This window comes from Coenobita brevimanus, chromosome 74 (assembly GCF_032717465.1).
Source record: "Coenobita brevimanus isolate Jiangsu-jjx chromosome 74, ASM3271746v2, whole genome shotgun sequence".
NCBI lineage: Eukaryota > Metazoa > Arthropoda > Malacostraca > Decapoda > Coenobitidae > Coenobita > Coenobita brevimanus.
In genome coordinates, this window is record NC_137027.1 from 22061742 (window position 1) to 22205920 (window position 144179).

General features: G+C 42.2%; 1 protein-coding gene across 1 annotated transcript; it reads right to left on the minus strand.

Moving 5' to 3' along the window:
• Positions 1–12336: 12336 nt before the first annotated feature.
• Positions 12337–93947, minus strand: LOC145407800 (uncharacterized). Its single transcript, XM_080278662.1, has 3 exons — positions 92291–93947; positions 45189–45259; positions 12337–12474 (listed from the first exon to the last, which is right to left on the minus strand). Exons 1-3 carry the CDS (start codon positions 93945–93947, stop codon positions 12337–12339), a joined length of 1866 nt encoding a protein of 621 aa, XP_080134788.1.
• Positions 93948–144179: the final 50232 nt, after the last annotated feature.

Here is a 144179-nt window from a genome sequence, read left to right on the forward strand (position 1 = left end):
TGTATAACAGACATACACATATAACTGTCTATCTATCTATATATTTATTGCCAGGCGCCTCAATCCCCTTTGGGGTAGCCACAAACAAATCGCCTCACGTCGCCCTGTCCCCCGCCATTTCACTGCCCTGCTCCCAACTCACACACCCCCTCTCTCATATACCTCTCCACCCCATCCCTCCATCTCATCCTCGGCCTCCCCCTCCCTCTTCCCCCCTCCACCTCACTCACATACGCTTTCTTCGTCAGTCTCTCACCCTCCATCCTCTCCACATGGCCAAACCACCTCAGTGTGTTCCTCATAACGCTTCCCATCACATCCACATCCACACCACAACACTCCTTTATATCCTCATTCGTCAGCCTGTCTCTCCATGTGACTCCACAGGCTCCTCTTAATTAACTCATTTCCACTGCTCTCACTCTTGACTTGTGTCCTTCCAACAACGTCCAAGTTTCACTTCCATACGTTAGAGATGGTATCACAATACTGTCATGTAGTAACTTTTTCACTTCCATGCTCACTTCCCTGTTTCTTATCACTGCTTTCAAGGAACCAGCAATCTTTCTTCCCTGCTGTACCCTTTCAAGCACTTCACCCTCCAAACCTCCATCCTTACTCATCACACTACCCAAGTACTTAAACGTACTCACATTTTCCAATTCCTCACCATCCAACTTCGCTGTACATTCACTGACTTCACCTCTCTCAAAGACCATCACTGTACTCTTCCCTACATTCACCTTTAAATTCCGTTTCTTACACACTCTCCCAAGCTCATCCACCAAGCCTTGCAGCTCCCCTTCGTCTTCACTCAACAACACAGTATCATCTGCAAACAACAGTTCAGGGAGTTTCCAAACACTATCCTCTCTCACCAGGACCACTCCAACATCCACTACCCTACCTTGTACCTCTTTTATTACCCCATCCATGTACAGATTGAACAACCATGGAGACATGACACATCCCTGTTTCAACCCAACTTTCAAAGAGAAAAATTCACTTAGTTCACCATCCACACTCACCATCATACATACTCTTCACAGCATTCAACAACTTCCCATCTGCTCCATATATTCTTAATACTTTCCACAATCCTTGTCTATCCACCATGTCACATGATTTCTCCAAATCCATGAAAGCCACATACAACTTCTTTCCCATCTCTAAAAACTTTTCCACTAAAGATCTAAGAATGAATATCTGATCTACACAACCTCTTCCCTTCCTAAAGCCTCCCTGTTCTTCTCCAACTAATTCCTCTGTTCTTTCTCTAACTCTGTCAATAAGTATCCTACCATACACTTTTCCTATTATTCTAAGAAGACAAATGCCTCTATGATTACCACACGCTTCTTTTTCCCCTTTTCCTTTGTACAAGGGAATAATTATACCTGACTTCCAATCCTCCGGGACTCTACCTTCCTCCCAGGCCAATCTGCACATCTTCCACATCCATAGTACTACTATCTCTCCCCTATGCTTCAGCATTTCACCACACACTCCATCAATTCCTGGGGCTTTCCCCAATTTAACTTTCTTCATTGCTTCCACAACTTCTATCCTACTGATTTTTTCCTGTCTTCTCACCTCCCTCCTTCTCCCAGCCATTCCCCAGCCACTTATACTCGCATTACTTCCATCCTCTATGTTCAACAATTCCTTAAAGTGTTCTCTCCATCTGCTCACTTTTTCTCCCTTCTCCACTAGTAATCTACCATTTTTATCTTTCACTCCCCTGCTAACCTCACTGCCACCCTGTCTTACTCTCTTCACCTCTTTCCAGAACATTTTCTTACAGTCCCTCCACTTTACACTGAAATTCCTTCTAAATTCCTCATCCACTCTCTTCTTACTCTCTCTTACTAATAATTTAACCTCTCTCTTTCTTTCTGCATATAACTCTCTCTTCTGCCTCTCAACTTCTTCCACGCCCCTATTTCTCATCCATTCATTGTATGCTTTCTTCTTTTGTGCCACAGCCTGTCTCACCACTTCAGTCCACCACGCTGTTCCTTACACCCCTCTTCATCTTCTCTTCCTCCCACACACCACATCACATGCTGCACATATTTCTTCTGTAAATATCCTGCACACACCTTCCACATCCCCCATCTGCTCCAGTTCATATTTGCCCAATCGTTCCTCCACTTCTCTCCTATGCTCTGCCTTTTTCTCATCTTCTAGTAACCTTTCCACTCTCCTTGCAACTACTCCTTCCTCTCGTCTTTCCCTTCTTCTAATCCTCCATCTTACTTGGATCCTATTTCTGGCCACCACCAAGTAGTGGTCAGAAAGTCCACTCCCCCAACCTCTATAAGCTCTTGCATCCATTACACATCTTCGCATCCTTTCATCCACACACACATAATCAATCATTGCCTTCCTTTCATTCAGTTCACCACCCACCCTTCTCATCACTCGCCATGTATACCTGTGGATCATTGTATGCCTGAAGAGGGTATTGGCTATCACCAACCCCCTCCCAGCACAAATGTCCACCAACGCACTGCCATTCTCATCTATCTCAGCAGGCACACCCCACTCACCAACTGTTCCATCCACCTTCACACTCCCTACTTTACCATTCATATCACCGATCAAAAACTCTCTCTCATTCCTTCCAAACTTTTCCATGCACACTTCCACATTTGTCCAGAACTCTTCTCTCACTCTGCTAGCACGATCTTGCGTTGGCGCATACTCACACACAATCGCCCACATTTGTACTCCAACTTTCAACTTTACCCACACAATCCTTGACCCAACTGATCCATACTGTCTTATGCTCTTCTTCCATCTTTTACTCACAACTATCCATCCTCCTCTGTGCAATGGTAATACTGCTAGGTTATTACATGACATATGGAGTTATCCCTTTAGTAATGCCTAATATTTCACCTAACTTGTGTGATGATTCTGGTAATACAGAATTGTAGTAACATTGTATGAATTGTTACATAATATTGTAATAACATTGTGATAATGCATAACTGTAACATTGTATGAATTGTTACATAATATTGTAATAACATTGTGGTAATGCATAACTGTAACATTGTATGAATTGTTACATAATATTGTAATAACATTGTGATAATGCATAACTGTAACATTGTATGAATTGTTACATAATATTGTAATAACATTGTGGTAATGCATAACTGTAACATTGTATGAATTGTTACATAATATTGTAATAACATTGTAGTAGTGCATAATTGTAATATTGTATGAATTGTTACATAATATTGTAATAACACTGTGGTATTGCATAATTGTAACATTGTATGAATTGTTACGTAATATTGTAATAACATTGTGGTAATGCATAATTGTAACTTTGTATGAATTGTTACATATCGTTTGTAGTTACATAATTGTAGCAAGTGTAGCATAATGCAATCGTTTGTCGTTACATATCGTTTGTAGTTATATAATTGTAGCAAGTGTAACAATGCAATCGTTTGTCGTTACATAACTGTTATATATCGTTTGCAGTTATATAATTGTAGCAAGTGTAACATAATGCAATCGTTTGTCGTTACATAATTGTAATAATTGCAGTCCTGACATCGAATCCGGTCATGCTGCGGTCATTGATAGTGATGATATGCCATGCCACTGGCTCATGAAGAACACTAATTTGCTATTTGTTTCACTTATAGATGGAGTTTATGTTGTATTTTGGCATTTGTAGTAACACTTGCGCTTATTTTCATTTGTTTGTTATGTGATTTTACTGTTTTTTTTTTTTTTATGTATTAATTTTCTATAATTTTTCTTCATTTGTCTACGCTTTTTCGGGTGTTGTCCAAGGTTGCATAATTGCTGGCTAATTCCCTTGGGACCCTTTTTAAAGGTTTACATTGCACAGATATTACTGAAAATGATATTATATAGCCCCATATTTTGTTATTTTATATAAAAAAAATATATATACACTATACACAGTATTAACTATATACACTATATACAGTATGAACAATATACACTGACTTGTTGTTCACTTGTATCTATCGTGGGCAATATATGTGTCAGCACTGAGTGGAAATCTTTGTCTTCACGATTGTGTGCAAGATGTTCATTCTTCCTAATGTCATTTGTGTTGGTCATTTTTTTCTTTTTTTGTAACTTATTTGTCTGTTTCCACTAGGTAGCTTTAAATAATAAATGTTTAATACGGTTCTTTTAATCGCTCACTGAGTAACTGTGATAGTATATTTTCTTTATTACTTTGTAGATGTAATAATGTATAGCTGTATGTATGAAACACGTATTTTATGTTGGTGTAAATGGTAACACTCGTTGGTAGTAAATAAATGCTATAGTAAATGAATGAATGTATACAGTGTAGAATATTTATTGTTGGTGACTATTTAGTGATTGAACTATGCAGATAATTGAAGTGTGTGTACGTAAGTTGTAACTATACACGTTTTATATGTTTGTGCAAAATGTGTTGTCTATCACTGTATATTGTATAAATGAAGTAACTATGGAACTCACTAATTTTTACCATGGTGGGTGTCACGAATCAATTCGCGACATTTCCCTTTTGTGAGAAGCCACGAACTATTAGTGGAAAACTCACTGTTTTTCGTTCAGTTAACCGCTCATTCGGACGGAAGCTTTGTCAAATCAGTTTTTCATTGTCATACGTGATCGTCTCTGTGTGAGACATTAGCGCTTCCGATGAGCGATTGTTTTGGGCGCGTTTCGCTCACTCGACCGTTAGAAAATACGGCCTAGTGCTCCGCCTTTCTTTCCCACGATTTGAATTCAGTCCAGTTGTTGCTGCGACGGAGAGAGGTCCTGTGCCAGCAGTGTGAGGTCAGCTAGTACCCAAACTCCACAGTTCTTCAGTACTTCCATCCTAGTTCAGCTTGGGTGATACGCAGCATTCATCGACTATAGTATTTCCTTCTTGTATTTCCCTAGTTATAAGAGTTTAATTAAGGTGTTTTTTTTCTAGGCGTAAGTATTTAGCTATTGCGTGAGTGAGTGAGTGCGTCTCATTTAATTTGATTTGAATTGTAACGTTAAATTTATTTTTTGTAATTAATAAATTTAACAGTTCTTTTCCTTGAGCTCAATGTAAAGTAAAATCTTGTTTCATTTCTCCATAATTAAGCTTATTTTCCATACAGCTCCTAGCTTGCATAAACGTTTGCTTTCATAACTGGTACTTAGACCAGTCTTGTTGTATTAACTTAATATCCGTTGTGCCACCTGGGAGTTAAGCATCGGCAAGAACCTGATGTTAGTATTAGTTATTTATTGTCAGGGGTGAAGTAACTTTCTCCAGAGGCTAACAGTACTAATTCAGCATTTGTGAGTAACTAGTCTCTGCTGTGTACTGGTGAGAAAGTTTGTAAATTCTCGTTCTGAGAGAATCGTGCGAAGTAGGCCAGCGTAAAGTAATCGTTGCTTGATGTAGCAAGACAATCATTGTCTCTGCTCTTCAATATTATTGAATATTAATATCAATTTAAATATCATTTAACCATTTATATCCCAAAATTACCGTGATATTATAAAAACCCTGTGACAATTGGCGACCTCATTCCAGGATATTAATTCCTAGCTCAAAAGCTATTCACGAGATAGTGCTCACTCATTCATATTTAGGTATTTATAATTAAAGTTTATAGGCACAAGTTTACTGGTGTTTACCGTTAATTTAGCAAGTGAGTTTTTGCTTTATTAATCAATAGAGTACTTAACTCTAGTTTATTCTTGGTAACGCCACACGATTTTATTCGCTTCTGGGAAGTCAGCGTACCCATTGTGTTTATTATTGAGTCTTCCCAGTCATTTACATTTTTGATTTATTCTTTGTCAGTTAACTGGATAAGACTGGTCACCACTAACTTGTGTCTGTACTCTTTACTTGTGTTTATTAGTATTCGTCGCTAAGCAGTCAGTACTCAATTTCGGGTTGCTTAATAAATTAGCGCCATGGCTACCGCTGTATTTGTACAGGAAGCCAAAGATATGGGTCTCACAGACCCAGAGAAAATACAGAGTTACGTTCTCTCACGGTTCAATTACGAGCAAGAACGTGAGAAAGATGCTCGTGAAGAGCGTAGGATTCAGCGCGAGTACGAGCGAGAACAGCGCGAACACGAGCAGAAACAACGCGAGCTCGAGTTAGAAAAAGAGCGAGAACAGCGCGAACACGAGCAGAAACAACGCGAGCTCGAGTTAGTACAAGAGCGAGAACAGCGCGAATACGAGCGTGAACAACGAGACAAAGAACAAAAACATGAACTTGAAGTGCTGAAGCTCAAGCGAGATTTCTTGGCTTCAGACACGTCTGCTGCAGTTGGTCCAAGCTCCACGAGCGTTCTCCCTGCACATGTCCTGGCGACCCCACGCATCAAGCTTCCTTCATACAAGGAAAGCGAGCGAATCGAGCCGTACATAGCTCGTTTTGAGGACATGGCAGACATGTATCAACTGGATGAGGCAGCTAAGCGGCTTCAGTTTCTTAGCCTATTTGAGGGTCCTGCCCTCGATATTCTCCACAGAATTCGTGGAGACAATCTCACATATGAGATGATGAAAGCTGCACTCATTAAGGCGTATGGTCTCACAGTAGACGACGCCAAAGTTCAGTTCATGCGAGCTCGTCTCCAAGACAAGGAGACAGCTGTTCAGTTCCTTGATCGTCTCACACCTTACTTAAATGAGTGGATGGAGAAAGATGAAACTCCTTCCACGCGTGAGGGGATAATTGACCTTATGCTGCGTACACAGCTAGAGAGGTCATGGCCTGCTGAGCTCATAGCACAGCTTAAGATCTGCCAGGTGAAAGATGCCAGCCAAATGGCAGAAAAGGCTGACGCATTCTTTACTGCATACGGGTATCAAACTCGTAAGCAAAACACCTGGAACAGAAAAGATACTGCCAAGTCTGGGAAGCCGTCTCAGACTGAACCCCAGCAACAAGGCCATTCTCAGAATAATGGCCAAGGTCCAAAACCGCAGTGGAAGGACCAGGGGCAAAACACTCAGAAACCTGAGTGGAAGAGGTACAACAAGTACCCTAACCAGCAGCAGTATCAGCCACGCAACCGACCGTCGGGACAAACTTATTCACCACCAGCTCAAAAGAGGCAGGAAGCGAATGCAGCCTTCATTCCTCAGCAGCAGCACGGTGGTCACGTCCCTACCAGTGTGGGTACTTCCCCACAGTTCACTAGTCCCACAGTGACAGTGAACCCCCCTCCACAGATGGCCAATGTTCCATCTTCCCAATATAATCCTCAAGGCACAATGTTCGCCACATCAATTCAGCAGCCTCATGAGTGGCTAGCTGCTTCCTCCACAGGCCCCACCACAGGTGACAGTACCTTCCTTGTACAGCCAGGGTTTGTGGGAGACATTCCTGTGAAGGTCCTGAGAGACAATGGTTCCTCAGGTTGCTCTGTTAAACAGAGTTTAGTTCGGCCTGAGCAGTATACAGGTCGACATATCCATGCAAACCTTATTGATGGATCAGTGAGATTGTTCCCTGAGGCATGTATCCAGGTGGCATCTCCATTTTATACTGGTATGACACTTGCAGTTGTCATGCCAGAACCCTTATTTGAACTCATCATTGGAAATATTAATGGAGTCAAGGATAGTTGCTCCGATGGCGCTACTCAGACTTCGGCTGCTGCGGTAACACGAGCCATGACTGAGGCTCCAGACTGTGTCACCCCAGTGATCATTGAATCGCCGCAAGATCTGATGTGTAGTCAACTTGTTGTGCAAGAACAACATTCTGACCCGACACTTGCTGCCGTGCGGAACAAACAAAAGGGTCGAGTGATTAAGTATTCACGGGGAGGTCGAGCCAAGTTCCTTCGCAAACAAGGACGGCTCTACCGTGAGTCACGAACACCCGAGGGCAAGGTTCGACTGCAGTTTGTCGTTCCCGCCAAGTACCGCCTAGCAGTGTTACAATGCGGTCATTGTTCAGCCTCAGGAGGTCACATGGGCAAAAGGAAGACCCAGGGCCATATCCGAGCTGACTTTTTCTGGCCATGGATGGGACGGGACATAAATAGTTTTGTCCGTTCCTGCAGTGTGTGCCAAAGTATCACCACTAATCAGGGACATGCCCTTCCTGTGCCATTTGTAACCACACCCGTAATCTCTGAGACAGTTGAGAGACAGGGTAGTGGTGAAGTGGGTGCAGACCTGACGTCTCGCCCATTGGCCCCACAGGACACATTATGGCCAGGGCCTGTACATACATATTATGTACCGTAAGTTAAGGGGGAAGTTGAGAGGCGACTTGAGGCTATGGAAGACCCAAGTTTGCACAAGGATTCTCGGCTTCCCGGTGCTAATAGAAGTACTGTAGGTTAAGGGGGAAGTTCGAGAGAGAACTCCGCAGAGGCGACTTGAGGCTATGGAAGACCCAAGTTTGCACAAGGATTCTCAGCTTCCCGGTACTAATATAAGTACTGTAGGTTAAGGGGGAAGTCTGAGAGAGAACTCCGCAGAGGCAACTTGAGGCTATGGAAGACCCAAGTTTGCACAAGGATTCTCAGCTTCCCGAAACTAATATAAGTATTGTAGGTAAAGGGGGAAGTTCGAGAGAGAACTCCGCAGAGGCGACTTGAGGCTATGGAAGACCCAAGTTTGCACAAGGATTCTCAGCTCCCAGATATTAATATAAGTACTGTAGGTTAAGGCACAGGTTGAGGACCCGTGTGCAGTTCGAGGCTATGGAAGACCCGAGTTTGCACAAAGATTCTCAACTTGCCGACCATAATTGTGTGCTATAATTAATGGCGACCTCGAATGTACGTCGTAGCACTGATTGCTAGGCAGAGAGTAATTGTAACATAATAAAATTTTGTCTCATTGACACTTTTGATGCTCCACCTCAATTGGTTTTGCAGGTTCAGCAATGGATGTAGCAGTTTTGCTGTGCGGGCCAGCTGATCGTCTGCCGCACGCTGCCACCTCTTCTCTGCCTTCGTCGTCGCCATATTATTTACTGTGTCATTTTACACGTAGGTACAGTTACACTACAACTGGCGAAGGCTTTGCCATTGCACTTGACTTCTCAAAGGCTTTCGATCGAGTCTGGCATAAATCTTTAATTTCCAAACTGCCCTCCTACGGTTTCTATCCTTCTATCTGTGCCTTCATCGCTAGCTTCCTTTCTGGTCGTTCTATAGCCGCTGTCATAGACGGCCATCGTTCTTCTCCTAGATCTATCAACAGTGGTGTTCCTCAGGGCTCTGTCCTATCACCAACTCTCTTCCTTTTATTCATCAATGATCTTCTAAGCTGTACTTCTAACCCTATCCACTCATACGCTGATGACTCCACCCTTCACCTTTCCATTCGGTTCCCGCAACGCCCATCTCAACAGTTACTTCAACAAACAAGGGATGAGGCTATGGCACACCTAATGTCTGACTTGGCTCATATCTCTGACTGGGGTAAAAATAATATGGTTGTCTTTAATGCATCTATGACTCAGTTCTTACACCTATCAACCCGACAAAATCTTCCACAGGTATACCCACTAATGTTTAATAATATTCAGATTAATCCTGCATCATCCTTGAACATGCTTGGGGTTTCATTTACTCGGGACTTATCTTGGAAAGATCGTATTACATCTCTTGTAAAATCTGCTTCCAAGAGATTGGGTGTGCTAAGCCGACTCCGCTTTTTCTTTACCCCTGCACAATTGTTGACTCTATACAGGGGTTTTATCCGCCCCTGTGTGGAGAACAACTCTCATGTGTGGGGAGGCTCCCCACATACAGCTCTTCTCAATAGGGTGGAGTCAAAGGCTTTTCGTCTCATTAACTCTCCTCCTCTTACTGACTCCCTTCAACCTCTGTCTCTTCGCCGCTCTGTTGCATCTTTATCTCTTTTCTATCGCTACTTTAATGGTCACTGCTCCTCTGAACTGTCTGCGTGCATTCCTCCACCTCTACGACGGGCGCGTAGCACCCGTCTGGCAGCAAACTCTCATCCCTTTTCTGTCCAACTCTCTAATGCAAGAGTTAACCGTTACTCCCAGTCTTTCATTTATGCAACAGGTCAGCTCTGGAACTGTCTCCCTCTGTCTGTATTTCCTCCTGCCTATGATCTCCAGTCTTTCAAACGTAGTGTGTCCAGGCATCTCAAAATGATCGGATCTTGAATTTGGCTCTCTATTATATTTTGTTTTTCTCTTGGAGGGAACTGTTACTGCGGGCTCATGGCCTTTGGTTCCTTCTTCCTCGCATTAAAAAAAATATAAAAAAATACACCAAGCTACACAACAATTAGTTGTCATTGTAAATGTAGCGAATTTTCGCTCAGAGTGACCTGAGTACAGGATTTTCACCGTCGTCATGGAGTTTTTCCCTCAAGCTTGCTTCTATTAACGTAAATACGAGGTTTTTTCGCTCACTGGCGACTGCGACTTTCTCCTGTAGCAGGATAGCACACACACCACAGTGTGAATCTTGTGTGAATGACTTAGGATGTGTCCATATATATATATATATATATATATATATATATATATATATATATATATATATATCCACAAATTTTTTCCCATAAGGAAAAAATTTAACTTTGTAAGGGCGTAATGTCACGAATCAATTCGCGACATATCCCTTTTGTGAGAAGCCACGAACTATTAGTGGAAAACTCACTGTTTTTCGTTCAGTTAACCGCTCATTCGGACGGAAGCTTTGTCAAATCAGTTTTTCATTGTCATACGTGATCGTCTCTGTGTGAGACATTAGCGCTTCCGATGAGCGATTGTTTTGGGCGCGTTTCGCTCACTCGACCGTTAGAAAATACGGCCTAGTGCTCCGCCTTTCTTTCCCACGATTTGAATTCAGTCCAGTTGTTGCTGCGACGGAGAGAGGTCCTGTGCCAGCAGTGTGAGGTCAGCTAGTACCCAAACTCCACAGTTCTTCAGTACTTCCATCCTAGTTCAGCTTGGGTGATACGCAGCATTCATCGACTATAGTATTTCCTTCTTGTATTTCCCTAGTTATAAGAGTTTAATTAAGGTGTTTTTTTTCTAGGCGTAAGTATTTAGCTATTGCGTGAGTGAGTGAGTGCGTCTCATTTAATTTGATTTGAATTGTAACGTTAAATTTATTTTTTGTAATTAATAAATTTAACAGTTCTTTTCCTTGAGCTCAATGTAAAGTAAAATCTTGTTTCATTTCTCCATAATTAAGCTTATTTTCCATACAGCTCCTAGCTTGCATAAACGTTTGCTTTCATAACTGGTACTTAGACCAGTCTTGTTGTATTAACTTAATATCCGTTGTGCCACCTGGGAGTTAAGCATCGGCAAGAACCTGATGTTAGTATTAGTTATTTATTGTCAGGGGTGAAGTAACTTTCTCCAGAGGCTAACAGTACTAATTCAGCATTTGTGAGTAACTAGTCTCTGCTGTGTACTGTTGAGAAAGTTTGTAAATTCTCGTTCTGAGAGAATCGTGCGAAGTAGGCCAGCGTAAAGTAATCGTTGCTTGATGTAGCAAGACAATCATTGTCTCTGCTCTTCAATATTATTGAATATTAATATCAATTTAAATAACATTTAACCATTTATATCCCAAAATTACCGTGATATTATAAAATCCCCGTGACAGTGGGAATGGTGTTAGTGATGGTGCAGGTGGTGAGTTGATTGACGTGGCGTCATCTCAGCAAACACGCATGATGACGTCGACTTCTCACACTGGTAGCTGTGGAGAGTAAATGAGTAGCAATGAGTAACTTGAGTGAAGATGAGTGAGTAAGATGAGTTGTGAATATGGGCTTGGTATTTGCCGCGTCGTCTTGACCTCTGTGAACCCGCATCAGCGGTGGAGGTTGGTGGAGGTAGGGGGCGGATGGAGAGAAGGGTGGTGGTCTGGTGGTTGTTGCTGTGTTCTTGCTTCTTGTTTGCTTGTTTTGTTTTTCTTTCTCAATTTAATCTTGGTTCATTTTTTCTTGTGATTTACTCGTTGTGGGATGAAGAATGTCGCTACTTGTAGGTGCGTGTAGAGGATTATAGAGACGACTCGTAGAATTGTTACTTGTAGTTGATTGTAGCTGGTTGTAGTTCGTTGGTTCGTCATAAAAATTGGAAAATTGTTTATATCAATATTTTGTTAAACTACTGGCAAGGCGTCGTGTGACCTCTTCAGCTTTGCATCAGCGATGGAGGTAGGGGGGTGGTGGGAGAGAGAGGAGGGTGAGGTCAGGTGGTTGTGAGTTGTGAGTCGTGTCTCACACTTTGTTTGTTTTCTATCTTGATAATGTAGACTCAACTGTACACTCGTAGACTGGTAGGCTTGTAGACTCGTAGGCTTATAGACTCGTAGACTCGTACTCTCGTAGGTTTGTAGACTCGTAGACTCGCAGACTCGTGAACTCGTTCTTCTTGCTGTATACTCGCTTGTGATTACGTGATCGTAGAATTGTAGTTTCTTGATTGTGTACAATTTGCTGTAGAATTGAAACTGATATTGGTTAGAGTCTCGCCTGCTTTTGTAGAAATTCACTGTAGATTCGTAGACGAGGTCCGTACGTGTGCAGCCGCCATATTTTGTAAGAACTTCGTAGGTGCTTGTAGTGAAATTTTGTAGATCAGTTAAACATATATTAGCCTCTTAATTCTTGTAATAGGTGAGTCTTGAGTTTTGTTTAAAATAATTAGGTAATTGAAGAGCAGGAGGAGTTAAAGATGAATACAGGGAGCTGAACTTGATTTATTATCTTCAGAGAAAATCTAAATTGAGCAACGTATAATACAGAGACTTATTATACTAAGTAAGTCTAGTTGGACCCCTCTTCTTAATCTCCTTCTCCCTACTACCTTCCGTTTCTATGGCCTGTCTCCTTCTGACCTGAAAATCCTACATTCTCATTTTAGCAGGGGTTGTTTCACGTGGAATAAACTGATGTGAAGTTTCTAGAAGCCTGTGTGTGAGTATGTGTGTATGTATGTGTATGGTCACAAGGTGCTTGAGTTAGAGTGTGTAAGCATGTTTACCTTTGCTCGATTCTCGTTGACACACTACCTATCTCATCCCCTGACTTGCTGCTTCCGGTGTATTGTCAATATTTCCTCACTTAGAGTTGCAAGCTCATATTCCGTTCCCAGGCTTGCCTGGTGCTCTGTCTATCTATCTATCTATTATGAATTGTATTTATAATATGGAGTCCTGACACTCTCACCTTCACCACTTCTACCCCTTCTTGCACACAATTACCAAGCGCACAGTACTGGTGAGCTACATTCACCTCATTCACATCCTTTATCAAAACCTCACGGAAAATTTTATACCTATCTCAGTCTGAATACACCTTTTAATGTTATCGTTCATGTCTCTGGCTTTTGTAACACAGCACTTATAATAATCGCCAGGTATTATCATGGCCGTCTGGGGCGATTTAAAGTCTAGCATGAGAAGTGTGTATATGGGACAGACAGCAATATGGCATACACAACAGCAAAGAAAGGGAAGGAAGGATACTCTCTGTCGTTTGGGGAGGAGTGAAGAATGACTTAAAAACAATCCTAACAAGGGATAGCCTGAATTTTTGCTCGTGAAAGAATATTAAAGCAGTAATGTACAAACACCTGATGGAATTTCCTCATGTTGACCTGTGTCGAAAAAGGAAAGATAAAGTCGAACGGATGGGGAGGAATAAAAAAAAAAAAAAAAAATGTTAGCAAACCTAATCCAGGCAGGGAATTGTTCATGAACTTTTGCTCGTAGCATTACATTCAGGCAACAACTGTACAAACAACTACTGCAAATTGATCACTTCCATCTGTCGCAAAAGGAAGGATGCCGTATGATGTTCGGGGAGGACTGAATGGTCGTACAAATAGTGCTGGCAATAGAATTTTTTGTTCACTTTTTCTCCTGACAGTAGATTCAGGTGGCAACGGTACTGTGCAAATGCGTATTGTAAATTTCTCACATCTACCTCAGTCACAGTTCACCTTCCAACGCTCCACCAATGCCTTCATCCGCATCTCCACTATTGCATCACAAAAAACGTTCACCAAAACAACAGAAGAGAACAGAACGAAGGAACGTGCACGCGGAACGGCCGGCGGGTTATTTTACGTGTGGCGAATTTCACCAATTTTACGCGAGGAAAAATACGAAAGCAGTGACTGAATTCCTCACCAGTGCGGACGAAAAGGCACGTCAGCATACATGGGTGCCCGAGGATATCTGATGGCGTCTGTCCTGCTCGGTATGGGGATGTATTCTCGATTTCGTTGCTCCTTCTCCTTAGTGACTTAATTTTGACGTGACATTTTATTAACGGCTTTGAATTTTTACTGGATGAAATATTTAAGAAAACTCGGTAAGAAAGAGATGCCAGGGAGCCTTCTAGATGAACGAGAAAACGGCCCCATGTCAGCAGAAGAACCGGAAAATCGCACGAAAAATGACCACACACTTGATGCAAGGGAAAAATTTCAAGGAAGCAATATGTTCCCCTTTCTTATTTTCCAGGGCTGGCTGTGATTAAGGGTAAACACTGGCAGGAAAGAAGCTCAACATTCCAAACGACGACGGAAGCGGAAAATGTCGCTGAGTGATAGAAAGCGATATGCACGCGAAATGACCGGAAAAAAAAAAAAAAAAAGGCAAGTGTCAAGGGATATATGACAAAGATTATGTAACGAATATTGTCTATCTATCTATCTATCTGTTTGTCTGTATTTATGTATACATAGACATACACTTTAATTCCGGAAGGGGTAGCCACAAACGAATAGTCTGCTTGTCACCCTGTCTTCCGCCAACAGGGTACCCTTTCTCCAGCTCACATCCCTCTCATATACCTCTCCATCCCGTCCCATCCCTCCTCATCCTCGGTCTCTCCCTCCCCCTCTCCCCTTGCACCTCAACTCACATCCTCCCAGTCAAGTTGCTAATTCTCCATTCTCTAAGGCCAAACAATGTACGGTACTTCTAAAGGTTCCCAACGAAAATAAAGGGAAGAACTCATTGAAATTAGACCGTCACCAAAGCAAAAGGTCAAAGAAAGTGAAAGAAAAAAACCCACTGAAAAGAAAGCATATCTTGGAAGCTAGGGCGGAGATTGAGGCGAGGAAAGAAATCGAGAAGGGGTCACACTCGGAAGATGCAACAGCCAAAGTGAATGAAGAGAAACCCTCCAGTCAAAGGGAATGACAAACGAGGTTGGAAGGGAAGGCGAGTAAGAGGAAGTGCTCTGAGACTGACAGCTTGTTGTTGTAGTTGTTGTTGTTGTTGATGTTGTTGTTGTTGTTGTTGTTGGTGGTGGTGGCGCTGTAACCCTGGCCTCAACTGAACGTGAACCCAGCGAACTGAAAGGTGAGGCTACCCTTTTCCTGTAGTCCAGCATCCTCCTTTCTGGGGATAGGGAGGGATTTGAGGGACGTTTGTATAATCGGGGAGCGAGATCGCCCGGTTATATCAGTGCCACCACACGAAGGCGTCCCTCTTCAGCAAACGAGAAAAATGAAAGCCAGTGAACGGAACAGCAGCGCGAAGAGATCATACTCCGAGTCTGAGTGTGAGATGATTGGCCCAGTGATAAGAAATAACAGAATAAGCGAAAAATGAAAGCCAGTGAAAGCAACGGCTAAATAAAGAGAAATGACACATGACACTTAAAGCTGGGGACGGGGAGAGAGAGAGAGAGAGAGAGAGAGAGAAACTGCAGACTAAAGCACAGAGTAACAATTACTTTATCTATCGTTTTAATATGCCACACTCTTCTACCTATTCTTTTATATCCCCATCTCTTCCCCCAGTACAGTATAAAGCTCGTTCCTTCTTACACGCCGTTCCACCACATCGCGCTGAACGGCCCTCCACATCCAACTATCAGGTAAGAGGAAGCGGCGTGAAAGAAGGAAGGAAACAGTTGCTGGTAAGATATGGACCGCCACTGCAGCGCCTCACGACCTTGCACTGGCAGCGACGGGAAGCTTAAGTGTTATAGCCAGTGTGAAGAGGAGAGAACCATGGGTCACTCTTTTCGTTTGGAGGACGTTGTAGAAATTTTTGAAATCATAAAAAATCATTTCTAATTTTGGCACAACCCTTTGATTTCTGTGACGTATTTTTTTTTATATCCTATTTTTTCCACTTCCAGACTATGTTATTAGCTTAGGGAAATTTTCTAACAGCAGGGGTTTTATGTTGACTTTTAAAAACCTCTTAACTGCTAGAGATCCTTCCTAAAATAAACAAAAGTGTCTGGCGATAGTTTGAGTAAAACGAAAATTACCTCATCGGATTTCAGGGGTTAATGTCGGAGTGGGTAATGCAACAAACGGATGAAGCTAAGTGTCTATATTGATGAATGTGGGTGGTCATCTTCCATTTACTTGATGTAGTGCTACCTTCGGGTGACTCTGCACAGATTTGACAAGCTCTATCGTTTTCTGTATTCCAGAAGATCATTTTCTACTCAGGATGGCTGTCACATCACCAACAAATGGACGTCAGGTGGTCTAGTGGGTTAAGGTGCTCCAACCAAATGTGGCCGATATGGCCTTAAGTTCAATGGAGTGTTAGGACTTAGCACTCTCATACTACATTTGTACTGAATAACCTAACCCGCGGCGCCTTCTGTCCCAATAAGTCAGTCAAATATTATATGATGGATGGACGGATGGATAGTTATGATAACACCTTCATCCTTTTAATTTCACATCTCATTCAATATCCCATAATTAATTCCATTCACCTCATTAACTCTGACATTTATATGGCCAGTTGTGTACATGGGGGACTGAGTAGCCTACAGGTCACCTCTTGTGCACTAATACCCACCATGTATATTACGATACACTAGGTTTATCACATACAGAACTAGTGTAATGGCATAAGCAATGGAGGGAGGGAGGGGAGGACCACTCTATGGGATCTTCCGTAAAATTACTGAAAAACATAGCCTATTAAAGTACCCAGATCCCCAGATAATTTCCTTTAACAACCAAAATCGAACCCACAACCACACACACTCTACCATCCGAACTACCACCATTCTAGCCACACCACAGCCATCCTAATGCTCAGTTATGGCCTTGTGTTAGGGGCTGGACGTGAGCCAGACACTGCCTCTGTACTCTCAGTCTACGAGATGTTCACTCTACCTACCTACAGCAAGTCCGGCTTATTTCTAAAACACACACACACACACACACACACACACACATACAATGTATTTTTGCAATGTTTTATAGACAGGTAAACAGATGCAGTAGATAGATATGAAAAAAAAAAATCCTATGCCGAGTAGTTGTTCGGAGCATAGAGGTGTGCAGGCGGAAAACTGGCGACAGTAACAAACGCTGCAAAATAAATCCCCACCAGTACCATGTCCCTTGAGTTAGCAGTCAGTCCGGCAGGTTAAAGTAGTGTTATGCTTCTGTACTCACCATTATGCGAGTACTTATCATTCTTTTTCAAAGCAAAGAAGGCAACAAGGACTACAAGCCTTTAATGTTACCGTACTGTTCCCTCACAAAACAAATAAAACATGTAAAACCGACTCACAAACAACACAAACGAAAAAGCCAGATACAAGATCTCTTCATGTGCATGTGCCTGGACATACTACGTTTTCAAGACTAGAGGCAATAGGCTGTAGGAAATACATCATTTACCCATGCATATTACAAATTACGTATATACCGACACCCATGAACTACCAAAACAAATACCACATTGCAACCAAAACTCAGCTACCTTCTATTAGAACTCCCAGCCACCACCACACGAAGCATCGCTCCAACTCATATCTCACCTACCGATATACAGGGTTATCCGTAAATACCGCTTGTTACTTTCAATAATCCATCGACCAAACACCTACACCTACATCTACCAAGTACTGGCAAACCACTTACCAGTCTCTACCATACCGACAGCCACCTACCAGTGCACTCCAACCAATTCATCTCCCATCTACCAGCCTACCACAACCACGTCACCTACCAGTCAATACCAAACTGCCTACCAATCACTACAGTATCACCAACTACTACCAATGCACTCCAACCAGTTCATCCTCCATCTACCAATATATACCACAAACAAACCTCAACCATATTAACTACCACATAAAAAACAACCTACCCATACGCTCCTACCAAGCCAAACCACAACCCTCTTTATTCTCCTATCCCTATGTCGCTGTTAGGACTATCTCATTACAGTATTACTATCATATCACGCCTTCATTTGATGCCCACAAAACAGCAACTATTTATATAATCCCTATTTATGTATTCCCGCTGCTTTCACGGTCGATTAATCACTCTTCCAAGTATGGCGACCCTGTTTTTTTTTTTTTTATCCCCTTCTAATCGTTCGCCCGTAATTAAAGTGGAGGGATGTTGGGCAAGCCTTTGAGGTGTGTGTTCAAGGCTACTGAAGAGGGTATTAGCTATAAGAGATGCAGGGGATGGAGAGATGCTGGGGAAGGAGAAATGCTGGGGGAGGAGAGATAATGGGGAAGGTGGGATGCTGGGGGAGAAGAGATGCTGGGAGAGGTGTGATGCTGGGAGAGGTGGGATGCTGGGAGAGGTGGGATGCTGGGAGAGGTGGGATGCTGGGAGGAGAGATGCTGGGCGAGAAGAGATGTTGGGGGAGGAGAGATGCTAGGAGGAGAGATGTTGGGGGAGGAGAGATGCTAGGAGGAGAGATGCTGGGCGAGAAGAGATGTTGGGGGAGGAGAGATGCTGAGGGAGGAGAGATGCTAGGGTAGGAGAGATGCTGGCTGAGGAGGGATGCTGGGGAGGAGGGATGTTGGGAGAGGATGGATGTGGGTAGGGGAGAGATACTGTGGGAGGAAAGACGCTAGGAGAGCCGTTGATGCGTGTGAAGGTGCTAGGATTGGTAAGATGTAAGTAGCACAGAGGGAAGGCTTATGTGTGTGTGAGGAGCGATGCGAGAGGAAGGAAGGGAGAATGGGTGGGGGTAAAGTGGGGTAAGCTGAGAAGGACCTAAAAGGAAAGGGAGAAAGGTGGGAAGGAAAAGGTAAAGTTGGGACGGAGAGGTAAAAGGTGGGAAGGAAAAGGTGCGAGTGAAGGTTAGAAGGAAAGGATAAAAGTGGGAAGGAAATGGGAAGAGTGGGAAGGAAGGGAAAAAGTGGGAAGGAAAGAGTAAATTTGGGAAGGAAAGGGGAAAGGTGGGAGGGAAGGGGGAAAGGTGGGAAGGTAATGGACAGTAAGAAGTAGAACAGGATAGCTGATGGAAGCAGAGAATGAAATGGGAGGGAAATGAAAGACAGCAGATGGAAAAGGACGATAACTGGAGAAAAGAAGGTGTAACTGAAAAAAAAAAAAAAAAACGTAAAAGACAGGAAGGTAATTTATGATACAGGTGGGAGGCATGGAAAGTGAGGGAGGGAAAAGTGGGGTAAACTGAGAAAGAATTACACGGAAAACTGAAAGCTGTGAATGGATATGGAAGGATGAGGTTGAACAAATTACTTGGATAAGTATTAGTGCTGCGCATGAGAGGAAGGGAGGGGGAAAGTGGAGTAAGCCTAGAAGAATATGGGAAGGAAGACATAAATGAAACAGCGAGAGAGGGCAGAGGCTGGAGAGGGATTTGAAGGAAGAAATGGGAGGGGAGGCCTTGGTGTCAGTGCTGGGGTTACTGAAGTGGTATTAACGATGCAAGTCAAAGGTAGGGTAGGGAGAAGTGAAGTAAACCTGGAAAGGAAGGAGGAAAATAGGAAAGATGGAAAAAGCACAGGATGGAATGGGATTTAAGTGAAGAGATGGTGGGGAAGGCTTTGATGCGTGTCTTAGGGGCTACTGAAGGGGGTATTGATGATTCGAGTGGGAGAGTGGGTCAGGGTGAAAGCTAAATTATTAGAGCAAATGACACAAGTGGCCTGGTGGAACGAAAAATAGAAAGTTAATACAGACGTCAAAGAAAGCAATGAGATAAAAAAAAAATAAAAAAAAAAAGAGCGCATTATCAAACTTCACATGAACGAAAAACACACAATACCAAATCATGCCACCCCCTTCCCACAAGACCATCAAGTTCAATCACTCATGCATTCCACATTCTCTTTCACCAATATTCATTCATGCGCTACACATTCATCTCATTTATAGTCAGACTTGCACTCCATACCTTTATTTTCATGTGCAGCCCGTCTTGCAGTCCACAAACTTAATATTTTTGCATTATTTCATCTTTATATACGTTTTTCTTTTCCTGGCTGTGAGGGTAGCTGAATAATCCACACTCTTCTCATTAATATTCAGTCGTGGAATTCATCATTTACATCAGCTACCAGTCATACAGTCCACGAATTTTCACTCAAAATAAATTTATATATTCTCGTACATTTTTATTTTGCTTAACTGTAAGGATGATTGAATAATACGTTCATTAATATATGGAATCCACATAATTTTCATTTATTTATTTACAAAACCAAATATTTTTCACCTTTTGCACTATTTTTATCTTTTTTTAACGGCCGCTTTTTTATCTTGTCAAGTGTGAGGGTGGTTGGATGATAGTTCAATGGGGCATGTAATGCAATGGTGTCCGGCAGGAGAAGGGTGGAGGAGTGATGGATGGTGTTGTGAGATGGGGTGAGGGTCCCTTGTGGAGAAGAAGGAGGAGGAGTGGGGGAGGTGGAAAGGGGAAGAGGAAGAGGAAACCGAAAGAAAAATGTGGCTAAGAAGAAAGAAAGAAATAAGAGATGGGAGAAAAGGAGGATGAAGAGGAAGAGGAGGGGAAACAGAAGTAGAAGCCCGGAGCTAGGCTTTTAGACATTGATGGCGAATGTGACCAGACGCAAAAAATAAAAAGAAATGAAAGAAAAATATAAAAGCTTTGTAAAGATTGGTTCCAAGGGTTGGTGCCACGACCCACTCAGACGATTTTCATCTATCCGCGCCAGTCTCCCTAATTTATCTGTGTGTGTCTGTGAGGCGGAGGATGAGTCCACCCTTCCAGCCCCATCATCACAATTAACGAACCCACTCCAGACCTCTCCAGACCATTCAAGCCCACTCCTGAACACAACCAACCCACTCAAATCCACCCCATACCGAACTAGACCACAACCAGCGCACTCCAACCAATTCAGATCCACCCCACGCCATGCCAATTCACTCCAACTCAGTCCAGACCACAACCAACTTACTCCAGACCACAACAACCCATCCACATCAACACCAACTCACTCCAAATCACAACCAACGCACTCCAACCAACCAAGACATTCCAGACAACAACTCACTCCAGACCAGCAGCCAATCCACCCACAACGCCACCGACCCACCCATTCCTGATGCTTTCCGCCTATCTGCGCCAATCTCGCCAAATTCTGTGTTTTCGGGCGGCATCTTATGAGTCCACCCTTTTAGCCCCACAGTCTTTACCAACACTCGCCTCTTTCGTCTTTTCTTGGCTTCTCCAGTACTCTGATTGCATTATTTTTCCCATCGCCGGAAGAAAAATGGTGGCAGTTTTTGTACAATGATGTCTGTTGATATTGCCAGACGCCTTCATCTCGGAAGGGGTGGCCACGAAGGTATCCCCTCCATTTCACCCAGTCCTCTGTCATCAGGCTGCCAGATCTCCAACCTACACGATTCCTGTTATATTTAACTCGGACGCCTCTCGTAGTAAATGAGGCGAGGGCGCAGCATTTTTCGCTGATTAAAGTACCCACAATGTTTTCTTGTCATATCGCCTTATTCATCATCATCATCATCATCATCATCATCATCACATCGTCATCATCATCATCATCATCATCATCACCCTCCTAAAAAATTAAACAAGACCCAGAAGCAAGAAAAACAAAACACAAATAAGAGCGTCCCTGAAATGATTAATCCTAGTCTCAGCCTCAAAAAGGAATGGGCACGGAAAATAAGATGAAAAGCACATTAAATAAGATTAAATACGCGTTCGCCGTCTCCACCAGCAATCTCCTGCAGACGCTGATTGTCCTCTGAAACAGTTACATTGGTTAGCTGTTATCCCAGTGTATTGTCTGTCATGGGTTTATTGGGGTTAATTGTAGTTTGTGGAGTCATGTGGCGAAAATAGCTAAAATTACGTATTGCCGACGTCCACATCCCTCATCATCATCATCATTATCATCATCGTCATCATCACCATCACCATCTTCATCACCACCACCATCATCATCACCACCACCATTACCATCACCATCACCATCTTCATCATCATCACCATCACCACCACCATTACCATCACCAACATCACCATCACCATCATCATTCACCATCATCATAATCCAATCCTCAGAATTAAAGGAGCAAGACATAATACAAATATGAAAAAGAAATAATAAAAGTGGGGAAACTATCAGCAAAGTGCCTAACCAAATAGAACAAGTACCCATTGACGCATCAATTAACCTTCAAAAAGAATTGCACAATCTTACAAAAGTCTGAGAACGAAAAAAACGCAGGAAACACCAAAGCAAAATAAGTGAGGTTGTGGTGAAAGGCAGTGGGAAGATACGAAACAGAAAGAGACGAGATTTACGACAAAAAGACGAAAGAAAGAAGAATCGTATGAGGTGAGAGAGAGAGAGAGAGAGAGAGAGAGAGAGAGAGAGAGAGAGAGAGCAATTTTCAGGTACATTAGTTGTAAAGAAAGGCATCAAAGGAAGGGAAAAGAGAAAGTTAATAAGATCTGGCCATTTTCCTCAGTCTTCCCTCAAAGCGGGATTTTCTGGAGACTCCGGGAGGGGAAAAATGGGTCAGAGAGAGAGAGAGAGAGAGAGAGAGAGTACGGTGAATTGTTAATGACTTGCAACAATAAGGTAATTCAGAGCAATTATGAGGGTGAGGTACTGTTCTTCCCACTGTACACAATTATTACTATTTATTAAAAACATTATTCTTTCAAAATCATCATCATCATCATTATCATCATCACTCCTCTTCTCACCACAAGACTATGTGATAGGAATTCCAAAACAGGAACAGGAAAGAACAATAATATCATCATCATCATCATCAGCATCATCATCATCACGTCAGTTCCCATACTCTTCATCTATAATTCCATTTCCATTGTTATGTTGTTTTTTGTTCAATTCCTGTGCTGGTTTCTTGTGAGCTTTCTCCGTCTCTTTCGTGTTCCCCTTGTTCACTCATTCTTTGTCTGCCTGCATGTCTGTTTATCTCAATATTTGTCTCGCTCTGTCTCTCTGTGTCTGCCTGTCTGTCTCTCTCTCTCAGCAGTGTACCAAAAGCTATTCATGCATCGAGTCGCATTCAAATGTGACTTGTCTTTTGGTTTCTCCCTCTCCCTCCGTCGCTCTGGATCTTTTGTTGCTTATTTTTAGTCTGGTTCTATTGTTACCCTCGCCTTCCCTCTGAGCGTCGACTCTCTCTCTCTCTCTCTCTCTCTCTCTCTCTCTCTCTCTCTCTCTCTCTCTCCACTGAGAAATTGCACGGGATTTGTCTTTTGCTCTGCTCCCATGTTTTCCTCTTTACCTCACTTTTACGTTGTTTTCCACTTGTGTTTTCGCCATTCTCTCTCTCTCTCTCTCTCTCTCTCTCTCTCTCTCTCTCTCTCTCTCTCTCTCTCTCTCACACACACACACACACACACACACACACACACACAACACTTAAACCTATAGGCATTAAGGACAATACAGTTATTGTCGTTACTAAATCTGCCTCTCTCTCTCTCTCTCTCTCTCTCTCTCTCTCTCTCTCTCTCTCTCTCTCTCTCTCTCTCTCTCATCTGTCTGTGTAATTAAGGGCTTTATTCCATAATTCTAACTGAACGATATACGTTACCTAATCCATTGAACTAATCACTACATTAAGAAAAACATTTTGCATTTTACATAAATAATTAACTTTTTATAACTAAGAAAAAAAACAAGGTGCAGTATTATATAACGTGAATATACTCTGAATACTAATTAGAAGCGCTGGCAATTAAAGTTCATCATATGTCTGTGATTAATTAAGGTGACTGTGACCGTGAGCAGTACCATCATCGTCACCACCACCATCATGACAAGTACCATCCCCATCACCATCACCACCACCACCACCACCACCACCATCATGATCATCACCATCATAATCATCATCATCATCATCATCGTCACTCTCACCGCTACCATCATCATCATCATCATCATCATCATCGTCACTCACCGCTACCATCATCATCATCATCATCATCGTCACTCTCACCGCTCAGTCATCATCATCATCATCAACACCATTGCAGTTGCTCTTAATATTCTCACTCCCTTTCTCTTAGGGAAAAAATTCAGACAACCTAATAATGAGCAAATTAGGCGCCATCAGGGACTCTCTCTCCATCTCCATTCCCAACGAAGAAAATTGTAAAATGGTTCGCTGATTTAAAGCTCCATTAGTACCTCAGTTTTGTTTATGGGTTCACGTACAGGCATTTTCGTAACACCTCTTCCTTAGCGATTTTGTGTGTGTGTGTGTGTGTGTGTGTGTGTGTGTGTGTGTGTGTGTGTGTGTGTGTGTGTGTGTGTGTGTGTGTGTGTGTGTGTGTGTGTTTTCACCGTTTCAACATATTTATTACTGTTCGGTGGCCCTGACCATTGCTTTTATCACTCTAGAGTAATTATTGCTGAATGAATGAATGAATATATGAATAAATGAATCAGTAAATCAATCAAATATTCAGTTGTCCTGCAGCGCCTCTTTCATGAATTTCAACCATTTCAGGACGTGGGAAATCATTACTGTTTTATTATTGTTGCCACCAAAATCGATTATAATATATTCAAACCAGGGGTGTCTTCCCGTCCCCCAGGTTTTAAGCTATTGAACTGCTGGGATGTCTTTTATTCTAATTTAAGCCATCTCCTGACCAATTTATTTAGTTAAGGATAGATTATTGGAACTGGAGGGATTAGATATGGTCGTAATAAGCTCTATCCATTCATGAGACCTTTCCTAAGTTAAATAAATGTATGTTGGCCAATTAAATAAATAAATAAATAAAATAAATCAATAGGACATCATCAGGATCCATGGGTCTAAACACGATGAAATAGCTGATAAAATCCCAAGCACACTTTTCTGCCTTCCTCTGACCTCCTTGTAAGCAAATCTCTCGGGGGCGTCTCGTCTCAACAGAGAGGGCAAGGTTCGGGAAGTTAGCCTATTCAGTTCGGTTAATTCATTACATTTTTGCCATTTCTTGGTGTTATTCAGCTGAGGATATATTATTCGAGCTGAAGAGATTAGACTAACTCTGAATATTATATCATTACCACGAAAAGCCTAAATTGAATGATATGGTCTGACGGCAGTAAGAATAAACTAAATGCGGACGTCACCCAGACTGAAGGAGTTACTGAGTAAAATGTGTTGTAAAGTCAAACGCTCACTTCTCCCTTTAACCTCCTGGTGTGCAAATCTCTCGAGAGCTTCCCGAGGTCTAGAAGGCAGAGAGAGGGGCAACGTTTGGGAAGTTGAGGCAAGAGAGGAAAGTTGGCAAAACACACACATACGCCTCAGAGGTTCATGAGGGTGAAACTGAATTAGTTGCTGGTGTAACCCTGGAGTTAGTGACTGCTGGAGGAGGAAAAAAGATATGTGTAGGAGAATTAGCTTTGTTGTGAGTAATTTTTAAGACCTTCCATTTCATTCCCTCCACTGTCTTAAACGCTTCTATAAACCATCTTGCACACTTATACACACGTCCAACAAAGACTTCCCTATCCCCTGAAAGGATGATGATAAGGAGGAAGATAAAAGTACAGGGCAAAGGGCAAGTTTGATCTGAGGTCCACCGGGTGTTATTCAGATGAACCCGGGATAACAACAACAACAAGAACAAAAACAACAAAAGCAACAACAATAGCAGCAACAACAACAACACGTCTTCCTCCTCCATCTTACATCCAAGTATGCAAATCTCTCGGCTGCTTCTCAGGGTCAACACAAGGAAGGTCACACACGGCAGGGCAGGTGTTTTTCGTGATCTGGACGTCAAGGACCGAGAGGAGAAAGTCGGCATGAAAACACACGTACACTCTCTGGAGGTTATGCACTTCACTTAGATGACTTACAGAGTGACTGACTGACACACACACACACACACACACACACACACACACACACACACACACTCTCTCTCTCTCTCTCTCTCTCTCTCTCTCTCTCTCTCTCTCTCTCTCTCTCTCTCTCGGTTAATATGAAGGACCATGGACCACTTTTCACTGGAATCAGCTGGGAGAAGTATCAGGGTTGTAGGTATAAATAAAATCCCTCCCCCCAATACACACATGCTTTTTCGTCATGTTTCTCTCTCCCATCCAAAAGTGAGGCATGGCTGTCGAAAATGTCTCCCCCCCCCCTCTCGAAAAGACAAACGCCAAAGAATAACTGTTTCCATAATTCACACGAGCGAGAGAAAGATGGCGCGTAATATGACTAGGGATTGATCTATTGTTGCGTCGTGTTAGGCAGTGACGGTGAGAGAGGGGATGGGGGAGGGGATGACGGGAAAGGGGAGAGAGGAGGGAGAAGGGTGAGGGGGAAGAGGAGTGAAAAGGGGACGAGGAGGGGGAAGGGGATGAGAAAGGAGGATGGGGAAGAAGAAAAAGAGAGGATAGATAGGAAGGGGGGGGAAGACATAGGGAAGGGAAGGCAGGGAGAGTGGGATGTGAGGAAAGGGGATAAGAGAGGAAAGAAAAGGGGGAGGGGGAGGAGAGGAAAAAGGGAAGGGAGGAGGGGAAAAGGAAAAGGGAAGGGGGAATGAGAAAGAGAAAGGAGGAGGGAAGAGAAGGAGAAGGTAAGAGATGAAGGAAGGGATAAGCAGGAAGGGGGGAGGGAGGGGGGAAGGGGAAGCAGGGGGATGGAGCGAGGTGGTGAGATGGGGAGGGAGGACAAAGCTGTGGAAGATTTGTGCTTTGAGTAAGATATATTTTGTTTTCGACATTGCTCTCATCCTTCAAGACAGCTTTTTTTCTCACTTGTTTGTCATGGCATACTCTTGTGTCTTTTTTTTTTCATAATTTTTTTCCTTTAAGGCAAGACTTTCTCCATTACTCATTTTTTGTCAAGGTTTAATTTCTTGTTTGTGTTATGATTCATTAATTGTCCTATTGTTACCCTTGATAAGCCTGTTACATAGTTTGCTTGAGAGTTTTTCCTTTTTTTTTTTTTTTTACCACTAGCAGTTCGGACAGAAAAGTACAATGTGTTGATGACAAAAAACAGACACGGTAACGGTCAGACCAATATTATCCCTTGGAAGATACAATGCGGAGACAGCAAAAGAAAGGAAGAAAAAAGCAGTGGAGAGGAGAGGAGATAAGAACAGATGTGAATTGAGATGAGCAGAAGAAAGGCAAGGAAAAGAGCAGAGAAAAGAACGGCAGAACAAAAGCAGGGAGAAGATTAAAAGCAAAGAGAAGTGATCAGAATATCAGGTAAGAGCACCCCTCCCCCCCTTAGCCTAGTGCAGGTAGAAGAGTAAAAGCAAAGAAGAGAAAAAGAGACCAGAATAACAGATGAGAGCTGCTCCTCCCCTAGGCCTAATGACATACGAGTATAGTAATATTTATATGATTTGGCCCTTTGCCCTGTACTGCCTCGCCGCCCCCAGACCCGCCATCATCCAGGCTTACTCCAGCATTAGGCAGTGGCAGCAGTACACCCACACACTCTGCCCCACTTTAATGGCACGTCCCCGGCCATCACTTTCACCGCCACTGCAGGTATTATGCGTTTCTAGCATTCTGAATCTTAATAGTTAATACTGATTTCTGCTGGCAGTATTGATCAGGTGACAGAAAAAGTGAAATCGTGAAACATATATTAATTACTAAGGAAACACACTTTTATGGCTGTTGTAAGTGGCATACTTTGTGTACAAGCCATATTTTTCATCATACTGTACTTACAACGGTGATAGGAGTTCGCACATATAAATCTAACTTTACATATAAATACATATTTATTTATCAATTTCGAAGTATCTTAACCACTTGGAATCCAACAGATTATCTCATATCATCACCATTCTTTTGGCCTTTTTCCTATCTAGAGATGGATGAGGACACACACAGCAAACAAACATACATAAAATATATCCAGGTAAATTTCACGTTTACCATCGAGGTGCTGCCAAAGTTATGTTTTGTGTGCAAAGGACACATCCATTCCACCGCTCCTTCCACATAATCCACCCCCCCACCCATCCATCCACCCACCGCTCCATCCACATAGCCCCGATACACACACACACACACACACACACACACACACACACACACACAATAAGTAAGCAAACATCATGAATATTCTGCAAGCTACTGAAGTATGTCATTTGTATGCACCGATCTAAATCTCTGGAGTTCTTGTTGCGATTATTGTTGTTGTTTTGTTGTTGCTGTTCTGTTGTTGTTCTACTGTACTGTATTGTTCCTCTACCCACGCATATTGTCCTGATGATTTTGAATTCCTTGCGCTGTAACAGGACTGCCCTCCCAGGTGCTATTCAGAGCTGGTTCTATGCTGGGTGTTATGCTACTTACGCTATATTGAGTGTTGCGATAGTGTGTGTGTGTGTGTGTGTGTGTGTGTGTGTGTGTGTGTGTGTGTGTGTGTGTGTGTGTGTGTGTGTGTGTGTGTGTGTGTGTGTGTGTGTGTGTGTGTGTGTGTGTGTGTGTGTGTGTGTGTGTGTGTGTGTGTTCGTGCGTGCGTGCTCGCGCGCGCTCACCTTGCAGAAAGGCTTACAAAAGTGAATGATGGTGTAAGGACGTTGCAGTGATGGCTCGCGCAGTGATGTAATGGTGATTGTTGGAGAGAATGGTGGAATGATGTTGCAGTGAATGATGGTGTGACGCTGCTGTAAGTATTGGTGTAGTGGTGTGATAGTGTTTCTTGAAGTGCACTGTGGTGTTGTGATGTACCAGGGAAGTGTGGTGTTTTAATGTACCGACAGAGGTGTTGTGCTGGTGTGGTAATCCCTGTGTGATGCTGTAACCTTTGAGTAACTCTTTGTTGCAACCATCCTGCAGTGCAGTTGATATCGTGCTGTTGTTTGTAGTGATAATATTTGTGTTGATATTGCTGGTGGTGGTAATGGTGGTGGTAATAGTGGTTGTAATAGTGGTGGTAGTGGTGGTGATAGTGGTGGTGGTGGTGGTGGTATTAAAAGAAGTGGATAAAAGTGCGGTACATCAAGAAGAAAAATGTTGAGGAAGAATTAAAAAGGATGAACAGAGAAGAGAAGCAAAGAAATAATTACTGACAGGGTTAAGATGAAAGGAACATAATTACAAATACGTGGGGAAGAGAAGAAAGGATGTGTGTGTGTGTGTGTGTGTGTGTGTGTGTGTGTGTGTGTGTGTGTGTGTGTGTGTGTGTGAGAGAGAGAGAGAGATGGCGAAAACACAAGTGGAAAGCAAGGTAAATGTGAGAGAAAGATGAAAAGATGGCGAGACAGCAATGATAAATCCCAGGGCTATTTCTCACAGAGTCGCTAGTCTTTTATCGCGTCCACAACTTACGAGAAGAGAGCAAAGAAGAAACAAGAAAATGGAAATATCACTGCCATTTTTCCCATTAAGTACATCGATCAGCAGCATCTTAGGTAAAACTTTGATCCTTTTCTGTAAACTGGCCTAAAATTATCATATCTTCATCCTGAATTCTGAGCTGTCACAGTTAACTTCATGCTCTGTTCTCTTTAACTTTGTCTAAAATTGTCCCCTCTCCATTTTGTATCCTGAACTGTATCAATAATTAACACTAGAATATACTCTTAATCACAAATAACTGCTATGGTAATGGGTAGATGTATTTTAGATCAAGCTAGTTTGGGTAGTGTTATAATATACATAGAAAACACCAAAGCCTTACACTGGAAAACAATAGTGCATCAGGCCAAGAGAAAAATCATCCAAAGATATTGTTTGTCTTCTAAGCCCCTGCAATAGAGGTCAGGGTTATTTCCTTTTTCAATTCCCTATCGTGGGTGAATGAACAGCGGAATACAGTCGCCCACTTTGCCAGCCCAGCAAACTTTTACGAATATTTTGTACTTCCGGGAGCGATAAAAAAAAAATGATCATTTTCCTGACTAGTTTTGGCCAGTCCATCAGGGTTTCTTTAATCTGTCAGAGCAGCTTAATAATTATTTATCATGACTTGCTTTGTCTGTGTAATAGGTTTTCATGGATTCACTCTGCAATTTTTTTTTTTTTTGGAGAAGGCGATTCCAAGCAGATAAATTAATAGTTTGCATTGATTTCCCTGCCAGTTCATCCTACCTTTACGATAACTTTTCCTGCATGTGACTGTAAAAATTAACTTTCCCTTTTATTACTCTCACTCATTTACTACATATGTTTGTTTTCCTACACACTACTAGACAAAAGGACCTAACTGTCCAAACTTTCCACGCCTTACCAGTCTACAACAAATACTCTTAACTCCGTATCACCAAGTACATCAGTTCTTTTAGCACCACACAGCAAACAGGAAGACGCAATACCAGAACACGGCCAATACATAACAAACCTAACTCCCCTAGCCCGCAAAGCAGGGACCTCTTTCTCCTCACCACATCAATCATAATCCTCTACATCACTCCAATATACCTAAAAGAAACTTAACTACACCACGCCATAGACTTTCTCAAACAAAATCAGTCGAAATAAATGCATGACAGAGAAAACATCTTAAAAAATCACAACACAAGACTACACAAGTAACTCAACAAACAACAAAGTTCGTCGTAGCCAGCCAACACAAAGGCCTAACTTTTCCACACCACAGGCGACCGCATATGCTCGTCCCCCGCCACAAGCTCGTAGACAGGAGCTCATAAGGTATCAGAACTTACGCTTCAACTTGTGCACACACACTAAGTCAGGCACAAGTTTATGTTAGTTCCCCCCTTTGCTCTTCCCTGCCCAAGTTTTCTTTCCTGTCCTTTTCTCTCCTGCCTTTTATCTGACTTTTTCGCTCCCTGTTTTTCCTTTGGGTTTTCTGGTGTCTGGTACCCCTTTTTCTTACATCTCTCTTGCTTCTTGTGTTATTGTCACGGTCTTCTTTCATCTCCCTTTTTTCTGTCTCCCATTATCTCCCTCCATTGCAGTTCCTTGCTTTCCTGCTCTCTCTCTCTCTCTCTCTCTCTCTCTCTCTCTCTCTCTCTCTCTCTCTCTCTCTCTCTCTCTCTCTCTCTCTCTCTCTCTCTCTCTATGCATCCATCTTTCCCTCCTTCTCAACCTTTTCTCACCCCTCTTGCCATCGTCTTCTCTCCATCTTATATTGATCTCCTTTACCCTCGTCTAGCTCTCTCTCCTCCCCTATAAGGAACCCGTAATGCTTCCTTCTTGTTCTTCAAAAGCTTCAACCCCACTTCTGATCTCGTCTCTCCTCTCCAGATCGTCTTAACAAATTTCCTCAAATCTAAACTCAGTTCTTGCTTACATAATCTACTTAACCAATCAACGCATCAACCAAGCAATCAACTAAATACTTAAATGCCAACCTTGCAACCAGAAAACTAGCACCCACCCATTCAACAAACTTACCAACCAACAACCCAACCAATCAGCCAACCAACCAATCAACCAGCTTATTTTTCGTGCTTTACTTTCTTTTTCTTTTTCTTTTCATTTTCATTGTCCTACTTTGGCCACAGACTTGATACTTGTTTCCTATGGCCTTGCAGTTCTCCTTCCAGGTCCCTTTCTTCGAGTTCCATCAAACTGTTCGCATTCCCCTCCCTTCCATCAATTTCCCGGCTGCACTTAAAATATTCTTGGAGTGAAAAGTTTATTCCTTCCCCTCTTCTAAACCTGGCGGAAACAATCACGCCCGTTGGACAATTTCCCTGCATCGCTGAGTCCTTTGCCACATACTTGAGACCTTTCAGAAAGCCTTCTTTGTATTATTTTCTACAACCATATAGATCCTTTCCAGCCTGTCATTGTTACCATTAAATATTTGATAACAAGAACAGGTTTTCTACTGGATTTAGGCACCGGTAGCAATGATATAGGGGTGAGACTGTCTAAAAATCACCAGTAAACTCTTGGGATCATATAATGCCACAAAAGATACGAATAAATGCTTTTCTTCCACCTTTCGACTCTAATTTGTTACGGTAGCCTACCCTCGGGCTCCTACACCTCGAACTGTGTAGCCTAAAGTAAGACTGATTGTTGCTGTGGTTTTAGATTAACATCTCTGTTTTCTGTCTGTATTTAAAGCTTAAAACTAACAGGAATTTGTCTTTTTCAGATTTACCCTCCAACCCAAGGATATTCCACACCTAAACTCACCTCTCCTTCCGCATCCTTCCATGAATCTGTAGCTCATGTAATGTTGACGTACATAAAAAAGAAAATTTTTCCATCACACACACACACACACACACACACACACACACACACACACACACACACACACACACACAGCAATCACACCAAGCATCACTCACCATTCTCTTTACCCCTGCCAGCTCAAATTATGCAAGTAACACAATTACCACAATACACCTGTGCTCTCTCTTGCCTCACCTGTGTAACTTAATTACCTGGTATCTATTGCGCGGTGTAAAGATTTTACACGGAATGATTGGTGGATTGTGTTTCATTTCGGAAAACAGTTTGTGGATGTAATTTAGCATCGAGCTTGAGTGATGAGTGCATGATGCTGTGGGCATTTTCATTGGGAGGCCTGTTTGATAATTCTCGTGTGTGTGTGTGTGTGTGTGTGTGTGTGTGTGTGTGTGTGTGTGTGTGTGTGTGTGTGTGTGTGTGCGCGTGCGCGTGTGCGTGTGCGTGTGCGTGTGCGTGTGCGTGTGCGTGCGCGCGCGCGTCTGCATTCTACTTCATATACTCTACCTTCTAAGTGGACACTTGCATAGGGACGCTGATGATGATGATGATGATGATGATGATGATAATGATGATGATGATGACGACGACGACGACGACGATGATGATGATAAGAGAAAATTTAAATGGTGACTTCTGTTTTTTTATTATTCTTTTATTGTGATTTTCACTCAGCTGGATGATTCGTCTGACATCAGCTGGAAAAAGAATACGGAGTTCAGGCACTGCACTGAATGGTCTGCTTCTTTTACTTAGAAGCCTCTGTCCCTCCAAAAGCCACATCTGCAGCTCGTTTGGAGAAAGCAATGAAAAAGCCAACTCTCTAGTTCCCCTGCCATCCAACTAAGAACACTGGCCTTCAGAAACTGCAGGCTAAGTTCATGATTTCACTGAATTTACGAGACTCACTAGTAATAAAGGAGTTAATGACGGCCGTATCCAAAATTTCTACACTAATAAGTCTCTCCAAAGCTGAGTAAAACCGTCTGGAAATAGCAAAAATAAAGCCATCTCTCGAGCTCTAAAAAAAAGCCATCTCTCAACTACTGAAGATTCCCACCTCTCGATCTCTGAAAGATCCCACCTCTCGAGCTATGAAAGCAGCCACCTCTCTACCTCGTAAAAATCCTACTTCTAGAGCTCTTCCACCGTCCAATATTAGACGCTGACCATCATAAACAGCAGCTTATGTACACGATTTTGCTGTGCTGACGGAAACCCCCTGGCAGTAAGGGGGTAAATACAGACTATACAACTCTCCCCTCCACTGGATTAACTAGTGCGGAAATAGCAAGAATAAACCATTTCTCGAGCCCTCACACAGTCCAATGCTCGACCTTTGCCACCATAAACAGCAGCTTATGTACACAATTTTACTAAGCTTACGGAAACCCCCTAGCAGTACTGGGGATTAATATAGGCTACCGTATATAAGTCTCTCCTCCAATTAATAAATTCGTATAGATATAGCGAGAATAAATAATTTCTCGAGCCCTCCCACAGTTCAATGCTCAACCTTGGCCGCCATGAAGTGGAGGGTTAAGTTCACGGGGCCTTGCTGGCTACCAACTCTGGCATCAATACCCCCACTCGCCGTCCTCTGCGTACCGACCCACTTCCCCTTCGTTTTCGTTTTCGTTTTTAAAGGCTCCAACATGCTTGCATGTGTCGGCCTTGGTCACCTAATGGCGGCTCTCCATGCTGCACGATCCATTGCAGCCTCCCTGTTCAGTCCCTTAACCCTGAGGTCACACTCAATGACCTCGTCCCATGTCTTTCTCGGTCTACCCCTCATAACCCCACCCCCAATATTAACACTTCTCACCTTCCTCACCCAATTATCATCCCCCATCCTCTCCACATGTCCAAACCATCTCAATCTACCTCTCCTCATCACAACACCAATACACTCCAGTCCCATCCTACCTCTCAACTCTTCCATCATAAACCCAGCCCCTCCAGGCCTTGGACGCAGGGACGCACTGCACATCCACCTAATCATTGTCATTTCTGTACGTCTGAGCCGGCGAATAACTTCCTCCTTCACTACCCAGGTCTCACTACCATACAGCATTACACTCCTAACACATGCTTCATACAAAGACCCCTTAGCACGTAGGGAGAGTCCTCTCAACATCAGGAGAGGCAAGAGCTCCCTGAACTTCTTCCAACCACTTCTCACCCTAGCCATAGAGCTAGCTCCAGCCCCACCTCCAGCACACAACATGTCTCCCAAATAACAAAACTCTTCCAAAGTAAGTAATCGTGTGGTGCAGAATTTTCAAGGGAATTTAGCATTTTCTTGCTCTTGTCATCTTTTCTTTTTCTTTTTTTACTTGTGTGACTCCTTAATTTTGCAGGCTTCACTGATGTTTATTCTGAAACCTATTGGTGCATTTGGTCACTTCGTTTCTTACACTTCGTTTTATCTGGTTGTAATCGTCCTGTGTGGAATTTTCATTAGAATTTTGAATTCACTTTAATTTGTATTGCGTGACTCTAACGTCAAAGGATTAAATGATGGATATTTTAAAGCTTACCAGCTCAGTGTTCACTCTTAATCTGGGGAGAGTAAACGTGAAATGTGAGTTTTTCAAAAGAATGTAGGATTTTTTTCTTCTTCCTTACATGACTCTGACTTCGAAGGTCTGATTGACAAGTAAATATTGGTAGTTCTCAACTTCCTTGTTATCCTGTTACAAATTGCAGATTTCACCTAGTTAGTATATTAGTGGAATGGGGGAGTTATGATAATGCTATTGACGATGACGATGATGACGATGATGACATTATTACAGCTTTCTCAGTTTGGATTTTTTGAGCAAAAAATTAAGCATCTGACATATATTAAACACTTTACCTTTCTCGCTGTATACTCATACGTGGCAAATTTTTCTAAGGAATTTAAGAGGTTTCCGCTGCTTGCGTACCTCTCGTTCATCTCTATACCCCGAAAGGAGGATGGTGCAATGGAAGGACAACTTAAGATTACAGTCCACAGAGTTCACGTTTTGAACGAGCCTACTGCCACAACTACAGCAAAAAAGGGATGGAAACCAATCACTCTTCTACTACCGACGCCCACCATCCTTTTCGATGTTCGCGCGCTGTCCAATCGCTGCAGGATTTTCGAAAGAATTTAGGGCTTTTATATTCCGCTTGCGAAATTCTCCAGCTATCTCACAGCTTTACCTGTTTTGAATTTTACGAGTTCTCTATTCACTGACACTTGCCTGCTTCTGCTCTTCTCCTTGGGTGTTCACATGGGATGGAGTATTGGAAGAATTTAACTACTTGTCTCCTATGACAAAATTTTCATATTTTTGCTACCTTCAGACAATTTACTCAAATTGGCTTTTGTATTCATGGGGTTAATCATGGCTTTGTCTAACTCCTTATTTCTAAAAATCTACACTTAATAAAATCGTACGTTTACAGTAAGAATAATAATTTTAAAAAGCCACTGGATTAGATTATTTTCTTTTTGTAACTAAGAAGATGCAAAACAGATTCCACACCATTACTTTCTCCAGAATTTAAGAACAACAATTTAAATTTCCACTGACTCTGATCCATTGTCCTTTCTCGTGTGGTATTTGTATGGAAATGATTTTTAAAATAATATTTTATTTATCTGCGAGATTCTTCGATATAAATGAAGACGTCAGATGTCATAAATTAATCCAACTCCTCGCCCGCACGCGCGCAAGCACACAGACACACACACAGACATAGACACAGACACACACACACACACACACACACACACACACACACACACACACAAACAAAGGATCTAAAGCATTCATACAATAAAACCCGTACACATCAGAACATAAGTAATAATGGCTACATACATATCCGTACACAGCCAAGGGTACACACACACACACACACACACACACACACACACACACACACACACACACACACACACACACACACACACACAAACAGAGGATCTAAAGCATTCATACAATAAAACCCGTACACATCAGAACATAAGTAATAATGGCTACATACATATCAGTACACAGCCAAGGGTACACACACACACACACACACACACACTCAGAAAAACAACAAATGCTTGAGCTGCTCGAGGCAGAACAGTCGAAGGTGGCGGACTTCTTCCCCCGAGAGAGGAAACAGAGGTTGAGGGAACGAGGGGGAGATGGCAGAAGGGGGGAAGGAGAAGGGGGATGGAGAGCGCTTAGAGAAGGAGTGGAAGGGTTAAAGAGAGGGAGAGGCCCGGGACAGGGGGAACGGGAGGAAAGGGATAGAGTAGAAAATGAGGGGAACAAGAGGAGGAGGCGAGAGAGAGAACAAAGGGAAAGGAAAGAAGGACCGTGAGGAAGAGAAACAATAAGGTGGAGAGGGAAGAGATAGGGGAGAAGAAGGGTTGAGGAGGGAGAGGGAGAGAGGGAGGAGGACTAGGAAGGGAGGAGGATGACTCAGAATAGGAGAGGGAAGGGGTAGAGGAAAAGTCAGAAGGGAGGGGTAACTGTGGTGGTGGAAGAGGATGGGAATGGGAAGAAGGACGAGGCAGAGAGGAATCAGTGTGAGGGGGTGGAAGGAAGGAGAAAAGCATAAAGGAGGAGGGATGGAAGAGAGAGAAAGGGAGGAGGAGGAGAAGGAGGAGGAAGAGGAGGGGTAACAGGAGTATGACCAGGAGAAGCAGCAGGTGGAAGAGGGAGAGGAAGGGGGAAGGGGGGAAGGGGGAAAGATTGGGGAGGGTGAGGGGAGGGAGACAACAGAGCCATAGAAAAAAAATGAACGAGGACTGCTTGCTACCTGAGGCGTAATGAATGTGTTGTTTGCAGTGTCCACCTGCCACACACACGGGCGCACATGGATACATACGTACACAGACATGCATAGGTGTACAGGGAGAACACACACACACACACACACACACACACACACACACACACACACACACACACACATGGAAATGTCATCACACGGACACTTACACAGAGGCACACTGGAAAACAAGCTCGCCCACCCACATGAACGCACGTTTGGACACACACACACACACACACACACACACATTTTATCCCTGGCGCCCCAACTCCCTCCAGTTTCCTGAAGGGCAGCGCTGGCTTGAGTTACGACTTGTTTTTTCCAAGATATTCCTAAAATGGTGTCACAGGAGGAGGCGTGGACAAGGTGAAATTTCCTTATACATTGTGTCTAAATACTCCTACAATGAATACTGCTAATACAACTAGTCCTAAGATTATGAATATAAATTGATATTATATACAAATGCTCCTATAGTAATTACTGCCGATATAACTACTATAATTTTTATCCTCCCAAAGTAGCCCTTTGATTGAAAACTATTTCCATTATAAGTTCGCGAAGCATATATTCCAAAACGCAAAAAAAAATCCATATGCAATATTCCCAAAATAAACTTCTCAATTTTGGTTTCTGTGTTTCAAACCGTACTTATTCCCACTCTCGTCTCCTAGAAATGAAGGGTAGCAGGCTGTCTTCACTGCCTCTATTTTGCACTAACTGTGAACTCCTTTATGTAATTCCTCCACGCTAGCATCAAACGACATTATTCTCCTGACAGAAATCGTATTAACTGAAACGTTACCAGTATATTACGATTAGGAATTTCTGTATGAGATGAGGTACTCCATCTACCGTGTGCTTGTGTCTAACGGTCAGGCAACGTGTCAGCAGGGTTTAGCAGATGTATCAGCACAGGGTTAGGTATGATGAGATTTGGTCCAGAAGCAGTGCCAGTGTCTCGGGGTAAAAGTCAGCCAGTGTGTCAGCCGAGATAAAAGTCAGCCAATGTGTCAGCCGAGATCAAAGAAAAGCCAGTGTGTCATCCAGTGTGTCAGCCATAGCAAAATGCAGCCAGTGTGTCAGCAGGTGTAAAATCCAGGGTAAAAGTAAGCCAGTGTGTCAGCCGAAATAAAAGTAAGCTAGTGTGTCAGCTACCGTACCAGCTGCGTAAAAATAGGGCAGTGAGTCAGCCAGCGTGTCAGCAGAAATGTCGTTCGATGTCGCCTCTTGCCACAGGTGGGATAAAATTTAGAGTCTGAGTAAAATTTCAAGTCTAAGTGCTGACGAAGTGTAATTGAGGTGAAGGCTATCCGGTCACTAACTATGCAGGTCGGGGATATTGACTCGTTTGGATGAGCTGGGACTTTTTTTTTTCTCTTGCTTTGTGTGTACGTGGGTGAGGAAGAGTGTGTGGTGGGGGGAGATGGATATGTGTGGGGTGAATGTGTGTGGGGTGAGAGTGTGTGGGGGTGGTGGAGGGTAGTGTGGTGAGTGGGTAGTGGTGGGTGATGTGGTGTGGGGAGGGTGGAGGTTTGGTGTGTAGGGGGGGGCCGTTTGGTGTGTGTGGAATGGGGTAGTGTGGTGTGTGTGGGATGGGGTGAGGTGGTGTGTGTGTGTGTGTGTGTGTGTGTGTGTGTGTGTGTGTGTGTGTGTGTGTGTGTGTGTGTGTGTGTGTGTGTGTGTGTGTGTGTGTGTGTGTGAATGTGGGGTGAAGCTGTGTGTGTGTGGGGTGAGGCTGTGTGCGTGTGTGTTGGGTGGTGCGTGTGGAGTCGGGGTGGTGGGGAGAGAAGCAGCATTACAGTACTTATAACACATATTAGAATGTAGAGGTTATGAAGAGAGGTTAGACAGGAGGATGGGAGGGATGAGAAAAGAAAGGAGAGAGACAGGAGAAGGGAGCGAAGTAGTAACTGACTGAGAGAGACAGCGCGGGAGGGAAAAGAGGGAAGGAAAAGGACAGGGAGGGAAAGAAGGGAAAAAAGGAAGGAGTGCCAAACAGTGGTATGAAAGGAAGGAGGGAAGGAAAGACGGTGAGGAGGAGACAAGGAATGAGATATATGCAAAGAGAAAGGCGAAATGACGAATCAATGGATGGAAAGCAAGAAGGTATAAACGAATGGAAGAGAGAAATGAGAGTGAAGAGAGCATGACAATGACAGATATGAGAGAAGCAGAAAAAGTGTGAAGGAAGCAGATATAAGTATGAGAAGACAGGACAAAAAATTAGGGAACGGAAGACGAGGAGGGAAGGGGGGAAAAGAAAAAAAAAAGGAAACCAAAAGGAAGAGGAAGAGGAAAAAAAAAGATGGAAAGAGAAATTGAGGAGGTAGAACGGAGAAAATAGGAAGGAAAGAAGAAAAGATGGAAGGAACGGGAAACAAAGGGACGAAGGGAATGGAGGAGGAAAATGAAGAAGACAGGAAGGGACTGAGGAAAGAAAAATGACAAAATAGCAGTCACCGTGAATGCAAAGATAAATTTTGATCAAAAGCTTTCCCACAGACCAAACAAACATTCCTCTTCGCTTCCGAGATGGTTTTGGTGTTACTGTTCCCGTTATTAACAGATAAAAATGGGACAAGGATAGATAGATAGATAAATTGATAGATAGATAGATAGATAGCCAGACGGCCAGACAGACGAATGCATATAGACAGATGGATAGACAGAATGAAACAAAATAGAATTATTGATAACAAATATAGATAGAAGACTGACAGATAGATTCAGTATATCTCCCACCTATATCCAGCTTCCCTTCAAATTAAAATACTGCCTTATTTTTATAGGCAATTTTTACTCAGATGCTTGGCCATTTCCCTCTCCGCTTTCTTCCACCCATTTCAGCGTCCCCTCCATTTTTCCTCTGTTCCAGATGAATGCATTAGTCAATTTTCCATCCCGAACTAGTATTGCATTTTAACTTTATCTTCTCTGATTCAAGTCCCGAAAAAAATAAATAAATCTGCCAGTCAATCACTTTTCCTTGCTCCCAGCCTTTCTCTCTCCTCAGGCTAATCCATTTCGCACACTTATTTCTTTTTCTTTGATTTCTTCATGTTTTCAACATCAGTGTTTTGGGAGCCGTTCATCTGGATCCCGGTAATGAGCGACCTACTCATATTTTCAATTTTAATTGGCGTCCAGAAATCCATGAGACAAAGTGGGCTTCACTTGCTCATCCTCGCAGTTTAAATTCGTTTAGTTCAACTTTTTTTTTTTTTTGGCAAGCTTTAAAGTATATATTTTAGCTTAGAGAAGAACCAGTTATACCCAAGGGATTTAAATCATTTCCAGAAAACTTTTGACACCACCTTCACACGATTTTTTTTCCACTCAGATCTCTCCGCCAAGGAGGTTATGTTTTTTGCCAGCGTTGGTTTGTTTATTTGTTTGTCAGTTAGCGCGATTGCTCAAAAAGCTATGAACGAATTTTGCAGACATTTTTTGGAGGGGTAGGGTATGGCCCAAGGAACAATCCATTAGATTTTGGTGATGATCTGGATCATCATCCGGATCCAGGAACTTTTAAAGGATCCCTTACCAGTGCGGGATAGAGGCAATTTCAACATATTTGCTTCTAACTAGATAAATAATGCCTACAATGCTTGAACAAAAGTTAAAAGATAACATCTGCACAGGATCTACTACACACCCAAGTTTGATCTGGATCCCACAAACATTCAGGATCTGGTGATCCAGAATGTTCAAGCCTTTGCGTAGGTTTGCAATCTCAGTCTGCTCTTCTTATTATTTTATTAACCCGCCCTGTCCCATCGACGTATGGGTACGTTGCAACGATTCGCATTTGCCAGTCCCGGCGACGTACCAGTACGTCGTGCAATTGCAAGGTCGCTAATTTGCACAATTTTCAATTTTCGCGAGTGATTTTTCGTATGTAAACACGGGACACCTTCCTCTATTCCTCAACAAGATGCCAAGCATGGACAATGCCTTACACCGCATAACCTCCCCCCTCCCCCCCTCACGCCATTGTCTCGGCAATGGACCTGTAACCAGTGACCTGGCTAGTAAAGATATTCAGGGCCAGAGTGATTCCCCAATTGATGACAATGTGGAGGACAATGTTTACATAGCATTAGAAGAAGAAACAGCCAGAAATAATGATCAGGTAATGTGGCAAAAAAAGGTCAGGTATGGTGATTAGTTAGTGAGTGAAACAATGCTTATAATGCCTTTATTACTTCTTGAAAACCAATATACTCTCATACTACATATACATTCGTACCAAGTAAATAAATAAATACAGTTTATGAGTGGATAAAATGGTTACCCTCCCATAGAACTCGTTGTCTTTGGTGCCAGCATGTTAGAAAACCCAGTCAGGTAAGGAGGAACTCCTACCTGGATTGGGTATTTTAAACCTCAGGTGAGCGATTTCTCTATGAATTTTCAATGTTTCTCACCAAAAGCGAAGGTTTTAGCCAAAAAAAATTTTTTCGAAAATACCTCGGGACTGGGGGATGTCGGAGGTGCGGAAAACCTCGGGACGTGACGGGTTAAATCCGTCAATTGTTTTCCTTCAGCTTAGGAAACGCTTCTCCCATTGAAGAATTCAATTTGTGTCCAGAAATCCTTGACGCAGACTGGATTTTGCATGCTCATCTTCGTAATTATGACCGATTCATTACATCGTTTTATATTTTACCTTTATTCTTACCAATAATCAATTTCCCACACCTCATGAGAATCCACGTACTATTTCATTTAAAAAATTCCAAACACTGTAATCACCATAAAGTTTGATAAATGAACGAAGAATTTAAAACAGCAGGCCTCCCCCCAAAATCAAGCGAACACTGTAAGCACCATGGATTTTGATATATGAAAGATGAATCGGAAACAGCAGTTCTTGCCAAAAACTATTCAGACAGTGACTATGATGATAATGACAGACAAATAAAATGAAGTCAATGATTAATGTAATGATGATGATGATGATGATGATGATGATGATGATGACAAAAACGATAATGATGATGCCGACAGTGACAATGAAGATGGTAATGACAAATATGATTATGATGATGATAATGATCAAAACTCCGCCGAAAACTGTAAATAATAAAGAGATAAATAAAGACATCGTTTATTATGATGTATTAATTGTGCATGAGCAGCAAAAGAGGTGCATTTAAGTCGATTTTCAAAGCGCATAATTTAGCAGTCACCAAATTAGTTCTCTCTCTCTCTCTCTCTCTCTCTCTCTCTCTCGACTACGTATATGCAATATTAATTTTTTTCTTACATTCTCAATATCTATTCACATCTCTTTCTTACTCGTTACTTTACTTTCATTTTTAATTTTGCCTCATGAATAATTTCTCTTCGTCATCTACGCTTTTCTCCTTTTTTCCTTGATTCGGTTAACCATTTTATTTTATCTTATTTTTTTAAATCTTGCTCCCTGGTTTCCTCTCTCCATATCATTTATAATATATCCTCTTTCACTTTTAATTTCGCTTCACGTATAGTTTTTTACTCCTCGGGCTTTCTGGCTCTCATTTATGTTGATGTGCTTCCATTTTTCTGTTTTTTATTTCCTTTCCTGGACTCGTCTCCCTTGTGTCATCTCACTTCTTCCACTTTTAATTCTGTTTTATGGATAGTTATTTTAATTGTCTATATTCCCTGCTCTTAGGTTTGCTGAAGTAATTACATTTTTAAAGAGCATTTCAGAGTGCAACACTGCACCCTACAATCGGTATAAAATCTAATCGTTTGACCTTATTCTGTGACCTTGACCTCTGATCAATTGTTTTCTGAACTGAATCACTTCATCCTACCATGGCCCTGAATCCTTCAACGATATTTGATGTAAGTCGCATCAAAACTGAGTTGCCTTTATCATACGGCCTTAACCTTCCACCTGTTATTCTGAAAAAAAAATATATATATATATATATCACTTCATCCTTGGTTAATCCTCAACCTCCCACCAGGTTACGTGTCATTTCCAGACTCTGTTAAAACTGGCACAGTAAAATACTTCAGTAAAAGAGGCATTGCTTCAGTACAAGTGGCTTCTCGTAAGTTGAATACAACATTCTGAGCAGCATTAAAAAAAAAAAAAAACTAGTTAAGTCATCAAGGGCCTGACGGGACTAAATACATATATAGAATGTAGTATTAATTGCCAGTAAAATGATATGTTTATTGGCGGGTTATGGAAGGGATTAATGAGGAAGCACTAGGATGTTTTATCAGCACTGTTTTCCGAGGGACTGTTAGCTTTTGGCCGATGACATTTGTTATTTATTTATTTTATGATTTGTTTTTCTGAGGAGACATCTTTTTAAGCTGGGGGATTACAGTTTATATGATTTTGTTTTCAATGGTACTGTGAGAAAGTGAGGATGAGGGATGAGAAAGTGTGTGTGAAAGTGAGGTAGGGAGGATGAAGAAAAGTATGAGAAAACGAGGTCTAGATGATTCGTAAGGTATATACGAAATGTGTGTTTGTGAAAGCGAGAAATGGAGGATCAAGAAGCGAGATATATATAAGTAAATAAATAAAAAATAATAGTGCACTCTCTGATGAGGGAATTATACATGGATGTGCACATGTCAACCTTTGCACCCACCTCCTGACTTGGCAAAATATATATTGATAAATGTCCAAGACATGATGAAAGAGATAGTTAACCAGTTAAAAAAAAAAAAAAAATCACCAAATGAGACGTTTACTAGTTGAAAAAAATAATCACACTCCCAACATCGTACAAAAAGGCAATGCGAGTGACTTAACACGCGTCCTAACAGATTAAATACATAATACTGATATAACTTCGCCTCATAAGATACAGTACTAACATCTACAGTCAACGAAAGAAGTGTTACCCACAGGTGCGATGAAACGTGACCTGAACAATTCTTTTTTTTTTTTTTTCTTTTTTTTAAGAATGTCTGGTAATTTCAAGTATTTATTATTTTCGGCTGATGCTATATTACACCATCACTGAGAGGCAGAATGAGATACATAGAGAAAATTAAAATGTCACCGAACAAAAATTAGGCAAATAAAAAATACCATAATAACTGCAGAAAAAGGTGACGTAGTACAAAACTATATGAAGAAAACTGAAATATCGCCGAAGAAAAGTTATGCGTATAATAACAACTGAACAGATAATAAATCTTAAATAATAACAGAAGGGCAAACAGTACAGTACTCCAAGCACATCTTCCATGTTTCAGAATGCAAAAAAAAAAAAAAAAAAAAAAAAAAACATGGTGAGGTATTCTCATGGGGTTAGAAAACGTCTTAGCACCTCTCCCTTATTCCACATGACTTGTCATTTGTTGGTTACTGACAATGTTTGCAGCTCCCGCCAGCGTGTCGTCTTTTATTCTTAATGCAAACAGGTAAATCCTAGCTAGCTTTGGGAAAACGTCATATTAACGCTTTGATAAAACTCTTTCCAACCCATCTAGAACGTACTATTTCTTTCTGGCTGCATATAATGATCAGAAGACAGCAAGAATTATGCATATGTGACGTCCTTTGTTAATACTGACAGAGTTCACATGAATAAACAGCCAAGGTATATATTATGTGCTTTACAATGAAATAGAGGAAAATAATCAGAAAACAGCTCGAAAACAATATAATGCAACTCTTTAGCTAAAGCTGTTAGAATCAACATAGTCTGTATAATAAAAGGATTATGGACACGTTATATAAAGGAATAAATTGGTGAGGAAAGGGTGCTAAGAGTTTTCTAAGCCGACGAGAATACAGACCACGCAACTGATATGTAGTTTCATTGGTCCAGTTGCTGACAATAATATCGATCTTTTTGGCCAAAGAATTTTGAACTTTTACATGATAGTCTAAAAAATCTGTTGAGCTAAGAGGAACTAATCAGTATATTTCTAAATTCATTGCTCAATATCTCGCCATTTATAGTATTAAGGTGTATCGATATACATGTCCATAGTTGAACAGCAATGTTAGGGCTACTCACCTGTGTTACTGTGTCCAGGTGTGGCCGTCGCTGTCGCCGCGGCTCACCACACTGCCTCACCATCACCATACCTGCCGTAAAGATAATCATCATACAATTCGTTTCTAACTTATTGGGCATCAGTCTGTTAAGTCTATTTCGCAGCAGAACTACACTCGACTGGGACCTACACCCTTCCACACTTCTCCATGCTCCCCTTCTGTAACCATAATTTTAGTTTCAAATCATTATATATTTCTTGTCTACTGGCCACCACGTCAATCCCATTCCAGAGTAGAATTATACTCGGCTACAACAAACACCCTTCCATACTTCCCCGTGAACTCTCCCTCTAACCATAACCATAATGTTAGTTTGAAATGGATTCTAGCTACAGGCGATGGAGTTACAGCGAAGGAGTAAAGTGGATGTAGATGGGTAGAAGTCATGATCTCTTCCTTTTACTCATCAATGATCTTCTAAGCTGTACATCTAACCCTATCCACTCATATGCTGATGACTCCACCCTTCACCTTTCCATTCGGTTCCCGCAACGCCCATCTCAACAGTTACTTCAACAAACAAGGGATGAGGCTATGGCACACCTAATGTCTGACTTGGCTCGTATCTCTGACTGGGGTAAAAATAATATGGTTGTCTTTAATGCATCTAAGACTCAGTTCTTACACCTGTCAACCAGACAAAATCTTCCACAGGTATACCCACTAATGTTTAATAATATTCAGCTTAATCCTGCATCATCCTTGAACATGCTTGGGGTTTCATTTACTCAGGACTTATCTTGTAAAGATCATATTACATCTCTTGTAAAATCTGCTTCCAAGAGATTGGGTGTGCTAAGCCGACTCCGCTCTTTCTTTACCCCTGCACAATTGTTGACTCTATACAGGGGTTTTATCCGCCCCTGTGTGGAGTACAACTCTCATGTGTGGGGAGGCTCCCCACATACAGCTCTTCTTAATAGGGTGGAGTCAAAGGCTTTTCGTCTCATTAACTCTCCTCCTCTTACTGACTCCCTTCAACCTCTGTCTCTTCGCCGCACTGTTGCATCTTTATCTCTTTTCTATCGCTACTTTAATGGTCACTGCTCCTCTGAACTGTCTGCTTGCATTCCTCCACCTCTACGACGGGCGCGTAGCACCCGTCTGGCAGCAAACTCTCATCCCTTTTCTGTCCAACTCTCTAATGCAAGAGTTAACCGTTACTCCCAGTCTTTCATTTATGCAACAGGTCAGCTCTGGAACTGTCTCCCTCTGTCTGTATTTCCTGCTGCCTATGATCTCCAGTCTTTCAAACGCAGTGTGTCCAGGCATCTCAAAATGATCGGATCTTGAATTTGGCTCTCTATTGTATTTTGTTTTTCTCTTGGAGGGAACTGTTACTGCGGGCTCATGGCCTTTGGTTCCTCTTCCTCGCATTAAAAAAAAAAAAAAGTGTGATGCTGATTCGGTATGGTATATATTTCATCATTTGTGGTTGTGTCTTCTCTAGCATTTTAGCTGGGGCCAGGTAATTTTATTCAACTGAGTGTCACTGAAACCTGAGAATGTTACTGATGTCACCTGGTTGGCACAACTGTAGCATTCCATTCCTACTAAAGCCAGACTATTTTATTCATCAGAGAGAGTCACCAGTCTGGGTGTGTTGTCAGTGTTAACCTAACCAAACAGATTATGGCGACTACATGTAACTTTACTTAAGCTATTATTATGGCTTATTGCAGGTAAGAAAGAGAGAATTAGCTTTTGCAGTGGGCTGTACAGTAAAAAATAAAACATCTCCGCTGTTCCCTCTGAAGAAACTTTACAACTGACTAAGTACAATGAAAACCATATCTCAACTAGTGCATATTACAGATGGTTTAAACTTTCCTCTTTGTATCTGTCAAACTTTTGTGTCAGTCTGCACATAGCCTACTTCACATAACACTGATCACAGTCGCCATAAAAGTTTCCAGTCAGTTAGGCTCTGATCTAAATTTCCTTACTGCTTCAGTCACACAAGGGGTCAGTAAAAGAGAGCTACCGAATCTAACCAACAAATGACGAGGCGATTATCATGCACTAATGAGAAAAATGCAAATGAAACCCTCAGCCTCACAATCCAGTGCTCTGGCCAGAATCCAAATAAATCGTGCACGTTTACAAAATAAGGCAAGCATTCAGCGAAGGACCTCTCGTACCTAAGGAGTTCATCTACAACGCGAGGTCAAACGAACGTAAAATTTAGTCTCCTAATTTGGTTCCACGCTCACTACTGAGATTCATATGAGCAATTCCGGGTGGCCCCTTGGGGAGGACTAAGTTTACTTTTCACTGTGAGAGGGAGGGGCGGACTCTAGTGTGACTTGCTAATGCTTTCAACTGGCGAGAGTAAATAACAATAATGCGAGTGTGGAAGTAATGACCGGCTTAGTATACTCTTGCCCGACTGCAATTTCAGCTGGAAGTTTTAGAATGCCGTGTGATATTTTATCATGCTAAAAATTCCTGTTAAGCTGTGTAATTTCAGTCACTCATGTTACTAAAATTCCTCACGAAACAGGATTTACTTTAAATCTGTGCAAGGATATGTGTTGGTGATGCGTGTGTGTAAGGTGTGTACTTTGAATGTGTGTGTGTGTGTTTTAGTGTGTGTGTGTGTGTGTGTGTGTGTGTGTGTGTGTGTGTGTGTGTGTGTGTGTGTGTGTGTGTGTGTGTGTGTGTGTGTGTGTGTGTGTGTGTGTGTGTGTGTGTGTGTGTGTGTGTGTGTGTGTGTGCGTGTGTGCGTGCGTGCGCGCACGCATGGCCATAATAACCCTACACCCACGCTGCCTGGAGTGACTGTAAACAACACAAATTTCACCATTTAGACTCTAAAATGAAGTTAACCATGCAAAGTTAGAGCTGATTAAACGACTCTTTCACTACACTCATTTGGGTCAACAGAACAACAGTGACATAAAACCATGGCTTTTAAAAGAGGTATGACCCTGTCCGTGTGATGATGCTTTTCTTTACTTTCTATCCATCTCTCTGTCTGTCTGTCTGTATGTATGTATCTATCTACATATCCAGCCATCCATATATTTATCTGCCTCTCTATCTATTTATCTATCCATCCATCAATTTATCTGTCTACTTATCACGCAGTTTTACCCAGGCAATAATTATGGATGAGGAAAATTTCATACACACCCAAGCTCTTCAACATCCTCAGTATCATTAGTGCTTCAAAAGCTTCATAAAATCATGGAACGATGAAGGGTGAAAACATATTTGTCAATCATGTTTGGGGTACGAAGGTGCCTTGTGTACGGTGATCGTGAGAGACATACACGTGGTGTGTGTGTGTGTGTGTGTGTGTGTGTGTGTGTGTGTGTGTGTGTGTGTGTGTGTGTGTGTGTGTGTGTGTGTGTGTGTGTGTGTGTGTGTGTGTGTGTGTGTGTGTGTGTGTGTGTGAAGATAGGAGGGAATGGAAGAGGGTTATGGATCTTAAGCTCTTTAATTCTATCTAGCTATCTATTAATCTCTCTGACTATCCGTTAATATATGTCTATCTACTGATCTTTGTACCTATCTGTCTGTCTTTCTGTCTGTCAGTCTTTCTCTCTGTCAGCTGTCTCTGTCTATATCTATCTGTCTATCTACACTATCTATTGCCTCCTCTCCTCCCAACCACCTCACTCTCATATACTCTCCTATTCAGTCTCTCACTCCATTCGCTCCAGATGGCAGATATCACGATCTAAAAAAAAAGAAAAAAAAAAAAGATACATGAGCGCAAAAGCAGGGCGATTAGTACAGTATATTTTTGTGCAATTTATCCATCTGAATTTTCAAGTGTAGAGCAGAGAGACTAAGTAACTGCAATTACAGTTATAACATTTCTGACCTGCAAATTTTGGTTCTTATTTCAGCTCTTAATGGAGAAAGAAGAGGCTGCACCAGAGGAATAAATACTTTAAAATGATCCATAAAAAATTAAATAGTTCTGTATTCCAACGTGCAGTAATATTAATCTAACTGTTTCCCACAACATGAGTTGCATATTCACATTTTCCCTTGACTCCCGGTGCCATGGATGCTCTTGGATATTTCCTCAGGCAACATCCAGATTTTATTTATATGATGAAAATTCAAGGTTTGCAAGGGTTAATCTAGGCAGTTTTGAACCCCCAGACTACATAATTATCCTTCAGCCGGAGAAAATTGTTTCTGGTAATCTATGTAATCTAAAAGTGTTTTTCATTAAGGTTAAGAGGTTTTAGAAAACTGGTTATATGATTATTACAGCGTCATATCTTAAGCGCTCTGTTGTTCTAAAGCAACCCTGAAATAAACATCTATCTCATCGATGCACAAGCTAAGTTTAATTATGTACTACACTTTTAAGCAAAGAACTACCACTGAAAGTCACTCATTAAGGTAAACAGAATTCATGGCTAAGTTAAATTTCTGTATCATCTAATATTTTGAACCACAAATTGAAGAAATTTTCGTTTTCACTATCATCCATATTCATAGCACTTTTAGCTATCTAAATGTTCTCTTCATCCTAATTAGTAATGAAATTGTTACAGACTTATTTTTTTAAAATCCAGATGCATAATGAGAAACCTACATATACATTTTCTATCTCTCTTGGGAAAACCGAATAAAAAACAGTAATTCTCTAAATAAACTTGTATTCTAAGTAAGCCATTGTGCAGTAACCTCTAAAACATTTTTCTCCATCACACATAAACTTTATTACCCTTCCCCCCTAAAGGAACACCAGATTTCTAGTAATTCTAATTCTCTTTAAAAATGTAAGCGTCTGTGCGTAAATCAGCATGTTATACCATTCAAGAAGTGAACCTTTTTTTATTTTTTTTTTCAAGCATTATAATTTCATTTTCAATTTCCTCCCCAGATATAACCAGACTCTGTTACTGTAGTATTCTAAATATGCTGATAATTAAAATTTTAAATGCAAACCGGCCATGGAATTATAACTGTTATTCTTTTTCATGCAAAATAAAAAAGCTGCATTAACTTCTCTTTCCCCTCGGAGAAAAAAAAATGGAATTCGTGGCTATCATTTTGCCTCACGAGACAAGGGAAATTACTTACGTTAATTATTTTGTCAGCATTTCTTCCCTTCCCCCTCCCACCCTTCCTCAGAGCTGTGAAATAAACGACAACCAGGAAGTAAGTTCGACGCCCCTCCCTACCCCTCAGTGGCCCCCAGAAACACCCCCCTCCCTACCTGCACAGACACCCTCCCCCCCCTCCAATTCTCTACACAAGCACCTCCCCCTTTCCTTCCTCCCCCCTCTCCCAGGATCCTCTGATAGCCTCCCCTTCCACATACTCGCCCCCTCCCAAACTTCACACCCTTCCACCCCTACCCCTCTCCTGCCCCCCTCTCTCTTCCATCTTTCGCTCCACCAAGTCTTCCCCTCCCTCTTACTTATTCCCTCTCTTCTAAGACCATCAGGTAGTTCTTCTCCCTTCTCCATCTCCCCACCACCACCCCCTCCCCCTCCCCCTCCCTAAAGAGTCCCTCACCTCGTCCCTCGGAGACTATTACTCACCGAGGAAGGGGTGGGGGAGGAGGATGGAGGAAAAGAAATATAAGAGGAGGAGGAGCAGGAGAGGAATGGAGGAAAAAGAGAGGAGTAGTGAGAGGAAGAGGGGAAAAAAAAGAGGATGGATGGAAGGCTTAAAGGAGGGAGAGGGGAGAAGAGAAATGGAAATTTAAGAGAAGAAATTGCAGAAAAAGAAAGAAGAAGGGTATAGGATAAGAAGGTTAGGAAGAAGGAAGGAGAGGGACTGAGGATAAGAAAAAGAGAAGGGGGAGGAGGAGGAGGAAGGAAGGCTTAAGAACAACGAAATGATAAAGAAGGATAAATGGGTTAAAAAATAAATAAGGGTAAGAGGAAGGGATAAAGGATAAAACCAGTGGGAGGAAAAGGGTTAAAGAAAGTGGAGGAGCTCAGGAGGAAAAAAAGTAGAATTAAACGCAAGAGAAAAAAAAAACAGGTTACCAAAATGTATGAAGAAAGAGACGATGAAAGAGGAATATGACAGTAAGAGGAAAAGTCGAAGAGGAAGTAATACGAGAGAGAGACAGAGAGAGAGAGAGAGAGAGAGGGAGAATGGTAAGATAAAATAGACAGGGCAGGGTGGGGAAGAAAGAGAAATGGGAAAGAGAGAGAGAGAGGGAGAATGGTAAGATAAAATAGACAGGGCAGGGTGGGGAAGAAAGAGAAATGGGAAAGAGAAGGGAACAACGAATATGGGAAGAGAAAATATGGAGGTAAAAAAGGTGAACAAGATACAGGATGAAGAAAAGCTTGTGGTAAGAGACAGAAGAAAATGGAGAATGCAAGAAGATAATATAAAGAAGATGGAGGGAGACAGAAAGTAGGGAAAAAATGTAGTGTACTTAAGAGAAGAGGGATAGAACCAGAAATGTAAATGACAGAGAGAGTAGGTGAAACAGAGGAATGAGTGGCAAGCATCACAGAAAAAATATGCTGAAAATCTACTGTACAGAATACGGACAGGTAAATATAAAACACACACGACCGAAAAAATAGAAAAGAAAAAAACATTGTAAAAGAAAAACATGGGAAAGATTACAGAAGGAAAAACAATGAAAGTTAAGAACGAGAGAAAAGATATGCAAACGAAGGAAGGCGAAAGTAAGCATGGAAAAATGTTGTCGAAAAGACGAAAGCAGAATAACACACGGAGCAGCTTACAGCAGAAATAAAGTTAAGCAAGCAAGAGAGAGCGAGAAAAGATATACCTGCTTTAAACCTGCATACATTACGTTGGAAATAGCCATTAAAAATCCGTATCTAACAGCCTTCTTGCTCTATGAGGGAAAGGAGTTACATGTGCCAGTATAATTTTTGCACTGAATTATGTCTTTTATAACGCCTTCAGTGCCATGGTGAATTTATTTCTACTATTCCCAGACGATTTTCTTCACTCAGTAGACATTTTTCTAACTGGACCGGTTTGGTATAGCCTTTAGTAACCTTTTGAATCTGAAGATGTAATATTTGGCTTATTTTTCCTACGTCAAGACGATTTTTACGTTTTTGCCATTTTCACTTTTGTTTTAAATTTGAAAAACTATTTGCATTTTCGGGGCTAGAAACATTTTCCATAAAGCACTTCAAAACCTAAAGTATGTCCCTAAGCAAAATAAAAGTATGAAGGTAGCAAGAGTAATATTAAAACCATGTCATCCAACTGGATCTAATACGGTATATCATTTCTTTTTTGTCCCATGAGGAAAAGGAGTTAAATTACCAGCATAACTTCTGTGTTAAGATTTGCCTTCCAATCCATCGAATCGAGTGACAAAAACAAAAAAAATCCTTACTATTCCCAGACGATTTCATTCAGCCAGGGAGAGACCTTTCAGAACTAGAGGGGTTGAGGAAAGCCACGTCTAATCCCTCGAGTTCCAAAAGTCTCTCTTGAGCTGAATAAAATCGTCTAGTGGTAACAATAACACATTACAAAATATACAAAATACGTCAGTGGAGCGAAGTAGTTAAACCCTTAAACGCGATGATGTCATTTTTTTTTATTCATTTTTATCTCTACACGATTTTTTCAGCCAGGGGTGAAGGGGTTGGGTACAATATATCTGAAGCCTAGGGTGTAATAAAATGCACCATTTATTATTATTATTATTATTATTATTATTATTATTATTATTATTATTTCTCTATTGTGAGTGTCCGAAGGTGAAAAAAAAAAAATTCTGCAAAAACAAGACGAAAAATGGCGTCACTGTACTGAAGAGGTTAGTAAGAATGCTATTCCTCAGGCGTATACCATCATCACCATCACCATCACCATCACCATCGCCATCACCATCACCATCACCATCACCATCACCATTTCCATCTCTAGTAGCACCACCACCACCACCACCACCATCACCATCACCATCTCCATTTCCATCTCCATCAGCACCACCACCATCACCATCATCATCCATACCTCTCTTCCCATTAAAAAAAAAAAAAAAAAAAAAAAATGGAATGCAACACACACTGGAAAAATTTTTTGAAAATTAATGTCCCTGTACTTCAAGAAGCTTTTGTGAAGACGCATACTTAAAAGTCTTTCCTATATATACATGACTTGTTTGTGGAGAAAGTTGGTGGGTGTGTAAGATTAATGGGAGAATCAAGAAAGAGAGAAAGAGGCATGAAGTGAAAATGAAATGAAAGATGGAGGAAAAAAAAAATCAGAGAATAATGAGGGAGGAGACATGAAAGGCAAAGAGGTAAGTAGGACAGAGAAACAGGAGAGAAGAATAACTTTAGAGAAAGGAGACAGAAGGGAGATAAATTGGGGACTTTTTTGATAGGAGATACAACAAGTAAAGAACTATGACAGAATATGGAACGAAAAGGTAAGAGGAAAATATGGAAACAAATAAGGTAAGAGACAAATGTGAAGAAATAAAACATGGATCTAGAGGTAAAGAAAGTAAATAGTAAAAATGGAGGGCGTTACGGGAGGAGAAGAAAGAGGGGTAAACAGAAAAGGAAAAAATGAGAGAGAAAGAGGTAGAGTGAAACACGGAGAGAGGAAGAGATGACAATTGGAGTCTTATAGGAAGAAATGGGTGAGGTAAAGAAAAATGGTGAAATGGAGATATGGGAAAAAGGTGAAGACTGAAACATGGGGAGAGAGAGAGAGAGAGAGAGAGAGAGAGAGAGAGAGGAAAAAGGTAGGCAACACCGCTAAAGACAACGATGAATATTTACGAAGCATGTCAGGACGCGGAAAACGACGGAGATTATCTCTCTCTCTCTCTCTCTCTCTCTCTCTAAGCTTATATATTTTTGTCCAGAATATTTACACCCTCGCCTCTGTGACTGGCCCTCCTTTCTCTTGCTGTCTTAGGCGCTGTCTGCTTCATTTGCTTCCACGCGACACTATTTTTTTTTCCCTTTTTTTCCCTTCTCTCTCTTACACACATCCTCTTCGTCTCACTTACACTGGACTCTGTGTGTGTGTGTGTGTGTGTGTGTGTGTGTGTGTGTGTGTGTGTGTGTGTGTGTGTGTGTGTGTGTGTGTGTGTGTGTGTGTGTGTGTGTGTGTGTGTGTGTGTGTCTGTTGTTTCTGTCCTTCTGTGTCTGAGTTGGTCTCTGCCTAAGTGTTTACCTCTGCCTCCTCTTAACACTTGCTCGTTAGTCTGCTTGTCTCTCTCTACCCAGTTTCAGAGATCATTGTCTAAATTAATTATTTAACTTCTATCTATATTATCGCCCATTAATATAAACTCGGTCCTTCCTCCTCCTCCTCCTCTTCCTCTTCCTCCTGTTCCTCCTCCTCCTCCCCCTCTCCTTTCTCTCTCTCTCTCTCTCTCTCTCTCTCTCTCTCTCTCTCTCTCACTCTGAAGAACGTAGGGTGTCAGGTCGACGGTGCAAGACCGTGAGGGAATTGAGAAGGGTCCTGTCTCTTTCACACTCCCCCCCTCCCCCTCCCTCTCTCTCTCTCTCTAGCTCACTTTCCGTATTTTCTCTCGTCTCTCTCAACTTACTCTTGTCCTTTACGTTGCCCTTCACGACTGGTAAGGAGTGAAGGAGTGAGGAGGGGAGAGACTGAGCCACTTTAAGTACCAGAAAGGTCATAGCTAGACTCCACTACCTCCATCCCTTAAATCCTTCCAACTGAGCTGAATAAAATCGTCTGGTAGAGCCGGCACGTTTTCATCTAATGGAACTGTGCCAATCTCGGAAAAATAATTCGTGGTTGCGTGAAATTCAGTGAACCTTAAAGTCGAAATATCTTTCGTTGGTCACTAGATTTTTTTATCCTCAAAATTTCTCGTACTTGGGCATGAACTGAGCTGAATGGGATTAGCGATCTTCGCCAGGTAAAAGCAAACAGACTATAGCAACTGGTAGGTAGTGAATAAGTAGTAGTTATGGCTCCAGGTTCATTTGAAACGTGAACCCTGTGGACTGCAGGCTGAAGTTCCCCTGCTCCTGTAGCCCACCATCATCTTGCGTGACATGGAAGGAGTTGAGGAATCTTTGCATAACCGGGCATTGGAACCGCATTAATCATATCGATGCCACCACACGAAGGCGTCCCTTTCTAGTCTCAGCAACGAGTATAAAATATCAACTTCGTCAATGGGGAGAAAGTGCTAAAAATAATTCCCCGATTTACCTCAGACAACGCAGCCTTTCTTGGGAAATATCGGCTCAATTTTCTCAAGACGGGTAGTTTATGCAGGGTATTTTTATCGGTGGTAAAGAGGTTATTAAGAGAGAGAGAGAGAGAGAGAGAGAGAGAGAGAGAGAGAGAGAGAGAGAGAGAGAGAGTATACTGTATGGTTATGTACTTTATTTTTACTGAAAAAATGTTACCATTGCCCTTTCTGCTGCAACAACAAAAAAGAGTAAGTTACAGCCACACTCACAAATAAAATTACTCACTACCACAATTTCTACCACGACTACAACAACTTACCACAACCACCACAGTAGTTAAAGGTGCCACAACCACCACAGCAGTTAAAGGTGCCACAACCACCACAGTAGTTAAAGGTGCCTGGCTTTCCCTTTCCAATTAGCCATTCCTGCAGCAATTTCCTTTTCCCTTTTCCCTTGGTGTTGTTGTAATGTGACAGTTACCACGACTGAATTAGCTTAATATCACTCATATCAGGCAAGCATTTAGGATATATCATCTGAGTACACAATAATTCCAGATGGTGGAGTATGAGCCGACGAATAATCACTTCAGGTATGCAAAAAAAAAAAAAAAAGAAAAAAAAAAGAGCAGAAGAGAACCATCCGTACCATAATCTTTTCTTAATATTACTTTTCGAACAATGCTCCTAATATTACAACTGGAGTGGTTTTAACTGAAAAGAAAATAAATGTGAAACACAATAAAGCAGAAGACTTAAACGTTAGCTAACTCAAGCGGTAGTCAAAAACGACTGCATTTTTTTTTTACAACGGTCATGGAATTTACTAAACTTATCTGAATATCAAATACATTGGAAATGGTAAATGACAATTAGAAAACACCAGAAATAAATAGTTACACTCCATCAGTTTACTATTATAGGTGTTGGTTCTCAGCCCAGTAATTAACAAAGACGATAAGGTTCAATCAGTTCAGGATCATACAGACAATCACCTAGACGTGGACTTACCTGCCGCTTGGAGGTATGTTTCTTTTCATATAACTGGGGTACGTGGAAGATGTGCTACGGTTTCGCACTTTTCCAGCTGCGAGCTCGACACGCTAACCACTGCACCACGTGATCCGGAAATATGGCTATAACTAGGGTACGAAGGAAAGAAGTCTTCCGGCCAAAGTGCAATGTAGGCTCTAGGTGACGGAAGAATAGCCTATATTATTGGCAAAAGAGGAGCCCCATAAGAGTAGCATTAAAGGAGAGGACGCCATTTTTGTAAGTTATTTGGTCATGAAGGAGTGATAGTTGGGATGGTCTCTGTCTCTAGTGCTTTAAATGTCCTCTTCTTTCCTCCTCCCGACCTCTCTCCTTCCCTTGTTCTTCACTTTCCTCTTTCCCTCCCACCTCTTCTCACTCTCCTCCTCCTCTTCTTCCCTCCTCTTCCCTCTTTTCTTTGCTCTCCTTTCTTCCCTCCTCCCCCATCTCTCTGATGTCTTCTTTCCGTTGTAATCCCTCCTTCCAACGTACTCTTTCATTTCTCTTCTTTGCCCCCACTCCCTCCATCTCTTCCCCCTCTTGTCTCCTCAACCCCCCTCCCTCTAAGTAATATATCCTCTCTTCCAATCCCTTTTCCCTCTCTTCAGTTTTCTCCTTCACAATCCTCCTCCTCTTCAATCCATCGTCTCTCCAACCTTCCCTCCTACTCTCCTTTGCCCCTCCGTTCCCTCCTGTTTTCCTTCTCCCTGTCTCTCCACTTTACTCTCTCTCCCCTCCTTTCCCTCTTATTCTTCCTCTCCTCTCCCCTCACTCCTACCACCCTACCTCATCCCTTCCTCCTACCATCCGTTTCCTCTTTCCTACCTACGATTCTCCCTTTCCCCTCTATCTCCTACCCTCCTTCCCTTTCCCTCCCTTCGACCCTCTCCCTTTCCGTCCTACTCTCCTTCCTCCCTCCTCTCCCTTTCTTTTCTCTCATCCTCTCCCCTCCTCTCCCTCCTACTCCCCCTCTCCCCTGCGTCTTCCTCGTACCCAAGTCGTCATATCTGGTGGCGGGGGTGTAATCGGAAATACACTTGGCCCTCAATCGAGATATTCAAAACACGATTTCCGGGGAAGCATTAAGATATTTTGGCATGATCTTATTTACTCTAACCTGTTCGTCCCTAGAACTGAATTAGGGACCTTGACTGTGAACTTGATGGTTGCGTGTCTTTGTATGAGGGACGACTGGGACTTACAAGAAAAAAAAAATCAGTGTCCATCGTGCACTCGTTAGGCATTACTTTGAGACATCGTACCCTGACCTGTGTAGTTCCTCTCTCTCTCTCTCTCTCTCTCTCTCTCTCTCTCTCTCTCTCTCTCTCTCTCTCTCTCTCTCTCTCTCTCTCCTACCCTCTTTTTTTTTTTCATTTCGCTTTCCTCGCGCACCTCCTAAATTCCATGAACTTCATACCCAACCAGTCTTTTCCTCATCTTAAGGTCAGGGATTAAAACTTTCACCTGTAATAAAGGTTGGGACAAAAATACGGGAAAAGAGAGAGAAAAAAGAATCGTGCAGGGAATATCGGCATACTGATCCGCATAAACACACGTATATATGATATGAGGACACAGATCAGACACAGAAAGGCACGCATGTAAACGCCCAGGCACAGACAAATCAACAAACACTCACACGCACAAGAAAAATCTACATAACTTACACAAGAAATGAGTGAGAGAGAGAGAGAGAGAGAGAGAGAGAGAGAGAGAGAGAGAGAGAGAGAGAGAGAGAGAGAAAAAAAAAAAATTTGTATGTGACCTACTTTAACGGAAATGCAAAAAATGGGCTCACACGGGTGTAAAAATGAAGACAGGGAGAAAATGAAAAGGGACAAACAAAGATGAAAGAAAGAGAACAGAAATGAGGAAGAGATGAGAAAACAAGTCAGGGGACAAAGTGGGCTGGAAAAAAAAAAGGAAAAGAGACGGAAAAAAGGAGGGAGAGAGGCATAGTGTTAAAGGACATCTGTAAACAAACTCCGAAGGAAGAAAAAACATAAAAAGGAAAGACAATTAGTTAGAAGACCTATAGCTACAACGAGACTCAAAACAAGATAATTCCCAGTGTCAGCGACCTACTGGAAGAAAAAAGAGAAGAGAGAAAGAAGAGATGAAAAGAGATGAGAGCAAATAGTGAGGAAAAGAGAAGAGAGGAAAACAGAAGAGAAGGAGAGAGAAGTGACGTAATGTGCAGAAAAGAAAGTGAGAAGAGAAAGAGAAAGAGGGAAGAAATGAAAAAAGGAAATGGACGATAAAGAAGATGAAAAGACCAACAGAAAAATGAGGGAAGAGTTAAAAATATAAACGCATGCAAACAGAAAGTCACATGAGGATGCAAACAAATACAAATTTCGAGACAGACTGAACCAGAAAGCCAACGCAAGTTAATCTCTTTTGCGTGTGACCAAGTTTAAGAGAAAAGAAAAGAGAATAAGGGAGATAAAATACACTGGCAGCAAGGAGATACGGGGAGATAATTAGGAGAGAAGAAGAGAAGAGAAGAGAAAAGAAGAAACGGAGGGAAGAGCTCAGAAAAAAAAGGGGAGACAAAATGATTTGAAGTCAGAAATGAGGAAAAAACACACAAAGAAAAATCCAACACGAAGACGAAAGAAAGGCAGACGCAAAAGAAGACTAAAGAAATGCAAATAAAAAAAGCCTGACTAAAAGACAGAATCATATGTCCAAAAACAAGATTGCGAAGATGACAGTGTGAAAAAAAAAGAACTGAAGAGAGAGAAGAGAAATGGGAAGAGAAGAGAAGAGCATATAAGAGAAGAAATGAAAAGGGAGGTAGATGTCTTGAAAAAGGAAAGTCAGCGAGATGAAAGGGAGAGAAATGAGATGACGTGGTAACAGAAAAGGGAAGAGGGAAAACATTGGAAGACAGACAATGAAATGACAGAATGAGAAAGACCACACAGTTAAAAATAAATGCTGAGAGAGAGAGAGAGAGAGAGAGAGAGAGAGAGAGAGAGAGAGAGAGAGAGAGAGAATCATCCATACTTTCAGGATAAGTTTTAGTAATGTAACTAAATAAAACTAAAACGAACCACCAAAGGAATCCAACTAAATCCCCGAATTAACGTACTAAAACAGAAAAGCTTTGCAAAGAATGACCACTGGAGCGGCCCTTGACGCTATATTTACGCCTTACTAAAACTAAACGCCGGTAACTCCCTGGAATCCACTCTTACGTTACCAAAATATTTACCGTCCTCTTACCTGCGTTAGTTGTGGGGGGCGCAGCTGCTGGAGGAGAGAGGGAGGGAGGGAGAGGAGGGAAGGAGGAGAGGCTGGAGAGGGAAGGGGAATAATGATGGTAAAAGGAGACAAAGTGACGATGGGGAAAGATGAGATGTACGAAGGGAGAAGGGTGAGAGGTAGAAAGAGGTAGGATGAGAGAGGAACGAGAGGCAGGTGAAAAATGGAGAGAGAGAGGAGAGAAAAGGTGGAGATGTAGGAGAGAGGGATGGAATGATAAGGGGGTAGGAGGAGAGGGAAGGGAAGAGGTGGGAGGAGAAAGGAATAGAAGCAACAGGAGGAGATGTGGAAGGAGAGAGAGATGTGGGAAAGGTTGAAGGGCAATGAAGACTGAGAGGTAGGGGGAGAGGGAAGGGGGAGAGGAAAGAAAAGGATGGAGGCTGGGGATGAAAGATGAGGACTGAGTTGGGAGAGGAAGCAAGACAGAAGAAAGGGGAAAGAGAAGGGAGAAGTGAAGAAGAGAGGTGGCGACAAAAGCAATGTGGATGGGGTTGGGAAAGGAGGAAAGCGTGAGACAGGAAGCAAAGGCAGAGGAAAATAGGGGTAGAGAGAAGAGGGACAGAGATATAAGACGACATGGGAAGGGCAAGAGAAAGAAGGCAGAAGTAAAGATGAGGAGGCAAGAGATAGAAAGGGAGAGCTGAATGAAGGAGGAAGGGAGAAGGGAGATAGGACAAAGTGAGGAGACAGCAAGAAAATGAATATAAGGAAAAGGAAAGGGACCGAGGGATGACAAAATAATGGCAAACAACAAGCGAAAGGAGAGACGAAAGTAAGGGAAAAAGGATAAAAAGTGACAGAAAAGGGAGAAAAAAAAAAAGAGGTTGGAGGTGAAAAGGAAATATGAGAAAAGAGATTAAAAAAACTAAAAGAAGGGAAGAGCGAAGAAGAAAAGAAGGAATGCGAGAGGAAGGGACGATAAGGAGGCAAATATAGGAGCAGGTTAAGGGGAAAAAAGAGAGATGAAGAAAATATGGAGGAAAAGAGGGAGAACAAAAGAGATGACGTAGTGACTCGATACAAGAGGAGGGAAGAAAAAAAAAAGTGATGCCATGCAAGAGGAACTATAAGAAGAGAGGAAAGCTGCGAGGCTAAAAGCAGGAGGAGAAAGAAAAGATAATGGGAAATACGAAGAAAAATAAATATAATAAGAGAACCAAAGCGGGGAAAGTTGAGAAGAGGAGATGAGGAGGAGGAGAGATGAATGGAGCCGGGAGGTACAAGAGAGACAAAAGCCTGTAGTAAATGGACTCTGCCTTCTTCCCAACTCTGCTCCTGTCTTCTTTTTCTCACACTTTTCTTCTACTCTCACACCTCACATACCCTGGACTCAAGACATATTATTTCTCATTTTTAACCTTCTCCATCCACATTACACTACACCATACTACAGTTTTACACTTCAGCACTACGGTACATTACTTACACTGTTTCTTCCACAGTCACTCCATCATTCATCTTATCACATTTTTTGCTTCTACACTCACAGACCGTATGAACACCGAAGCATATTTTGTTCCGTATTACTCATTTTTTCACCATCCACTTCCCTGGCTTCATCTAGTTATACATTATTCACCTTCATTTTTGCTTTTAGTCATTATCCTATTCTTCAGTATCTATCAATTTTTAATAGCTCTTAGCATATCTCTTATAATATAACTCATAGAAACTTTTTCTTTCCTCGCGTCATATCTCCTTCCACCTTTTCATTCACGTCCCTGGCTTCGTCGAGTCTAATTATCCTGCTCCTCAAAACCTAGACTTGTGTTTATTTCTCCCTCCACCTGCTCATCTTCCCTGGTTCACCCATTCACCGACGCATCTTCATTCAATCTCATTCTGTCATCCACACACCTTCATCTATCCACCAAATATATTCTTTCCACTCTAATTAAGGATCTCACTGAACCCCTCGTGTACGATTAGGCCTTGGTGTGTCTTGCAACTTCTAGAAAAAAAAATACGGCATTTAACTTTGAGAAGACTTTCGTAGTGTAGGAAATGACTAGATGTAAGTCTTTGTTATCTGTATTTCTCTAAGTTTTTGTTTTCGGTATTATTTTAAGTTTTTGTTTTCGGTATTTCTCTTAAGTCCTTGTTTTCGGTATTTCTTTAAGTCTTTGTTTTCGGTATATCTCGTTACTACCCGATTACATGCAGCTTTGGGAAGAATTTAGTTGTGCAGGAATTAATGCTAACAACCTCTAGTTCTGTCCTACTTGCATTATTACCTCTTATCCTTCCCGACTGCCACTCCATTTTAGGTTCTCAGATTTCCACCTCAAGATCCTCGATAATTAGATTTACAAGCATGATGTATTTCAGTACTAGAAAGAAAAATTGGAGTGACTGTGGAGTGTTAATTAAAACAGACAGTAATCCAAACAGGTGAAACAGAATACCAGAAAAGGTTAATCACCATCATCATCACCAATTCATCATCACTTTTTCTACTGCTGGGGGTTTGTGGGATCCTTATGCATGAAAAATAAATATACAGCACAAAAGCAGGCGAAACATCCGGAGAAAATGTGCCAAACTTACATTCCCTCATCATTCAAGCCACTGGAATTTCCGAGCAACACAATCACGTGGAAAAACGTGTTCTTTCACCTCAGCTTCAGGAATTTCGCTTCATGCTTCTTCACACTGGCTTGGGGTGTGGGAGGATGTGTGGGAAGGTGTGAAATGAGAGAGAAATATAGAAGAGTGAATGGGGACGACGTAGTAGAAGGATTGTTAGGAAATGCACAAAGATTAAGATAAAAACTTATTCTCCTTCCCATCAATCAATTATCAATCAATCAATCATCAATCAACGAATCAAGCGATCAGGCATCAATCAATCAATCAATCAGTCATCATCATCATCAACTAGACTGTGGGAAAGGGTCCGTAAAACACCTCATTATAACTTCATTGGACAGGCTTCATCTAATTGCCCCCTCCCGCCCTTAGTGCTATGAACCAGGTAATTGAACCATTGTGTAATATGACGAAGGAAATTTAATAGGATGGAAAAAATGATGCAAGTATGGTTGGCTGAGAGAGAGAGAGAGAGAGAGAGAGAGAGAGAGACAGACAGACAGAGAGAGAGAGAGAGAGAGAGAGAATTACAAGATAGAAATGAATATATGAAACAAGAACAGATGTGTAGATTAAGAATTATCTATAATTTTAATCTGATGATATCTGTACCCTTCCCCCGAGAGGAAAAAGACAAAAAAACTAAGCCCTAATCGAAGTGAAATATATTTTAAAAAACGATATATAGGAACAAAAACGCTGAAAAATAGTGTTCGAAAATGAGACAAAGATCAGAAAAAAGATGCATAGTGAACATCTAAGAAAAAAAAAAAAAAATCTCCAGGAAGACGCACATATCTTTCTGTCGTATTTTCCGCGTGTTTGGGAAGGTGGGAGTTGAATTGGTTTAGTTTTGTGGTGGTGGTGGTGGAGAGAGCTGTGGTGGTGTGTGTGGTCCCGCGGTGCTGTCTGGGCCTACAGGGGGCTGACAGGCGTAATATACATCCCTCGCTGGTACATTACTCTTACCCTCACACACCTACACCTAAACTCTCCCCTTACTTATCCCTTCCCCTAGCATACCTACATCTAGACTCTCTCCTTACTTATCCCTTGCCATCACACACCTACACCGATGTCTACAATTTCTCCTTACCTATCCCTTCCTCTTACATAGCTACATCTGTGCCTACTTACGTTATCTCAGACCCTATTCTTTCCCCTCACACAAATACACATATATCAACAAGTATAGGCTACCTACACCCGGGGAATAAGTTGCGAAAGGACGAAAACTTCTGTCAAGTTAAAATGAGTGAATTATAATCACAGACAGACTTTTCCCAACTTTAAGGCTAGATATCCTCGGCTTTGACTTGTTCTCTTTAAGGTGACTCTCCAAAGCTTAGAATGAAATGATTAAACGTCACTTACGCACTTGATGGGCGTCTAGAGGTGAAACTTCTACTGTAAAGTTCCAATGAAACATGCACAGAATAAACTAGAAGCCGTGCAGCTTCGTAGTAACAAGAGAACACCATTACTCTGCGATGGTCGAGGTATTTTAGTTTATCCTTTGCGAGATTCATTACACGTTCCAGCCCTAAGTCCAATTTGAAGCTCCAGGCCCTCGTCTCGCCGCCACCACCACACACTTACTTCTGCTCGTTAAGTGGCCAGACGAAAGTAATGGATGACAAAAAAGTGTAATAAAACGGGAGAACCAGACTGATACAAAAAGAGAGACCACTGCAGTGCCAGATTTTTTAATGAAAGGAAAGATGACAGTATGACGAAACAAGAAGCTCAAGAAAACAACATCCGTCCCACAGAACTGGTCTAAGGGCCGAACATACTCCTTCAACCTTGACCTTCCACTGATTATCATATTCATATGATTTCAATCTTGCTTTACTTTGACCTCATTCAGAAAGTCTGGTTCAAATTGGGTCACTCGTGTTTGAGTTGACCATTCCCTGTAACCTTAACCCATAACTCAATAATCTAAAAACCGAAATATTTCATTCTTAGCTGATCCCTAACATTTCCACCGAGTGAGGCCCAAATCGAATAAAAACTGTTTGGATTTATAGGGTCAAACTTTCAACCTTGCCTAATTATCATAACCTTTGAATATTAATTTTATTCTCAAACTCGAATCCCATCGTTCTTGACGTACCCTCAGCCTTTTCAACACGTTTCGTCTCATTCAGAAAAAAAATAAAAAATTGTTGAAGCCGACCTTGCCACGTGACCTGACCTTTGACCAACTGTTCTCAAAAGCAATAGATTAATCCCTTGGTCGATCTTCAATTCTTCCACCAAATTTGGTCAGTCTATCTATCTATCTATTGCCAGACGCCTCAGTCCCGTTTGGGGTGGCCACAAACAAATCGCCTCCAAGTCGCCCTGTCCCCCGCCATTTCACTGCCCTGCTCCCAACTCACACCCCCCTCTCTCATATACCTCTCCACCCCATCCCTCCATCTCATCCTCGGCCTCCCCCTCCCTCTTTCCCCCTCCACCTCACTCACATACACTCTCTTCGTCAGTCTTTCACCCTCCATCCTCTCCACATGGCCAAACCACCTCAGTGTGTTCCTCATAACGCTTCCTATCACATCCACATCAACACCACAACGCTCCTTTATATCCTCATTCGTCAGCCTGTCTCTCCATGTGACTCCACAGGCTCCTCTTAAATAACTCATTTCCACTGCTCTCACTCTTGACTTGTGTCCTTCCAACAACGTCCAAGCTTCACTTCCGTACGTTAGAGTTGGTATCACAATACTGTCATGTAGTAACTTTTTCACTTCCATGTTCACTTCCCTGTTTCTTATCACTGCTTTCAAAGAACCAGCAACCTTTCTTCCCTGCTGTACCCTTTCAAGCACTTCACCCTCCAAACCTCCATCCTTACTCATCACACTACCCAAGTACTTAAACGTACTCACATTTTCCAATTCCTCACCATCCAACCTCGCTGTACATTCACTGACTTCACCTCTCTCAAAGACCATCACTTTACTCTTCCCTACATTCACCTTTAGATTCCGTTTCTTACACACTCTCCCAAACTCATCCACCAAGCCTTGCAGCTCCCCTTCGTCTTCACTCAACAACACAGTATCATCTGCAAACAACAGCACAGGGAGTTTCCAAACACTATCCTCTCTCACCAGGGCCACTCCAACATCCACTACCCTACCTTGTACCTCTTTTATTACCCCATCCATGTACAGATTGAACAACCATGGAGACATGACACATCCCTTTTTCAACCCAACTTTCACAGAGAAAAATTCACTTAGTTCACCATCCACACGCACTGCAGCCTTCGCACCATCGTACATACTCTTCACAGCATTCAACAACTTCCCATCTACTCCATATATTCTTAACACTTTCCACAATCCTAGTCTATCCACCCTGTCATATGCTTTCTCCAAATCCATGAAAGCCGCATACAACTTCTTTCCCTTCTCTAGAAACTTTTCCACTAAAGATCTGAGAATGAATATCTGATCTACACAACCTTTTCCCTTCCTAAAGCCTCCCTGTTCTTCTCCAACTAATTCCTCTGTTCTTTCTCTAACTCTGTCAATAAGTATCCTACCATACACTTTTCCTATTATACTAAGAAGACAAATGCCCCTATGATTACCACACACTTCTTTTTCCCCTTTTTCTTTTGTACAAGAGAATAATTATACCTGACTTCCAATCCTCCGGGACTCTACCTTCCTCCCAGGCCAATCTGCACATCTTCCACATCCATTCTACTACTATCTCTCCCCCATGCTTCAGCATTTCACCCCACACACCATCAATTCCTGGGGCTTTCCCTGATTTAACTTTCTTCATTGCTTCCACAACTTCTATCCTACTGATTTCTTCCTGTCTTCTCACCTCCCTCCTTCTCCCAGCCATTTCCCAGCCACTTATACTCGCATTACTTCCATCCTCCACGTTCAACAATTCCTTAAAGTGTTCTCTCCATCTGCTCACTTTTTCTCCCTTCTCCACTAGTAATCTACCATTTTTATCTTTCACTCCCCTGCTAACTTCACTTCCACCCTGTCTTACTCTTTTCACCTCTCTCCAGAACATTTTCTTACAGTCCCTCCACTTTACACTCAAATTCCTTCCAAATTCCTCATCCACTCTCTTCTTACTCTCTCTTACTAATCTTTTCACCTCTCTCTTTCTTTCTACATATAACTCTCTCTTCCGCCTCTCAACCTCTTCCACGCCCCTATTCCTCATCCATTCATTGTATGCTTTCTTCTCTTGTGCCACAGCCTGTTTCACCTCTTCAGTCCACCACGCTGTTCCTTGCACCCCCCTCCGTCTTCTCTTCCTTCCACACACCACATCACATGCTGCACATATTTCTTCTGTAAATATTCTACACTTACCTTCCACGTCCCCCATCTGCTCCAATTCATATTTGCCCAATCGTTCCTCCACTTCTCTCTTATACTCTGCCTTTTTCTCATCCTCTTGTAACCTTTCCACTCTCCTTGCAACTACTCCTTCCTCTCGTCTTTCCCTTCTTCTGTTCCTCCATCTTACTTGGACTTTAATTCTGGCCACCACCAAGTAGTGGTCAGAAAGTCCACTCCCCCAACCTCTATAAACTCTTGCATCCAATATACATCTTCGCATCCTTTCATCCACACACACATAATCAATCATTGCCTTCCTTTCATTCAGTTCACCACCCACCCTTCTCATCACTCGCCATGTATACCTGTGAATCATTTTATGCCTGAAGAGGGTATTGGCTATCACCAACCCCCTCCCAGCACAAATGTCCACTAACGCACTGCCATTCTCATCTATCTCAGCAGGCACACCCCACTCACCAACTATTCCATCCACCTTCACATTCCCAACTTTACCATTCATATCACCAATCAAAAACACTCTCTCATTCCTTCCAAACTTTTCCATGCACACTTCTACATTTGTCCAGAACTCTTCTCTCACTCTTCTAGCACGATCTTGCGTTGGTGCATACACACACACAATCGCCCACATTTGTATTCAAACTTTCAACTTTACCCACACAATCCTTGATCCAACTGATCCATACTGTCTTATGCTCCTCTTCCATCTTTTACTCACAACTATACATACTCCTTCCTTTGCCCTCTCATTCTCACCTACTCCTGCACATATACCCCATCCATACTCCCATTCTCTCACACTTTCTCCTTTCCATTTTGTTTCAGTTATTCCACATACATCCACTTTCGCATCCTCAAGCACCTGGACAATCTCTCTTTCACCTCATCATTCGCTCCCCTTACATTCCACGTTCCAATTGCAATGTCCTTTGTCCGGTCCTTGGTCGTCAACGTTTGGTCAGTCCTTGTCCGAGGCTTATTGTTTGTTTTTTTAGTTAGTTGTTTTCCGGGGAGGGGCACTAACCCTCCGCCAACCCTTTTAGTCGCCTTTTAAGACAAGCAGGGATACTGGGGGAGTATTCTTGAAAAAAACCCCTACCCCCAGGGGGGTCAGTATCGGATTAAAACGAGTGATTTTGTTTACACACACACACACACACACACACACACACACACACACACACCAAACAAAACATTACACAACATTACACCCGTGGGCTATCACCCGAGAGGGTGTAAAAAACGAAAAATCAAGGGAAAAGGAAAGAAAATATCGAAAACAAAATTTAGGCCCAGAGAGTTCGCGAAAAGGAAGGACATGCGAGAGAGCTGAGTACTGTATGCACACTTCCAAAAATAAAAAAAATAATTAAAATACAGAAAACATACGAAAAAAGTAAAAATACACTTGCCCCTTTACTACCATGACCCTGTTCTTATCGTTTATTCTTGCCACCCACACACAATTTACTCCATTCTGGCTTACTGATGGTCTATTTCATTCAGCTGGGAAAAAATGTATAGTAGTATGAAGCGTCGGGCGGTACTTAAATCATATAAATTAAAAAAAGAAAGAAAAAAAAAAAGAAATTGCAAACGAGAAAGATCAAAAGTAAAATCCGAGGTTAGAGAGTGTGAAAGAGAAGGATGTGGGACTGAGATGAGAGAGGACTATGGAAAAAGAAAAGGAGGGGAGAAGAAACGAAGAAGAAAAGTCAAATACTGTACATAATTCCTGGGTAAGAGCTTCTGAAGATGAAGAGGATGTGGGACAGAGATGAAAGGAGGCGCTGACAAAGAAAAATATGAATACAAAATAAATGAAGCAATGATGTCAAATACATTAATACAAGGTTAGAGAATTTCCCAAAGAGAGAAAGAGAAGGTGGACAAAGGTGAGACGAGACGCCAAGGAGAAAAAAAAAAAAAAAAAGAGGGAAAGGGTGGCAAGATAAAAATGAAAGCAAAAGTCAACAGTAAAATTCGCGCGGTCCTGGAGTTCAGTAAAGAATAAGGTGTGGCAAAGATTAGATGCTGAAAGAAAAAAAAATGCTAAAAAAAGAAAAAAGGTACAAGTTAAAACAAATCCGGGGTTAGAGAATTCGCAGAAGGGGACATTCGACAGCGCTGAGTGAGATAACAGAAAAAAAAATAAATAAAATCTATCTATCTATCTATATACCTAGGCTGCTTCCCCCAAGGAAAGGGAGGTAGCCGAGACAGGACGACACACTCCCCATTTACTCATCCATTCAAACACATTCATTCGCATCTTAGCCCCAAAGGGGAGAACGGACAGATCCTCATCGCACCACACCGCACAAGGGTCAACTGCGCAATGCAATCAGTGACATCCGCAGCAGGGTCCGACAGCAGAACTGGTTTACCCCTGCCACATCATAACAGACCCATCCCCTTACCCACACCTGACTAAAAATACCAAAAAAAAAAAAAAGAAAAAACAAAATCTGCGGCTAAAGAGTTCACGAAAGGGGACATGAGCCAAAGGTGACTGGGTTCACAGAAAAAAAAAAAAAAAAAAAGATAGGGGACAGAAAAGGAAAACGAAAGTCAAAAGTAAAAAATTCCAAAGCTAGAATTCGCGACGACAGGATGTGAGTGGACACGCCGGCCGCCTTTGTCCTGCAGTGCACAATACAACTTTTGTCTACACATTTTAGCTGATGATGGACAGTGGGCAAGGGTTTCACATTGCCGAAATATAAAGGCAGTGAGTAAAGGGGAGTGTGTCGTATTGCCTTTACCTTTATCATCGCTTTTCACGCCACTAGAGAAGTTGTGTTAAAAATTATTTATCTTTTTCATATCATGTACTTTCATATTTCAAAAAATGTCAAAATATAAGGGGAGTGAGCTGTAAAGGATCTGCCTTTATCATCACATTCCACGCCACCAAACTGGTTATTTATTAGGAAGTGTCTTAAGATATCCAGACAATCTGTATGAAAGAGCTATAGGATTTCCATACCACTATACTCAGCTTAGGAAAGTTGCTAAAATATAAAGAAGAGTCGTATAGCCCTTGCTTTTATGATCATTTTTCACGCCCCTAAAACTGGTTCTCTGTCTGAAAGTGCTTTAAAGTTTCCAGTTTCTATTGCCTTCACTGTGTTCTTCGTACTTTCATAAACTCTGACTCAGCTCAGAAAGTTGCCAAAATGTACAGGGAGGGAGTCGTATAGCCTCTGCCTTTATGATCGCCTTTCACGCCAGCAAGCAAGTTGTCTTCTAAAAAGTGCTTTAACATTTCCAGTTTGTTTTGTCTTTGCTGTGTTCGTCTTACTTTTGAACCATCTCATTCAGGTTAACTGCCAAAATATAAAGTAATAGTGTCCTTTAGTCTTTGCCTTACGACTGCCTTCCACGCCAAAACATTACTTTCCTGTCAAAGAAAGCTTTGACATTCTCGGATATTTTTGTTTATTATTTTTACCTTCAGACTCACTTGTTTAGCTTAACTACATAAAATGGCCAACACTGTCCTCTATGTAAGAAGACTATGGACACAAAAGGATTAAGCACCATTACTATACGACTGTTATTTAAGGTACATCAATTCCAGCTAGGATTCTGGTTGAAATGACTCAGATTTCTTCTTTCTATCTCCAAGCGATGTTGTTAATTTTTGAAGATACTCTGAGCTAAAGAAGATAAATAAAGCCTTCAATGGTCTATTAACAGTTAGATATCTGTCCTAAATTGAAGAAATGTCGTTTCGCAGTAGAAAGCATAAAACATAAACGTCCGTCAACAAAATGATGGCGTTAAAAAAAAAAAATGTGAATCACAGTACTTAGCTCTTGAAAGGCCCGCACGGGGCTGACAGCTACAAACACTGTCCATTGCTCTGAAAACTGCTGCACCACTCTTCACTTTGATAAACTATACGAGCCACAGCGGTGTGTGTGTGTGTGTGTGTGTGTGTGTGTGTGTGTGTGTGTGTGTGTGTGTGTGTGTGTGTGTGTGTGTGTGTGTGTGCAAAAACAGTGCGATACAACCAGTGACCTATCACACACACACACACACACACACACACACACACACACACACACACACACACACATCTTTTAAAATTCCCAAAGGACTGTCAAGGAAGAAAAAGAAACCTCATATCCAGGTACTAAAAGCGAATCGAGCGAAGCCAGTCTGACGCCTTCAGTCACCTTCAACACAGCGTCCACGACACAGAGCCAGCAGACACGTAAATATTGCAGTGCCCGCGTAGTCCCTGCCATTTTCTTGTCGCTGGGAGGTTGTGTGTGGAGGAGATTAGGAGTGAGAGTGTTGAAGGGGTTAGGTTTGTGGGTTGTGGCGGGAGGTCGGTGCTTTGTGTGTGTGTGTGTGTGTGTGTGTGTGTGTGTGTGTGTGTGTGTGTGTGTGTGTGTGTGTGTGTGTGTGTGTGCTCTCTAAACAAGTATATTCAGCTTAAAGGAGACACTGCAGTCTGTTAGGAAAAACTATTCCCTAAATACACACACACACACACACACACACACACATTCTCTCTCTCTCTCTCTCTCTCTCTCTCTCTCTCTCTCTCTCTCTCGCCTATTATGCCCTAAGAACACGCAATGCCAGATGTACAGTTCAGACCATATGCTTCGTCACACCCTCCCCCTCACGCATTGGGTCCGTTTATCGCTGCCCGTTTTTGTGATAAGTTTTTTCTCTCTTTTCTTCAACCGTGTGTGTTTGGATCTGTGTGTGTATGTGTGTGTGTGTGTGTGTATGTGTGTGTGTGTGTGTGTGTGTGTGTGTGTGTGTGTGTGTGTGTGTGTGTGTGTGTGTGTGTGTGTGTGAATAACTAGACGTGTTTTTTTGTGTATAACTCTGTCACTCGGTATCTATCGATATCTGTATCTATTGCTAATTACATATGAGTACGTGTTATGTGACTGCGTATATACGGATGGAAAAATAAATGCGTAAAAGTTAACAGGGATCTTGGCATACACATACGCTAAACGTAAGACTATCTCTCAATGGGTTTATGATCCATGCTTCCCCAGGGCGGCTCTCAGTCCTTATCCCAGTATGATGCTTGGAGACAGATTGAAAAAAAAAAAAAAAAAGGAAAAAATAAGAAAAAGGAGAGAGCGGGGCGTTGGGGGGGGTAGGGAGAAAGACATTGTGGGAGAAGAGCAAGATTGATGAATGGAAGGCAGAAGGGGGCGTGAAAGGAGGGAGAGAGAGAGGAAGACGATGAGAGGGACTGGGTGGGAGAATGGAGGTGAGAGGGAGGCAGAGGTGGAGGATGAGAGGATTTGGATGGAAGGATGGAAATGGGAGAGGTACGGGAAGGGAAGGATGGTGAAAGGTAGGTATGGGATGGAGTGAGAGAGGTGATATAGAAAGAGTGAGGGCAGGGACGTTAACGGAGTGGTTGAGGGAGAAAGGGAGAGGGACCGATGAATGTGAAGGAGAGGGGATGGAATGGAATGATGGACGGAGAATGAAGGATGGAGAGAAAGAGAGCAGAACAGGAATGGAAGAGGGTAAAGCAGGGAAGAGGTTGCTGGAAGAGAAGAAGAGGAAGCGAAGAACAGGACTGATGGAACGAAAGTAAAGGGAGTGAGGGATGGGAAGTGACGACGTGCAGAGGATGGAAAAAAGTTCATCATCATCATCATCATCATCAACCAATCATCAGACTACGATTTCACACTGCAAGACGAAGCCTCCCTCATTTTTCTCCCTTTGTACCTAGTGCCTGTTACCCTGTTCCAACCAATCACAACAAATCTGTAATTTTCATTTGTCTTTTTCTCAGTTTCCCTATTTCTCTCAATCCATCTCTGGGTTGTATACTCTTTTTACTTTAACCTGGCCTCAAACTGCCACATCTCCGTCTTGAATACTGAGCAGAGGCAAAAGATTAGCACAAGGAAATGGTGGTAGCCTCGCGGAAGTACTACGGAAAGATGTAGAGCCGCTGCAATGTCTGTCTGCCACTAAGCTACGTGAGATAAGCTTCAGTGATAAGAAAATCTGGCCAAATTAAGAAAAAGAATTATTGCTCAGTTGTCCTGGTTATCCATCTCTTATTCCTTCTATGAGAAACGTGATCTGACTACACGCATTTCTGTAATTTGATTTTGGTTATAATTTCCTCTACTTTCGTCTGCTCTCTCACTCAAAATCTCATTTTCTCGCTCCATTTGAGAATTAGCTCCATCTCTGTTAGACGCCTTTTTAATTTTATGATCTCAGAATTTAGTTAGATCTTATGTTTGTGCTTTTATTATTATTATTATATTATTATTATTATTATTATTATTATTATTATTATTACTAGTAACAGCGGTAGTAGTAGCAGCAGATGTAATAGTAGTAGAAGTAGAGGTAATAGTAGTAGTACTAGTTGTGGCAAAATACTCGTTAGATCCACATGAATGAACAGGCAAATTATATAATCAGTACATCCTTTCCAGTCTTTTAGAAGGGGGAGCAGGAGGAACGAAAAACCTAAGGACACAAACATTACTCCCAGGGTAAAACAAACCGAACAGCGTGAGCAAAAACCAGCCACAACAAATGCAGGATACACTAGCTCTCTTGATGCTACCAGGGCCCCATAAAGAGGAAACAGAGGTCGTTTTGGCTGTAATGGGCTTTGTGGGGAATGAGCGCGGCTTTCCCCAGGGCTAACCAAGGGGCGATGGAAGGGGGAAGGGGAGCGAGGACTCCTGGTGGTGGTGGTGATGGTGGTGGTGGCAGTGGTTGGTGGTTTATTAAGCATGTTTCCGAACGTGAGTCTCACGCTTATGCGGGTTGGGTTTAAAGGTGAGCTTCCGAGAGGCTCTTCTTCCATGTAGAGCTCGGGTTTTTGGAGGAATGAAGGATGGTGGAGAGGGGGACTGGAAGGATGATGGAACGAAGGAAAGATGGGCGAATGAGGGATAATGGCGAAGAAGACCGGAAGGATCGAGGAACGAGGAGAAAGATGGACGAGTTAATGACAGTGGAGAGGAAGACCTGAAGGATGGAAGGACTGAAAGGAAGAAAAACAAATGGTGGCGAGGAGGAATAAATGGAGAGGTCTGGGATCAACATGTGGGTGTAAGTCATTCATGTCATCATGTAATGCCTGACTCGTATCACATCGCATCTGAATAAACAGCTGCCTGATGTTTGAGAAGCACGCTCATATGAGGCTATGAATGCATCGGATCTGAATAATTAGGTCCGTGGCGATTATAAAGTACGCTGGTACGAGACAGCCACAGAGGTGAGAGAAAGGGCCTGGAAACGCACAGTGATAAGACTGATAACTCGAAACCACACTTTTTGTATAATACACTGACAGACTGACACGCTGCTTCTGATGTAGACGCAAATGATACCTGACACTTATGATCCATGGTTGGCCCAATGGAGGTAAAGGAAAGGCCAAGGAGATAGGATGCCAAGACCGTTATGTCTAAACCACATCCTTCATCCTAATCCGTTGATTGATCCACCTACCACGCCGCACCTCAGCTAAACAGAAAAACGTTGGTGACAGGTATGCACATTACCGAGACTCTGAGAAAGCCAACAGGGGGAAGGAATTTTAGGAGATACAATACTGGAAATGTTATACCTAAAGCTACATGAAAAAAAAACAAACAAAAAAAACAATGTTGGCGACTGTGATGCATGTTTCCGAGATATTAATACCGACAGAGGGAAAGGCAATGTTATGAGAAACAAAAAGCTGGGCATGTTATACCTAAAACTACGTAAAAGAACCTAATATATTAACTAACATATCATGCCACCTATGATCTATATACCGGCAAATTTCATGAACTGGTCGAGTCATGGGTTGCGTGTTCGAGAGGAAGTAGAGAATAAAATCGTCTGTAGGTAGTAGGAAAAATGTATCAGCCGGTTGTGTGGTAGGAGCTAAAACAAAATCGTCAGGTAATAGCAAGAATGGAGAAAAATTGTTCGGTGAATGGAAGAACAAAGTATTGATCCGTTCCGTTGCTTGATTTTGCGGTCAGAGATAATGATTTATGAGGAAAAGTAAACCCGTGTAGTGATTTAAATAAAAAACGGAAGTAAAATTGTCTGATGGTACTAAGAGCATAGAGCAAAATGGTCCCTTGGTAGAAAGGAGGAAGAGAAACAAAAGTAGCGGCGTTTTGCGTGCTTTCCAAGTCAGGTATTGTATTTTAGGGTAAGACTGTAAAATTGTCCACTGATACCATGAATAAAATATCGGTCCTTCGCACAGTTTTAGTACAAGCTCTCCTCAAACCATGTTCTACACGGAAAAAGTCGTTCGATGGCATGAAAAAAAAAAAAATAAAAGTACCCGCCTCTTGCGTGGTTTGGTTGTCAGGTGTTGAGCTTTAGTGTAGGAAGTACAGTGTTGCGTGGGCAGGAAAGTGAATCCCGTCAGGCTTGCTCGCCACACCACTCCTTTACCCCCACCACCACCATCACCGCCACCACCACCACTACACAACTTTTTCCTAACTCATCTTTTCCTTGACTTTCAGTTCTTCTCCTGAAACAAGGATTTTCCAGTCTTTCTTTTTTCACGCGCTGATCTTTTTCCAGGTACTAATTCTTTTTCTCCCAACTCTCCACTTATCCAGGCCCTCCTCTCACTTCTTTCCACAACCCCGTTTTATCCCTTTTCCATACATTCGCTTTCATTTTCAGATACCCAGTCTTCCTCTTTCCCAGATCCCCACTTGTTCTACAAATGAAACAGTCCTATAAACATATGAAAGTGTTTCTGGAAATTTAACTTTCGTAATATATACAACAGTTTTTGGCCCTGTTTTAAGGAAATAAAAAAACTGTATACAGAACAAACTATTTTCGCAGGTCCGGTTTTAGTTACACAACTTGCATAAACATATACAGGAGGTTTAGAAGCGGTAAAACAAAATAATTGCTTTGCGTTTTCATTTTTTTTTTTCTTTTTTAAACATAGCGACAATTTTAGCTTTTACCCCAAAATGTACTCTTTATAGTATACCTTTAACCCCTTAAATATGATAAAGTACTTTTTTTCATTCTTAATATTTTCACGTAATATTATTCATTTTTTGAGACTGTTCGAACTGGTGATGGTATATAAAACCCTATGATTCCCTTTTACTGATCCTATGCTTAATAAAACCAGTTAGGAGTAGCAAGAATAAATTATAAATGAGCCTGGCACTAAAAGGAGGTTAAGCAGAGTCAAGTGAAAAACAGGAAAAGATAAAGGCTGTCATTGCCGGCCATTTTGCTCTTATCCCGCTTCGTAATTAGCTCGATGACGGCAATAACTCTAAGGACAGATATGCCGCGTTTACGTGTGCTGGGGATGTGTTTGGGGGAGGAGGGTGGGTGGAGGTGGCGGAGCTGGGGGCAGGAGGTGCTTGTAGGAGGATGGGGATGGGGGAATGGAGTCAGGGGGAGTGCATGGCGGGGGGATGGGGTGGAGTAGGGGAGGGATGCTTAGCGGGGGGATGGGGGATGGAGGAGTAGGAGAGGGGAGGTGATTAGCAGTTGGCTTGCCTTGAAGGAATGCACAATGCGACTCGAGGAAGGAAGGAAGGAAGGAAGGAAGGAAGGAAGGAGGAAGAGAAGTAAGGAAATAAGGAAGGGTCCGAACAACCAGGCAAGGCATAAGTGAATAAATTAAAAAAATAAATGTGCTTTATTACAATATATGAATTACATAAACACGCAAAACACCCGGATATTTAACTAAATGAATAAATTAAAGAAGTAATTATCCAAAACCTAAATACCTAACTTAATAAATAAAGAACAAGGACAGACTGAAGAAGGAAGAGATGGTAAACAATAAATAATGTGAGAAGGAAGCATGGAAGTAAGAAAGTAACAAGAATAAAGAATGACATGTATAAAAGTAAAGAAGGAAATCTGAAGCAAGGAAAGGAAACTTGGAAGGAGGGAAAGATGCGGCAATTCAAGAACGTAGAGGTCGGAAATCTCAAACACATTCCCTTCATAATTTATCAAACGTCATTATTACACCCTTCAAAATATGCGCGATCTAAATCAAATCACAAAATTAAGAACCCCAAACAATGAAAAATGGAAAAGAAGGTCACGCGTACATTAAGGTGACACACATTTCAAAAGAATGAGTTATAGAGCCCATTACCGATACGAGATTTATTCCTCACACGAACACTCTAATCAATCATATTACAGACAGAACGCTTCATCATCATAATCATCCTAACTCTATTTCCCCACCAAATAATAAAGGTGGGTTGGATCCAGAAATAGGATGAGGACAATAACACACACACACACACACACACACACACACACACACACACACACACACACACACACACACACACACACACACACACACACACACACACACACACACACACACACACACACACACACACACACACACACACACACACACACACAACATGTATAGGTTTCCATGAAAAAGCGCCAACTCGATCAATGCAAAATGAAATCACGAGAGAAACACACACACACACACACACACACAATGGATATCACCTATCAGTCTTTTATATTTTCAGGTCGTGTACGCACTCAATATGCTGTCGTGTCATAGCTGAAAGAGGTAGGGAATGTGCCTAAGGTAAAGAAAAAAAAAAGACTTTCATAAATCCATCTCAGACATCTCAAAACACACACACACACACACACACACACAGGGAGCATGAGAAGTATCAGAGTTCTGGAGGTTGTTTGGGGGTTAATTTTAAGTAATGAATGCAATCAAGAAACGGTTTGAAATTGGATCAGTGTTGACAACACTTTCTCTTCAAAATATTTTCAGTTATAACCTCCTGTAATTGGCACACACATCTCTGGACACTCATTTGATCAAATTAGTGATCATTTCGTGAGTTACATTCCGATCCCTTGGGAAATTCAGACCAATGCACCGTATAAAACCACCATTACTCACAGGTGAAAAGGTTACATCCAGAAAGATATTACAAGTGTGAAAAAGACAGAAAAAAATAAGTCTTCTTACAAGCGTGAAAAAGACAGAAAAAAATAAGTCTTAGATCCCCAAAAAAAACAAAAAAGGAAGTAAAAGAAGATGAAAACGAAGAGGGAAAAGACGAGAAAGGCTTCCCAGATCTGCCAGACATGATCCCATGAGGAAGGGAACGCACCTTAATGTGTCTTATGCCCCTTCCCCCTCCCCTCTCTCGCCTTCCTGTCTCCCGTTCCTTCCCTCCCCTCCCTCTTCCCTCCCTTACCAGCCTACTCTCTTCCCTGCCCCCAGCACTCCTTCCCCTCCAATTTCGAGCAGTAAGGGAATGTCCCTTAATGTGTCATATGAGTCCTCACTCCCCCCCCCCTCGTTACTCCTTGTCTCCCCCCCCCCTGACCTTTTCACACATCTTCCTTATCCCTTTCGCTGCTCTCTCCTTTCCCACAACCCCGTCCCTTTCCTTTCCCTTCCTTACGTTCCCCCTTTGTCCTCCATTCCCTCTCACGTCCTTTCTTTCCATCTTTCCCCCCCTCCTCCTACATCTTCCTTTCCTCCATCTTTCCCGCATCCCTCATCGCTTCGTTTTACATCCCTCTCTCACACTCCCCTCACAGCCCTTCCCTCTCCCTCCTCTACTCCCTGCCCTTTTCAACAGCCTCCCTTCCTCGCTTTCCCCTCCAGTCAAACAACCCCACTGTCATATCGCTTTCCTCCTTTCCCCTCCCTGTCTTCTCACTCCTACTCTCTCTCTCTCACTACCCTCTCCCCACTTTCCCCTCTCCATTCCCACCCCCACCAGCTCCCCATGAGCATCAGTGGTCGCCCCAGTGGACTAATCCCCTCTTTAGTTTGCCCGACAATTAAAGTTTCCTCGTATCGTCGCTTATGAAACTCGCGACCACCAAGTTTTTACAACCTCCCTGCTCACACATCTGCGGTAAGGCTCGCATTCTAGGAAGAAGGCGAGACTCCGTAGCACCTCATCCTTAGCGATTTATTTTGCGTATGACCCTCGTCCCAGGTGGCATAGGAGCCTTCGTAGCTTGTTATTAGTCCTTAACGTTCTGTCGCCAGCTACTTATATCTAGGGCAAGGGACAAAGTCTAGGTGACAAATACAGTAGCATTTCTTCCTTAGCGATATTATTTTTCAAGTATGCTATTTACGACTTTAATATCAATATAGTTCGTATCACAAGCATGAGGGAATATTAAGGTGTGACGTGCAGGATAAATCGCTGAGGAAGAGGTGCTACAAAGACTCCTACACGACCAAGATTACGACCCTAAGTCCGATGTTGGGGGCGCTGAATTGGTCCGAGGGGAGTTGAGAGGTGTTTTGCCCTCGTTGGTCCGTGATGCAGGGGTTGTCTCATGGGCCAGGCTGAGTTTCACTGTTCTCTCTCTTGAAAGCGATCGTCTAGGGAAGTTTTGCGTCGGTGTGCATCTAATTTTTCAGGTCTCGGAGGGTGTCCCAGAGGCGTGGGTGTCCCAGAGGCGAGTAAAAATGAGAGAATATTGAGGTGTTGTGACCAGGATAAATCGCTGAGGAGGAGATGCTGCGAAAACTCCTATGCTGAATTGGCACGAGGGGAGTTGAGAGGTCTGGGCGTTAACTAAAAATATCTATCTTTCTATCTATATCTATTTAACAGTCTGTCTTTCTATCTGTCTATAAGCTGTTCCCCGGGGTTTAAAATCAATTCTAAAAGACTAAAAAGCGACTATAATCGCCTGGAGATAGCAGGGATAAAATAAACTGAAGGGGCTCAAGTTTGTTCTGTGGGTATATACATAATTATGCTGAACAGTATGTCAACAAAGCACCAACCAAGCAAGCAATTACCATGACTCCATGTGAATTAACTCTCCTTATTACAGGGCAAACATGGGTGTAATGCGTATTTAATAATACACACACACACACACACACACACACACACACACACACACACACACAAATTGTGATGTGTGTGTGTGTGTGTGTGTGTGTGTGTGTGTGTGTGTGTGTGTGTGTGTGTGTGTGTGTGTGTGTGTGTGTGCGTGCGTGCGTGCGCGCGCGAGTACGAACGAGAGACATCTGCTGAGCGTTCGAGTAGGCTACAAACCCTCTGAAACAGGCCCCTAAGCTTTTGTTCAGAGTATAGTACCGTCACTTACAGCCTTCCTCTATGACCTCTCTCACCGAATTCCTCTACTTCTCTTGACAGACCTAACAAACTGTATTGTCGTTCCTCTCTTATCTTTTCATTTATTTTGACCGAAGAGAAAAAGGTTCCGTGCCGAGGCCAGATGTGATAGTGTGAGGTTTATGAGTGGTGTGGCAGTGTGACGTGAGGAACTGTTTTGTGTGTGAGATGGGTGAAAATGTGACAATGTGAGTGTGACAGTGATGAAATAGTGTGACATATGTGAAAGGTGTGACTTGTGAGGTGTGGCTGTGTGTGGTGAGCTAGTGTGAAGTATGTGAAAATACGAAAGTGTGAGGTGCGGCAATGCGTGATGTTGGTGTGGCAATGTGATGGTGTGGTAGTGTGAGAGCTGTGACAATATGAGGTGTGTGAGAGGTGTGGGTGTGTGAAGGTATGGCTGTTTGAGGTGTTGTGAAGCGAGGACTGGCAGTGTTTGGTGCATGAGTGTGAGTTGAGTGTCAGAGATGTGTGATAGGTGTGGCGGTGTGTGTGGTGTGGCAGTGTGTGATGTGGCTGAAGTGAGCTTAGCGTTGCATTGTACAGCATTAAAGGCAACTTGAATGGATACTGCGCTAAAAGTTTCCCACGCCTTTCTGTTTCCATGGTTCTGTTTCTGCTTCCTGCCTAACCTATTTATGACTCAGGGAAATAGGGTTGTTAATGATGATGATGATGATGATAATGATGATGGCTTACAGTAAGTGGTGGTGGTAATGGTGATGCTGATAATTGCTATGGTAAGTAGTGATCGTGATGATGGTGGTGATGATGATGATGATGATGATGATGACAATGACGATGATGAGAATACATGACAACGATAAATCTATACTCCAAAGCATAATCAAAAAACGAACCAAAATTAAAGCTTAATGTGCTAATGTCACAAACTATTACTACGTTTTTTCCAGTTGCAACATTTTTCATTCTCAGTGTTGCATGCTGCAGCGTTGCCAGAGGAACTGTGTCGTGGGTTGCAAATGCAGAAGAAAAATGCAGGAGCTACCTTTGTTCCTTGTGTGTGGAGGGGGGGGGGGTGTATTCCCAAAGAAAGACGAGACAGGGAGGGAGGGAGGGAGTGAATGGGTGGGTGGTGGAGAGCAAGAGAGAGAAAGGGAGGGAGGGAGGAAGGGAGGGAGGGAGGGAGCCAGTGAATGGGTGGGTGGGTGGAGAACTGGAGAGAGAAAGGGAGGGTGGCAGAGTGAGTGGGTGGGTGGAGAACTGGAGAGAGAAAGGGAGGGTGGCAGAGTGAGTGGGTGGGTGGAAGATAGCGAGGGAGGGAGGGAGAGTGTGAGAGAAGAATGAAAAAACAAGAGAAGGGGAGAGGGACAGATGGGACAGATAGGTGGAGGGAGAGACAGAAAGAGAGAAGAAGAGTGCATGGGTAAAAGGTGGAGAGCAGGGAGGTAAGGAGGGTGGGATGGGGAAGGTAGGAGCAATGGATGGAGGGGAGAAAGGGAGGATGTGAGAAAAGAATGAAAAGAAGGGAATCAGAGAGGGATAAGAATGAGAAAGAGAGAAAGTAGGTAGGATGATAGAAAGGTGGGATCAAAGAGATAAAATGGAGTGTGACAAAAGAATGAGTCTAAGGGAATGAGAGAGAGAGAGAGAGAGAGAGAGAGAGAGAGAGAATCCAATTATCTATCCAAACACACACACACACACACACACACACACACACACACACACACACACACCGAGTCGTTAATATTTTCTCTAGCTCCTGTCTTCACGTGTCGCTGTCTGTCCTGTCTGCTGATTCATCTTATCCCCTGTGTTTTTCTCCAGTGCCTGTCAGTTCCTACAAGATGGCCTGTCTGTCTTTCCTTGCTCCTCTGATTAAGTATATTTCCTTTGGGTACTGTAAGTCGTATTGTCTTTGGCATCGGAGGCTTCGTTTTCCTTCTTCCTTAGGTTGGAATTATGCGTATTATGTCTTATAACTTACATTTATGTTATCTATATTTTCTTAACACACAGCGGGATATAAAGGTACAATAAGAAAGATAAATCGCTGAGGGATAAATCACCAAGGAAAAGGTGTTACAAATTTTCCGAATCCAGAGAGAATGCAAATCATAAGTTGTGCTGGTTTTAAAATGGAATGAAAAGGAAGCAAGTAGATGCGGGAGCCACCACGCCCGTTCATATGGAAGTTCGCTAGATTCTATGGGAGGAGAGCACTAGGTTTCCGAAAAATATCAGTGAGTGCCTGACGGACAGTCCTGGTTCAAGACATGCCCCTGAATCTAACAAGAAAATGGAGTATGGTAGAGCTGATAAATGCATGGCATTCCTTTTCACAGAGGGTGTTGGTAGGCAGGTCAAGTTACCAAGCTCCAAGACTCTTAATGCCACCAACTCATCCTTCCCTTTCCCTTCCCTCAACCTTTAATTGGAGTTTACTTTTAGTGGGTTCTGATTCTATTTATTCCCTTTTCCCTCCTGCCTCACGTCTAATTCATTCAATAATAATTCTTTCCCCTTCCATATTGTTAATTTCTGTTCCTTCTTAAATCAATTTCTTTCCCCTCTTTAGTTTCCTTGTCTTTCCTCTCACTCTCTTATTCCTTCACTTCACTTCTTCCGTTCTTTCGCCCTCTAAATTTCTTCCTTTATTGATTTCTCGTCGATTTTATATATTCCTTCCTTTTTGATGCCCTCTTCCTTTTCTTCATTATTTTTCTTCACTTATTTCCCTCTTATTAACAGTGACTCATCCTCTCCCATTTCCTTACGTTCTTTCTTCACTCCACCTTCTTTACCGCTCCTTTAAGTGGACTGCCGTTGATTTTATATTCATTATTATCTCTCTCTCTCTCTCTCTCTCTCTCACACACACACACACACACACACACACACACACACACACAGTGTCCTCCTACTCTGTTTTCCAATCTTCCTTTACCTTCACACCTGTTTCCCCTCCTCCTTCCCTTCCCTTTCCCAGCATTCTCCTCATCTCTGTTTTCCAATTTTCCCTCACTAGTGCCACATGCTTCCCTTTCTTCCCTACCTACCTCTTTCTCTCCTTTTCTCTCCCAAGTATCCTCTCTTTCCATTTTTCAGTAAAACCATGCACATCACCTTTCACCTGCCCCTCACCTCTACAATTTTCTTTCTCATCATCACCTCTTCCCCTGCCCCTCCTGTCTACATTTCTTTTTGTCTGTCTGTCTGTCTGTCTGTCTTCCTTACCTTTCCTTCATTCCTGTTTCCCTTCCTCCTGTATTTCATGCATCTCATCTTTACCTCCTCAACACCCATCCCTTACCCTCCCTCTTCTGCTCAGTAAACTCTGCTCCTCTCCTCGCCTTCCTCTTATATTTTCCACCTCCCATGCCTTCACTGGTTGCCTTCCCTCTTCACCTCTCTACGTATCTCGAGCTCACATTCCTCCCAGCATTCTTCTATTCTTCCTATACGTTCCCTTCTACAATAAACTTTCTTCTCTTCCCGCCCCAGTTCTCAATAATCTCCCCCCTCCCCCAGGTTACACCCTTTATCCACATTCGTTCTGTATTCATTAACCTTTTCAGCATTGTTTACTTTTGCTGCATCGCAGCCGTTTTAGTCTACCTCTCGTGCACATCCTCACTTCCCCTCTCCTTCTCATATCCTCATTTATCCCTTTCCCTTCTCACTTTCATACTCTCCTCTCACATCTCTTCCACATTTTCTTTCTCCATTCTCTTATCACCCCTTCCCCCCTCACTCCCTCCCCTACCCCCCTCTCACCTTTCCTTCATTCTTCCTCCCAGACCTTTTCTCCTCTCCCCTTTCCTTCCTTCCCCCACCACTACTCTCTCCTCTCCCTCTCATACTCTCCCCTACCAATATTCCCCAGCTCACGGCCGCCTGAGCCCACGTTATATTGATGGGATCAAGACAAGTGGAGTTGCCTAGAGAATGGCTCACAATTCCACTACCCTACCTACTCTGGTTCCACCTTCCTTACCATACACACACCCTATAATATTTTTACAAATGAACGAACTAATGAACGAAAAATAAAACACTTTATAAACGTTTGGAGTTAAATCTTTCCCTACAAGGACGAGTCGATTGTGGAATGTCTCACACTCCCACCAACCCACTGACTCTGATTCCACCTTCCTTACCATCCACTCACTTTACAGAATTTACGCACGCATAAACGGAAAGAAAAACGAAAAACGAACACTATACCCGATCTGACTGACTTTTACAGTCGAGATCTAGGGGGCGAGTAGGGGGAGGAGGGTGATTCGCGGCTGCCAAGAACCTAACTCCTTCCTATTGTCTGTAAACTCTTCTGTTCAGTTTAACAATATATTTTTCGACCCTGAGAGGTTGGATGTAGAATTCTTTGGCCTCTACCGCTACAGGAAATTTCGCTTGAGCTGAATAGAGCTGTCTGGTGGTGACGATTAATATGAAAAGGATATAGTCTGTTTGAAGGAGTTAATTTGAGCTGATATCCTTCTACTTATCTTCCCGTCCCTCTTCTTGGGGAAAAAGGGAGAAAAAAAGGATGCAAGGTCGTTTGGTTTCAGAATGGTGAGAGAGATAGAGACAGACAGACAGACAGACAGACAGTCAGAGACAGAGATTTATATCTAAAGGAGAAAAGACGGGGTAGAGTACGAGACAGACAAAAAAAAGGGAGACAAAAAAAAAAAAGGAAAGAAAGAAGAGACGAAAAGAGAGAGAAAAGAGGAAAAGAAAGCTGACCTGAAAGGAGAATATGAAAGAAAAGAATGGACGAAAAAGAATAGTATATGAATAATAGAGAGAAAAGAAGCTAAAAAGGAAAAGAGAGGAAAAAGAAAGGGGAAGAGAGAGTAGGGGAGTCACCGAACGAAAGGAGGCCCCGCCATAAATTACCAACTCAGCAGGTGGTTCTGGGGTCGGAAAAGTTGGTCGTAAGAATGGTATTTGTAAGCTGGGGTTGGCAGGCATTAGGAGGCCGGACCGACCGCTGTGCTTAGGGAAAGAATTTAGGAATGCGAGAATTACCCTTCGGGACATGTGGGAGGCTGAGGGCGAAAACAGGGACAACATTCTATTAGTTTCACTAGTTTTGTGCGTGGTGGAATTGTTGTCAGAATGGCGTGTGAGAAGAGAAATTGGGTCACTTTGTTACCATCAGATTGAGACTTGTCTGAAACAAAGTCAGGCCATTGCTATTAGATAAAGAAGCATACCTTAGTTTATTCCAAATCATTACTTCCATGATATTCTGTAAGGTAAATAACTTGCAGTATATGTTTGGCTGAATAACCATACGGTGCCGCAATACGTCTTCGACATTTTCCTATCAGCGACAACAATGTTTTCTAGACGCTTTTGATAAACACATTAAAACACAAACATGTATACTTGTAGCAAATAAATATATACTGTCCATACACAGATATATTCATATAAACTTACATATGCACAAATGTGACTATGTATGTTTGTATGCGTATATGTATACATGTATGTATGTACGTACGTACGTCAGCACGGATGTATAAATGGAAAGATCATTTACTACAATAATTACCAATGATACATGGAGAGATACTACCTAGTCAAAAATAGTAAGACACACAGCATCCACAAGAACACCACAAGCAAGCAAGTAGGCAAACTCTCTTCCTCCTCCTCCTCCTCCTCCTCGTGCACATCTGCCACAAGGGAATGTCTTCACACCGCGTCTCAAAAACCCGGCCACCTTCACAGGGTAATTACGCAAGTGCGCTTTTTACAAGAGACTCATAATCAACCCTCCCCGACAACACCATGACGCCTTGGAAGCAAAAGTTAGCAGCTGGCGTAATTGCTTGGTGGTGGGGGCGGTGGAGCAGGTGGAGCTGGGTGGTGTGTGTGTGTGTGTGTGTGTGTGTGTGTGTGTGTGTGTGTGTGTGTGTGTGTGTGTGTGTTGTGGTGGATAGGTAAGAGAGGAGTACCTATATACTGAGAGTAGCGACAACTCCCCGATAGGACGCCATTTTCCTGCCAAACGCGCGGCGCGCACCGACTCCCTGCTCGGCGACCTGCTGTCCTCTCTCTCTCTCTCCAGCTGGTGATAGTTGCTATAAATAATGACGAAAGCATAATATAAGAGAAGATGATGAATGAGAAGTAGGATGCTTACAATCAATGTTTATATGTTTATATGGGAATATTTAACAATATACTATATTATATATAGTAGTAACCTGTTGAGGGACAGGACTTGATTACATTCTGTACAAGTTTCCTCATGGCTACACTTTTACTGAGTTCTGTATTTTTCTTCTGTTCCTTTTGTCTTCTTCATTAATCCTTTTGCAGTAGAAATGCAAGTGAGCATTGACAAACTTGCTTAGAAGTTTGTTTTTGAGATTGTGACTGGTAGGAATATCATAATTTTTGGTTAGGTTTACTGCTTCATTCATCAGGGTTTTCTTAATGTTATCCTTTCCTGTCAAATCACACTGACCTTTCCTGAACATCAGCTCGACTTTATGCAGCATCTCATATACTTTATAAGTCCTCCTTTTTTGTATTCCTTGAGTAAAGTGAGGTCTGCTGCTTTATGAGCTGTCTGATGGGGTGATGATATTACATCTCCCAGGCACTCGTCACAGGTGGTCTCCGTGTTTTTTACATTGTGAACACAGTAGTCTATAAAGTTGTACAAAGAATCACTCTCTGTCACTGACAAGTCCTGCTGACCTTCATCTGTGAAGGTTATTATGCTGACTTCAGACTCACGTGAAAAAGTGTTACAGCTTCTAAGTAACCAATGATAACATTAGAAGTAAACTAGAGTACCTATATAGGTACTCTCAGGTAAACTATGTTATACTGGAGCCCTTAGAAACTTGTAACACATATAGACGGTTGACTGAAGAGTCACGTAGGTACACGTCCACATAATATACAGTACATAAAATGCACGTAGTACACGTATACAGTAGCACACGAACAAAAAACACGATGCACGTTCCACGTATTGTCACAACACACGAAATAATAAGAGTACATGTAGAATACACATCAAAAGATTCTGTACGGATAATGCACGTAAGAATATACGTAAAAACACAAGACATGTGATAATAAACACACGAAAGGTAAACGTCTTACACATATGAACAGTAGCGTACGATAGTATAAAAGTAGGATAGTATAATGGTAGACTACCTTGGTATGAAGAGCGCACTATTATTTTGTGACTAATACTTTTTTTGCATGTAGGCATAATACACAAGTAACACAATGCACTCATATGAACAGGAAGTATAATAATACATATGCAAGATATGCATAAACAACCATAAACAACTAATATCAACATAGTATGAAAAAACCGTGAATTTGTGAGTCATCACTTCTTACGCAAATTCATTCTCAATGATTAACCCGTCCTGATACTCTTATCTACTTTAGTGGTTCCCTCTTACACCGACAGTTCATTTATTTCTACGGCAGAGAGGAACAAACTCCCAGCAAATTACATGAAAACATTCATTAAGCATACCATACCTCACATAAGACTAATTTAGAAGTTGGTTCCCACCCTAGACGATTGACTTTATTCCTCCATAATATCCTTCTTTCTGGATCAGATGGAAATGTGAACATTTTAAAGCCTTTCTCCGGTCGATTGGCACACCCATAGGCAGAACAGCCCGGCATGACGCCCACTCTCAGCAACAAAAAACATGAACTAACGCTAACGGAATGCCTGCGCCTGAATCTCAGTAAGGCGGCTCAGGAATTTGGCAGGAAAATGGCGGCCATCAGCTGAGCTTCCGGTACCCCCTATGTCCCTACTCTCCCGGTATATAGGTACTCTAGGTAAGAGTAGGTGGAGTTAGGTGGATGGTTTGACTGTGTGTGTGTTGTGTTGGATAGGTGGGAAAAGTTGTGTTAGATGGGTACTGTGGGTGTGTGCTGTGGTGGAGAGGTGGGAGTAGGTGGGTGGTGTGTGTATTGTGGTGGACAAGAGAAAGTACTGTTGGTTGGGTTAGGTGGGTGGTGTAAGAATGTGAGTGTCGTGTGGTATATAGGTGGATATAGATGGATATACAGTAGGTGAGTTTGGTGAGTGGTGCTGGTCTGTCTTAGTGGATTCAGCAAGGCGGTGCAAGTGAAGGATGTTTTGCCAGTGTGAATGAAAGTGAATGATGACGCTTTAAAGGATCCATCAGTTTCAGAGTAATATTAATTTGTAAGTTCAAATTCTATAAGGTATATTTAAAAAACCAGGCACATAAGTAAGCCAAGCATTTTTTTTTTTTTTACTGCGAGGAAGAAGGAACCAAAGGCCATGAGCCCGCAATAACAGTTCCCTCCAAGAGAAAAAAAAAAAAATAGAAAGCCAAATTCAAGATCCGATCATTTCGAGATACCTGGACACACCGCGTTTGAAAGACTGGAGATCATAGGCAGCAAGAAATACAGACAGAGGGAGTCAGTTCCAGAGTTGACCTGTTGCATAAATGAACGACTGGGAGTAACGGTTAACTGTTGCATTAGAGAGTTGGACAGAAAAGGGATGAGCGTTTGCTGCTACACGGGTGCTACGTGCCCGTCGTAAAGGTGAAGGAATGCATGCAGACAGTGCGGTGAAGAGACAGAGGTTGAAAGGAGTCAGTAAGAGGAGGAGAGTTAATGAGACGAAAAGCCTTTGACTCCACCCTATTGAGAAGAGCTGTATGTGGGGAGCCTCCCCACACATGAGAGTTGTACTCCACACAGGGGCGGATAAAACCCCTGTATAGAGTCAACAATTGAGCAAGGGTAAAGAAAGAAAGGAGTCGGCTTAGCACACCTAATCTCTCAGAAGCAGATTTTACAAGAGATGTAATATGATCTTTCCTAGATAAGTCCCGAGTAAATGAAACCCCAAGCATGTTCAAGGATGATGCAGGATTAAGCTGAATATTATTAAACATTAATGGGTATACCTGTGGAAGATTTGGTCGGGTTGATAGGTGTAAGAATTGAGTCTTAGATGCATTAAAAACAACCAGATTATTATTACCCCAGTTAGAGAATCGAGCCAAGTCAGACATTAGGTGTGCCATAGCCTCATCCATTGTTTGCTGAAGTAACTGCTGAGATGTGCATTGCGGGAACCGAATGGATAGGTGAAGGGTGGAGTCATCAGCGTATAAGTGGATAGGGTTAGATGTACAGCTTAGAAGGTCATTGATGAATGAAAGGAAGAGAGTTGGTGATAGGACAGAGCCCAGAGGAACATCACTGTTTATAGATCTAGGAGATGAACGATGGCCGTCTACAACAGAGGCTATAGAACGACCAGAAAGGAAGCTGTAGATGAAGGCACAGATAGAAAGATAGAAACTGTAAGAGGGGAGTTTGGAAATTAAAGATTTATGCCAGACCCGATCAAAAGCCTTAGAGATGTCAAGTGCAATGGCAAAGCTTTCGCCAAAGTCCCGAAAGGAGGATGACCAGGAGTCTGAAAGGTAGGTACGAAGATCGCCAGTGGAGCGTCTCTGACGGAACCCATACTGACGATCAGAAAGAAGGTTGTGATAGGAAAGATGCCTTAAAATTTTTCTATTGAGAACTGACTCGAAAACTTTTGAAATACAGGACGTTAAAGCAATTGGACGATAGTTAGAGGGTTGGGAGTGGTCACCCTTCTTTGGGACTGGCTGAATGAGAGCAAACTCCTGAAGTTGATAGACAAAAGCGAAAGAGTTTGCCTAGGCAGGGTGTAAGTACAGAAGCACAGTTCTTGAGAACAACAGGAGGGACTCCATCAGGCCCATATCCCTTGTTAGTACTGAGGCCAGTGATGGCAGAAAATACATCAGCTGAAGATATTTTAACGTCAGCCATGAGGAAGTCAGAGGGGGGAAGTGATGGAGGAACAGCACCGGAATTGTCTAAGGTAGAATTGGAGGAGAAAGTCTGTGCGAAGAGATTTGCTTTATCAGTAGAAGAAATAGTTAAAGAACCATCAGAGTAGAAAAGTGGAGGGAAGGATGATGAGGTAAAGTTATCAGAAAGGTTTTTGGCAAGGTGCCAGAAGGAGCGGGAAGAATTCGAGTTGAAGAGTTAAGAGCATTTAGTACGGAAAAAATAATTTTTAGCAGAGCGAAGAACAGACTTAGCACGATTCCGGGCAGAAATGTAAAGATGATGTGATTCAGGGGTGGGTCGGGACCGGTACCTTTTGTAGGCCCTCTCCTTGTTGCGGACAGCATTAGAACAAGCGTGATTAAACCAAGGCTTTCTTGAGTTAGACAAAGGATACGAGAAAGGAATGTATGCTTCCATGCCCGAGAGACTAACTTCAGTAATGCGCAAGGCACACCCAGATGGCTCACGGCCATGGAAGCAATAATCATTCCAGGGAAAATCAAAGACGTACTGCCTGAGGGCCTCCCAAACCGCGGCTCCAAAATGCCACAGACGACGTTTCCCTGGAGGGTCCACAGGCCGTACCGGAGTGATAGGACAGGTTAAGATGATAAGGTTGTGATCGGAGGAGCCCAACGGAGAGAAAAGATTAACAGAGTAAGCAGAAAGATTAGTTGTAAGGAAGAGGTCAAGTATGTTGGAGCTCTCTCCAAGGCGGTCTGGGATACGGGTAGGGTGCTGTACAAGCTGCTCTAAGTCATGTCGGTGCCATCGCGTGAAGGCTTCCATATTCATCACCAGGAACTTCCTATACGAACAAAATCTTTTTAACTCCTAGTAAATAAATAAAACACATATAAATAAAATAAAATTTAAAATAAACGGTTTGATATGGTGATAGGTAAATGGATATGACGGACATTTTGTAACAGGTCCAAAAATGATCCTCGTTAAAAAATAAATTGGACTGTTAGTATGCATCAAAAATGTTTTTTTTTTTAAATTACGTATACACTTACACTCATATCAGTACACATACCTCCCCCTCCTCTCTCTCTCCCTCTCTCTCGCTCTCTCTCTCTCTCTCTCACCCCCCACCCTCCCACCTCCCCACACACAAATCTGCATATTTATGACTCTCTCTCTCTCTCTCTCTCTCTCTCTCTCTCTCTCTCTCTCTCTCTCTCTCTCTCTCTCTCTCTCTCTCAGCTATACACCCACAAATGCTACGAGTTTGCCATTGCCTCTGCACTCCCATTAATTCCCACCCTGCATTAACACAACACTTAGATGTGCACTTACTTTCATTCTTGTTCACAGTGTTCTAAGCGACCAAAAATACTGCAGCATATTTCAGACCGTAAATATGTTGCTGTGTTAACGTGAAATATATGGGGAAAAAAAAGGAAAAAAAAATATGTAACAACTTTCATCAACTGCAGTTAAGTCTTAGTATCTTTTTCGTTTTCATTTTTCGTTTTCGTTTTTAAAGGCTCCAACGTGCTTGCATGTGTCGGCCTTGGTCACCTAATGTATCATTATGCATCATTATGCAAAAATAAAAATGTATGAAGTAAAGTATTCCTCCCTTCAGACCACTATCCCTGTCGCTGATGGTAAGTGGGGCGCTCACCATCCACTCATTCATTGTAGCTACCTTAAAATGACTTCACTAGGATAGGTAGTAACTTTTTCATTCATTCATTCGGCTCCCAGGTAGGCATTTAGCCTGTCAGGTGGATCAGCCGTCTCCAGTTGGTTCTCTCAAAGGCCTCTTGATTTCTCAATGCTTCGATGTTATCCATACCTCGTCTGTCCAACAGTTCCTCCACACCATCTCTCCATCTTTTCCGAGGTCTTCCGACTGATCTTCTGCCATCAGGTCTCCAATTCCATCTCTCCTTCACTATTCTTGACTCGTCCATCCTCTCAACATGTCCTAGCCATCTCAGTTGTGAATTTTCGATTACTTTTCTCACCGATGTTACTCCAACCATTTCTCTTATTGTTTCATTCCTGATTCTGTCTCTCCTTGTTTTGTTCACTATTGCTCTCAGTGGTCTCATTTCTGCTGCTTGAACTCTGCTCCAGTCTCGGGTTGTCAGAGTCCAGCTCTCAGATGCGTATGTGAGTATAGGTGTTAAAATAGACTGGAATATAGTTCTCCTTGCCTCCATTGGTACATATCTGTCTTTGAGTATTGGATATAGAGAGCATACACATCTGCTATATTTAGTTATCCTTTCGGTGATCTCTCTCTTATTCTTATCTCCCTCCTTCGTGAAAATACACCCCAGATATTTTACAAGTTCTACTTCTTTGACCTGATCGCCCCCAACTACTATATCATCCGCGTCATCATTTTGCTTTTTCACAGTGAGTATTTCTGTTTTGTTTATGTTTATTGTTACTCCTGCTTCTTCAAAACATTCCCTCCAGCACTCCAAAGCTCTTGTTAGTTGTGGCCGGCTATTACTCCAACATGCGATGTCGTCTGCGTAGGCCAATATATCCCCTTGCTCTTCATTTCCAAACCTTTCCTTGAATCTTTTAATTATCATGTCCATATAAGCAATAAACAGTAATGGGGATAGTACACTTCCTTGTTTCACCCCAGTTTCCACTTCAAACCAAGTATCTTTTTCATACCCCGTTCGAACCTTACATTGATGAGGGTCATATGTACTCTTAATGGCCCTCTTCAATCTCCCAGTGATTCCATATTCCTCTACAAGACACCTCCAAAGCTTTTTCCTAGGAATTGAGTCAAAAGCCTTTGACAGGTCAATAAAGGCAACATATAGGTCCTTGTTATACTCCCAGCATTTTTCCATCACCATTCTGAGTACAAATACCGGGTCCGACGTGCTTCTGTCCTTCCTGTACCCAAACTGCTCTTCTCCTAGTCTGTCTTCAATTATAGATCTTGCTCTTTTCTCTATAATTCTTTCGTAGAGTTTAGCTATGTGGTTTATAAGCGATATGCCTCTGTAATTATTACACAGTCCCGAATCACCCTTTCCTTTAAATATGGGCACTATGATGGTTTTGCCCCAATCCGGTGGAATTTTTCCATTTACCCATGCTTCATTGACCACTCTTAACACTGTTTCTTTTAGTCGATTACTTCCATTCTTGATCAGTTCAATAGGTATTCCATCGCTGCCTGGTGATTTATCGTTCTTCATCTTTATCAAAGAGTCCTCGAGTTCTCTCATTGTTATTAAGTCATCAATTTCGTCCTGTGCTTCATACTCTGCACCCAATCCATCTCTGTACTCCTCAAGATCTACTGTCTCTCTGTTTAGTAGTCTTTTAAAGTAGTTTTGCCATCGTTCATTGATTTTGTCCTCGTCTGTGATTATATTACCATCGTCATCTTTCAAGTTGTAGATCATTGTTTTGTCTTTACGGTATGATTTTGCCAGTCCAAATATTTTCTTTTTAATTCCTCTGACATCTTCCTCTAAAGCTTCTCCTAAGTCTTTCCAAACATTTCTTTTTGCTTGTCTCTTTATGTTCTCAGCTTCATTTCTTGCCTCTATATACTCAAGTCTTGTCTCTGGGCTTTTATGTTTCAGCCACTTCCTCAATTTCTTCACTTTATTCTTCATTGCCAACTTAACTTCTTCCGTCCACCACGGTGTATGTCGTTTTCTGCTTCCTCCTACCATTTTTACTCCTAACTCTTCTTCTGCAATTCTTCTTATAATGTTTTCTAATTCGACCCAAGTTTGGATCTCATCATCCCTATTTTCAAGTTGTTCATCAATTTTGTTCATATAAGTTTCCCTTGTCACTTCATTTCTAAGTGGTTCAACATTTATCATCTTTCTCTTCTGTTTTTGTTTCACTTTACTCCTGTTTATAGTTAGGTCCCCGACAAGTAATCTATGGTCAGAATTTAAAGAGTCTCCAGGAAGAACTTTAACATTGCGAAATATCCGTTTATCTGATGTTATAAAGTAGTCTATGATGGATTTTTGGTCAAATTGTCCAGTTACCGTATTCCACCTATATCGTGTGAATTGATGCTCTTCTTTGTGTTCAAAGTAGCCATTCATGATTTTGAGATTATTTCTAACACACAAGTCGATCAGATTTTCGCCTTCAGTATTCCTGGTTTCTTCACCAAATGGACCGATAATATTTTCTATTCCTTCTCTCTCTTTTCCCACTCGGGCGTTGAAGTCTCCCATAAGTATTGTTGTATGATTTGGTCTGAGGTCACAGTTATCTTCAAGAAGTTCCATATATTCCCGTTTTTCATCTTCGGAGTGTCCTTGTTGTGGGGCATAGACCTGGTATATGATATGTTTCATATTTTTTATATTCAAGGTACAGTACATTAACCTTTCATTTACAAGTTTGACTTCTTGTACATGTGGTGATAGAGCTGGTCCTACTATCATAGCTACGCCATGATTCCTTCTTCCTTCTTCCACACCACTATACATTAATACAAATCCTCCTCCCAGATCTTTTCCCTTTTCTTTTCCATGATGTCTTGTCTCTGCTAAACCTATCAGGTCTATTTTTCGTTCTTTCATTAGTTCGATTAGTTCTTCTTCTTTGTCTGTGTAAGTACATACATTAAGTGTGGCAATTCTAATTTTTGTTTGAGTATTCCGGTTCATGTCCCTTAAACGTTTCCGAGGTCGACATTGATCGGTCCGTCCAGATTCCGAGGCTGATCCATGAGTTTCACGAGCATATTTGTTGTAACTGTCGGCTAGCTAGGCCTGTCACAGTCCACCGTTGTCGTTAGCGTTCAGTGATTCTCATTTTATGGGTCGCGACCCAAAGGTGGGTCGCAAGAGGAATTTTGATCGGTCGCAGGGACACAGAATAGGCCTAATGCTTTCAATGTAGGCCTAATTTATTTACGTAATTGATATTGTAATTATCCTAATTACACATTAGCATATTCTTAATAACTACGATAGGCTATATACCGGTTACTCTCTCTCTCTCTCTCTCTCTGTTTTTTTTTTCCCTGTGGGTCGCGAAGTCTTGAAATATTCCAAACAGGGTCACCCAATAAAAAGTTTGAGAACCGCTGGTCTAGTGGGTTACAGTTCTCCAATCGGATTTAGCCTGTAAAGGTTTAAGCCCAAGGTGTGGTTGCTGATTCTGCTCAAATCATGTCACTCAAGCATGGACAACTGTGTGTGTGTGTGTGTGTGTGTGTGTGTGTGTGTGTGTGTGTGTGTGTGTGTGTGTGTGTGTGAGGGAGAGAGAGAGAGAGAGAGAGAGAAGAAATAATATCCCAGTTTCAGGCCCATATGTTACTCTGGAGGCAATAAATGATTAGTTGATGGGCAGATAGCCATGAGGTCAATGTAAAAATATTATAAACACATACTAATCTTTTTTTATGCAATGATATCCCACTACCATTACACCAACAATGAAAAGAACGTGCCTAACAACTCCCTCTCATAACATCGAACTCCCACTACCTTTTTGGCTTGATAATAATAGCTACTTCTGTGCAGTTCACCTCCATTACTATTAGGCAGAAAGAAGAAGAGCATAACTACAATTTTCTCCATTTAATTCCGAGCACCATTACGTAAGAAAAATTTAATCATAATTGGTCCTTTCAAGAGTTACATCCTTGGAACACAAATGCCAAAACAAATATATATGCTTAGTGATATCCTTTCCACCAATAACATCCGAAGACAATTACGCCAAAAATAAAAAACCGCCTACGCATAACACGTTTTCCTTTTCGGTCATCAGCTATCATTATTCTTATACCAAAGCAAAATGTATAATTAATTCTAGGTTTCCATTTGATCAATAAACTCTTAGGAATACTACAAAAATAAAACAAATATTCAAGTATTTAAACACTGTGCCAAAATAAAATAAAATAGTATATTATAATTACCGTCGGCCCTGAGCGCTACTGAGGGTGCCACGAGAGAGGAGAGTTGTCCCGGGAACAATGGGAGCGCAATTGCTTTTCTGCCAATCTCCTCCCCCCCCCCCACCAGAGGAAAGCTTTCAAGTCGATTTTCCAAGCAAATGGTGACGGGGTCGAGTCCCGCTCTCTGCGCCTCACAGTTCATAATTGATGGATTAAGTCCGTATGTATAAACCCTCCTAAATTCAATTCCTGTCAATTCGATGGCGTCTTTTGTGTTATCTTGCTATCTCCAAACGATTATATGTAGCCTAGGAGACATTTCCAAATGAAGTGGTTAGATATATCCAACATTAACCTCTTCACAACTAGAGCTCTTCCCTTAAGTTAAATAAAATCGTCTGGAGACAGCAGGAACAAAATGAATACGTTATCGAACTGAATGAATTAATCTTACTGTTGTCTACACTGACAGATACCATAACACTCCACAGTCAAAATAAGAGTGATTACCAAATGGACAAAATAACAACAACAAAGCGACGTTCGATACGGAAGCGCGTTTACGCTAACCTGCCAAAGATCCTTAACTCCTTTCAGATTAGTTGATGGCCAAATGTAAACAGACTGGAAGGTAAATTTGACTAGTGACCAAAGAGACTGTATCCCATAACTCTGGCTAACCGAACTTCACGCAACCACACCTTAACATTTTGAGTGTGGTCCGGCTCCATCAAATGAAAACAGACTTAACTGTAATGAAGACTTTTCTCTCTTAACAACTGATTAGGGCCTTATATAAATATGCATCTCAATTCCTCCTCCTGCCTCGCCGCCTCCGTTTTAATATGAACTGCTCGGGTGATGAATGAGATGTCGTCTGGGCCTCATCAAGGGCAGTTCGTCGTTTCGGTAAGGAAGCGACGGCAGTATATCCCACCTGTCTTAGGAATTACTATCTATCTATCTGTTTATCTATTGCCAGACGCCTTAATCCCGTAAAGGGTGGCCACAAACAAATCGCTCTAGAGATTACGTGGGTATGAAAGTATGAAGCAGAAATAAGTAGTCGGCCTTTAACTTTTCACATTAGCCTATACTTCCGGGTCACCTTCGAGACTGCGGAAGATGTGATTTTGATTCTGTTTTAACACCACAAAATCAGGGTAACCTCACCCATGGTTCTCCCCCTGCTTCACCTCACACCACGCTCAGAAAAGAACAGCACAGCATATTTTCAGATCGTACTACATCTCTCTCTCTCTCTCTCTCTCTCTCTCTCTCTCTCTCTCTCTCTCAGTGCCTGCCTGCCTGCGAGCCTGGGTGCGTGCGTGCGTGCGTGTACATTTGTCTGTCTGTCTCCCCACCTGTCTGTCTGTCTGTCTTGATTATCTATCTATCTATCTATATATATATATATATATATATATATATATATATAATGTTACATAGCCTATGATTTCGTCATCCTTTGTGTAATTCTAACGTACAGTATGCTGCATGTTTGATCACGAGCGTGTTCTACCTCACTCCCCTCCTCCTCCCTTATAGTAGAGTAAGTCGTTCTTTCTGTTGTTCAGAGCAGGAGTGTCAACTCTTTGTCCCATATGGCTTCATTTGCGCATCCTTCTTACAAGTTGTATCAAGCTCTGCCGGCCCCTATATAATGAGCTCAGTCTCTGCATTATTGCCACTTAGATCTACTCCTCACTTTGTTCACATCTCTGTCCTCCCCTGTACAGTTGTTATTATTGTGAGTGCTCAGGAAGTCTCCAACCATTTAGCAGCTGTGTAATTTGAGTATAACTGTTATTGCATTTTTTCTTGTACTCTGTAGCGTAAGGCGTTAATTCTTTGGCCTGGTAAGGTTTTTGTGATTCATGTGTTTTGGGTGTCAGCCCTTATTAATAATATTTTGTATCTGTAATAATATATCTTGCATTCACTGAGTATTATCTGGTATTGTCATTTTATCAGGGCTGACTTAGATAAATTTACTCATGCTAATTTCGTGTTAATAAAGGCTATTGCAGTTAACCATATATTTAACCTGTTTTTTGCCATTACATTATCCTTATGAGTCCTGAATGTTTTGTTATTAGTTTGAGCATTAAACTTTAACTTGTAATTTTACCTAACTCTTTTGTTTTGAACCTGGAACTTTACGGGACAGTAGTGATTTTTAGTATTCTCACTTAAAGTGTACATTATCTTTCTCTGTTCTGTAACATAAATTTGGCGACCTCTTATCAGGATATTCAGGATATTATCATAAGGCTATTGCTTGATATTTTGCGACTGTGATTTATTCATGATGTCTACTATTACCACACTTGATGAAGCCAAAGATTTTTTGTCAAATGTGCAAACAGTGTGTGATGTAGAAAACAGAACAAAGAATGAAATTAAGCTTGTTGCTCAACAATTCGGAATTGCAGTTCACTCTCATCATTCTAAAGATCAAATTGTTGGCATGATTAACCCGCCCCATCCCGTCGACGTATGGGTACGTTGCAACGATTTGCATTTGCCAGTCCCGGCGACGTACCAGTACGTCGTGCAATTGCAAGGTCCCTAATTTGCACAATTTTCAATTTTCGCACGTGATTTTTCGTATGTATACACGGGACACCTTCCTCTATTCCTCTACAAGATGCCAAGCAGGGACAATGCCTTACACTGCATAACCTCCCCCCTCCCCCCCTCACGCCATTGTCTTGGCAAAGGACCTGTTACCAGTGACCTGGCTAGTAAAGATATTCAGGGCCAGAGTGATTCCCCAATCGATGACAATGTGGAGGACAATGTTTACATAGCATTAGAAGAAGAAACAGCCAGAAATAATGATCAGGTAATGTGGCAAAAAAAGGTCAGGTATGGTGATTAGTTAGTGAGTGAAACAATGCTTATAATGCCTTTATTACTGCTTGAAAACCAATATACTCACATACTACATATACATTCGTACCAAGTAAATAAATAAATACCGTTTATGAGTGGATAAAATAGTTACCCTCCCATAGAACTCGTTTTCTTTGGTGCCAGCATGTTAGAAAACCCACTCAGGTAAGGAGGAACTCCTACCTGGACTGGGCACTTTAAACCTCAGGTGAGCGATTTCTCTATGAATTTTCGATGTTTCTCACCAAAAGCGAAGGTTTTAGCCAAAAAAAAAAAATTCGAAAATACCTCGGGACTGGGGGATGTCGGAGGTGTGGAAAACCCCGGGACGTGACGGGTTAATAAAAGCTTGTTTACTGTAACTCCTCCAAATGAGCAAACGCAGATTGAAATAGCTAAGTTACAGTTAGCTCTGCAGGAGGCTCGTGTTAAGGAAGCTGAGTTTCAGGCTCATGCTAAGGAGGCTGAGTCTCAGGCTAAGGAGGCGGAGTCTCAGGCTCTTATTCAGGAGGCTGAATTTCAGGCAAATGCTCGTATTCAGGAGGCACAGGCTCAGGCACAAATTGAACTAGCTAGGATTCAGGCAGACCATGAGTATTGCATGAAACAAGGTGGAACTGGATCATCTAGCTCTGATGATTATGATGTGGCTAAAAATGTTAAACTTGTCCCTCCTTTTAATGAATCTGATTTAACAAAGTATTTTCAGTTGTTTGAGAGGGTAGCTACAGGTTTTAATTGGCCCAAAGAGTATTGGCCAGTACTCCTTCAAACTGTTCTCACAGGTAAAGCTCAAGTAACTTATGCATCTTTGCCTCAGGATCAATGTGATAATTATGATGTAGTTAAGAGCTTCATTCTTAAGGCCTATGAGCTTGTTCCTGAAGCCTATAGACTAAAATTTAGGACAACTTATAAGCAAGATAGGCAATCCCATGTTGAGTATGCAAAAATCAAAGAAGATCTGTTAGAGCAGTGGTTAAATTCTAAGAATGTGGATTCTGATTTTGACAAATTTAAGCAGATGATTTTGCTGGAGGACTTCAAAAGGTGTATTAATATAGATGTAAGCCTATATCTTGATGAGAGAAGAATAGATAATTTGTCTGATGCTGCAGTTTTAGCTGATGAATATGTTCTCACTCATAAGAGATATTCTAAAGAAAAAGGGAAAGCTGAGAGTAAGTACGTTGCCTCTACTCAGTGTACAGGTAACAGGAAAGAGAATAAAGATGATGTTTCTCAGGAAGTAAATACCAGCTTCACCTCTAGGTTTCAGAAAAGTAAATGTACTTATTGTAGTAAGCTTGGTCATACTACGGAGAAATGTTTCAGGAGACAGCGTGATGTGAACAAAAAGGAGTCTTTAAATACTCAGTCAGTTGGTCTAGTGTCCACCCTTGAGAGTTCCCAGAATTCTTTAACTGAGTTAACTGAACCTGCTTTGAGGGGTAAATTAAATTCTCATGATGGAGCTCCTCTTTTGAGCAGTGACGTGGGTGACACTCTCAAGAGTTCATGTGCTAATTTCCTGTCTGAAGATTTTGTCAGTCCTCTGGACAGTAATGACAGGAAATCAGTTAAAATATATCGTGATACAGGTGCTTGCCAATCCCTTATGCTGACCAGTGTTCTAGGCTCTAATGTTAATTCCTCTGATGAAACTGTAATCTTACAAGGTGTAGGGAATAATTACTTCTCTGTCCCTCTGTGCAGAGTGAATTTAGAGTCTGGTTTTGTTAATGGTTCCGTTATGGTTGGGTTGGTTGACACACTCCCAATGTCAGGTGTAACTTTCTTACTTGGAAATGATATTGGTGGAAGTCAAATGTGTCCAGCTCCTCAGTTGTCTAGTGAGCCAGTGGCTGCGGCCCAGGATTGTGATGTCCCTGATGTGTTCCCTGCATGTGCTGTCTCTAGGGCTAAGTCTAAAGTTACTGGTGACTTAGAGGATAATGATGATGATGATGTTATCCTAGCTGACACTTTTCTTGCTAATTTGGACCACTCACCAGATGAGGCAGTACCCCGTAGTGTTGATAATTTGTCTCGTCAAGAGTTGGTTGAGTTGCAGGTTGATGACCTTGAGTTGAAAGGTCTAGCTAACTCTGCTTGCAGTGAGGAAGAGTCAGCTGGTGCTTCTACTTGTTATTATATAAAGTCAGGAATACTTATGAGGAAGTGGAGACCCCCAACAGCATCAGCCGACTGTGAGTGGGAGGTTGTACATCAAGTTGTCATCCCTCGTGTTTGTAGGCAGGATATCATTAGAGTGGCTCATGATTCCAGTTTGGCAGGACACCTTGGAGTGAGGAAGACTGTGGCACGCATTTTGAAACACTTCTACTGGCCAGGTATCTTCAGGGATGTTTCCTGGTATTGTAAGTCTTGTCACACCTGTCAAGTTGTGGGGAAGTGTAATCAGACTGAAAAGGTTGCATCTCTAGTTCCCATTCCTCCTTTTGAGGCGCCTTTCACCCGTGTGTTGGTGGATATTGTGGGCCCTCTTCCTAAGACTTCTTCAGGATTTTCTTATGTGTTGACCCTGATTGATATGGCTACTCGTTATCCTGAAGCCATTCCACTTAGAAATATCTCAGCAAAGAACGTGGTTAAGGAAATGCTAGGGTTCTTCACCAAGTTTGGTCTGCCCAAGCAGGTACAGTCAGATCGGGGAAGTAATTTCATGTCAAATGTTTTCAAGCAGTCTCTGAAAGAGTTGGGCATCACCCAGATCACGTCTTCAGCTTACTATCCCCAGACCCAAGGAACGTTGGAGAGATATCATCAAACACTCAAATCGATGCTCAAGAAATACTGTTTGGAACATCAGAAAGACTGGGATAAAGGTCTTCCATTTGTTGTATTTGCGGCAAGAGAATCTCCAAATGAATCACTGGGCTTCTCACCTTTTGAACTAATGTTTGGCCATGAAGTAAGAGGACCCCTTAAGCTACACAAGGAATGCTGGCTGTCGGAGGAAGATGACGTCAACCTGCTGGAGTATGTGAAGTTCAAAGAACGGCTGTCCACTGCTTTACAGCTGGCGAGAGAGAATTTAGGAGCTGCTCAGGAGAAGATGAAAACTTGGTATGATAAGAAGTCCAGGTTACGCCACTTTCAGCCAGGAGATCAGGTTTTGATTCTGTTACCGGTGCATGGGCAACCTCTTCAAGCCAAGTTTAGTGGTCCTTATTTCGTGGAGAAGAAACTCAGTGATGTCAACTATGTCATCGCCACACCAGATCGTAGAAAGAACAAGCAACTTTGTCACATCAACATGCTAAAGTTATATCACAGGCGGGGCGAAAATAACCCAGTCTGCACTGTAGCTGTTCCACCCGAGTCTGCAAGTGAAGTTCTCCCATGCAGCATGAGCCTGAGTGATAGTTTGGGGAAGAATCCTGATATCATGAATGATCTCCAGACTAAGCTTTCTCATCTACCTCCCGAGGAAAGGCAGGAGTTTTCGACATTACTGCAGGAGTACCCGCAAGTGTTCCGTGCTACTCCAGGAAGAACCACTGTGTTGATGCATGATGTCGATGTTGGAGACGCAAAGCCAATTAAACTGCCTCCTTACCGTGTGAACCCAGTGAAAGTTCCTCTCATCCAGAAGGAGCTTGGCTACCTGTTGGAGCACAAGATGATTGAGCCCTGTCAGAGCGAGTGGAGTTCTCCTGTCACTCTAGTCCCTAAGCCAGGTGGGTCACAGCGGCTTTGCATCGACTACAGACGTGTTAATCAGATAACCAAAACAGACACCTACCCTCTCCCTCGTGTGGAAGATTGCATAGACAAGATCGGAAAGGCTAGGTACATAAGTAAGTTTGATTTGTTAAAGGGATACTGGCAAGTACCTATGACTGAACGTGCTAGGATCTCATGTTTTGTAACACTAGGAAAGACTTTTGCATGTTCTGTAATGCCATATGGTATGAAGAATGCACCAGCCACATTTCAGAAGCTCATGAATGTTGTAACAATATATACATATATATATTATATATATACATATATATATATATATATATATATATATATATATGTATATATATATATATATATATATATATATATATATATATATGTATATATATATATATATATATGTATATATATATATATATATATATATATATATATATATATATATATATATATATATATATATATATATATATATATATTTTATAATTATTTACATTGTGCAATTATATTCATATAAATAATACAAGTGATGGTGTTTCTCTCCTCTGTTTGTTTTGTCTGTCCGTTTCCATCCTGCCATTTGATCTCTGCTCTTACCTAATTTCACTTCAGCGCCTTCGCATATGAGGCATTATGCAGGTGTCCTCATCTCACCTGCCTCCGATCTCATTTCCAACCTCATCATTTGCGTCTGCGTCTCTTTGCACACCTGTCGCTCTTCCCGGTTGCACACTGCTCAACACCTGTCTCACTCACTCACTCACTCTCGCACCAAATCGCTTTCACATATTCATATTCTCCTGTTCACTCACTCATGCACACACGCACTATATTCTCCTGCTCAATCACTCATGCACTCACGCACTCACTATGTTGCGCTCCCATACTCACTCTCAGAGTTTCATATTATCTCATTCTCTCACAATTAAAATTTTCTCACATTCACCAACGTTTTCAAATTTCCACACTCACTCTTTCACATACATATTATCATCCTCATTCTCCCATTTCCATCATTTAATACTCTTTCTCGCGCATTATCGTATTCTCACACTGTCACTCACTCACACTCATTCTCCCACACTCATATTCCTAGACTCACATTTTCACACTTCATAGCACCTGCCAGTCTTCCCATTATCTTAACACGTATCTTAACATATCCTTCACTATCCATACATCTCACTCCCTTCTACACCTCTCCCCACGTCCATCCTATAGTATACCTTTCTCCATACCTACACACCTGTCTCCACACACCTGACCCTGAGCAAATATGACGGGCACACCCACACCTTATCACATTCCGACACCTGAGACTGAGATAAAGCGATTAATGAGAGAGAGAGAGAGAGAGAGATGGAAATTTGTGTGACTTAATGGGGAAGAAGTGTGCTGATATCCGTGTGTGTGTGTGTGTGTGTGTGTGTGTGTGTGTGTGTGTGTGTGTGTGTGTGTGTGCCATCTTCCGTTCTCACTCCCCTGGCATCGACACGTCTTCACGCGTCTCTGATTTTCATTCCTCGCTCTCTCTCTCCCTCCCCTCTCTCTCTCTCTCTCTCTCTCTCTCTCTCTCACACACACACACACACACACACACACACACACACACACACACACACACACACACACACACACACACATACACACAGACACACACACACACACACACACACACACATACACACAGACACACACACACACACACACGCACACGAACATCAGAAAAAAATTTGAGTCACAGTTTCAGATGCACAACATTAGCTTTCAGAGACACACAGAATGATATTGCAATTTTTGAGGCACCGAAGCCCAGAATATGCCATTATATAGACAACTGGAATACAATATATATGAAAAAAACTTCTATGTTCTATGATTCGGAGTATTAGTGTCGGTGTGTGCATACTGTATAATCCTATGCGTTAATATTTTCATGGCATGCATTCTTTTTTTCTGTACAGTATTTTACAGTGGTGAGGTTTCTTCTTGCAATCCGGCAGCTCCACTAAATAAAGAAAGAGGGATAAAGGTAATTGTAAATAATAATGGTAGTGGTAAATAAATGATGATCTTAATTTATCTCCGTGTGTCCAGACGATGAAATATTCAGTCTTGATCTTACAGAGTTTATCAGCTCTGTGTCTTACAAGATCAAAAAATCCCTTTAGTCATTAGTTCAATCCAGCCTTGAGAAGCATTTCCTGTGACCGTGAGCAGCCGGACATACAGAGGCTCATTCACGTTTAATGATTCTTCCTGCAGTATTCAGCGAGGACCCAGTCACTTGCGTAATGCCTGTCTCTTGATACTCGTACCACGCACCGCCGAGCTCGCTAAGGCAGGATTCAGAGAGCCAGGGGTCCTTTTCGCGCAGCATCCTAGTCAATTTTGACGATAAACAGGTTCTTCGTGGCCAGGGATCCTATTCATGAAGGATCCTGACCAATTTTGACGATAAACATGATGTATCCATTATAGCAGATAAGTAGCTGACTTGCTAAGGCAGGATTTTCTTTTTTTATACACTGGGGATTTCATTCGTGAAGGATTCTAATGAAATATTGCGGTAAACAATTCTTTACAGAAATTAACAAGCTAGTTCGCTTTCTTTATCGCCATTAGCCATTTTAATTGGTCGTACTGATCGATTTGGAACAATACAGTGGCTTCTAAGTCTGGGTTTCCCTCGTTAAATAACTTTCAAAAATGCCTGATCCAGTATTGCGTTGAGAATGATGGGTTCAAAAAAAGTTAAGGAAGTTGGTGAATTTTCAGCTTGGATAAAATTAAAAAAAAAAAAAAAAAAAAAAAGTAAAGTGTATGAATACACACCAGAAGGCCCTTGCCTCTCCTCCCTGGCTACATGGCTTTGTAATGAGGACACAGAAGACGGTTGGATTGCTTCGTTTGTCCCTTCCCCCTCCCCCCTTTTTTGTTGTTTTACAGGAGGGGAGGTTGCGGTTATTATAGTTGGTTTGTTTTCAGCTGACATAACTGGGCCACTCCCACAACTAGGATACTCAGTTGTGGCTTCCTGAAATTAATAAGCCTGAGTTATGACCTAAGAACGAGTCTCCTGCTTCCGTCAATTAAACCTTCCAATCTGCTTGAAAAGAAGCGAAAATGAGAGCTTATATGGTGACGACATAAACATTCTCAGGCTCTAAAGACTCACTCTCAGCCGTATAAAGAGTAATCGTGTGGCATTAGCTGGAATAGGACACTAGAGCTGCTCCGCCCATGAGGGGGATAATACCAGAAAAATACCATTCTGTTTTAATATTCCCAAACTCTTATGACTCAGAGTAATTTCGTCAGGCGTCAACTGGAATGGAGCACTAGAACTGTCCCGACCATGAGAGGGATAACACCGAAAGAAATACCAGTCTATATTAACATTCTCGGATTTTTATGATTCACTCTCGCCTGTGTATAATCCTCTGGTGTTAGCTGGAGTGAAATACCAGACTTAGCCTTACTATGAACGTTAATACCAGAATATCCACCAGTCTGTATTTCTCTACCAATTCACGATACATATTATTCCCAGCGCCAGGGCCACTAGGAATACTTTTATACATTAAACCTTGTTTGTACTCTGTCCACCCGTCCCTTGGTGATGAATAAATTTACATTCAGATACAGACACCCTTAATTACTAGCCCACACGTTCAACTTCACACACACCCGAGATCAACATTTTTACCCTATTTCACAACGAGGACGAAGCCTTTCCCCCCTCCCCGTCTTTTATGGTGTGTGTGTGTGTGTGTGTGTGTGTGTGTGTGTGTGTGTGTGTGTGTGTGTGTGTGTAGAGAATATCAAAGAAGACGTCATCGTATTAAGAAATTTAACAAAATTAATCCCATCCAGTTTGTATAATATTATATATGTCAATCTGTCTACGTACCTATATAGCCTTACTTTCAAATCTGTCTCTCTTTCTGAACATTTTCTTAACCCTTTGAGTCACACTGGTCACTCAAGCTGTAAAGTTAATTCTCTCTCTCTCTCTCTCTCTCTCTCTCTCTCTCTCTCTCTAAGCAGGAAACTAGTCAAAATAAATCCAGGGACTTTGACAAACATTATACACAACTGTTAATGGGACGTAATTCGACGGAAATTGCTCAGAATAAAAGTTAGCACCAAGAAAATCCCAGGGCAACGCATCCAGGCAGGCAGGCAGGCAGGCAGGCAGGCATGGAGAAAGACTGGTTTGTTAAGGAAGTTGTATTGTCTTCGGCGGCTGGGGACTTGAGTTGTGTGTCTTGGTATGTGTTGCCTTGGGGTAGTGTGTTCCTGTTTCTGCCCTCCCTCGTCCTTCCATCCTTCCTTCCGTTTACTTCTTTCTCCTTCGCCCCCCTGTTCCTTCGCTCGATCCTTCTTCCTCTTCTGTCCTTCTTCCTTCCTCCCTTTTCCTTCATCTCCGTCCCTCTTCCTTCTTTTCTCCCTCTCCCTTCACTTCGTCCTTCCTTCTTCTCCTCCTCTTCCTCTTCCTCCCTTCTTTCTCTTTCACCTTCCATTTGTTCCCTTCTTATTCTTCCTAGTGTTATGTTGAGGTATTCTCCATATAGTCGCTTGCCACTGTATTGCTGGGTAATTTATTGAGAGGTGCTTGTTTTTCTTATTGCAGGTCTTGCTCTTGGCACTCTTCCTTCTTTCCTTCCTGGCTCCTCTTCTACCTATTCTTTCCTGAGGTCCTTGTCTTCAGGTCAGATGCTTGTGTCTTATTGGTTACTACTGCTGGACATACTTCCTCAGCAATTTCTCCTAACTAAAATCACATTCTGGTGTTAATTTATTGTTACGACTCAGCATTCAAGATGGCGAGAGGGAAATTTTAGCCCAAGGTAAAGTAAAAGAGCATATGAGTCGAAACGATAGTAATCTTCCCACATTGGTTCACCTCGTCTTCATTCTAGGGCGGTGCATCCAGCCAAGGGTAAACTTTCTCCATCTCTTCGGCGCAAATGGAGGGTGAAATGTACCCGTCATCCTCTCTCCCCTTTATCCCCCCCCCCTGCCCTCTCATTTAATCCATACCTCCTATACTCCCCTCCCTTCATTTACCTCCATTCCAATCACCTCTTCTCCTCTTTTACTCCCTTCCCTCTTCATTTACTCCATTTTTTTCTTCCCCCTTTTTACATCCTTTCTCTTCATTTATCCCTTCGATCCCACTGTGTCTTCTCATTCAACATCCCCCTTATTCACCCAACCCCTTTGCCATCTCGCATTCAATTGCCCCCTCCCATTCATTTGCCTTTTCCCCCTCGCTTCCTCCCTCACTGACCCTCTCTCCCCCTTTACCTCCCCGCACCATCTCCCTCCACCTTCACCTCCTTTCCCTCTTTCCCTCCTCCCTCTTCACCTCTCCCCCTTTCCACCCACAACTACCCTTCCCCCCACCTTCCTTCCTTCCTCGCCAGCCCTGTAACACCCTCTTCTTGTTATGATACAGCCTGTGTAATGAGCCATACTCCTAGTGGTACGCGTTTCTCAAGCTCATTATCACTTTCTAAAACTCCTGGCTCGGTATTCTTAAACTATCTTAAGGTTGCATGAGATTGCCTGTCCACTTCATATCCGTATTCGTAACCTTTCTTGAGCCTACCTTGTGCATAAGGTTGCCTGTTAATTTTATATTCATACATGCAGTTACCAACCACTTCAAAGCAGAAACTGAGTGAATATTAGTGATATATAATCCAGGATGATTTCCAACTATAAAAATGACATTTATCGTTGAAACTATTTTTTTAATAATACAACCAATGGGTCTGAATTTATCAATTAACTAATATATTTACAAGTTAAACAACTCCTTTTATAGCAGTGAAAAAATAGCAGACGTATTTTCATTGGCCGTATTTTTCTTGTCGCTTTAATATTCATTCAAGTTTGGTTGTAAAACGTATCGTAGCTGTGTGAATCAAGAGAGGTGCTGGGGATGGACTTCTTCACATGGTGGCGCCAATGACGACGGCCGTTCCACTGCCTGGCTATGCAAACGTCCCTCAGCTCCCTCCCTCTCGTCTGGAAGAAGGATTGGATGGGCTGCAGGGGGAGGGCAACTTGAGCCTACAGTCCACTGGGTTCACGTTCAGAGGAACCTGGGACCCGAACACGAATGAAGACAAAAATACGAAGCAAGCAGTGTTATGCACGACTCAAACTCCAAGAACGTTTGCAAATATGAGAAGCCTCGTAAGCAGCGTCGTTAGTTCTTATCTCTGTCTCTCCATCTCCTCTTTCTCCTCCTCCTCATTTCCCGCTTTCCGGCCCCTGCTTAGGTCTCTTACTTCCGCTTATTAGGGTTTTAAGAGCCTGGATATTTTACAGTCCTCCTTTTCATTTTTTGTTTTCATTTCTCTTTTTGGTCCATTGAACAATTTCGTTATTAACTTTTTTTCTTTTTTTATATTTTACCTTCCTCCTCACACCGCAACTGAGCAAAGATTCTTCTATATTAGTAATAGTTTTCTTGCCATTTACGCTCTCTCTCTCTCTCTCTCTCTTAAAGCCGGGTATCTGGAAGAAGTTGGAAGATATTTGAGGAAAGGTTAAGTCCAAGAGATATTCCAGGATAATGCCTCTATCTGGGTGTGAGAACGAAAGGGGGAAAAATGCCCACGTTGTTTACTGGCCTGGAAATTATGCGGAAAACAGCGTGAAATTCATGAGAGGTTTGGGGCAGAAAATGGAGCTCCTCTGAAATGCTAAGGATTGAGGATGGGAGAGGCGTTTGAGTTTTCTTGCCGAGGTTCGTTGCTCCCTGGTTATTATTTTTGGTTTCTGATTGCTTCTCTTGCTCCTGTTGTGTCTGATCTTGTTTTGTTTATGAGTTCTTGTTTCTTGGTTATTATTTTGGTTTCTGTTTGCTTCCATTGCTCCTGTTGTGTCTGATCTTGTTTTGTTTATTTTTTGTATTATGTTGTTATTGTTCTCTCGCACCTTCGTCTTGCTGAGGTTCCTTTCCTTTGCTTTAGTTTTGTTCATGTTGCTATATTCTTGCTGTCTCTTGCCCCCTTTCATGCTGATGTTTGTTCCTTGGTCCTTGCTTCCTTCCTATTTTTTTTTTTTTTTTTTGCTTTAAGTTCTACAGTTCTTATCTCCTGCCCTTCCTCCTTGCTTTGCTTCCTCTGTCATCTTTAGACTAAGAAATGGGTCATAGGCAGTGCTCGGCCTTCTCCTAATGGAAGTTGTGTATTCTATTACTTCTATAATGACAATACTTTTTCTTGCTTTTCTTTGCCTTGTTACTGTTTCCGTTGTGTCGGCCCATAGTTCAGTTTTTCTTCAGATTATAAGAATGGGAGATGAAGGGGGGGGTGGGGGAGGCAGTTCTCGCTGAAGCTCATTGCCTTCTTTTTGGTTTATGTTACGGCTGTTCTTCCTGTCTCTTGTCGATCACGCGACCTCCTGACAGGGTTATTAACACTGGCAGACTCAATGACTGCCTCAAAATAAATACAATAGCTTAAATGACCATTGGAGGGCTAATGGAGACAAACATAATACTCTCAGGCTCCTAAGTCATAATCAGGATATATTAGAATTTGGCTATAGTCCAGGTATAATACAGCAGTTTACACAATGACGAGAAAATTTATATTTCCAATACTTCTCGCGTCTCGCACCCGTCCCTTCCCCTTCTACCTGGCCCACCCATCCTCCTCTCTTGTCCCCCACCCATCGGCCACACCCATCCCCTTCTCCTCTCCTCTGCCATCCCTCCCCCTTGGAACCCAATCCCTTCCCTCTCCTGCTCTCTCTCTCCACCACCATCCTCCTTCCCACTCCCGCCCAACCCTTCCCATCTCCTCTCCTCCTGCCAATTCCCCTCCCCTCCCTTATCCCCCTATCCATCCCCCGCCCCCCAACTCCATTCTCTTCCTTCTTAGCCCCCTTCCCTTCCCGCTCATTGTTCCCGCTCACTCCATATCCTTCGACCCAGTTCAATGTAGTGTTGCAGCCGACCCCGTTATGGCTGTCTTGCTAATGACGGAATCCCAGGAGTTTCCAGCTGAGCGGCCATGGTAAGGGTTATACATTTAATCCTTTATCACGTGCATATTTATTGACCATTTATCGTTATTGACCATTTATCGTATTAAAAACCTACAAAAATGAACACAGGCTAATATGTAACACTCCACTTCCTCTCAACTAGGAGGAGTTTTGGTGTGTTGTGGGGACGGTGTCAGTATTAACCCGCCCCGTCCCGACCACTTTTTGACCACTGGTACCCCCCAATCCCGACCACTTTTTGACCACTGGTACCCCCCAATCCCGACCATTTTTCGACCCTTTTTTTTTTTTGCTTAAACTTTCGCTTTTGGTCAGAAACAATGGTCAGTGGCAAAGAAATTGGTCCCCGGGGTCCATAATTACCCTAAACAGGTATGCCTTGGTCACACCTGGCCCTGTGTTCTCCGTAGGTGGTCTGAGCCTCTAACGTTTTCTATGGTATTATAAGTCTGGGAAACCAATAAAAGTAAGTAGAAATGTATTTATTACAAACATAAAAACATGTGATAAAAGAGTATATTGGATTTTATACAAAAATAGAGCAGAAATAAGCATTGTACCATCGTGCGAAACGAGCAAAATCGGGCAACTTGGTCACGATGAATCGCTAACATTCTAAAATCATGATACTTATAATTTTTTTTACTTACATAATACTTCTACAATAACATTATACCATTTTACATTTTATTGAACTGTTTTTACGTATTCACAGGCCTTTTGATAACATTTAGCGTAATGTTAGCGCTTATTTACATAGTGAGTGAACTCGCTGTGACTGTTGTTTCAACTCGTATTGTGTTTTTTATACTTCCACAATACTTTTCTAATATAATTATACACTTTTCAACTTTATAGAACTGTTTTGAGATTATTTCAGGCCTTACGTAAATATATAGCGTAATAATAGCGCATAATAACACAGACGGTGAAGTCGCTATGACAACTACTTCAACTTACAACCTATTTTTTTACTTATATAATAATAATCCACAAACATTGCACATGTTTACACTTGATATAATTGACATCACATAATTTCAGAACTTACGATGGAACTGAGCGTCATATTTGCGCGTACTTACACAGGGAGTGTTATCGCGATATCATTTGTTTCATCTTACACTAGTATTCAACTTATAAAATACCTTACTACTAACATTACAACAAATTCCACTTTATATAATTCCTATCACATACTTACTGACCAGAATGTGGGTGTACTCGTGACATCAATTATTACAACTTACACTATTGTTCAACTTATTCGTTTTATTCATGCTAACATTACACCCGTTTCCACTTTATTTCCTTGCTATCACATATTTACTGACCAGATTTACACAGTGGGTGTAGTTTTGATATCAATTCCTTCAACTTACACTACTTCTCAACTTATACATTACTTTTCTGAAAAAATAACACCCGTTTCAACTTTATATTTGACTTAGCACCAACTGACTGGCCTTACCATTATAATGAGCGTCATTTCGCCTTCCCACACAGTTTCAGTAGTGTAGGAAATTATGATACTCCTTGAAACAAGGCTGAAGGCACAACACAACATTGCACTCGACACACTCGTATCTTGTGTCTTTTCTCTGAGTGGATGGTCTGACTGTCGAGTGCTTACATGCATGGCAGCGATGCTGGGGTTTACAACGGTTTGGGTCGGAAGGGATTGTGCTGGGATAGTGGCATCCTGCAAGACATAGGGGAGTCTGAGCAGCCATGGGGGTGCGGGTGCGGTGTGTGGGTCTGTCCTGGGCATGCTTGGCGATTATTTCACGTGCCAGCTCCCTCACAAACCCCTCAAAGGTCTCGGATACTCTGGTGGTCATTGCGTGCAGGTAGTGGGCGTTCAGGACCGTGATGTCGAGCAAGTGGAAAAAGAGTTTCTTGTACCACTTCATCGTGGTCCTGGCACAGTCAACACTTGAAATCATCGAGTCTGACTGATCAACTTGCCTCATGTTCAGATTATAGGCCAGTACAGACTCGGGTTTCCATACGTTGCGCCTCCTCTCGCTACGGTGATCCACGGAGTCTGTGTGGTGCATCAGGGGGCTGTGAACAGTTGATAGGAGGCAAACTTCCCTGTTGTGGTTCCACAGGGTGGCAAGGATGTTATTGGCCTGGAAGAAAACCACCTCGTTCTTGTCAAGTTTCCTCCCTATCTTGACCATATGACGACGGTTTCTCTTGACTGTACCACAGACTCCGGTGTCGTGTTGGTGGAGGAACCTAGCGAGAAGAGGGCTAGTGTACCAGTTGTCCAGGTACAACACATGACCACGATGAAGGTACTCTTCTATCATTGTCTTCACCACGGCCCCAGAAAGTCCTATACTCCGATCTTCTGTTATATCTGTCTGTGCGCCCGTGTACAAGACTATGTCTTGCACATAACCAGTCTTACAGTCACACATAACAAAGATCTTGAACCCGAAACGGTGTCTCTTGCTGGGTATGTACTGCCTAAAGGAAATATTGCCTCTCCACAACACAAGCCTCTCGTCTATGACGAGGTCTCTATAGGGATAAAATAAGGAGCGGAACATTTCCCGTAAATGATCAAATACCAGCCTAATTCTCCTCATTTTATCGGTGTTATTTGCATTGGCTGGATCTTCTGCATCAAAAAAATGGAGGCGGCCGAGAATATACTGAAATCGGTTACGACTCATCACCTTTCCAAAGAAAGGTGTGAGGATGATTGGGTCAGTTGTCCAGTAGGCAGGAATTTGGTTTTTCCTTACCACACCCATCAAGCGAACCAGGGCCAAAAATAGGAACATCTCTGAAATTGTCACGGGATAGTCGTACTGTTGGGAATGCCTGCTCGTGGTTCCCAAACATTCACTTTCACGGCGCTGTGATTGTGAAAAGATATTAGTTTGTTCAACTATGCGCCCCACAAACGCCTCACCAAAGAACAAGTGGAAAAAATCCACCCTAGACTAACCTGCATTCACACCTCGAGCCGTGCAACCAGACCGCCACTCCTCAGTGAATGAATGATGGGAGTAAAATTACTCCCATCTTCCCAGTTCCACGTGACACCACCGTCTCCAGCCACGTCCCTATCGTCCCCTTCGTCAGGGTGGGGAGGTGAGGGTGGTGGGGGAGATTGGGGAGGTGGAGAGCGGCGCCTCTCATCACTCGCACTTCTCTTCCCTCTCCCTTTTCCTTTACCCTTTCCCTTCCCTTTCTTTCCTTTCCCCACATCCTGGGGCTGTGGGGAGGAAGTTTGGGAATATTCTGGGGCGAAAGAAGTGCTGGGGAGTGACTCCACCTCCTCTCCCCTAGGCCTACGTGCACCACGTGCTCATGCTGCCTCCCTCACACCACTTGCCCCTTCACCCCGCACTACCCCCACACCACTCTCACTTTCACCCCTCACTGCCGCCACAACACTTTCCCTTTCCCCCAGCAATCCCACCACACCACTTGCCACTTCCCCAGACAAAGTACTTTCACCATACCTTATATGTCATCTTGCCCCACCTTCTGATCCTCGTGGTGATATTTTTTCTTTTCCCAACCACGCGGCGATATCACGTCCTAAGCCGCCGTCATCCTCATCGTCCTCATCCTCGTCCTCATCAGATTCGGGATGGAGAGATAGCCGTGCACGTGGTTGGGGAGCAGGCTGGCCTTCCCTTGCCTTACAGTATGTCACATACCGCGTTTTTCGGGGCGAAGGGACCTCCTCATCACTGCTACTTATTTCTTCCTCTGGCTGGACGTAATTGCGATCTACCACATCATCGTCGAGTGGAGAATCACTATCTCCAGTGAAGGCTTCCAGGGCGGATGCAATTTCCTCGTCTGAGAGACCTTTCTGCGCCATGTCTGACCTGGGTCACTGCTAGCAGGTGAGTAACCGAGACAAGGGTGAGCGCGGGTCACGCGGGGTCTAGGACGCTGCCCGCCTGGCGGCAGGTAGGGGAGGCTTGAGTACGTGGGCAAATCGAAAATCTCGCGCGAATTTTGAAAATTGTGGAAATTATGAACCTTGCAATTGCAGGACGTTGAAGTATGTCGACGGGATTAGCTGTGACATAACGTGAGGACGTGGAAGTACGTCGACGGGACGCCACGGGTTAAAGTGTCTGCCTAGCATCGTCTATTTCCTACTCCCACCACCACAGCCACGCCCACACCAGCCGACTGAGCCGTCCCTGCAACACATAAGATACTGTCACGTGTTTCCAGTGTGCGCTATTTACGGGCAGCCCTCTATATGGATTTACTTATCACAACATGGACAAATTATTTTTTATTTATACCTGGTACCACCTAACGATTTATCAAACTTTGGAAAGAGTCTCCGTCTCAGATTAATTAAATGGTCTTCCTGGGTGCGAGAGTAATTCAACAAAAGTACCATAGTCCTGAATGTTGTCTTTACCCCAATATTACTATGGTTCCTCTCCCAACTATATTCTGTTCACTTTAACATGGCGAATTATCGCCATCCCTCCACCATAACTGCTGAGCTATAACAAGAGATTAACACTAGAATTGGTTGCTACTCACGAAGAAGCAACCATTAAGCTACGGAAAATGGGTTGCAAAGGGACGAGAAGCACCGCCAAGTTAAAGCGACTGACCTATAGAATATACTTACAAGGTAGGGAAAGTAAAACAAAAAAAAAAATGCAGCCTTTTCATTTATACTGTTATGATATAAAGTTATCAACGTCCGTAGTTCACTCATTAAATATGGGGGAGATTTCGTCCTTTTGCAGTCTAATTTCTCGTACCTCAGTGGCAGAATGTGACTACTATGGCTCAACTTTTTTCCATGGAACTTCTTCGTGACTAGCACAATATTCCAGTGTAAATGTCTAAGTACAGCTCAACACTGAAGATAGAGAGATAGCAGTTAATACCCATAGTCAGTTTATTATCACCTGAGGGAACTGATCTGCTCTCACACCTTGAATACTAAATCGTGGCTGCATGAAATTCGATGAGCCACAGCTGTGAGATAGGACCGAGTCTCCTTGTTTACTTTTCAGATACCCTCCAGTCTGGCTATGCATGGCCATCACCCGGGATCAGAAGAGTTACGGATCATTGTCAAATGAAAATATATAGACTAAAGTAAAAGTGAACCGAGTATTCAGTCAGTCACCAAAGCTACCCCCACGCCCATAAGATTGCAGTTTCAGTAATCCCACCTACACACGGATTAGATGGTGATTTACTGGGATTAAAGTATTTTTCACCTGGATTAAAGTTGAGTGCCCCCCAAACAATTCCGATACATATGAAATAATAAAGATAAAAATATAATAAACAGGAAACCGCATGATTCTTTCTACTTGGCCATCCATACCGCATACGAATCCCCGAAGTTCTTGATTTTAGTGATGGATTTTTAGTATATTTTTGCTATTGAGAGAGAGAGAGAGAGAGAGAGAGAGAGAGAGAGAGAGAGAGAGAGAGATGCACAGACAGAAAAACATGACTCTCCTCATAACAGAAATTATATGAATGTTTGGCTGTCGTTCCCTTACCCCCTTGACCACACCAACAACCACATTAATCAAACGCATCATACTGCACATTGACGTGGTGTGTGTGTGTGTGTGTGTGTGTGTGTGTGTGTGTGTGTGTGTGTGTGTGTGTGTGTGTGTGTGTGTGTGTGTGTGTGTGTGTGTGTGTGTGTGTGTGTGTGTGTGTGTGTGTGTGTGTGTGTGTGCAAAAATTAGGTAATGAAGTCTGCTTTGTTTCGTGTCTGTAAAATGCCTGGGAAGGTGGCTGTGGAGACTATAATTATGGTGATGGTCGTAGTGGTGTTGATAGTGGTGGAAGTAATTATTATTGTAGTAGTGATGATGGTAATTATGGTAACACTATACTCAGTCACCTCAGTCCCCATAATTCAATCTCAACTAGTTATTTTAACATCCACAATCAACCACCACATCCACTCACCAACATACACCCATCTATCAACATTTATCACCCATCTTTCTCTCAAACTCAACGCCATCTATCCACGTCAACCATCCTCATCTATTCACCTCAACATCCACACTCAACCATCTCAGCTAACCACACCCATCCTCATCTATTCTCTACAACATCCACACTTATTAACCACACTCACTCTCATCCATCCTCATCTACCGACCACAACATCCACACTCAACTACCACACCATTCTCATCCATCCTTAGCCTCTCATCTGTCTTCCACCTTTGTTTCACACTCCATCCACATCATCCAGCTTCATTTATCCACTACAAAATCTACACTTAATCACCACACCCATTTCGTACGCCCTCATCTACTCACCACAACATCCACACTCTGCCACCCCACTCACTCTCCCCTTCATCTCTCCACCACAACAACCACACTAACCCCCCCTCTACCCACATCATCCATTTTCATCTACACCGTCACACCCACACACCCACACTCATTTACCTCCCACCTTCTCGCGTTGACTGGACCACCACTCCCTCACCTCCCGACCAAAAACAAACGGGATTCGTGTTCGCTACCCAAGTTTAATAGTTAGACTTGTCAACAAGTCTTGGGGGTCTCCTCTGGGAGCAGTTTGCGTCGCGAGAGAGACTTTTCCCTCCCACCTCGACACGTCAAAGTTCCGCAAGACTTGGTTCTGGTGTCTTGCCTGGGCTTGTATTCCCTTGTTCTTTCTCGGAGTTGCTTTTTCTTATTCAAAATTTTTCACAGCTCATTATTTTTTCATACTTTTCCTGCCACATCGACACATCAAAAATCCTCCAGGCCTGATTTCAGTGTCTTGAGTTTGTCTGAGCTTGTATGCTCTTGTTGTTACTGGGAGATGCTTATTTTTCCTCACACTTACTTGATGTTCTTTATTTTTCGCACTTTTCCCGCCAGTTCAATACGTTAAGAATTTCTTGAGGCTTGGGTAGTGTGTGTGTGTGTGTGTGTGTGTGTGTGTGTGTGTGTGTGTGTGTGTGTGTTTGAGTTTGTCTAGTTTTGTGTTCTCTTGTTCTTTCTGAGGGATGTTTATTCATACTTATTCAGAATTCTCTCTCTCTCTCTCTCTCTCTCTCTCTCTCACACACTTTTCCTTCCACTTCTAACAATCATATGAGTAACCATGCGCAATCCGAGATACAAAAGCGATAAACACTTATATAAAAGTGGGTAGAGAAGTGGACGAAAGTTTCGAAAAGGTTATTGTTCTTCAAAGTAAGCCATCACCCCTCCCCCAGCACAAGCATACACACATACAATTCCCTCCAAGATCCCCAACACATACAAGTTAACAAACATAATGTACATAGCTTTAACAGACCCCTCCCCCTCCACACACACTCCTCCTCCCCCCCAAACACACTCCCAACACACACAGCCCCCGTTCACACACACACACACACACACACACACACACACACACACGTATACCCAAGTACAAACACCACCACCCACAACACAAACACTCGCACTAGCACACTCATGCATCTCGTAAATTTATTCCATCCTCTGCAATGTGTATTTTTATGCCTCATTTAGCACCAGGATCCAACATCCTCTAGAACTGTAATGAGGAAGTAAATCAGGTTCTCTGTGAGACCTCTGTTTAAAGCGGTTAGAGATGTTGTTGCAAAAGTTAAGTCCTTCACTATGATAAGTATTTAATATATTCTTGTTGCCTTCAGACGATTTTGTCTCAAGAAAGATCTCTCGTTACGCGGAGGATAAATAAAACCCAACTTCAGCGTCATGGTTAACGACATGGTTACAATGATGCCTTTCTTAATTACACTGAGGCCACCATCAGTTTATTATAACCAGCTAAACGAGGACCAATTGTTGTCAAAGGGTTAAATTCTCCCATACCTATCAGTCCATCTGTTTGTCTATCTATATGACTCGTAACTCTCTCCACAGCTCACCGTCTCATATTATAGTTTAGTTCTTGGTCTTGCTATGCTCATTCCCCATCACTTCCCACCCCAGTTCCCTCACCCTCTGCCATCAAAGTCATGTTCTAATAATTGCCTTCTCTGTTGCCCCCCTCATCTTTCGGTCTCGCTCTCGGACTTTCTGGTGGCAACAAAGGATGAAGTATATATATATAAATAAAAGCGACATCGTAACGGGTAGGTTAAAGGATGCGTCTTCCATTGCAGTAGTTCATCGTATTCGTCAAATTATGTTCTCGTTCTTGGTCTTCCTTTGGTTCTCCTAACACCTCCCACGCATAGTAGCTCATCGCTCGCCATCAAAGTACGAGACCTATAATTGTTTCCTCTGATGCGCGTCCCATTTTTCACACCGCGGGTACATTGAGGAAGGAGCATGTTAAAAAGGCCATATTTTGACAGAGGGGAAAACTCAAACTGAAGGCCAGTCATGCTGGCTCTCTCCATGAATATCTTGAACTGACGCCTTACGTGCAAAAATCATTAGGAGTGACCGAGCCACTTTCGAATATCATCGCATTTAAAAATATGATGAAATATATAAAAGACGTCATCATGTATTTGGAATATTATACAGTGTGATACGTTATATAATTTAATAAACATTACCAATCTAAAATCACACTAAACGGAGAAACCTAAAGCCATTACGAACTGGCGAGAGAAATCAGTGTTGCGAGTTTGCCAGTACTGTGGCACTAAACAACCTGCAAATCCCGACAACTACCTGGCAAGGCATATGGCTATTGCAATTAACTGTCTCGTTGCTAGTAGCTGAGGTGAAAAGGGAGAAAGGGAGTGCGGGTTTTCTTTATAATGATTATTTTTTTAGGGTGTATCTTTATAAGAGGGTATCTTTTCATAAAGCTGCAAAATATGTGGAAGGGGAGACACAGGAAAGACTTTAAGGTATTTTATTTCTCTAACTCTCCAGGCGTTAGAGAGCAGTATAGAAACTGAGAACTTTGCTGTGTTTCCCTCCCACACATTTTACACACTTGTCACTATAACTGTCACAAGGGTTACCTGTTTTTATAAGGAAGGTGAGATATCTTTCAACAAAATTAGGAAAAAAAAAAATATGCGTTTTTTTTCTGTTCAATGGAATGTGAGTATTTCTGCACAAAGAGAGAGATCAGCCTTTGATATGAAATGAGAGCTATATTCTAACGTGATTGAGAGCAAATGATGATCAAGATAACGCTAAATGTTTGTCCGTTTGTTTGTAAATAAAAACTCGCTGTTACCTACTCCAGCGGCTTTGGCTTCTGGAATTTTGAGAAAGTTGCTAATTTACTCACATCCAACCTCTCAGCTGTTGTGTGTTGCGGAGTACACAAAAGAATCTACAATATTAAATCATCCACAACGCGGACTCTCCAATTGTTCTACGGTTTACCCCATTGCTTTCACAGTGGTAGGCAAAATATAACGATAATTAACACCATTTGAACACACACACACACACACACACACACACACACACACACACACACACACACACACACACACTTGAAGCCTTATTTCGTTCGCAAGTTTCCTTCTTCCACATTTTCCCTTGTCTCCATTCCCTCCCTCCTTTCCCTATTCCATCGTCTCCTCTTTCTTTCCCTCCTCCTCTTCTTTTCCTTCTCCTCTCCTCCCCTAATCTCTCCCTTTCCTCTCATTTTCCCTCCTCTCCTCTTCCCTGTTTCTTTCCTCTCTGTTTACGTCTTCTCTCTTCTCCTCTCTTGTCCTGTTACCTCCCCTTCCTTCCATCTCGTCTCTCTCCCCTCCCCACCCTTCCTCTGCTCCTTCTGCATCATCCTGCTCTGATTGTCATACTGGAAATGCCTTGGATGTGTGATCGACGGGTGAAAGGGGAAAGGAGATGGAAAGGGAGGGGAAAGAGAAGCGAATGGAAGAGAAAGAGCAAGGAAGGGAAGAGAAAGAGCAAGGAAGGGAAGAGAAAGAGCAAGGAAGGGAAGAGAAAGAGAAGGGGAAGGAAGAGGAAGAGAAATGGAAGGGGAAAAATGGAAGGGAAAAAAGGGAAGGGGAAAGAAGAGAAGGGAAGGGAAGGAGTGTGGCATTTTCGCACAATATTCTGAAGGTTTGGGTGTAAGTGAAATAACGCAATGTAAGTAGACAGAATATGAAAGTGTGTTAGCAGAGAAGATGAAGAGTGAGTGCGAATGAAGAGAAAATATGAAGTGTTTATGACTGAATGAAAAATATGATGCCCATATGAGCAGAGTGGGAAAATATGGCAGGTGAGTGAATGTATAATCAAATGGATGAGGAAAGTCTGAGTGCGTGCGTGCAAAAAGATGGAGATTATGGATGACTGAGTTAAAAATGTCAGACAGACTGCGAGCGGAGAAAAGGGGGGAAAGACCGGGCGAGCAATAGAGAGAAGAAAATGGATAAGCAATTTCAAAGTGTGTGTGAAAAAAATGGAGTGTATGAGTGACTGGGAGTGCAAAATGATGTCAGATTAACTGCGTGAATAAAGGAATAATGCCAGACGTCAATAGTACAGGAAAAATGGGAAAAAATTAAGGATGGCTGAGTGGGCGTAAATGGAATATGGAAAAGGGAAAATGGACAAGTGACGGAGAAGTAATCTATGTGCGGGAAGTGAGGTAATGTCAGCGCTGTAAATGATGGAGGATATGACGGGGGTAAAGGCGATGCGTGGAGATGAGTGGTGGAGGAAGGTGATGAGTGGTGGAGATTAATGGTGGAGGGATGTGATGTGGAGGTGGGTGAAGTTGAGAGGGGTTGAGGTGAGTGGTGGATGGATGGAGGTGATGCGTCGTAATTAATGGTGGGCGGAGATGATGCATGGTGATGGGTGGTGGAGGTAGGTGATGTGTGATGGTGATTAATGGAGAGTGGAGCTGAGTAGTGGATGAAGGTGATGTGTAGTGGAGATACCTGTTGGAGAGAGGTGATGTGGAGAGGGTCGGGATGGGAGGTGGAAGGTGATGTCTGGTGATGAGTGATGGAGGGAGGTTGATGAGTGGAGGAGATGAGTAATGGAAAACGCAGTGTGTGGTGGATATGAGTGGTGAATGTGGGTACTTCAGTGTAGGCGGCTTGTGCAATACGGGTGTAGGAGAGGAGAAAGACATGCAGCTTGTAAGAGGATACAAGTGTTTGGAGAAGAGAGGAATGGAAGGAGAGATGTGAAATGTAAGAAAACAAGACACAACAAAACGATACGAGACGAAACGAAATATAACAATCAGAAAAGGAAAGAAAAAACAAGCGAGACGTACACAAAGGAGAAACTATACGATATGTAGTCTATTGTGTGTGTGTGAGAGAGAGAGAGAGAGAGAGAGAGAGAGAGAGAGAGAGAGAGTGGAGAAAAGTGACTACAGCGATGAATAAAAAACAGCAGGAAACGGAAGAAAGTTTCGTTCAAAGCGAAAGGAACCATCAGTCTAAAGGAACGAGAATCCAGGAAAAATGAATAAAAGAAATACAGAAAATGGAGAAAGAAGATAGAGGACAAGAGGAGCAGAGAGGAGAGAAGAGGGAAAGAGAGAAGAGGCAGGTAAGAGGAGGGAAGGATAAGGAGAGAGGAGAGGAGAAGGTAGATGAAGAGAGCAAAGGAGAGGAAACAAAAGAAGATAGTGAGGGATACGAATGGGAGGTGGAGATGAAGGGTGGAGAGAGGAGGGACGAGAAATGGAGGAGGGGATAAGAGAGGACAGAGGAAATGAGAGGAAAAGAGAAAGGGAGTGTATGTGGGGGAGGGGGGGAAGAGGATGAGAGAGATCAAATCAATGTAGATATGACACTGTGGACGAGGTGGGGTGAGAGAGGCAAGACGTGTAGAGGAGAGGGGAGAGAAGGAGAAGAAAAGAGATAAAAAGAAGGTACAGGGAATGTGAGGAGAGAAAATGGTACGGAAGGAGAGGGAATGGGGAAGAAGGGAAAAAGGAAGAAAAGAGCAGAGCAGAGGAAAGAGGAGGAGAGTGAGAGGAGAATGAAAAAAAAAAAAAAAAAAAAGGAATTGGGGTGAAGGGAAGAAAAAGAACATATATGGCGAAGGAGAGGAGAGGATGGGGATGGAAGCGATAAAATCAATGTAGATATGACGCAGTGGAGATATGGTGAGGAGAGAGAGGCATAGTGTGGAGAAGAGAGGAGAGGGGAGGGGTGCGGAGTAGGTGAAGTGAGAGAAAAAAAAGAAAGGGGAGGAAAAGTGAAGAAAGTAGAGTACAGAAGGGGAAGAGGTAAAAGAGGAGAGGAAATGAGAGAAGGCAAGAGGAGAGCAGAGAAAGGGAAAGGCAAAGATGGAAGCGATAAAGTCAAAATTGATATGACATAGTGGATGAAGGGGAGAGAGAGAGAGAGAGAGAGAGAGAGACAGACAGACAGACAGACTGACAGAAAGAGACAGAGCGAGAGATGTGGAAAGGAGAGGAAAAGAGAGAAGAAGAGGGAAAAGAAAGAGGAGCAAAGAGTGAAAGTAGATGAGAGAGGAAGAGAGGAGAGGAAAGAGAGGAGAGGCAACGATGGAGCCGGTAAAATCAATGTACATACGACAAAGTGAATTAGGTGGGGTAAAAGCGAGAATGGCAAGATGTGGAAAAAGAAAGAAAACGGGGGAAAATAAAAACGAGGGAAAAACAGTTGGGGAAAGAGCAGAGAAGAGAGAAGGAGAGGAGAGGAGAGAGGTGAGGATGGAGGCTATAAAATCAATGTAGATATAACACAGTGGATGAGGTGGGGTGAGAGAGAGACAAGATGTGGATACCGGAAAGGAGTTGTGAGAGGCATCCAAGAAATTGAAGGCGTAGAAGGGAGGCGTGAATATCGACTTCTTTCACAGCTTTCCACATACCCCAGTGCTTTATTCTGACCAAGGCCACGTCCACACCAAAAGCACGCTGCGAGGGGAGGGCATAGGCTGAAATTTTGCCTTAACCCTTACAAGCGGCTCTACTAGACGCAGGTGGGTGAGAGCGAGAAATTCTATGGGTTATAGTGAATCAGAACTTACACCCGCGCCAGCAAGAATTTGGTGTGGACGAGTCCTGAAGCAAAGCAGTTTAAGTATTCAGCAGCTTTGTCTTACATCAGTATTATTTTTGCTAAGGCAAGCCTAACTAATTATAAGTCGTCTGACAGTTTGAGGCACTAAAAAATATTGAAAGGGTTTATTTACGAATGTCTCGAGCGTCTTCAGTGCGAGACGCCCTTCCTAAGCTGGAAAAAAAAAATCGTCTGACGATGGAAAAGAAAATAATGTATAGGTTCATCGTGCACTGGCTGAATAAAACGAAACAAAATCTGTCCATATCTTATAACCAGAGACATACCAAATATAAATGCAAACACAGAGCATTAGCCAACCCAGTCAGCTCAAACATTATTCCGCGACTACAAGCATCCATTAACACTGACGCTGAAAACAGGGGGAAAAAATTACGAGTTTTAAAAATGTGCGTGCCGATTTCCCCTGGTTCCGGCATTCTGATGATTATCGGTAAGGCGTGTTCGGTACCAGATTAGGGCCGAATTGTTCAGCATAATTTGCATACTCTTGTCGTCGGTTCGTTTAGGTTCGGTTAATATAGGGTAGGCTAAGTCTGGCTAAAGTTTGGTGAGACTGGGTTAGGTTGGGTTGGATTAGATTAGGTTAGGTTAGAAACTCTACATTAACTATATCAACCTAACTACGAATAACAATTTTCCCCCCACCTCTCGGGTGCATTTCTGTAACATCACGTGGAATATCAGAGCCATGAAAAACACTAAGAGGCTTAAATGTAATAAGCTTAGAGGTGAAATTATAAACTGAATTTTTGACTTAATATTTCCCAAAGCGCTTGGAGGAAGCTGTAGTCAAAGGTGGGGTCCGTTTCCAGTCAGCAGGCTTCTGACATGTCACGGCTGAGACCCACGTGTGTGTGTGTGTGTGTGTGTGTGTGTGTGTGTGTGTGTGTGTGTGTATGTGTGTGTGTTACAGTCAGACGATTTTTTAAAGCTAAACTGGAGGGGTTGAAAGTAGCCTTAATTGACCCTTTCACTTGAGCCGGAGAGGGTCGCCTTCATATGGTGGCACTGATATACAGTAATTGGCCGGATACACTGCCTGCTCATCCCATGGTCTATCAACTACTTGTTCATCCCCGGAAAGGAGGATGGTGGGCTGTAGGAGAAGACCAAGTTAGGCCAGCAGTTCGCCAATTTCACGGTGGACTGCAGACTGAAGTTTCCCTCCTCCTGTAGTCCACGATCCTCCTTCAGGGGGATGGAGAAGAGGTGAGGGGCATTTATATAACCTGGTAGTTCCACCGCTCGGCCAGATCGGTGACACCACGTGAAGGCGTCTCTCTCCAGCACTGTAGTAAAGATATAATGTGGGGGCATCCTAGCGAAAAGATTTAATGATGCTATTTGATTCCAGAACTGTTGCCCTGACTTGCTGGCATTGCCTGTGTGTTGTGTGTGTGTGTGTGTGTGTGTGTGTGTGTGTGTGTGTGTGTGTGTGTGTGTGTGTGTGTGAACGCCTCTCTCTCTCTCTCTCTCTCTCTCTCTGCCAACACACCTCAATTCTCCTTACTTTTAGTGCTTCCTCTTACTTTAGTTACAAAGAGAACACGATTTTCTGAAGTGTGAAGATCCAGTGTTACTTTTGCTTTCGTGTTCGTTCGCGTGTGAAAAGAGAGAGAGAGAGAGAGAGAGAGAGAGAGAGAGAGAGAGAGAGAGAGAATTTCCTTCCCTTTTCCCTTCTTTACATCTTCCTACCTATCTCTCTCCCCCTTCTCCCCTCTGTCTTCACCTGCCTCTACCGTCACCATGACAACGCTTGCAGCATGCCGGCCACCGCGTCTCTTGGTGGGTTGCAGGGCGTTGTTAATTAAGTGCCTTATTCAATTTACTACCAAGATCGCATCAAAGTCTGCCTCAGAGATATTATGGCCGAGTCGTTAGGGCTTCAATTTTATTTTGTCTTTCCCTGTTCACAATAATGGCACGATGTAATTAAAGGATCATAAAACATGAGACGTGATTATAATGAAAAAGTTTTAGAAAAAGTGACGTGCTCATCATCATCATCATCTTCACTACAGTGGCGTAATTCTTATATTCTTGATGTACCGCGCTTACTCCAACCTGACAAAAATCCTTAACTCCTTTCAGTTCACTTGCAAATTAAATGTAGTCAGACTGGAGGGGTGACTTAATTATTCACCATGGACACTCCTTCCTACCCAACAGACACTCATTCCTACTTAACAGACACTCATTCCTACCTAACTGATGAGACTCATCAATTGTCATGCAACCGCGACATGATATTGACGTTTTAGGAATGGGTTAGTTCCATAATTAAAAAAGAAAAAAAATAGTTTCACGGATTCGTACAGCTTACGAGAGACTTACAGAAATGTGGCAGCTAAACTTGGTCAAAAATTAACGTCTTCACTATCATACATCCTTCAGTAATTTTCAATTTGGGAGAGACTTTTCCAATAGAAGAGGTCAGATGAAGCTTTTACAAACCCGTTTTCTTAGAGACTGCTTTTTAAAATTGAATAAAATCATCTGGAACTATACTGTTCTTCCTGTAACTTGGTCCAGATTTTCCCAGCTTATTTCACGTAAATCAGTAGCAGAAAAAGACAATGCTACATACCTACATCGTCTCCAGCATCACATTTTAGTGTTACTCTTATTATAGCTCAGCATTCAAGATGGACAGATGACAATATTAGGTCAAGTTAAGAGTAAAAACAGTATAGCTAAAATAAATTATGATAAACCTTTGATTTAAGAGTTTGATAAACCTCTGATTTAAGAGTTTGATAAACCTCTGATTTAAGAGTTTGATAAACCTCTGATTTAAGAGTTTAAGTGCCATATTTCATTCATTGTCAAGATTGCATCATGTGTCCCAATCAATTCCACGACGTTATGACTCGTATTTGTTAAAGATCCAGATTAACTTTATACGGCATAAATTCCCACTGCAGAAAATTATTAACAAAAGTCGTATACATTGGTGGGTTGCCTTTTCTGACTTTAACTTTCATTCCTGCCTGGTTGTTAAACGCCTGGTAGCTTTACGAATGATGACAGACGTGTGGACATTTTTTTTTTTTTTTTTTTTTTTACATACCTGAAGTGCCAGAGAGTTTGTAAATACAGTTCCATTATATCAGAGTCCTTGGAAAGGCTTTTCTTCATTATCTGGCTTATATATCGTGGGAGGAATCAGCTTAAAAGGACTGAGTCGTGATGCAACATTTCACAAGAGATGCGAATAAAGATTTTTGTGATGCAGGATTTAACAAGGGACGGAATAAAGATTGTATCCCATATTTTCACTTTTTTTCTTGTTACTACCAGTTCCATTCAAGTTAGGAGAGACTTTTCTAGTGCTGAGGCTTCATTAACTCATTCTCTAATTGGGGGCTTACTTATGATCCGTAAAATCGTCAGGAGGGACCAAAATTATACAAAAACAAGACATCAACACACTAATTGGATTAAGAAGATGGCCTAGTACCTCAGGGGCCCGAGATGCTAGCTGGACAGGAGTGTGGAGAGAGGAGGAGGAATGGAGGGAAAATTAGGGAGACAGGAGGAATGTGGAAGAAGAGGGGGGCAGGGAGAGAAGGAAGGAAGGGAGGAGAGATAAGGGAGAGAGAGAGGATGGGAGGAGGATGAACTAATGAAAAAGGGAGGGCGGGAACGAAAGACGGGCAAGGGAGAGAGGGAGGAATGAATGAGGACTGCGTACGGGAAAGGGGAAGGAGGGAAGGAGGGATAGTGGAGAGAGGGAGGGAGGAATGAGGAAGACGGAGAGATAGGGGGAAATTGAGACGAAGAAGGATAGAGGGTACGAGTAAAAAAAAAAAAAAAAAAAAGGATAAAAGGATAGGGAACAGAGAACGAGAGCGAGGAATAACGATTAGGTATGATATGGGTGGAAAAGGGAGAAGGGGACCGGCGAATATTACTTCATATATCTGGGTGGACAACACAAGAGAACACTCACATAACTCCGAGGGGACGAAAGAAGCGGATGTGCTTTTTCTGACTCTCGCACGGGCGTCTCTCTTCTAGTACTTTATTCCTGCTGACGCCAGACGATGTTACTCAGTTGAGATTGAGCCACAGGTAATTACATTTTTGTACGGTCAGCTATATCATGGTTGAGACCACTTTAGTATTCTATTCCTGTTAATAACAGACGATTTTATTCAGCTGAAAGTGCGTCACAGGAGCTTTAGATTATGAAAGGGACGAATGAGGAACACATACCATTCGTCTTCATCATAACAACGAATACGTTTTGTTTCGTTTGTTCCTGCTACCTCCGAATGATTAACTTTAAAGACCTCAGTTAGTGAAATGGTTAATGAAGGCAATATCAAACTCCTCCAGTCGGGAAAGTCTATCCTAACCTGAATAAAGTTGTCTGGAGATAGCAGGATTATGGTACAGAATGACGTAGTCGTTCTGAATGGGCTGAGAGATGAGAGAGGAGGACTTACAGTACTGCAATAAGCTTTTTCATCTGTCTACATGGACGAACTCTGAAGATATATTATTGAAACTTAGCAGGAGCGAAAGAGGGGAACTAAACTTTATTACACCGAGGAGACAAAACCACTCTACACTCTCATATTGCTCTAACTCTTACGTGACAAGAGATGGGACACTATTATAACCTACCAAGATCGAAAAACTAGGGTACTTGCGTCTCGAATCAAAATCTAATCAAACAACCTTTTCTTACGTGCGCATAAATCTTCCACGTTAATATGCTCTTTAAATTATACATACAAATTATGTCGATATTAGAGAGTCATGATTAAGCCCAAGGAATTACGGCCCATGAGTCGTACGATGCATATGACACGTTATTACTTTGTTATTTATACAGAATACGGCTATGTCAGTATTACATAAATAAATACATACACAAATAAAGATAGGGCTGATGATCATGATGATGATGATGATAATGAAGGAACTACGATTATAATTGGTGACAGCTCGATTTATTTTCACAGGAGACGAAAATAGCTGCAAGGCGAGTAAAATTATCCAGGCCATCATTTTCTTAAGTTACAATAATAAGTCCTTGTTTCCAGAACACAAAAGCGTGATTAATTATGTCTTCCTCTAACGCACGCCGAAAATACATCTTAATATTATGAAGCTGAAAATAGAAGGCAAGTCTTTCACAACACAGACGGAACAGAAATAGCAGAATAGTTTGCATGACTTTAGAATATTAACACTTCAGTACGATGACGTTTTTTTTTACATGTAGGAGCGTCTCAAGGAACGACTCTTTCCTCAGTCACTAACTGAAGATTTTCCGAACGAGGTCACCAACTCCAACAGACTTTAGCAAGGCCCCAAATGATGAGTTTGTGTTCCTGTATCTGTTGGTAATTTTGTTCTTGTTCGATTATATTCATGATACTCCTTTAGCACGATGCGTCCTTCCTATTTTATTAATGTTACCAGTATGCGATTTTGTTCAGCGTCCTCTTTTAGTGAATGGTTTCAGCACAATCTCCTTACCCCCTATCAGTCCAGTGACGTATTTTTCATCTCCATCAGGCAATCAACAAGCGATAAAGTGAAGGAAGAATAAGATTTGGCGCTGGTGACTATTAGGTTAGGCTGGAACTTAACGGTGCATACAGCTGGAAGTACAGAGAACACGAGGCCTATTGGCCCATGACGGGATTATCTACTGTGGAAACAACTACTTCTACTAAAGATCTAACCAACGCGTGCGAGAAAAAGAAAAGGCGAAGATTCTACCCTACCCACCATGACCTACGGTAAACCAACAATAGGGACTGAAGAACATCATGACTGTTGGAAAGAACAAACATAGACATAACTGCAAGAAAGACAGAAAAAGAAAAGCAGTTCTAAGCAATCTCAGATCTACAATTCTGAAATTATGGGAGGATATACATATGAGAGAACATTCTCATACTCAAGTAATCATTTTACTGACGTCTGGATGGGACAGGGACAAAGAGCTCACTTAAGACAATCAAAGAGGAAAGACAGAGAGGGTAGGGCAGGAAGGTCGAGGAGGGTGAATAGGAATTAGGGTTTGGGTGTTGGGGATTGTTAGGCCTATCTGGTGGGTTGCGATTCACCACAAGCCAATGGGAGCAGAAATGCTTGGTGATCATTTTGTTGAGATGGTAACCCTCACAGCATGCAGCACTGAGCAACATGAATGGGTTCATAGCTAGCCAAACAAGCAGACATACAGAGAGACACACAGACAGACAGATGATAGATGACATAGAATAGAAGGATATAAACAGATACACAAAGATAGAAACAAATGGTAGTAAGGAGGCTACAGACAGTCTCTGTTAACCCTTTCTGTACCAAGTCGTGGCAGAAAGTGTACCTTCAACCTAAAACACTATCTGCACCTTCGTAATGCGATATAATATGGCACACGCACCACAAATCTAGAATTACTAATAGTATCAAATGAACAATGATTACGCTCGATGAATCACCGCAAAACTCAGCGTTCCTTGGGGTGCAGATGGGTTTTTGGTCGAGGGTACTATAACCTACACTGCTCGCTAACGACCCACTAGGAATCACTTTAAAGCCAGAGAAAAACAGAGAGAGGGAGAGAGTTGTAGCTGTGTTCCAAGCACTGCAATCCGTGTATATGTACAGTACAATGTTCTCTGATGGCCTCTCTGGTGGCTGGGGTACGGAGCAGCTTTTGAAAAGGCCGATAAAAAGAAAAACAAACACGAAAACTGTTGTGGTTTCTCTGTGGTATTTCTACAACAAAGCTGACCTGTTCTCTAAACCCAGCACTTCTTTTTATTCGGTACAGCTTGAAGTACTGTCAGAATTTAATCCTATTCTGCAATGACATATTTTACTTATTCTTGCTACCTACTCGTACAAACAATTTTCTTCAAGCGCTGGTAAATAAAACCATCGTACTGTAGGTGTTCCTATAGCTCAGTGTCTCTTAAAATTAATGAAATCGTCTGGAAACAGAAACATCAATACTTACGTGACGTCCTCGGACTGAACTGAGTAAAGGAGATCCAGTGTAAAGAAGACACTGACGAAGGCTACACTTAACTCCATTTCGAAAAATCTGTCAGGAGCTAAATAAATCCATCCAGAAGAAGGAAGAATAAAAATGAAAACCTCATTAGCCTGAAAGATCTAACGTTACCCACAGTTCGGAAAGTCTCTGTCAGGCTAAATAAAATAATCTAGAGGCAGCATGAATGAAATTATAAATAATGTAGCACTGAAACGATTAAAACTATCCTTACGCAGACTAGGAGTGGCTGAGCTACGGCCGATCCAGTACGAGAAGTCCCTCCTGAATTGAATATAATCTCTCCAAACCTAAATTAAGCTTTCTGGATAGACAAGTAATAAAACGACAACTAGACAATGAAAGTGAAGGGTCTATAATTATTCATACACCAAGACCGAGCAAACAAACCGAGTATATATCCCTGGATTGTATTGAATGCCATCGTTATTATCTGTTTCTCCTTGTCATTTTGTATTGCTCCTCGTCAGTTTTCATTTCTCCTTTTTTTCGTCTCTCCTCATTACTCTTCATTTCTTCTCGTTAGTGTTCATTTCGCCCAATTAGTTTTCATTTTTCCTTGTTATTTTCTGTTTCAGCTCGTAAGTTTTCATTTCTTCTCATTTGTTTTCATATCTCCTTGTTAGTCTTTACTTCCCTTTTCACCATCGATGCCTGTAAAATTTGGAGAGCCTATGATTTTTTTTTCTCTCTGGATTGCCGTCATGTCCAAGGCAATCTTCCGACATAAACACGCTAAGCTTTCATTATAAGGGGCCGTGGTTGACTAATGGTGTTGAAGCTTGGGTTTTGTGACTCTTGGAATATAGTTCATAATGCATCTTGGTGAATACTGAACGACCACCGTAGAAATGTGGGGAACGAAATAAGATATATCGAAACTCAAAAGACACACACACACACACACACACACACACACACACACACACACACACACACACACACACACACACACACACACACACACACACACACACAGAATGAAAGAAAGGGGAAAAGAATGGGAAAACACGATAATTCCCGAGCGCTTTCGTGTATGGGGACCTCCTATCTCACTCTGCTCTTTGCTGGAGACGTGAATAGATGAAAATATTCTAAACATTTTTTGCTTCGTTCTTTCCTCGAAGATGTCAACATATTTATAGATCTAAGTGTTACATGAAGCTGTGTCTGTCAGTCTACCACTCAGTTCACTCAATCAGTCTACAGTATATACGTCTGTCGATCTATCATTCACCCACTCATTCACTCAGTCTATCAATCTGTTCTTCTGTCCATCCATCCATCCATCCATCCATCTACTTGTCTTTACGTGTATTTATTTATCTATTTACTAAAGGGAGGAAACAGGGGATGAGAGTAAATTCGTGGACAGACCCACACCTCAGCACCAAGTTAGGCCTGAGGATCAGAGTTGGCCTCACCTACGATAATTTCACTCGCCACTGAGCTCCCGGTGTCTCCCTAACGACCCTTTGTGTTATGTGGTGGGCCTACGTTGTGTTGCGCCGTGCTGCTGTGACCGGGCTGTGGTATGCTGTGGTGCGGGGTAGTGTATGACGTTTTGGTGTTGTGTGGTTTGTGGGTGTGGTGTCAGGGACTGTGAGGGTGTGGTGTTGGGTGATGAGGTGTGTTTTCGGTGTGTGGTGTGTTATGATGCTGCGTGATGTGTTTTTGTGACAGATGTGGTAAAGTATAGTTGAGGTGAGGTGAGGTGAGGTGAGGTGTGGTTTGGTGTGGTATTGCGAGGTGCAATGGTGTGGTTTGGTTGAGTGATGTGTCGTCGTGTTGAAATCTAGGATAATGTTCTCTGTTTTGCTTACGTAGTCGTTTTTATAGACGAATATGAAGTACTGTATTGCGTTGCGTGTGAATGTGTACATTTTATTTCTGCGTTTCTGTGTGTGTGTGTGTGTGTGTGTGTGTGTGTGTGTGTGTGTGTGTGTGTGTGTGTGTGTATTATGACATGCCATAAGGCTGTGGATGCACAGTATCCTGGTGTTATGTATGGGTAGTAAGTGCTGTCCAGTATTGTAATATGGTGTGAGAGGAGTGGGTGTATGGCTGTATAGTGTAGGAGATGTGGGGTGTATAGTGTGGGCTGTATGGTGTGGTGTGTATTAAGAGGAATATGACTTGAAATGGTTTGAGAGTTTGGAGGAGGGATATAATGGTTTGTGGGTGTAAGTGTGACACAGGTGATGCTCTCATAATGGCAAATCATTACGTTTTTATAAGCACTCCTGAATCAATTTATAGCCTGTGGTATGGGGTTTACTTCCTACAATTTCACCCTTTCAATATCCAAATCGTGCTTTCTTTTCCTCGCCGATTTCGAGTGTGTAAAATATATGGCTTCTTTTCATAGATTTTTTTTTTTTAAAGAGAATACCGGTACATCAGAATTATGTACAAAAAATACCGTAACATTTCCCTGTCTATCTTTATCTCTCTATGTGTTTTTTTGTCTATATTTTTGACTGTCTACCTACGTATGAGATTCCCCTGATTCCCCTAACCATTCCCCTGACCATAAAATTTCTATTTATAATGCATGCAGTATAATCTATCCATCACTCCAACCGGCATCATAACATTTATACATTTAATCAAACAATTTTGTACATACTAAAGACACTGCTGCCTTCCATAAATGACATTGTTATTACCAAATATTACATTTTGACGGTAATACATGTTTTTGGGTGGAGATCCACTAAATAAATAATTTCATGGATTTTGAGATACAGGATGCATTTCTCTCTCTCAGGGTCGGAACAACTTTAGTATTTTTGCAGCTAATGCCAGATCAGTTTATTTGGCTAAGAATGAATAACACGAGCCAAAGATTATTCATGTTTTACCATAAACTTCGATTCTTTACACAGTGGAAAGGCAGGAAAAAATGAAATTACAGACACTATTGACAGTTATAAAAGAAGTTATCAATCAGCATGTTCTGATAGCAATATCTGTGAATTTTATTTGGCATTTTAATTTTTATCTGTCATTGCTCTACGCCAGTATTTAAACGATTCCCTGGCTGGATATCGGTAGTATTCTGATGGTAATATTTATTCTGGTGGGGATCCGGTATATAAGCAACTCTATGGATGGGTATGAGGAAGGGAAAAACGCCAATTGAATAGCCCTGCACCTTGTATATTGCACGTTACTCCATATAATGAACCCCCTTGCCTGCCCCCACTGCCCTATACAGTGACCTCGCTCCCCTGCCACTTCTATACCCTACGACCTTTCCTCTTGTCCTCCTCTTATCCATACAACGACCCTCTCCCTTACACCCCTGCCTTAGCATCACTGCCTTCCCTAACCCCTACAACAACCTCACCTGTCCCTGTTCCCTTTATGCCATACAACGATCCCCTGTCTACTCTCCTGCCTCAACATCACTGTCTCCCAACCCACATAACGACCCCCTGCCCCCGTGCCCCATAAAACAACCCCTCCCCCACCACTCCATACGCCACACAACGACCCCTCCCCAGCACCTCATACGCAATACAACGACCCCCCTTGCCACACTACTCGTCGTGCACCCAGTAAGTAGCCCAGTTCCCCATACATCGACCCCACCCCCACCCCGGCACCTATCAGGACAGCTCGCCTTTTCCAGCTGATACCAGACCATTTCATTCAGCTGAGAGGGCTATACGGTTTCGAGACGGAGGTTTTATTCATATCGTATTCTTGCCGCAATAAGATTTTATTCAGCCTGGAGGTGCACCCTAGTAGTGAATGAGTTCGTGAAGGTTATAACTAATTTTCAAGTTCCGAAAATCTCTCCTATACAAAATAAAAATCGTATGAACAAAGGAAACATTACAATTAAAAACACATCGTCATACTGGAAAAGTTAAGTCAGTTACCCCCCTTCAATAGCTTATACAACTCTTCCTTCCTCCCTCCCCTCCCTCCCCTTCCTCCCTAATTACCTCTCTCATCCCGCATTCCCCCCTCTACCTTCCTCCTTCCTCCCCATTCTACTCCCCCTCTACCTTTCCCATTCCTCCCCATTCTACTCCCCCTCTACCCATTTACCTATCCCCGCCTCCCTGTACTGCGAATGCTCTGTCATAACTGTTTTACCAGCTTTTCCAGAAACTGTTTTTTAATTTACTCAATGAAATTTTGTGTCCTATTATCAGTGAGCGAACGGGATCCTGTTCTGGCAATACAGAGTTATGGGATATACTTCATTTTAGCTTTGCGTTTTATCCCCTTCAGTACGATCAGGTTTATTTATGTATTTACTTTTTTAAATGTGCGGGCATCTCTTGGCGCGGCCCATTCAGTCATCATCATCATCATCACCATCACCACCACCATCATCATCATCATCACCATCACCACCACCATCATCATCATCATCACCATCACCACCACCATCATCATCATCATCATCATCATCATCACCTCTTTTTTTTTTTCCGCCAGCAGGTAGGATGAGATATTATATATCTAATTATTAACTGCATGATGGTATTGTGATCCCTACCCTGACGTATGGAAGCGAGGCGTGGACCTTGCAAGAGGGGAACAAGTCAAGAGTGAGAGCAGTGGAAATGAGTTACTTGAGAGGAGCATGTGGAGTGACGTGGAGGGACAGGTTGACGAATGAAGAAGTGAAGGAACGTTGTGGGGTAGATGTGGATGTGGTTGAAAAGATTAGGAGAAATACACTGAGGTGGTTTGGACATGTGGAGAGAATGGAGAATGAAAGACTGACTAAGAGGGTGTATGTAGGTGAGGTGGAGGGAGGGAGAGGGAGGGGTAGACCGAGGATGAGGTGGAGGGATGGAGTTGAGAGGTATATGAGGGAGGGGGGGGTGAGTTGGGGGGAGGGGAGTCAAATGGTGGGTGACAGAGTGACTTGGAGGCGTTTTGTCTGCGGCCACCCTTTGCGGGATTAGGGCGTCGGGCTATAGATAGATAGATAGATAGATTTCCTCTTCCCCTCTAACAAATCTTCCTTTGCCAGCGAAGCCCTTACATAGCAAAACGAGGCATGATGAGGCCCTAGATTTGTACTGGGAATTGAGGAGAAACATCATGTGGTGTGAAATGGGATATGCACTTGACTTACTGAGAAAGATGGGATGTGCAAGAGCTATGATTAATGAGAAAGGATAAGAGAAGAGGGACTGAGGCGACTGTAACGCAAAGATGATGAGAGGAGAGGAGAGCAGAGAGAGAAAGAGGAAGAAAGGATCAAAATATGAGCATAAGAGAGTAAACTGAGATAGAAAAGAAAATGGAATGAGTTAAAAAAATAAGACAAGGGCAAAGTGAAGACAGAGAAGAGGAGAGACCGGAGACAGGAAAGAAAATAAAAAAAAAATAATAAGATAAGAAGCTCGTGTGTTTATTATGAGAGGAAGAAACTGAAGTATATATAAATGTGCTGATGACGATTCCACCCACCTCAAAAAATAAGAAAAAAAAAAAGTAGGATGAGAGATGAATACACAGAAAACGAGAGAGAAAAAGAAACCTGTCAGCTTCATCCATCATTAAATCACTTCTCGGGATGTTAATTAGGAAAAGTGTCTTCAGTCTTAATTTTCTTTGGATCGCGGGCAGACTGATATACTTCTCTCTCTCTCTCTCTGTGTGTGTGTGTGTGTGTGTGTGTGTGTGTGTGTGTGTGTGTGTGTGTGTGTGTGTGTGTGTGTGTGTGTGTGTGTGTGTGTGTGTGTGTGTGTGTGAAGTGTTTTGTACTTATTACGACCTCTTGATTCTAGAACACACACAGATTCTAAAGTCCTCACACCTACAGGGACACTCAACCCACCAAACCAAAGGCACCCACAGCAAACCAGCCTGCGTTACGAACTAGATGTTCAATAAAGGACATACTCGTAGCGACAACCAGGTTTACACTATAAGATTGCATTAGAAAGCGGTGAGTTGGGCAAGTCTGGAGCATAGAGTCGAGTTTTAGTGCCGAAGTACGTGGCATTGTTCGTTCAGGGAGGGGACTATAGGCCACTATGAATGGATGTGTTACGGGTTTTACAGATAAGCAAGTAAATAAAGAAACTGATGAAGAGTGAGGTAGGGAGGTATACTTAGGTAGACAGATAAGCAGATAAACAAACAGGTTGACAGATGGATATTTAGACAGATGGATGGATGGATGGATGGATGGATGGACAGACCTAGAGAGAGAGAGAGAGAGAGAGAGAAACTGAGACATCTTTTCAGTATGTAGGGCAAATTAATGTGTAAAAAAAAAAAAAATACCTAGCTGTCTGTCTGAATCTCCATTTACACAGCTCTTGTAAGTTATGTAAACCCGTTACTGCTCAGTTCGTAAACAGAGTTAACCGCAGGTAAGTTTTGAATATGCAGTACTGCTGTCACTTGTTCAATTGCAACTTTCGCACACAAATTCCCTCGCTCTCTCACACAAATTCCCTCGCTCTCTCACACAAATTTTCGCACTCTCACAAATTTTCGCAAATCTCTCACACAAATTCTCGCACCCTCTCTCACTCACTGTATCGTCTCTCCCCCAACATTCACCAGGGAGAAAAAATGAGTACAAGTTTTCCTGCAACCCATAATCGCGAAAAAATGGAACATAACTGACTTAAGCAAACGAAAATGTATTTGTTAAAACTGGAACAAAAAATCTAGAATATAAAAAAAGTCTAGCTAGTAAGAAGAGAAAACGCGAAAAACAGCTGATTTAAAGCAAAAGAAACTCAAACGAGGGCGATTAATGGGAGTGAAATCATTCGTTAATTAGCGTAACTCCTAAAAACGTGGAATAGACCAGACTGAAAAAAAAATAAATAAATCTAGCTAATATGGGATTATTAAAAACTCGACCGACTGGATACAAGGAGAAAAACGACAAGGGCAGTCAGTGGGAGTGACTTCATTTTCAAATTACCAATACTCCTAAAGTAAAAAAAAAAAAGAAAAGGCCAGAATATAAGAGAGATTAAAGGACGAAAGAAAAGCTTCTCTACTCCGTAATGGGCGAAAATACGAGAAAGGGTCGACTGGATGCAAAGCGAAGATCGAACAAGGGTGACATCTCTCGTTACTTAGCAGAGAGCAGGTAAACCAGGTCAATTAGTGGTACGTCGTGCAGGTGCGAGGGACTGTCTTGGGATGGGTAAATATTTAATGAGGGTAATCTTTGTCACTTAGGTATTCGGCAGTGGAGGAAGGCATTTCGGAACGTCTGGAAACTGGTGTGGATAGTGAGCTGAGAGACTGACTAGGAGAGTATCCGACTGAGGTGCGAATGGAAACAAGAGAGTCTGGGTGTTAGGGACTGTAAACGATGATGGTGTGGCGAATGGAGAGCTGAGAGACTGACTAGGTGAGTGTACGAGTGAGGTGCAAAAGGAAACTTGACAGCGTGCAGGAGCTCAGAACGATGATGGCGTTGAGAATGGAAAGTTGAGACTGACATAAATTCAGCAAAACGACGAATACAAAATCCATTATGAAATGTAACTACTGCTTAGCTCGAAGAATGTATTAGTTCTATGGTGGAAATTACTGATAAAAGCAAAGCATAATAGAATCTGTGTGTGTAAAAATAATTCCGAAAAACAAACATACAAAGCATTACAATAGTACAAGTACAATTATTTCCCTGTAGTGAATTCTTTTAGCTGCGTATAATCATTTCAGTTTAAATGGAATAAAATGCCAAGTTTTTACTTTTCTCGCCAGCAGCGTTAATTGTGTGAGTTTCAACTTTCTTGCTTAAACTTTTTCCTTTCTGATAAAAAATGAAAATCCTTTTGGCTTCTGACTTTCGCTTCTGTGTTTCCTGTTTAAGCATTTCACATCTCTCTCTGCTTCTTAATCTTGATGAATTTCTGTGTGTGTGTGTGTGTGTGTGTGTGTGTGTGTGTGTGTGTGTGTGTGTGTGTGTGTGTGTGTGTGTGTGTGTGTGTGTCTGTCTGTCTGTCTGTCTGTCTCTCTCTCTCTCTCTCTCTCTCTCTCTCTCTCTCTCTCTCTCTCTCTCTCTCTCTCTCTCTCTCAAGATGTAAATGTAGGTCATAAATTCAGAGAACATAATTTTGTTGAGCTAGTGAGCGTCCGAAATGCCATCAATAAAGGTTCTTATCTGAGCCGGCCCGTCTCTGCCAATCAAAAATATTAATGTAGGCACGAGAGAGAGAGAGAGAGAGAGAGAGAGAGAGAGAGAGAGAGAGAGAGAGAGAGAGAGAGACGAAACGAGATACAAAGGAGTAAACAATTATATGTGTAGGGGTATGAGACAAAAAGAACTTCCCCTAAAAAAAAAAAAAAAAAAAAAAAAAAGCTTGGAGGAGGGGACCAGAGTTCTGTGAAGAACGAAGAAGACAATGAATGGATTCCTTAAAGCCAAACGAGGGAACGGGAAAAAACTGTGTAAAAGGCAGGCAGGCAGGCAGGCAGGAGGAGGAGGAGGAGGAGGAGGAGGAAAACAATTCAAGGTGCGAGAGTCACTGAGAGGAAGAAAACAGGTCAGGGAGTGTACCCGTACTTAGGAATAATATTAACTAATCCTTTCACTACTCAATGTCCTTCTGACTTTCAATAAACCAGCCTGATAATGGCAATAATAAAATAGGGAAAGACGTCACGATATAAATTAGTTGGTTTTAGGAAACTTAATGAATGGAGAGCCAGAAAAGAGGACGTAGCCAAGGTCAGAAGACGAAGAGGGACCAAAGGCGAAAGGGGGTTGAAAAAAGAAGAGTTGTGAAAGAGTGGGAGAGGGTGGAGATGCACAAAGACTGGAGTGAGGGGCGCCGTGCAAAGAAAGCGTGCGTAAGAAGAGGGGAAAGTAAAACGAAACGAAGCAAAGCAGAAGAGATAACGTGGCGGAAAGGAAAGCAAAGGCAGGAAAAGATGAGAGGGAAGAAAGGAGACACGGAGAAGACGAGAAGTGAAGAGAAGAAAAGTTGTTTAAAGAGAAGGTAACAGAAGAAAAAAAGAGGAGAGGAGAGGAGAAAAATGGTGACAAGATATCTTTGTTAGATGTGTGTTCTGTGTAGGATGACATGCTGAGCCTTAGGAAATGAAATATGTAGTTTAAGCTCAAAATATGACACCTAAAACTGTTGACGTAATACTGTAAATCAGACAGTGTGAGAAATATTAAGGAGAGTTACGTTGAACACGAAGGTCAAAAGGAATTAACTTAATACTAGAATGAAAAATGCAGTGATAAATACTAGTATTCTGAAAGATACATATATTAAACAATTAATCTAGGTCAAATTATGCAAGGAATTCGAAAATTACAAGAAAGACGAACACACACACACACACACACACACACACACACACACACACACACATAAATGAAAATTACGAACTTTTTTCAGTGTACGTTGATGCAGGAGCGAACACAAGTTGAAATTAGTGTTGTTTTATGAAACACCGTGCGAGAAAATGTGAAACTTCCTCAAAACTCTCGTTACCTAACAATTCTTTCTCCCTTCAGCAACCACAGCCCCCCCCCCTCTCTCTCTCTCTCTCTCTCTCTCTTGGCATCACTCCCCCTACCAATCATATTCTTTCTTCTGCCCTCTTGGTTCTTCAAATGTTCACCATCGCCTCTCCTCCCCTATCTCACTTTTTCCTCTCTTTTCTCTCCCTTCTGCTTCCATTCTCCTTCTCTCGTCCTTCCACTTTTCACCTCATCCCCACAATTCCTACTCACGGGAAAGAGTGAACGGAAAAGAAGAAAGGCAATCGATTTTTTTTTTTTTTTTTTTTTTTTTTACCATCTGAACATTATTTTCACCCCAATTGTGCTTTTATTTTTTTCCTCATTCTCCCTTCCACTCCTTTCGATTGTTAACAGTTATCCTTTTTGTCCGTATTCAGTTTCCTCCCTTTCCCTTGATTTTCGTTCTTCCTTCCTTCCTTCTCCTCCTCCTATCCCTTCCCGTCAATACCCCATAGCCTCATTCACTCTCCCCAAACACACACACACACACACACACACACACACACACACACACACACACACACACAGTGAAAAAAAGGAGTCTGACTTTTCCATTTCCTTCCTCTTTTTTTACATTTCCCTCAGCATCCTTCCTTTTACCCTCCCTTTCTTCTCATACTCCCTTTCCTTCCCCTTCTCCACACTTCCTTACGTCCTTCCCTTCCTTTCCCTTCCACCTTCCTCCAGTCACCAAGTAAAGAAGTTGGATGAAAAGGCCATGTGATTTTTCCCTTCTCTTTCATTTTTTAATACTGAGGGTTGCAGTTTTGTTCAATCTCTTACTTTGCCTTTTTCATTTTCACCAAATCGTCTACAAAGTTTCGCCTAATCGTTTGCGCCAATTTAACTTTCTCCCTCCATTTTCCCCCATCCCTGCTTGACTTCACCTCTCTCCTTCTCGCCAGGCTTATCAACAACTCTTCTCTCTTCTTCGTTTTTCGTTGGGATAATTAAACTTCTCGTCTGTGCCCTTCTTTATCTGACATTTTTCAAGACTACGTCCAAAGTGTGTCAAGAATCTTTAAGAATTTATCTTTTTTTTCTCCCTCTCTTTTGGCCTGATTTCGCCCTCTTGCCTATCATTCCTTAGCTCTTTCCCTGACTCCTCCTCTCCCTCACTCTCCTTCCTCATACCCCCTCCTCCCTCTCTCTAACACACACACACACACACACACACACACACACACACACACACACACACACATACACGTACGTTCTGATGCCAATTACCTCTTCCTCCCAATCCTTTAATAAGTCAAAAATACAAGTGTTGACTAAATATTTTCAATCTAATAAAGGATGCTGAAAAATAAGAGTTGTCGCAATCAATGAGACAATTAAGTGTATAGTTTCTTAATTCTTGCAAGTAAATAAGGAAGCTGAAAAATCCGACTCTGCAAGTGTGAATCCCAAGTTCATGTGCCAACTTCAGTCTAAGTATGGACGTTGAAATATAAGAGCTGTCGTGATCATGTGACGGCTAAAATGTACAGTTCCTTAACCTTTCCAGCTAATTCGAAAAATCTGTCCCTGCCAGTGAATCTCATGTCCCGTCCTCAGATCCAAAATTCTCTTCTGGGGGGCAGTAATTCAGAGCATCCTGCTAAAAATTTCATATTGGCATAATTTCGCATTCCTCCGTGTCTAGTCGTAAAAGTTTTCGAAAAGGGAATTGAAAATGAGTCGCCCTCGAGACCTGGAAAGATGATTATAGCTGGTTTCTGGAAATATAAGCAAGAACGCACACACACACACACACACACACACACACACACACACACACACACACACACACACACACACACACACACACAGAAATAAAAGGAAAAGAAAAAATCCTTAATAAAGTAAAGGCCTCTTGTTAGTCACACACACACACACACACACACACACACACACACACACACACACACACACACACACACACAAGAGAATAAAGGGGGGGAAGAAAAAAAATCTTGCTATTAACACACATGTTTACGAGTATACTGAGAGGCGCTGACATATTTAGCTAGAAATGTTCACACCTTGTAGAGTACCTCAATAGACCTTGCTGGAGAGGAGCGCCTTCACGCGGTGGCAGGGATTTGACCACACGGATAAGACCGGGAAGAGGAGCTGCCCAGTTTATGTTCCTTAATCTCTCATCTTCCTTTAAAGAAGAATGGTAAAAAATCTCTCTCTCTCTCTCTCTCTCTGTATATATATATATATATATATATATATATATATATATATATATATATTCAGCATTCACTGCACTGGGCTCACAGTTCAGATGAACCCTGGGCAACAACACACAATAACAACAACAACATATTTTACCCAGATTACGTTATGTTTTAATTTATTTAACTTTATAATTTATCGTATCTATCTTCAAAAGTTTTGCTTAGCTTAGGGGGAGAGAGAGAAAAAAAATATACTCTGCCCGGACTAAGGAGACTTCTTATCCCATCACCACAAATAGTATCTCCAAAGTTAACATAATCGTCTGGAAGTAGCAAAAATAAACTGAAAATATACGCCACCGGAATGAGAGGCTTATTAATATATGTATATGTGTATAACCTTGCCTTTCGAAATATCTCACCTAGGATATATCAAATCGCCTGATAGATACAAGAATAGAATTAATATGACAGAGGCGAAGCAGTAAAGTTTTCTACATTTTCCGGTTTCTTTATTAGTTATTAATTTTGTTATTCCTCCTCCTCCTCTTCATTTCAGTACTGATCGGGCTTCTCTCTGTCTCTGTCTCTGTCTGTCTGTCTGTCTGTCTGTCTGTCTGTCTCTCTCTCTCTCTCTCTCTCTCCCCCTAAAGTGACAATTAGGGAGAGATTTTCACACTAAGGGGTGTTAATTCTTTAAGTCTCTCGGTTCCCCTTCTTGTTCTTTTTCTTCTCCTTTCCCTGACCTTATTTATTATTCCTCTTCCTCCCTCGTCTTCCTGAATTTTGTCTTCCTCCCTCATCTGGTTTAAACTTAAGTCTCTCGCTCTGCAAAAAAAAAAAAAAAAAAAAAAAAAAAGGAGGAGGAAGCTTTCAGAGTCAACGGGATTAATTCTACATGCAAATCTCCCAGTCCCCCCATTCTCTCTCTCTCTCTCTCTCTCTCTCTCTCTCTCCCCTTCGTCTTCCGCAATTACATATTGTTCTCAGCTTCACCTTCCCCCTCCCCTTTCCCCCTCTGGACAGATATTTCGAGATTCATTGTAAATCAGGGAAACGTGTGCTATTTCTGTCCTGCTGAAGACAACATAGACTAGGCGCTGCATTATATTCCATTTTTCATCCCAACGAATAAGAACAGATTCGGGAAAGAATTACATTACGAATTATATTTTCCGAGGAGATGACCCACTGGTGATCTTATTTCCTGTATTGCTTCTCTCTCTCTTCTTGCGTCGCGGGGTGGGTTGCGGGTATTGTGTTAGGATTCGCTTTTATTCCTTCGTCTGTTCGTCCCTTTGCTCGTCTGTCTGTCTTTTTTGTCAGTCTAGCAATCTATCTTCATGTCTTTTTTGGCCATTCTTCTGTCTGTTCGTCTGTATTGTCATTTGTTTTTGTACGTTCGTCGTTTCTCGTTGACCGTTTCCTTGTCCGTCATTCGTGGTTGTTAATTTGTTTTCCGTGTTGTATAATGTTACAATCTGATTTTGTCCCTCCGTCCTTTGATTGTCCATTCGCTCGCCTGTCTGTCTATCTGTCTGCCCTTCTTTCTCTGACCGTTTGTCTGTCTTCTTGCATATTTCTGTCTCTCCGCTTCTCTGTACTTATTAGACACTCTCTATAGCTGTCCTTGTGTGTTCATACCATATACAAAAAAAAAAGAACTTTACTATATACTTGTAGGCGTTCTGTGAAGACTTTCTAATTCCTTCAAGATATTTCTTAAGCTGAATGAAATAATTTAAGGGCACCAACATAAAAAATACAGTATATATAAGATATACCCTTATTGAAAGAGATAACCACTACCCCTTCGGCTTCACAGAAAACGCTGAATAGGCACCCGGAAATTACATTCATATAAAGGTTACATTCAATTACATCCATCCCTACACAGATTTTACGCTCATGTACTACTCCTTAGACAAAATTTCGTTTAAAGGAAAAAGTGCTGTGATTTTCTTTTGCTACCGCTGTTTTGATTTTCCTCATTTTTGTGTCAGTATTTGGCCAATATCTTTTTGCCTGGTGAATCCCATGTTCACTGACATACCATAGCCAAATTTACCCCCTTCAGTACCAAAGTGCCTTCCGGTGAAATAAAATGTCTGGTGGTGGGAGGGAAGGACAAAATTTGAGGTGTCACTGTAGTAAAGGAGTTAATAATGATGGTTATTAACTCCCTGACCAAGAGAGAGCCTTTCAAAATTAAATAAATCGTCCGGCATAGATGGCTTACAACAGTCTAAGAGGCAACTGTTACCTCACCATAACGATTGCTAAGCTGTTATAGAAGACTGATAGAAAATATGTTGAAGGCCATGAT

What these genes read in the sequence shown, in the direction of transcription:
- LOC145407800 (XM_080278662.1), bottom strand. Translation starts at nt 93,947, where the DNA reads ATGAAACATATCATATACCAGGTCTATGCCCCACAACAAGGACACTCC. An exon ending in TACATATGACCCTCATCAAT is followed by an intron (nt 45,260 to 92,290) that starts GTAAGGTTCGAA and finishes TCTTTACGGCAG; the next exon opens with GTATGGTGATGGTGAGGCAG. An exon ending in ACCTGGACACAGTAACACAG is followed by an intron (nt 12,475 to 45,188) that starts GTGAGTAGCCCT and finishes TCAATTCTACAG; the next exon opens with CAAATTGTACACAATCAAGA.